At 44.7% G+C, this 144,179-nt stretch overlaps 1 protein-coding gene and 2 long non-coding RNA genes across 4 annotated transcripts; 2 read left to right on the forward strand and 1 right to left on the reverse strand.

Moving 5' to 3' along the window:
• The first annotated feature begins 33,007 nt into the window (after positions 1–33,007).
• Positions 33,008–90,504, forward strand: FLOT2 (flotillin 2). 2 transcript variants are annotated; one of them, XM_056559062.1, is made up of 11 exons: positions 33,008–33,257; positions 52,379–52,460; positions 61,900–61,990; positions 70,186–70,309; positions 76,099–76,217; positions 76,347–76,460; positions 76,560–76,679; positions 79,506–79,720; positions 86,830–87,013; positions 88,222–88,371; positions 90,320–90,504. In XM_056559062.1, exons 1-11 carry the CDS (start codon positions 33,209–33,211, stop codon positions 90,356–90,358), a joined length of 1,287 nt encoding a protein of 428 aa, XP_056415037.1. In that variant the 5' UTR covers positions 33,008–33,208; the 3' UTR covers positions 90,359–90,504. The 2 variants fall into 2 exon arrangements, with proteins under 2 accessions (XP_056415037.1, XP_056415035.1); XM_056559060.1 differs by lacking the exon at positions 61,900–61,990 and adding an exon at positions 64,230–64,320 and having other exon boundaries at positions 33,017–33,257.
• LOC130356910 (uncharacterized) lies at positions 87,942–93,605 on the reverse strand. Its single transcript, XR_008889032.1, has 3 exons — positions 91,345–93,605; positions 90,234–90,420; positions 87,942–88,406 (listed from the first exon to the last, which is right to left on the reverse strand). It is a non-coding gene; the product is annotated as an uncharacterized LOC130356910 (long non-coding RNA).
• Positions 93,606–110,222: 16,617 nt separating this feature from the next.
• LOC130356911 (uncharacterized) lies at positions 110,223–119,819 on the forward strand. Its single transcript, XR_008889033.1, has 3 exons — positions 110,223–110,501; positions 112,980–113,050; positions 119,658–119,819. It is a non-coding gene; the product is annotated as an uncharacterized LOC130356911 (long non-coding RNA).
• The last annotated feature ends 24,360 nt before the right edge of the window (positions 119,820–144,179 follow it).

A 144,179-nucleotide genomic window follows, 5' to 3' on the forward strand; every position in this document is an offset into this window, starting at 1 on the left:
AGCCCTGCTTGTCCTCACTGCACAGAGCCCGGCTTGTCCTCACTGCACAGAGCCCGGCTTGTCCTCACTGCCAAGAGCCCGACTTGTCCTCACTGCAAAGAGCCCTGCTTGTCCTCACTGCACAGAGCCCTGCTTGTCCTCAGTGTACAGAGCGCCGCTTGTCCTCAGTGTACAGAGCCCTGCTTGTCCTCAGTGCACAGAGCTCAGTACACAGAGCCCTGCTTGTCCTCAGTACACAGAGCCCTGCTTGTCCTCAGTGTACAGAGCGCCGCTTGTCCTCAGTGTACAGAGCCCTGCTTGTCCTCAGTACACAGAGCCCTGCTTGTCCTCAGTACACAGAGCCCTGCCTGTCCTCAGTACACAGAGCCCTACCTGTCCTCAGTACACAGAGCTCTCCCTGTCCTCAGTGCACAGAGCCCTGCTTGTCCTCAGTACACAGAGCCCCGTTTGTCCTAACTGCACAGAGCCCTGCTTGTCCCCACTGCACAGAGTCCTGCTTGTCCTCACTGCACAGAGCCCTGCTTGTCCTCACTGCCCAGAGCCCGGCTTGTCCTTACTGCACAGAACCTGGCTTGTCCTCAATGTACAGAGCCCCGCTTGTCCTCAGTGTACAGAGGCCCGCTTGTCCTCAGTGTACAGAGCCCCGCTTGTTCTCAGTTTACAGAGCCCCCTTTGTCCTCAGTGTACAGATCCCCGCTTGTCCTCAGTACACAGAGCCCTGCTTGTCCTCAGTGCACAGAGCCCGGCTTGTCCTCACTGCACAGAGCCCGGCTTGTCCTCACTGCACAGAGCCCTGCTTGTCCTCACTGCACAGAACCCTGCTTGTCCTCACTGCACAGAGCCCTGCTTGTCCACAGTGTACAGAGCGCCGCTTGTCCTCAGTGTACAGAGCCCCACTTGTCCTCAGTGTACAGAGCCCCGCTTGTCCTCAGTGTACAGAGCCCTGCTTGTCCTCAGTGCACAGAGCACAGTACACAGAGCCCTACTTGTCCTCAGTACACAGAGCCATGCTTGTCCTCAGTGTACAGAGCCCTGCTTGTCCTCAGTACACAGAGCCCTGCTTGTGCTCAGTACACAGAGCCCTGCCTTTCCTCAGTACACAGGGCCCTGCCTGTCCTCAGTACACAGAGCTCTGCCTGTCCTCACTGCACAGAGCCCGGCTTGTCCTCACTGCACAGAGCCCGGCTTGTCCTCACTGCACAGAACCCTGCTTGTCCTCACTGCACAGAGCCCGGCTTGTCCTCACTGCACAGAGCCCGGCTTGTCCTCACTGCACAGAGCCCTGCTTGTCCTCACTGCACAGAGCCCTTCTTGTCCTCACTGCACAGAACCCTGCTTGTCCTCACTGCACAGAGCCCTGCTTGTCCTCAGTGTGCAGAGCGCCGCTTGTCCTCAGTGTACAGAGCCCCACTTGTCCTCAGTGTACAGAGCCCCGCTTGTCCTCAGTGTACAGAGCCCTTCTTGTCCTCAGTGCACAGAGCTCAGTACACAGAGCCCTGCTTGTCCTCAGTGCACAGAGCCCTGCTTGTCCTCAGTGTACAGAGCGCCCCTTGTCCTCAGTGTACAGAGCTCCGCTTGTTCTCAGTGTACAGAGCCCTGCTTGTTCTCAGTGTGCAGAGTCCCGCTTGTTCTCAGTGCGCAGAGCCCCGCTTGTCCTCACTGCACAGAACCCTGCTTGTCCTCACTGCACAGAGCCCTGCTTGTCCACAGTGTACAGAGCGCCGCTTGTCCTCAGTGTACAGAGCCCTGCTTGTCCTCAGTGCACAGAGCACAGTACACAGAGCCCTGCTTGTCCTCAGTACACAGAGCCATGCTTGTCCTCAGTGTACAGAGCCCTGCTTGTCCTCAGTACACAGAGCCCTGCTTGTGCTCAGTACACAGAGCCCTGCCTTTCCTCAGTACACAGGGCCCTGCCTGTCCTCAGTACACAGAGCTCTGCCTGTCCTCACTGCACAGAGCCCGGCTTGTCCTCACTGCACAGAGCCCAGCTTGTCCTCACTGCACAGAGCCCGGCTTGTTCTCACTGCACAGAGCCCGGCTTGTCCTCACTGCACAGAACCCTGCTTGTCCTCACTGCACAGAGCCCGGCTTGTCCTCACTGCACAGAGCCCGGCTTGTCCTCACTGCACAGAGCCCTGCTTGTCCTCACTGCACAGAGCCCTTCTTGTCCTCACTGCACAGAACCCTGCTTGTCCTCACTGCACAGAGCCCTGCTTGTCCTCAGTGTGCAGAGCGCCGCTTGTCCTCAGTGTACAGAGCCCCACTTGTCCTCAGTGTACAGAGCCCCGCTTGTCCTCAGTGTACAGAGCCCTTCTTGTCCTCAGTGCACAGAGCTCAGTACACAGAGCCCTGCTTGTCCTCAGTGCACAGAGCCCTGCTTGTCCTCAGTGTACAGAGCGCCCCTTGTCCTCAGTGTACAGAGCTCCGCTTGTTCTCAGTGTACAGAGCCCTGCTTGTTCTCAGTGTGCAGAGTCCTGCTTGTTCTCAGTGCGCAGAGCCCCGCTTGTCCTCAGTGCGCAGAGTCCCGCTTGTCCTCACTGCGCAGAGCCCCGCTTGTCCTCACTGCGCAGAGCCCCGCTTGTCTTCACTGCACAGAGCCCTGCTTGTCCTCACTGCGCAGAGCCCTGCTTGTCCTCACTGCGCAGAGCCCTGCTTGTCCTCACTGCGCAGAGCCCTGCTTGTCCTCACTGCGCAGAGCCCTGCTTGTCCTCACTGCGCAGAGCCCTGCTTGTCCTCACTGCACAGAGCCCTGCTTGTCCTCCCTGCACAGAGCCCTGCTTGTCCTCACTGCACAGAGCCCTGCTTGTCCTCACTGCACAGAGCCCTGCTTGTCCTCACTGCACAGAGCCCTGCTTGTCCTCACTGCACAGAGCCCTGCTTGTCCTCACTGCACAGAGCCCTGCTTGTCTTCAGTGTACAGAGCCCTGCTTGTCCTGCCCACACACTTCCTGTATCTTGTCTCTGCACAAAGGAACATAGCTGCAGGGACAAGACAGAATTTTTTCACACGAAAATATACACATTTTTTAACCAAATGACTTGTACACATTTACATTCAGCAAAAAAACATAATTTTAGATAAAAGTTACAATAATTCTTTCTAATAATTCACCTTGATAAAGTTTTTGAGAAGCTGCCAGGTCCTGTCATGTATTGACAACTTTGGATAAAGATGCTCCCATAAATGCTATGTCGGTCTATGTCAGCGTGTTTCCTGTCTGACTGGTCCCACAAAGCGGGACGGTCATGGACCAATTCAATAAAGAGTTCATTGTCTATAATAAATTCCCCCTGGTGCTCCTCCAACTTGTAAATCATACAGATATTGCTATAACAGTTATATTGCAGAAAATCTATAAAGATACTCATGCAACCACGTCTTCGGCAGTGACCCTTTATGTGCCTCCTTAGAGACGTAGTGCCCCCTCATGCCTGCATTGATACTGAGGCTGAGACTCAAAATAAGGCTATAGCAGATGTTGCTTCTAGCGCTCACTTCATAGATTGTGAAGATTCTGGGACTTAATGTATAATATGGTGAATTGACTGGACATGGCCATTTATGTCCTGCATCCTCTATGGGTGAAACTACAAACATACCTGTCAGGACTCTTGTGATTCTCTCACTGTCATGACCGACTTGGGGGACAGGGAGAGTGAGCCCTAAACTTACCCTGAAAACACTCTCCCTGCCTACTTGCCCATCCACCCTAAATGGTGGATCGACAACTTGGAGCCGGTCCCTCCCTGCACTAAAGTTCTGTGGCGTAAAAACAAATAATAAACATAGTTGGTCACAGGCCAGAAACGGAATAACTACCAAAAACCAGACATAATATAATTATACCAACAGGGCAGAATATAGTGTACTAACAATCAGTTCATAAACGGCAGACATGATAAAATAAACAAGACTAGGTATGGAACAGGTATACAGCAGAATCCAAGAGATGCAGGGGATAAACGGAAGAACTGAATGAAAAACACTAAACTGATAAGGAACTTAGGACACTGTTCACACTGGGACACAGAACAGAAACAAACTGGACACCCCACTACACAAAAGGAGTAGACAGCATAGTAAAGCCAAATAGACTACAAGCCAGTGGGCACATTCCACCGTGTGATCAGGAAATCAGGATACTGACCTAGTAGGAAACAAATATATAAAAAATAGAACACTAGAACCTAGAATAAAGACTAGAACCGGATGAGTCTGTATAGATTTCAGGATACCAAACAGGAATTATTACACACTAGACTAGAACCAGATGAGTCTAAATAGACTCCAGGATACTAAACAGGAATTATAACATGCAGAGCACAGGAAACAAGCAAGACTGAGTGTGAACACAGACTAAGCAGAACGGACATACATATCCTAAAAACCAATAGATGTAACACAGACTAAAATATACAATAAAATACTTTTTAACCATGGCTAAAACTCAGATAATAGCACAAGATAAATACAAGGTGCATGCTTAAGCAGACATGGAAGTGTATTGCACAAATAACCAGCAAGAATACAAAAGAGCATTCAACTATTCTGTATCCAGGAAGAATAGCAAACTGCTAAGAACACCCTAGTGTGTGAATACACATCTAAACAAAAAAAATACATAAACAAATAAACGGACATTACAGTACCCTCTAAAACCGGACCTTCTAAAAAACACAATACAAGCAAAAAACATACAGAAACTTTTTTTTTACAAAAAATACCTGAGTGCCCATGTGGCTTACCGATTGCCACCTAGATGCAGATGCTTGGCTCAGGATGGAGATATACAAACACTGCCGCTTCCAGTACTGGCCAAAGAAGTCCTTGCATCTGGTCCACTTGAAATAGGATTCAGGAATTCAGAAAGTGGCACCAGAGCAAGTGGGTAGACTGGTTATTCTGTCATGATCGACTGGGGGACAGGGAGAGTGAGCCCTAAACTGACCCTAAAAACACTCTCTCTGCCTACTTGACCATCCACCCTAAACGGTGGATCGACAACTTGGAGCCGGTCCCTCCCTGTACTAAAGTGCAGTGGCGTAAAAGCAAATAATAAAAATAGTCGATCACAGGCCAGAAACTGAAACAGAATAACTACCAAAAAACAGACATAATATAATTATACCAACTGGGCAGAATATAGTGTACTAACAAACAGTTCATAAACCGGAATCCAGATAAACGGCAGACATGATAAAAATAAATGTATGGAATAGGTATACAGCAGAATCCAGGAGATGCAGATGCAGTCTGAACATAAGAACTGAAAGAAAAACACTAAACTGATAAGGAACTTAGGACGCTGTTCACACTGGGACACAGAACAGAAATAAACTGGACACCCCACTCCACAAAAAGAGTAGACAGCATACTAAAGCCAAATAGACCACTAGCCAGCGGGCACACTCCACCGTGTAATCAGGAAATCAGGATGGTGACCTAGTAGAAAACAAATATATAAAACATAGAACACAAGACTAGAACCAGTTGAGTCTGAATAGACTCCAGGATACCAAACAGGAATTATTTTACACTAGACTAGAAACAGATGAGTCTGAATAGACTCCAGGATACCAAACAGGAAATATTACAAAATAGACTAGAACAGGATGAGTCTGAATAGACTCCAGTATACCAAATAGGAATTATAACAGAGACCACAGGTAAACAAGACTCAGTGTGAACACAGACTAAGCAGAACAGACATACACATCCTAAAAAAACTACAGATGTAACACAGAGTAAAATCTACAATAAACAAGACTACTTAACCATGGCTGAAACTCAGATAATATCACAAGATACATACAAGGTGCATGCTCAAGCAGACATGGAATTGTATTGCACAAACAACCAGCAAAGAATGCAGGAGAACTCTGGTTTAAATAACCCCACCCGAGTTCTCATTGGTTCAGAGCATTTAACTATTCTCTATCCAGGGAGAATAGCAAACTGCTCAGAACATTCTAGAGTGTGAATACACACCTAAACAGAAAAATACCTAAACAAATAAACGGACATTACTCTCACATTCTCCCTCACTCTCTTTTTCTGTTGTTGACTCTTAGGAGACTGTAAAAACAGCATATGCAAAATTAATGTTGGTGCAGAAAGTGATTAAAAACATAATTGACATAAAGAAATAAAGAATATATTCACAAACATTTACTTACGCTTGCAGAGTCAAACTGAGCAACAGGATCCTCTTCTAATTCCAAAGTTTCTAGTGCCTATAAAAGAAACATGATCTCAGAGATATGGTCACAACTTTTAATTGCTCCGTGTTTGGGTGTTCGATGTGAACAAATGGAGGAAAGTGCACAGCTCAGCAATAAACCCCACAACTACCCTAATGGCCATCCCGTTTCATTTTGTATTAACCATTTCCTGCTACTGGACAGAAATCACAACAAGTGAGGGAAAGATGCATATGAGCAAAAAAAACACTTTTTAACAGATTTGTAAATTACATTTTAATCCTTCCAGTACACATCAGCTGCTATATGCTCCACAGGAAGTTATTTTCTAATTTCCTTTCTCTCTGACCACAGTGCTCTATGCTGACACCTCTGTCCATTTTAGGAACTGTCCTGAGCAGGATAGGTTTGCTATGGGGATTTGCTCCTACTCTGGACAGTTCCTAAAATGGACAGCGGTGTCAGCAGCGAGCACTGTGGTCAGACAGAAGGGAAACTCAAAAAGAAAAGAACTTCCTCTCGAGCATACAGCAGCTGATAAGTACTGAAAGGGTTACGATTTTTAAATGGAAGTCATTTACAAATCTGTTTAACTTTCTGGCCCCAGATGATAAAAAAAATAAAATAAAAGTTATCCAGTGGAGTACCCCTTTAATGACCAAGGATGTAAATGTAAGTCCTGGTACGGCAGTACTTCGCGCACCCGGACGTACAGTTACGTCCTGTACATGACCGTGAGCATCAGAGCAATGCTCGGGTCATGTGCGGCAGGTCCCGGCTGCTGATAGCAGCCAGGGACCCGCAGGTAATGGGTGACATCCACAATCACACGGATGTCTGCCATTAACCCCCCAGATGCCATGATCAATACAGATAACGGCATCTGCGGCAGTGCGACTACATTCTATGCTGATCTTATCGCCCGCGGCGCTGCCGCGGGGATCAAATCAGCTAACATGGCAGACGTAGGTCCCCTCACCTGCCTCCGCCTCCTTCCTGGCTTCTTCTGCTCTGGTCTGAGATCGAGCAGACAAGAGCAGAAGATAGCCGATAACACTGATCATTGCTATGCCCTATGCATAGCGCTGAACAGTATTAGCAATCAACTGATTGAGTACAGATCACGGCGCAAAAAATTAGCTGCTGGCGAACTACAATGCTCAGAAGAGAAGGAGCGCCATTGGGCTTTTGGAGAGAAAATTTGTCCAGAATTGAAGGCCACGTGTGTTTACAAAGCCCCCATAGTGCCAGAACAATGGACCCCCCCCCCCCACGACCACCACATGTGACACCATTTTGGAAAAATGTAATTTTTCATTTGCACAGCCCACTGTTTCAAAGATCTGTCAAACACCAGTGTGGTGTAAATGCTCATTGTACTGCTTATTAAATTCTGTGAGGGGTGTAGTTTCCATAATGGTGTCACATGTGGGGGGGGAGGTCCACTGTTCCGGCACCATGGTGGGCTTTGTAAATACATATGGCCCCGACTTCTATTCCAACCAAATTCTCTCTCCAAAAGCTCAATGGCGCTCCTTCTCTTCTGAGCATTGTAGTGCGCCAGCACAGCACTTGACGTCCACACATGGGGTATTGCCATATTCACAAGAAATGGGGTTACAAATTTTGGGGGGCATTTTCTCCTATTACCCCTTGTCAAAATGTAAAATTTTGGGAAAAAATTGCATTTTAGTGAAAACATTTTTTTCCTTTACACATCTGACTTTAACGAAAAGTCGTCAAACACCTGTGGGGCGTTAAGGCTTACTGTACCCCTTGTTACGTTCCTTGAGGGGTGTCCTTTCCAAAATAGTATGCCATGTGTTTTGTTTTGTTTTTTGCTGTTCTGGCACCATAGGGGCTTCCTAAATGCAACACGCCCCCCAAAAAAACATTTCAGCAAAATTTGCTATCCAAAAGCCAAATGTGACTCCTTCTCTTCTGAGCATTGTAGTACGCCAACAGTGCACTTGACGTCCACACATGGTGTATTTCCATACTCAGAAGAGATGGGGTTTCAAATTTTGGGGGACCTTTTCTCCTATTACCCCTTGTAAAAATGTAAAATTTGGGTAAAAAACTGCATTTTAGTGAAAAAAAAAACACATTCATTTACACATCCATCTTTAACGAAAAGTCATCAAATACCTGTGGGGTGTTAAGGCTCACTGCACCCCTTGTTACGTTCCTTGAGGGGTGTAGTTTCCAAAATAGTGTGCCATGTACTTTACATACACATATTAGGTATTTCCTTACTAGAGAGAAATTTGGTTACACATTTTAGGGTGATTTTTCTCCTTTTTACCCCTTATAAAAATTCAAAAACTGGGTCTACAAGAACTGGGTCTACAAAAAATGAAGAATTGGGATGACCATTTACCTTATAAGCAGAGTTTCAAAGTAAAAAAAAAAAAATGCAACATTTTCACATTTTTCATCAAATTTGGGAATTTTTTACCAAGAAATTATGCAAGTATTGATGAAACTTTACACCTAACATAAAGTAGAATATATCACGAAAAAACTATCTCAGAATCAGAATGAAAAATAAAAGCATCCCAGAGTTATTAATGCATAAAGTGACAGTGGTCAGTTGTGAAAAAAAATGCTCGGGTCCTTAAGGTGAAAATGGGCTGAGTCCTTAAGGGGTTAAGGGGAAAATGGGATTGTTCTTTAAGGGGTTAATGCTTCTTCAAAACGTTTGGCGGATGTGAACACCCATGGTACAGTCACGTCATGTGTGCTATCAGCGACTATGAACCGAGCTCAAGAGCCAGCAATTAAATTGATCAATAGCAATTGATCAAATGACATGCTCCGTAGGTGTCTGGTGACTGATCGGCACCCCCACAATGCCATTGCGAGGTGTCAATCAGTTCATAGAGCAGGCATATTAGCTCTGCGTATACAGTCTGCCTCAGGCGGGCTGTGCTAGAAAAGCACCAAACTAACTGATCAATAGCATTGCATTGATCAATATAAGCAATCCAGTCGCCCTAAGTGTAAGAAATAAAATAAATGTTTTTTAAATTTAAGCAAAAAAAACATAATTGAAAAAGATGTGAGCAGAATTGTAAAAAAAAAATATATATATATTAAAGTTTATGATTTTGCCTGGTGAACAGAGTAAACGAACAAAACAAACACTAGAATTGCTGATTTTTGGTCAAATCACATATCAGAAAAAATATAATCAACAGTAATCAAAAAGTCTAATTTAAACCAAAATGGTACCAATAAAAACTACACATTATGGGGCAAATATAAGTCCTGTAGAAGGAAAAATATAAAAGTTATAGGTGTCAGACTAAGGGAAAAAAAAGGTTTTCATTTTTTTGAAAGTAGTCAAATAAAACAACAACAAAAATAAAAAAATAAACCATAAAAATGTATCCTTTTCATTATTCTTTTTAGTGCATCCTCTAATATACTCTTTACTAAAAATAGAGCAAATTATATATAAAAAAGAAAAGCGTAGGGAGGGTAGGAGTTGTTTGGAATGTAACTTTTCATTGCTTATGGGGTGTTATGATACTGTCACGATGCCAGCTGGCAGGTAGTGGATCCTCTGTGTCAGAGAGGGATTGGCGAGGACCGCGCTAGTGGACCGGTTCTAAGTCACTACTGGTTTTCACCAGAGCCCGCCGCAAAGCGGGATGGTCTTGCTGCGGCGGTAGTGACCAGGTCGTATCCACTAGCAACGGCTCACCTCTCTGACTGCTGATGACAGGCGCGGTACAAGGGAGTAGGCAGAAGCAAGGTCGGACGTAGCAGAAGGTCGGGGGCAGGCGGCAAGGATCGTAGTCAGGGGCAACGGCAGGAGGTCAGGAACACGGACTAGGAACAGACAAGGGAACGCTTTCACTAGGCACAAGTGCAACAAGATCCGGCCAGGGAGTGCAGGGGAAGTGAGGTGATATAGGGAAGTGCACAGGTGGGAGCCAATTAAGCTAATTGGGAAGATTGGGCCAGGCACCATCATTGGTGCACTGGCCCTTTAAATCGCAGAGACCCGGCGCGCGCGCGCCCTAGGGAGCGGGGCCGCGCGCGCCGGGACAGGACCGAGGGAGAGCGAGTCAGGTACGGGGGCCGGGGTGCGCATCGCGAGCGGGCGCTACCCGCATCGCGAATCGCATCCCGGCTGAAGGCGGGACCGCAGCGCACCCGGTCAGTGGATCTGACCGGGGCGCTGCAACAACGAAGATGAGGCGAGCGCTCCGGGGAGGAACGGGGACCCGGAGCGCTCGGCGTAACAGTACCCCCCCCCTTGGGTCTCCCCCTCTTCTTGGGGCCAAAGAACCTGAGGAAAAAAAACTCAATTTCTCCGTGATGAGGTCCGATGCACATTAGGAGGGGTTCTGTGTGGAAACGTACGAGACAGTCCAATCTTTTATTGTAAAAACAATAGATGTAGAGGGGTCTGGCGAGACTGGTCACAGGAACGTAGAACCTGTTGATGAGAGAGGCCAAAAAAATTTTTCCTGCAGATCCGGAATCCAAGAAGAGCATAGTAGAGAAGGAGAAGGTAGAGGCAGATATCCGCACAGGCACAGTAAGGCGTGGAGAAGCAGAGTTGACATCAAGAACTGTGTCACCTTTGTGCGGAGTCAGCGTACGTCTTTCCAGGCGGGGAGGACGGATAGGACAATCCTTCAGGAAGTGTTCGGTACCGGCATAGTACAGGCAAAGATTCTCCATGCGGCGTCGTGTCCTCTCTTGAGGTGTCAAGCAAGACCGGTCAACTTGCATAGCCTCCGCGGCGGGAAGCACAGGAACAGATTGCAGAGGACCAGAGGAGAGAGGAGCCGGAGAGAAAAAACGCCTCGTGCGAACAAAGTCCATATCCAGGCGGAGCTCCAGACGCCATCCGGAAGAACGCATGTCAATGCGAGTGGCTAGATGAATGAGTTCATGTAGGTCAGCAGGAGTCTCTCGTGCGGCCAGAACATCTTTAATGTTGCTGGATAGGCCTTTTTTAAAGGTCGCGCAGAGAACCTCACTATTCCAGGACAACTCGTAAGCAAGAGCACGGAACTGAATGGCGTACTCGCCAACGGAAGAAACACCCTGGGCCAGGTTCAGCAGGGCAATCTCGGCTGAAGAAGCTCGGGCAGGTTCCTCAAAGACACTTCGAATTTCCGAGAAGAAGGAGTGTACAGAGGCAGTGACGGGGTCATTGCGGTCCCAGAGCGGTGCGGCCCATGACAGGGCTTTTCCAGACAGAAGGCAGAACACGAAAGCCACCTTAGACCTTTCAGTAGGAAACTGGTCCGACATCATCTCCAAGTGCTGGGAACATTGCGAAAGAAAGCCACGGCAATACTTAGAGTCCCCATTAAATTTGTCCGGCAAGGACAGGCGGAGGCTAGGAGTGGCCACTCGCTGCGGAGGAGGTGCAGGAGCTGGCGGAGGAGAAGATTGCTGGAGAAGTTGCGACTGAAGTTGGTGCGAAATGGTGGACATTTCCGACAGCTGACGGGTTAGAAGGGCGATCTGTCGGGCTTGCTGGGCGGCCACCGTGGTAAGGTCAGCGACAACTGGCAGAGGAACTTCAGCGGGATCCATGGCCGGATCTACTGTCACGATGCCGGCTGGCAGGTAGTGGATCCTCTGTGTCAGAGAGGGATTGGCGAGGACCGCGCTAGTGGACCGGTTCTAAGTCACTACTGGTTTTCACCAGAGCCCGCCGCAAAGCGGGATGGTCTTGCTGCGGCGGTAGTGACCAGGTCGTATCCACTAGCAACGGCTCACCTCTCTGACTGCTGATGACAGGCGCGGTACAAGGGAGTAGGCAGAAGCAAGGTCGGACGTAGCAGAAGGTCGGGGGCAGGCGGCAAGGATCGTAGTCAGGGGCAACGGCAGGAGGTCAGGAACACGGACTAGGAACAGACAAGGGAACGCTTTCACTAGGCACAAGTGCAACAAGATCCGGCCAGGGAGTGCAGGGGAAGTGAGGTGATATAGGGAAGTGCACAGGTGGGAGCCAATTAAGCTAATTGGGAAGATTGGGCCAGGCACCATCATTGGTGCACTGGCCCTTTAAATCGCAGAGACCCGGCGCGCGCGCGCCCTAGGGAGCGGGGCCGCGCGCGCCGGGACAGGACCGAGGGAGAGCGAGTCAGGTACGGGGGCCGGGGTGCGCATCGCGAGCGGGCGCTACCCGCATCGCGAATCGCATCCCGGCTGAAGGCGGGACCGCAGCGCACCCGGTCAGTGGATCTGACCGGGGCGCTGCAACAACGAAGATGAGGCGAGCGCTCCGGGGAGGAACGGGGACCCGGAGCGCTCGGCGTAACAGATACATGTGTATATATACACATTCATGACCTAGCCTCACCCTTCCCTTGTCTTTGTAGAGCAGGTGTCTCAAACTCCCGACCCGCAGAACGAAATTTTGCGGCCCGATCGCTAGGCAGGTGATTTCTTCAGGCATTTAGCCCTGCTTCGGGCAAGCAGTGCTAAATGCCGGGAAACTTCACACACGTCAACACACACTGCTACTGTACCTATATCTCCCTGCTGCAGCCTACAACGAGCCTTCCTGGAGGGATGCGCAGCGCAGGAGGCCGGGACGCTGGCGTCCTGCACGACGCATGTGATCACGTCACCTAACGTGCGCATCCCCGCAAAGAAGGCTCGTTTTAGGCTGCAGCAGGGAGATGTATGTACTGCAGCTGTGAAACTTAACTTAAGTTGCCTAATTACTTGCCTAAAAAGGGAGGACCTGCTTATCACCAGGGGCTAACTTATCTTCTTAGGGGGCATAATTGTTTACATAGGAGCCCTACCTGCCGGGGTAATATCAATGTGGGGGCCTGTACACCTATTGGGAACCCCTACCTGATCATCAGCTAGGACTCCCCAGTAGGTAGACAGGCCCCCACATAGATATCAGTGATGGGGATCATATCTATCTGGGGCTGGTGTACCTACTGGGGAGCCCTACCTGATGGGGGTCATATCTATCTTGGGGCATTATATGTGAGGGGTGCATGATGGGGCATTATATGTGAAGGGCGCATGATGGGGCATTATATGTGAGGGGCACATGATGGGGGCATTATATGTGAGTGGCACGTGATGGGGGCATTGTTACGTTATGCGCTCCGGCCTCGCATTGCGGAGAAATTGCGTTACAAATTTGGGGCGTCTTTTTCCTTTTACCACTTGTGAAAATAGTATGGAGCCACACCAGCATGTTAGTGTAAATTTTTTTATTTTTTTACACTAACAGGCTGGTGTAGACCCCAGCTTTTCCTTTTCATAAAGGGTAAAAGGAGAAAAAGTCCCCCAAAATTTGTAGTGCAATTTCTCCCGCCTACGGAAATACCCCATATGTGGCCTTAAACTGTTTCCTTGAAATACGACAGGGCTCCGAAGTGAGAGAGCGCCATTCTGAGGTACTGTGCGAGACTTTGGGAGACACTGTGAACTGTGGTAACTGGGCGGGGGTGCAGGGGATTGATAATTTTTTACCTGTGACTTAACTAGTAATGTTTTCCAAAAGTGGAATGGGGTGTATTGTAAAATGTGGTGACAATGCATTGCCAATGCCAAAACCTAGTGGAGATGGGCTAGGGGGAGGGGTTGGTGTGCCCCTGGTGACATGTAAGGATGAGGGACCAGCAGTGAGTGATATGTCCCAATCCTGTGAGCCTAAGGAGGAGGAGGGAAGGAGTGATAGCCCTGTGTATGATGCCTGTATTGTACTGAGGGGGAGGAAGGTAAACCCCAGGGAGGCATACCAATGGTGGCAGTGGTAACGCGTCAGCAGCATGCCAGGGCTGCAGCTTTAACGGGAAGGGAGGATGGTGATGCAAGGGGCAAGCTGTGTGAATTGCAAGCCCCAGCAGAGGAAGGTGGAGATGCTAGTTCACCTGGGGGAAATGTGCTCCCTGATACCACGAGATGGGGGGGAGGGAAATGAGCATTTCCGGGAAGCTCTGCACCGTGACCCTTCCCTTGAAGGGCTGAGACAACGTGCTGAGCATACAGATGTTGACACAGAGGGGCATCGGGTATATTGGGAAAATGATATCTTGTACTGGGAGTCCCTTTCCAAAGGCATGCTAGGGGCCCAGGAGAGAGAAAGGCAGTTAGTGGTTCCTAGGCAGTACAGGAAAGAGCTGCTGAGGTTAGCCCATGACAGGACATTTGGGAGTGGCCTATGCGGTCATAGAGAAGGAATGTCTAGCTGTGGTCTGGGCTTTGCAAAAATTACAGCCATACCTGTATGGCAGGGATTTCACTTTCATACATTGGTTGGACAGAGTGTCCGGGTTCAATGGCACCTTGAAACAAATGCTGAAAACATTTGTGGAATCGGAGGGCAGAGACTGGGAAAAGTATTTACCACATCTGTTATTTGCTTACAGGGAGATACCCCAAGAGTCTACAGGTTTCTCGCACTTTGAGTTATTGTATGATCGCAAAGTGCAGGGATCCCTAGATTTAGTTAGGGGAGAATGGGAAGGGGGGCTACATGCCCCTGAGACTTCTGTGGTGGAGTATGTTCTGAGATTCAGGGACAGGATGCAGACATTGACTGGGCTGGTACATGACAACCTCACAGCAGCACAGTCCAGGCAGAAGTACTGGCATGATCACAATGCAAAGGACCGGGTCTATGAAGTAGGACAGAAGGTAATGGTTCTGAACCCCATCAGTCAGAATAAGTTGCATGTTGCCTGGGAGGGTCCCTTTACCATTTTACAGTGCCTAGAACCCACCACATATGATGAGAAAGGTCAGAGGCCGAAACAGTACCACATTAATATGCTAAAGGCATACTATGACCCTGAGGAGGTGGTACTCAGTGTAAAAAGTGCACCAGAGGAAGGGCTGGGTAGTGATCCCTTACTTGATCTAGTGGAAGAAGCTAAGAGCCAGGGATCCCTTCAGGATGGGGAGATCAATCCACAGCTCTCAGATGAAAGGAGGAGGCAGCTTAATCAGGGACTAGGCCCCTTCAGTGCCATCATTGTCTGGGAATGCAGGTCCTGTGGTGTCAAGAAAAGAAATAGACGGTTAATGGAGACAGATTTATCAGCCTGGAGAGGCAAGATCTCTCTGTCCCCATCTTAAGGGGGAACCTGTATGGGGAGAAAAAAAGAGAGACCAGAGAGGGCGCCTCGTGTGATACCGTTGGGTGGTTGAGGGAAAAGGAAGGGAAGTAGGTGCGGGGCTTGCAGGCCCCTTAGGTAGTAACTGCTCACCTTAGAGCAAGTATTAAACTTGCATATCAACCCAATGCACGGGTTACAAAATAGCCGGAGCCGCTGCTGAGCCTGAGGTTACAGGTGAGGTAAAAACCGTCTCCTGGAGAGAGTAGGTGATCATAAAAGAGCAAAAAAGACCTCGCAAATGGCGCTGCTGGTTCCGTGGAGATGTAGGAATAAACCAAAATCCAAGTTGGAATATTGTAAAAGCTTGTGGATTTTATTGCAAATGAATAAAACCAATAAAAGCAATAGCAATAAAAGAGTGATACAGGTTAAGATTACGCGTTTCGGGGGAGCCACCCCCTTCTTCAGATCAGTATGCAGACTATACAAACAGAGATTCTATAAATACTGGAAAAAAGGGCGCCAGGTACATTAGGGGGCGGAGTTATGCAAATTACATACATGTGAAACAATAGGAAAAATTAGGAAAAACCACAGAAACCGAATGTAATCAAATAATGTACATCTTATATAGGTAACAGTGGGGACCAAATGTTATTAAGACAGGGAATTCAGTGTGTGGCTCAAAGATGAGGCTGCCGATGTCTGGCAGTATCAGGCCACACATCCGGACCTCAGATGAAAACATCCGGGGTCCAGATGTGAGCCAGAACAGCTCTGACAGCGGCCGTGATGTGTAATGCGAGGGCGCGCGTCAGGGGGGAGTTGCCACGGACGCGTTGCTAAGGTGCGTGCGTCACGTGGCTAGTGCGGCCAATCAGGAAGCAGTGATCCCGGAGAGCTGTCAGTGGTATGCTGACAGCTCCGTGCGCTGCATCTAACAGTGTGTAGCTCTGTGTAAGCTGGCGAGAACTGCAGGGGGATGGAAGAGGATATCCAGAAATGATTAAATTGATTTAAATAAGAATGAAGTGTGTTATTTAGGGGAGAGTGATGCATGATACAGGGGGATGGGGGGATACGGAGCATGAGAGGACTAAAAAAGAAAATAGGAGAATGTGATGACAAATATTGGGAAGATGGGCTAGTAGTCATACCTGGGTACTGTGGACATGGGGTGGAGGTACATAGCATGTACATAATGGGTGACAGCTACTGGAGTGGGGGTCCTAGTTCAGGTAGCTTAAATATATATATATATATATATATATATATATATATATACATATATACATACATATACATTGGGGGGGGGGGCACGAGATCCAGCCGAGGAGATGTAGAGTGGGTAAGGAATTATATGTGTATATACATGAGCATACGGGTAGTAATGCACATGCGTCACGAAAGACATGTGTCGGCATATGTTTGGCAGCCATATAGCAGGACAGCTGTACTTAATAGTTGTATAATAACACATATGAGTGACAATGCACATGCATCGCAAGAGATGCATGTTAGCATATGCATATCTGTGGAGCTGGACCAATGTACTACTGTGCATGTATGTGAGTGAAACCATACACATTTGAGTAGCAGTGTACATGTGAGAGTGTGTTCATGTGCATAAGGGTGATAATGCACATTTACCACAACATGCATGTGAATATGTAGAATAGAATGAAATGAATGGTATATTGGGGTTTGTGTAGAATTTTTGGTGGATGGGGTGATTAAAGTAAAATTAGTGGTAAATACAGGCGGATCAGGGTTGATTAATCTGATGGATGCGTTCGAGGGTTAAAGGTTACATTCAATCATTTCATTGAGACCCCCTGGTGAGATGGTGCCCAGGGTATGAATCCAAAAGTTCTCACGTCTTCTGAGGGTGTTGTATCGTTGGTTGACATCCTTATTGATGTGTTCTATGGGGGTAGCCTCAATATTGCTGAAATCACCCTGGTGGTGCTCAGTGAGGTGACGCGAAACACTGTGGAGTAGGAAGCCGCGTGTGGTGTTGCTGCGGTGCTTATTCAGGCGTTCCCTAAAGCACCTTATGGTCCTACCCACGTATTGCTGTTTGCAGGAGCACTGTAAGAGGTAAATGACATACCGGGAGCCACAGTTGAGGAATGATTTGATGTTAAAGGTTTCTTTGGTAACGGAGGAGGAAAATGATTGGCAGTTGTGTGCAATGTGTGAACAGCACTTGCATCGTGGAAGACCACACTTGAAGCTTCCTGTTAACGTGGGAAAAATGGAAGGGTTATTGCGCAGTATCGTGGTTTTGAGTTTACTGGGAGCGATGATATTCCGTAGTGTCCGGGCTCTACGGAAGGTAAGCGGAGGTTTGGATGGAAGATTGCTTCTTAGGTAGGGATCCTGCAGTAGGTAGGACACTAAATAACACACTTCATTCTTATTTAAATCAATTTAATCATTTCTGGATATCCTCTTCCATCCCCCTGCAGTTCTCGCCAGCTTACACAGAGCTACACACTGTTAGATGCAGCGCACGGAGCTGTCAGCATACCACTGACAGCTCTCCGGGATCACTGCTTCCTGATTGGCCGCACTAGCCACGTGACGCACGCACCTTAGCAACGCGTCCGTGGCAACTCCCCCCTGACGCGCGCCCTCGCATTACACATCACGGCCGCTGTCAGAGCTGTTCTGGCTCACATCTGGACCCCGGATGTTTTCATCTGAGGTCCGGATGTGTGGCCTGATACTGCCAGACATCGGCAGCCTCATCTTTGAGCCACACACTGAATTCCCTGTCTTAATAACATTTGGTCCCCACTGTTACCTATATAAGATGTACATTATTTGATTACATTCGGTTTCTGTGGTTTTTCCTAATTTTTCCTATTGTTTCACATGTATGTAATTTGCATAACTCCGCCCCCTAATGTACCTGGCGCCCTTTTTTCCAGTATTTATAGAATCTCTGTTTGTATAGTCTGCATACTGATCTGAAGAAGGGGGTGGCTCCCCCGAAACGCGTAATCTTAACCTGTATCACTCTTTTATTGCTATTGCTTTTATTGGTTTTATTCATTTGCAATAAAATCCACAAGCTTTTACAATATTCCAACTTGGATTTTGGTTTATTCCTACATCTCCACGGAACCAGCAGCGCCATTTGCGAGGTCTTTTTTGCTCTTTTATGATCACCCATCTTAAGGGGGAGGTGTCAGGCCCAAGGCCTCATTATTAAAATCCTATGTGTGTATTATAAATTATATCTGTGTATAAACTAAGACATGGGTGAGGGGTCATTCAGACTGTGTTTTGTGTATTGCATTTTATTGGGGGTCTGGCTGTTTGTTTGTATCTCCTTTGAAGTCATGCACTCTGGTCTCATCATATAATCAAAGAGATAAGGGGTCAGGAAGAGAGAAGACCCCCTGGTGGGATCAGAGGGGAGGGGGGGATGGAGTCTCCCTCCCAAGAGAGCAGATATAATATTTAACAATGCTAGACTCAGTGTGTTCAAGGCTGTGCAACAAGCTGAAAAGACCATCCTAAGAACAGCTGGAACTCACTCATGGACTGCTATAGCATCATGCTGTAAGAACTTCATCTTTTGTTTTCTGAACTTGCCTTGGCAAACTCTTTCATATTTTTGTAACTGTATGTAATTTGTTCCTGTATTTTTATATGTTTAGCACTGTGATACCTTTTATCAGATTAAATGTTTAATTAATCAGCTCTGGTCTTTGATCCCTAAATATATGAGCTCACCTCTCTGAAAGCAGCTCTGGTAACAGTGGCGTTGCTAGGGTTGGTGTCACCCGGTGCGGTAGAAAATGGTGTCACCCCATACCTTACCCCCCTCAGTAAGTTTTTAGCCTGTTGTGACAGACACCACTGTTGTAGCGCATTGTGAGAAATTCCAGTATAATAATCAGATATGGGAATAGAAATACCACAGAATGGGAAAGTGTTAAAGAAGTTTTCACTATTTAAATATACAGCTCCCAAAATTACTTAAAGGGGTACTCCACTGGAAAACATTTTCTTTTAGATCAACTGGTGCCAGAAAGTTAAACAGATTTTTAAATTACTTCTATTTAAAATCTTAATCCTTACAGTACTTATAAGCTGTTGTATTCTCCACAGGAAGTTGTGTAGTTCTTTCCAGTCTGTCCACAGTGCTCTGTCTGTCCATGTTAGGAACTGTCCAGAGCAGTATAGGTTTGCTTTGCAATGGGGATTTGCTCCTACTATGGACAGTTCTTGACATGGACAGAGGTGTCAGCACAGAGCACTGTGGTCAGACAGAAAATAAATTAAAAAAGAAAAGAACTTCCTGTGAATCACTTATAAAGCAGCTAATAAGTACTGGAAGGATTAAGATTTTTAAGTAGAAGTAATTTATAAACCTAATGAAAACCTATAGCTTATGCCTCTAGGACCTCACCAATGGTGCATAATGGTGTGGGCAAAGATAGATATAACAGCGTTTATTCAAAAATTGTTTTTAATTCAGATTTATAAAATATAAAATGTAATATATAAATAAATGAAACAGTAACAGAATATCACATTACACTGGCATTTGTCTAGTGAAAATCTCACTGGGCCCTAGTGAGATATCAAAAATATGAAAAATGTGAATAAATTAATATTCAAATAAGTCCATAAATCTGCAGATAAAAAATAAAATAAAAATAAAAATAAAATAATTCCGTTAAAGGTGTTTGGATTTGTAGCAAAATGATTGCAACATAAAGTCAATAAAAAAATTTATAAAAAAATTAATAAAAAAAAGTTGATGTATGGATGATACAGAGTATCTCTCACCGCTGCTTCTGGCTTGATCTGTTGTAATAGATGAGTCGCAGCCTTGTGTGCCTCATGTGCCCCAATGAGTAGAAGAGGGCACAGGTTGATATGTCTCCCTTAGCAGCCCCGTTGGCAGGGGGGCGCAAATGAATGTAGCGTACCGTGAGCTCCGATAGCGGGGGAGCATGTAGCAGTTTCAGCGCTGGGGACCTCGTTAGCTGACCGGCTTAGCACAAACAGTACTAGTCTGGCACTCGGGCAGGAGTGTCAGTCGGCTCGGGTGCGGCAACGGGTCTGATGGTGGTGGTATGCCGGGAGCACAATGATATCAGTGACTACAGGTGACGTCTTCTCTATAGTGAGGAGAATACACAATAATATCAGTGACTACAGGTGACATCTTCTCTATAATTAATAAAAAAAAGTTGATGTATGGATGATACAGAGTATCTCTCACCGCTGCTTCTGGCTTGATCTGTTGTAATAGATGAGTCGCAGCCTTGTGTGCCTCATGTGCCCCAATGAGTAGAAGAGGGCACAGGTTGATATGTCTCCCTTAGCAGCCCCGTTGGCAGGGGGGCGCAAATGAATGTAGCGTACCGTGAGCTCCGATAGCGGGGGAGCATGTAGCAGTTTCAGCGCTGGGGACCTCGTTAGTTGACCGGCTTAGCACAAACAGTACTAGTCTGGCACTCGGGCAGGAGTGTCAGTCGGCTCGGGTGCGGCAACGGGTCTGATGGTGGTGGTATGCCGGGAGCACAATGATATCAGTGACTACAGGTGACGTCTTCTCTATAGTGAGGAGAATACACAATAATATCAGTGACTACAGGTGACATCTTCTCTATAGTGAGGAGAATACACAATGATATCAGCGATTACAGGTGACGTCTTCTCTGTAGTGAGGAGAATACACAATGATACCAGTGACTACAAGTGACATCTTCTCTATAGTGAGGGGAATACACAATGATATCAGTGATTACAGGTGACGTCTTCTCTATAGTGAGGAGAATACACAATGATATCAGTGACTATAGGTGACGTCTTCTCTATAGTAAGGAGGATACACAATGATATCAGTGACTACAGGTGATGTCTTCTCTATAGTCTTTCCTTATCTAATTCAGATGGTACATACTGCCAGGACTTGTTCCAGCTAAAACTTCTCTCTGCAGAATGTGACGCCCAGACGTCTGCTCACTATGTCAGCGCATTCTCATCCTCTATATGAAAACAAGTATTATTATAAACCTGCCAGACACTGTATCCTCTAAATATAATACTACTATACACTATACTCTTTGATTATAAACCTTCCATACACCGTACCCACTGAATATAATACTACCACACACTGTACATTCTGAATATAATACCAACACATACTGTACACTCTGAATATAAATCTGCCACATACTGTACCCCTGAATATAATACCGCCACACACTGTACCCTCTAAATATACCGCCACACACTGTACCCTCTGAATATAAATCTGCCACATACTGTACCCTCTGATGTATGGATGATACAGAGTATCTCTCACCGCTGTTTCTGGCTTGATCTGTTGTAATAGATGAGTCGCAGCCTTGTGTGCCTCATGTGCCCCAATGAGTAGAAGAGGGCACAGGTTGATATGTCTCCCTTAGCAGCCCCGTTGGCAGGGGGGCGCAAATGAATGTAGCGTACCGTGAGCTCCGATAGCGGGGGAGCATGTAGCAGTTTCAGCGCTGGGGACCTCGTTAGCTGACCGGCTTAGTACAAACAGTACTAGTCTGGCACTCGGGCAGGAGTGTCAGTCGGCTCGGGTGCGGCAACGGGTCTGATGGTGGTGGTATGCCGGGAGCACAATGATATCAGTGACTACAGGTGACGTCTTCTCTATAGTGAGGAGAATACACAATAATATCAGTGACTACAGGTGACATCTTCTCTAAAATTAATAAAAAAAAGTTGATGTATGGATGATACAGAGTATCTCTCACCGCTGCTTCTGGCTTGATCTGTTGTAATAGATGAGTCGCAGCCTTGTGTGCCTCATGTGCCCCAATGAGTAGAAGAGGGCACAGGTTGATATGTCTCCCTTAGCAGCCCCGTTGGCAGGGGGGCGCAAATGAATGTAGCGTACCGTGAGCTCCGATAGCGGGGGAGCATGTAGCAGTTTCAGCGCTGGGGACCTCGTTAGCTGACCGGCTTAGCACAAACAGTACTAGTCTGGCACTCGGGCAGGAGTGTCAGTCGGCTCGGGTGCGGCAACGGGTCTGATGGTGGTGGTATGCCGGGAGCACAATGATATCAGTGACTACAGGTGACGTCTTCTCTATAGTGAGGAGAATACACAATAATATCAGTGACTACAGGTGACATCTTCTCTATAGTGAGGAGAATACACAATGATATCAGCGATTACAGGTGACGTCTTCTCTGTAGTGAGGAGAATACACAATGATACCAGTGACTACAAGTGACATCTTCTCTATAGTGAGGGGAATACACAATGATATCAGTGATTACAGGTGACGTCTTCTCTATAGTGAGGAGAATACACAATGATATCAGTGACTATAGGTGACGTCTTCTCTATAGTAAGGAGGATACACAATGATATCAGTGACTACAGGTGATGTCTTCTCTATAGTCTTTCCTTATCTAATTCAGATGGTACATACTGCCAGGACTTGTTCCAGCTAAAACTTCTCTCTGCAGAATGTGACGCCCAGACGTCTGCTCACTATGTCAGCGCATTCTCATCCTCTATATGAAAACAAGTATTATTATAAACCTGCCAGACACTGTATCCTCTAAATATAATACTACTATACACTATACTCTTTGATTATAAACCTTCCATACACCGTACCCACTGAATATAATACTACCACACACTGTACATTCTGAATATAATACCAACACATACTGTACACTCTGAATATAAATCTGCCACATACTGTACCCCTGAATATAATACCGCCACACACTGTACCCTCTAAATATACCGCCACACACTGTACCCTCTGAATATAAATCTGCCACATACTGTACCCTCTGAATATAAATCTGCCACATACTGTACCCTCTGAATATACCGCCACATACTGTACCCTCTGAATATAAATCTGCCACATACTGTACCCTCTGAATATAAATCTGCCACATACTGTACCCTCTGAATATACCGCCACACACTGTACCCTCTGAATATAAATCTGCCACATACTGTACCCTCTGAATATATCGCCACACACTGTACCCTCTGAATATAAATCTGCCACATACTGTACCCTCTGAATATAAATCTGGTGGTGTTGCTAGTGGATGATGGGGGGTGCTAGTACTGGGGGGTGTTGCTGGAGGATGATGAGGGTGCTACTGGCCATCCCCCCTGGCAGCATCATCCATCGGCAGGATCATCCTCCTGGCAGGAGCACCCCCTTCATCCACCATCAGGATCTGCTGATGGAGGTGCTGCTGCTGGGGGGGTTTGCTGGTGGATGATGAGGGTGCTACTGCCAGGAGGGAGCATTAGGTAGGCAGCAGTTCCCCCACTTAAGGTAGGTAGCAGTTCCCCCACATTAGGTAGGTAGCAGTTTCCCCACATTAGGTACCAGTTACCCCACATTAGGTAGTAATTGCCCCACATTAGGTAGCACAGATTTCACACTTTAGGTAGCATAGATTCCACACATTAGGTAGCAGTTTCCCCACATTAGGTAGCACAGATTCCCCACATTAGATAGCCGTTTTCCCACATTATGTAGCTGCCTTTGCACATTAGGTAGCAGTTTTCCAACATTAGGTAGCAGTTTCCCCACATTAGGTAGCATAGATACCCCACATTTGGTAGTAGTTTCCCCCCATTAGGCCGCAGGTTCCTTGCATGTTCCCCACAATAGGTCAAAGTCTCCCCACATTAGATCGCTGGTTCAAACAAACCCCCCCTCCCCCCACAAAAAAAAAAACACACACACACAACACAGAGACACACACACACAGATAGAGAGATACACACACACGCACAGTCAGAGAGACACACACTCACAGAGAGACACACACACAGTCACACACACACAGAGTCACACAAAGACAGAGAGTCACACACAGACAGAGAGCCATACACAGACAGAGATAGCGACAAACACACACACAAACACACACAGAGAGACACACACTCAGACACACACACTCAGACACACACACACAGTCACACACACACACAATCACACACAGACAGAGACACACAAACAGAGAGAGTGAGACAGACACACACTCACTCACCCATCCAGCGCAGCGCTCCTTCTCTCCGGGCGCTCTGCGAGTGACGTCACGTCCTTCTGCGCCGGCCCTGCGGAGGCACGTCGGGCCGGCGCAACAGAAGACGTGGGGGCGCAGGCCGGTTCACTGTGCAGGTGACGGGGGGGGGGTGCTAGTATGGAGGCGCAACAAGTGAGGACCGGGGGGGATGCTATTACAGAGACAGCGCAAGTGGGGGCCAAGGGGGGTGCTGCTACAGCGCAAGTGGGGGCCGAGGGGGTGCTGCTAGTACGGGGACAGGCAGCGCAACTGAGGACCAGCGGCGTACCTGGTGTCACCCCATCAGGATGGTGTCACCCGGTGCGGGCCGCACCCTGGTCGCAACACCACTGTCTGGTAAAACACATTTATCTAAGGGTTAATTTGGTGACTTGCTGGGACTAGTAGTGGATACCCAGAGGTCTGGCGGCTTTAACCCTTGCACCATCACACTCTCTCTAATGTCTTTGCTGGACTGATAGGGTGTGATCGTGACACCCCCCACACACATGTGACCCCATTTTGGAAACTGCACCCCTCATGTAATGTAATAAGGGGTACAGTGAGCATCTATGACCCACAGGTGTCTGACAGATTTTTGGAACAGTGGTCTGTGAAAATGAAAAATTTTATTATTCATTTGCACAGCCCACTGTTCCAAAGATCTGTCAAACGCCAGCGGGGAGTAAATACTCACTGCACCCCTTATTAAATTCTGTGAGGGGTGTAGTTTCCAAAATGGGGTCACATGTGGGGGGTCCACTGTTCTGGCAGCACGGGGGGCTTTGTAAACGCACATGGCCCCTGACTTCCATTGCAAAAAAAAATAAATCTCCAAAAGCTCAATGGTGCTCCTCCTCTTGCATTGTAGTGCGCCAGCAGAGCACTTGATGTCAACACATGGGGTATTTCCATACTCAGATTTTGGGGGTAATTTTCTCCCATTACCCCTTATAAAAATGTAAAATTTTGGGAAAAACCAACATTTTAGTAAAAAATTTTTTTTTTCATTTACACATACAACTTTAACAAAAAATCTTAAAACACCTGTGAGGTGAAAAGGCTTACTGTACCCCTTGTTACGTTCCTTGAGGGGTGTAGTTTCCAAAATAGTATGCCATGTGTTTTTTTTGCTCTGCTGGCACCATAGGGGCTTCCTAAATGTGACATGCCCAAAAAAAACCATTTCAGCAACATTTTCTTTCCAAAAGCAAAATGTGACTCCTTCTCTTCTGAGCATTGTAGTTTGCCTGCAGAGCATTTTACGTCCTAACATGGGGTATTTCCATACTCAGAAGAGATGGGGTTACAAATTTTTTTTTTGGGGGGGGGGGCATTTTCTCCCATTACCTTTTGTAAAAATTGTAAATTTGGGGGGGAGGGGAAACTGCACTTTAGTGAAATTTTTTTTTTCATTTACACATCTGACTTTAATGAAAAGTCTGTGGGGTGTGGGGTGTTAAGGTTCACTGGACCTCTTGTTACATGCCTTGAGGGGTGTAGTTTCCAAAATGGTATGCCAAGTGGGGCGTTTTCTGCTGTTCTGGCACCATATGTGACATGCCCCCCAAGAACTATTTCATCAAAATTCACTCTCCAAAATCCCATTGTCGCTCCTTCCCTTCTGAGCCCTCTGCGAACACTTGACATACGTAAATGAGGTATTTCTTTACTCGAGAGAAATTGGGTTACAAATTTTGGGGGACTATTTCTCCTATTACCCAATGCAAAAATTCTAAAACTGGGTCTACAAGAACATGTGAGTGTAAAAAATGAAGATTTTGAATTTTCTCCTTCACTTTGCTGCTATTCCTGTGAAACACCTAAAGGGTTAACACACTTACTGAATGTAATTTTGAATACTTTGAGGGGTGCAGTTTTTATAATGGGGTCATTTATTAGGTATTTCTAATATGAATGCCATTCAAATCCACTTCAAAACTGAACTGGTCCCTGAAAAATTCCGATTTTGAAAATTTTGAGAAAAATTGGAAAATTGCTGCTGCACCTTGAAGCCCTCTGATGTCTTCCAAAAGTAAAAACATGTCAACTTTATGATGTCAACATAAAGTAGACATGTTGTATATGTGAATCAATATATAATTTATTTTGTATGTCTGTTCCTTACAAGCAGAGAGCTTCAAATTTAAAAAAATTCTAAATTTTTTATTTTTTCATCAAATTTTTTAATTTTTCATCAAGAAATTATGCAAGTATCGACGAAAATCTCGGAATCAGAATGAAAGGTAAAAGCATCCCAGAGTTATTAATGCTTAAAGTGACAGTGGTCAGATGTGCAAAAAATGGCCGGGTCCTACACTGAAAATTGGCTGGGTCCTTAAGGGGTTAAAGGGCCAGTGCGCTCATTAGTGTAATTCACCTGTGGCTCATTGATAAATTCCTTCACCCTCCTCACTTCCCTGCTGGATCTTTGTTGCCTTGTGCCTGAGAGAAAGCATTCCTGTTATTGCCTTGCTGTATATCTGATCCTTTGCTACGTGACCTGACCTTGCTCCTTGCCGCCTGCCTACTGACCATTTGCTACGTTCCTGACTAAGCTACTGTGCCACCTGCCCTGACCTTCTGCTATCCTGACTATGAGCTGCCTTATCCCTCCTGTGCCTTGCATCTCCTCAGCCACCTGTGTGGTTGAGCCGTGCCAGGGGTAGCGATCTTGGTGCCACCTGCCCCAGCAAGTCCATCCCGCTTTGCGGCGGGCTCTGATGAAAACCAGCGGCACCTTAGACTCCGCTCCCTGGTATGGTCCTAGTCATCTGCTACACAGGTCCAGCGGATCCACATCCACCGGGGTTCCTGTCTTCTGAAACGTGTTACATGCATTATATGTGAGGGGCACATGCGGCCCAGCCTCACCCAGCCTCTACCTCCAGTGGCCCCCAGATAATTTGAGTTTGAGACCCCTGATGTTGAGAGACTAGGTGAAAGGTATATACTCCACTGCCCCCACCCAATGCTACAAAAAACACCAAGAACCAAAACAGATTTTTTTTGTTTTGTTTTTATTGAACATTTTTCAATAATACATTAACGTAAGAAAATCGACTTTTAAAACAAGCAAACAAATCTGGCATCATGTATGGATTTGCATTGGATAAATAAGAAGTAACAATTTCATTTAAAGTAATCATGAATATCCATTAAAAAAAACATCAAATAATAACATGAAGCAGGGCTGTCTTTAATTTTGATTGGCCCCTGGGCAAGCAATTTTTTTGGGGCCCTGTAGCACAGCACACCTTAGCCACACCTCTTTGACACTCAATGCACCCCTAAAAAATTTTATTTTTGTTTAGCGAAATAAAGGAACAGACAGACAACATCTCTGAAGATATGCAAAGTATTCATACAGCAACATCTTTTTTGGCTATGGTAGCAATTTCATATGTATAAGGCTTCTTTCACATTGCCGCTAGGAAACGGAAGTGTGACGGCTGTCGGGGGAGCCTGGGGTAATAGTGGGAGAAAAATTACTGCTTGCGCCATCATTTTCTCCTGCTAGTCCCATTACAAAATAACAGCACCCGACAGACCCCATTATGGTAAATGTGATCCATCGGGAACCATTATTGCCCGTTGTGCCCCGTCCCAAAAATGACCATTAAAGGCTGGAAAAAAAAAGAGCCTAACGCCCATTTAAGGGCGGGGCACAACAGCAGTGAATGACAGATGCACTTTAAACAACTTAAATTTTTAGCAAGTGTGAACCCAGCCTATCTATAGTGCCCAAATGGTTAGAATGCCATTTCTTTGTGGGACTCACAGGCAATATCTTCTCTCATTAGAGTCGTCCTCTTTTCATTTTCCATCTAGCTCGGACCGCTGTGATGATTCCTTCCAGACGTATATCGTTCCTGCAGAATTAGTAGGGAAACAGTTTAGGCGCAGCAATTACCCAGCACCGCATAAAGTAGTCCAGCTATAAGAAGATATGCCATTCAGAAACAAGGAAAAGCTCTTCACACCTAGCTTTTTCATGCTCTTGAATGGCATATCTGTTTATAATAGCTGAGCTGATATAAGCAGATACGCCATTGAGGAGCATGAAAAAGCTAAATGAGAAATTGTCACCAAGCTTTTCTGTGTTCCTGAATTGCATATCTGCTTATAGGCACATCTGTCTTACAGCAGATCTATTATGAGCATTCAGGAGCATGGAAAAGCCAGGTGAAAAATTGGCACCAAGCTTTTTCATGCTCCTAAATGCCATTGTTGCTTATAGCCTTAACCCTTTCATTTTTGGGGTTTCGTTTTTTTTTCTCTTCGCCTTCTAATAGACACATCTCTTATTTTTCAACCTACAGACTCATATGATGGCTTGTTTGTTGTGTCACCAATTGTACTTTGCAATGACATCATTTCTTTTACCATGAAATCTACAATGAAACACACAAAAAAGTATTAGTGGGATAAAATTGAAAGAAATTCAATTTTGAGGGGCTTCCTACACAGCGCATTTTTCGCACCCAGTGACACATTGGGAGAGATTTATCAAAACCTGTGTCAAAGAAGATAGGTGCAGTTGCCTATAGCAACCAATCAGGTTGCTTCTTTCATTTTTCAGAGGCCTTTAAAAAAAATAAAGAAGTGATCTCATTGGTTGCTATAGGCAACTGCACCACTCTTCCTCCACACAGGTTTAGATACACCTCTCCCATTAGCTTTATTCTGTAGGTCCATATGATTACAACAATACCCAAATTGGGTCATTGACCATGTGGATTACTCAACAATATATTTTAATATTTTGAACATTTACGCACGCTACGATACCACATGTTTTATTTTTTGGTTTTACATTTTTTATTTAAAACATGAGAAGGGGGGTTATTCAAACTTTTATTAGGGAAAGGGTTAATTCAATTGTATTACTTTTTTTCTTTTTATTTAACACTTTTTTGCGGGAAAGGGGTTAAGCACATTTGTCTATAACTTCTAGACAAATGTATCTATAATAGCTGAGCTATTATAAGCAGATATGCCATTATCACTTAGCTTTTCTGTGCTCCTGAATGCCATTGCTGCTTAAAGCCTAGAAGGATAACTTAATATAAAGTATAGGCAAAGCTGTCTAGAATAGCTTAAAGGGTATTCCAGGATTTTTTTGTATTTGCCTATGCTACCGGGGCTGTAAAGTTAGTGTAGTTCATAATATAGTGTCTGTACCTGTGTGTGATGGTTTTCTCACAATTCTTCTGTGATTTTCACACCAATATTTATTTTTAACAGCATACACAATGACTGTTGTCTCAGAATTTTTCCCAGGTTGCAATGCGGACGAGACCTGACTCACTAATCAGCTGATGACAGGGAGCCTGTCTGCTTCAATGGGTGGAGGGAACACTTGATGGGAGAGAGATCAATCTGCAACTAAAGCAACAGCTGTAGGGACCCTGATTGAAAACCACAGGTCTTTTGAATGGATGCAGCTCATTTATGTTTTAATGGGTGGGGTGGCTGATGTGGGGGAGGGAGGAAAATGGAATTATGGGATTTGTAGTCCAAAAAAGAAAAGTCAAACAGGAAATACCAGTTCACAAAAAGCTAGCCACAGTGTTATGGTAATCTCACAACATAGCCATTTAGCCCCAAGACAAGCGCAGATCCTTCCTAAGCATGTCCATTACTGTCTGCCAGGTACTTACTAAAATCCCCTTATGGTGGATAACCCCTTTAACTGACATAAGCAGGATTGACATTAAGGAGCACAGAGAAGCTGTGTGACTATTTCTCACCAAGATTTTTATGCTCCTGAATGGAATATCTGCTTATCATAGCTCAACTATTATAGATAGATTTACCTATAACTTTTAATCAAATCTGTCTATAATAGCTGAGCTATGATAAGCAGATAAGCCATTCAGGAGCCCAGAAAAGCTAGGTGACAATTTCTCACCTAGCTTTTCCATGCTCCTGAATGGCATGTCTGCTTATAATAGCTCAGCAATTATAAGCAGACATGCCATTCAGGAGCATGGAAAAGCTAGGTGAGAAATTGTAACCTAGTTTTTCTGTGTACCTGAATGGCAAATCACTTCATGCCTGGTAGACTGGTGGTATCTATGGGGAGACTCCAGGGGCAGAGACCGCTGGCGGGACCTCAGGCAGGTGGCAGCCACTCCTACACTACCCTGACGCCATGTGGGGCACGCAGCAAGGACGTGCGCAAGTAGGTCAGGTTACGTAGCCCACATCATCACCCAGGGCCTAGGTAAGGAAACAAAGCCGGCCTGGGAAATCACAGGGCAGGCCCTCTTTTTCTGCACATGTACGGGCTGCCGGGCCTATTTTAAAGTAGGGGCTAAAGGGCTAGCTGCTTTGGGCCCCCAGGAATTACAGGGCCCAGGGCAGCTGCCCCTTTTGCCCCACGTTAAAGACAGCCCTGACATTAAGAATTGCGCAAATATACCTTATGGTTGTCTCTGAAGGCATCACAAACTGAGCCGACTGCTGGCAGGGGTTCTAATGCAATGGAGTCAACTTGGTACTGCGTCCCTAAGGGGCCACATATGTCATACAAGGTCTCTGTATAGTTTTTTTTATTTTTTTATAAAATAAAAATATCATTGTATTAGTCACTGCAGTAGTAATATGTTGTCCTGGTGTGGAGGTATTCTATGTTTCTAAAACCCCAACCGTGAGAAAATCCTGCGTGTGCCTCAGGTTAGCGGCATTGCATATACCGTATGTATCAGCATTTTCTTACATTCACAGGCCGGGGGCGGGGGGTGGCGGTGGGGGAGGGGATGCACAATACTCTGCCTTGACCCAGTCACTACCAACCCACCATACGCCACAACACCTTGTCATTAAAGGGGGGGCATCAAAATGCACCTTGCCTGTGTAGAGAAAAATCCTAGCACCAGCCCTGCGCCAAAGCCTTGTAAAACCAGTGGCTAAAGTATTAGGATAGATTCACACTACGGAATTTCCGATGCAGCAGAATTCCACTGCTGTCAATGGGATTCCGCTGCACAATGCACACTACAGATTTTCAGCACCGCTTAAATTCCGCTGCCATAAGAACAAACTTGTCCATTCTTCAGGCGAAATCCACTCAGCAGACATTGCCATTAATGGGGATGGCAATATCCACACGGTCCTAGCGTGGACTGATTCAGTCATCACTGGCCGCACTCACAATTCCGAACGTTTAAACCCCTCTTTAAGGTACTTCACACTACGGAACCTCCTCCTGGAGGCATTCTGGTCCGGAAATTCCGTCTGCAGAGGGCGACACGGAATTCCCTCGGCGCTAGGACTGCGCAGACCTGTGTTGTCACCATTGATAGCATTGTAGATCTGCGCAGAATTCCGCCGAAAGAAAGAACATATGTGAAAGGGCCGAAGGAAAAACCCACTCACACTAATGTGAATCTTCATGCAGCCGAAATTCCAAGCGGGTTTACTGAGACTTTCAATGCCTCGACCAGTTTACCTGGAAAAATGTAGCTACAATTCCCTGCATATCTAGGACTCGTACGCAGTGATGAAAGTAACCCTTTCTATGCTGCCACTATATGGACAACAGTATCGGGACACAGGACACGTTTTCATGATCACTGGGCGGGGGGGTCTATATGGCCAGACCAGGGGTGCAGCTATAGAGGTAGCAGTCGCATCGGGGCCCTGGTACCTAAGGGGGCCCCAAAGCACATCTGACCCATCAGTATTGGCATATGGGGCCCTGTTGCAGATTTAACTAAAAGCTACGTCTCTGGACCAGACCCCCACCGATCAGTGACTTATCCTGTGTATAGGTGATTGTATAGGGTTTTTCCATATATACTCTGCTTTAGGGTCCGAAATTTGCGCTGAACAAAGCCACTCAGAAATCTGCGCAGAATCCACGTAGAATTCCGCACAGAAATCAGTGCGGAATTCAGCGCGGCATAGGAGACATTGTTAAAATGTTTTTTTTGCATGAATTCTGCAGGAATTCCGTGGAAAATCCGTGCAATTTCCGCGCGAATGTGTGTCGGCCTGACATTTTTTTTTACATTGACTTCTATGGGGTTAGGATGCAAATTCCGCATGAAGAAAGAACATGTTCATTCTTCATGCGAAACAGAATTCAGCAGCAGAATGCCGCTAGTGGAAATTCCTCAGTGTGAACTGAGGAGCAGAATATCCATTACATATTATGGGGTTATCACTGCTGAATGATTTGGAGAGGAATAAGCGGGCAGAATTACTTGAGGAAATTCCTCTGCAGCTGCTACAACTACAACTCTGAGCATACAAGAGTATTGAAGGGAGTTGTGGCCTCTATGTAAGTGGTCAGATGTCATGGCATCCAGTCTCCCTCTTATTTTGGTTAAACATGGCGACAAATGAGGGATCCCTGATTGTGTGACGCTAAAGCAGTGATTTCCAACCAGGGTGCCTTCAGCTGTTGCAAAACTACAACTCCGCCTGTCCGGGCATGCTGGGAGTTGTAGCTGTGTAGCAGCAGGAGGTACCCTGGTGGGGAAACACTGGGAAGTCTCCATCCATCCATCAGCCTCTCCCTCCATACACTGGGGCGGGGCAGCTCAATGAGAAACCCCCTACCAGAGAGGAAACAGTCCCAGTGACCATGTGACCCTTCCCAGCTCTGATTGGTTAGCCGGTATCCTCCTCCACCAAGTCCCGTCCCTCAACCACGTGAGCGCTATCCGTAGTCATTCATGCCTGGACCCCGCCCTCTATCGGTGGGAGGTCCGCGGTCATAGCAGCAAGCTCCGCCCTCGCTCGGTTGTCGTACGGCGCGGCTTCTCCTTCTGCGCGAAAAGCCAAAACAAGCGGCGAGACATCATCCGGCTGGTGTGAACAGGGCTGAGAGCTCGGCGGCTGCAGGAATGGGGAACTGTCATACGGTGGGACCCAACGAGGCGCTGGTGGTGTCCGGTGAGTGCGGGGCCTAAGTGTGGGGGGTCCCCTCCATCCCATCCCCCTATGGAGAGACCTGAGCTATTTATAATGTGTTCTCATCCCCAGCAGGGCAGCCATTGGCTGTGTGTACTATGGGGTTATCACGGCTGGGTTCATCTTTATTTTACGCTGCTATTTCACTTACATTTATCTTTGGGGTTTTATGATGGACAATAAAATATAAAATACAGTAACAATAATTGTAAACATCTGTGTGTGAACAGGCGCCTATGGGCAGTGACTGTCTGGTGTTAACATTCTAAATACTTAGTGTAAATATTGATTTAGAATTGATACAAATGTATCTATCTATAGTATAACATACACACACACACACACACACACACACACACACACACATACATACATACATACATACATACATACATACATTATATATATATATATACACACACCCCCACCCCATCAGTGCAATGTGTTGCAGCCCCATCTGTTGCAGTGCGGAGGGGTTGATGTCCTGTACATAGTAGGACAGGATGGGGATCCGCACCTGTACCTTATATTCCGTCTGTGTATCACATTTTAGGAGTGTTCCTCCCCCCCTCGGTGTGTTGTGCCCATGTAGCGGCACAGCTGTAAGCCAGATCTGCAGGGAGTGGCAGTGTTTAGGTCTGGCTCATTGCAGAGCGAATCAGCATCAGCGTAATTCCCAGCGGGACCTGCAGATTAACCCTCTCATGGCCTTGCAGGGTTTGCTCGAAGTGCTGCTCCCCCTGTAGGCGCAGTAAACGCGGTACTGTTCCCTTTAAGGCGTTGTCTGGAAGATCGTGTACCCTCCTAATAACCCATGTAGACCAGCGGCTTATCAGCCGTATGCTTAAACGGGCACCGTAATCTCTTAGCAATTGAATAAAGCCATAAAACACTTTAAGGCTGGGTTCACACATAGTATTTTCAGGCTGAGTTCGCATTACGATTGGTCCCTCCAAGGCACAGATACATCGGCAGAAGCACAAAATCGACTGCCGACGCGTCCGAGCTCGGATTGGTACCGGCCCCATTCACACCAATGACTTGAATGTAGTCGCCTGGTATGGTCCAGTCATTTTCTAAGCAGATCAGAGTTTTGGCTCGGACTAAAAAAGTGACATGCCACATGTGAGACAAAATTTGGATATGGGTTCGGGGCATTGGTTTGAATGGGGCCCGCGCCAATCCGAGCACGGATACATCGCTGACTGATTTTCAGCTCTTGTTAACGTATCCGTGCCTCGGAGGGCACTGATCGTCATGTGAACACAGCCTCAAAATACTGAACAAATTATTGTGGGAATACTGATCAAAATTTCGATGAAATGTGGTGAACCCAGCCTTATAGTGTGAATGATTGTTTATGGCCGTGGTCTCCAAACTGCAGTCCTCCAGAGGTTGCAGAACTACAATTCCCAGCATATATGGGAACATGCTGTTTGGTCGCCTGTCGGTGATCGCAAATACAGAAATGCGTTCGGGTACACAGCCTTAAGATCCATTACTGGTAACGTGATTTATTCTGTTATGTTCTGTCGCTCCTTATTATAGATATAGTAATGACGCTGCCCTGCTCTGCCAATTCCAAGATCACTCCCTGTATTAAAGGATCTTTCCAATTTTACTTTCTGAAGATCGGGCGTGGAGAGCCGCAGGCGCTTTAAGGGCGGTGCGGTTACCAAGGCAACTGTACGATGACCAGCGAGAATCATACAAAGGCCCTAATCTAATATTTCCCAACTAGGGAGCCTCCAGCTGTTTCAAAACCACAACTTCCAGCATGCCTGGACAGCCTTTGACTGTCCGGGCATGCTGGAATTTATAGTTTTGAAACAGCCGGAGGCACACCAGTTGGCAAACACACCACCCAAATCTAATGAGTAGGACCTTTACGTGATACTCTGCATCATACAGGTGCCTAGTTAGCAGTACCGCCCCGCGTGTGGTTACGTCTCTCCTTGTCTGGAAGTAACATTGCAGTGACACTTTAGGAGAGGTTAGTTATTGAACCCTCTCTTATCTCGGTAATGTTTAACACTTTACCAGTGATTACACTTGGAGTGCGCCAGATATGGAACTGATCTGCAGTATATGTACACAGTGATCTGGTATTCCTTAAACATTCATTCTTTAATTTATTTTAATTCTCTGTCCATGTCTCAACAAGTGGCGCACATTGGGGTGTATAGTCATATTGTACTACCAGTTCAGGGTATGTTCACACGACAGAATGTACGTGCGGAATTCCACTGCAGCCACGTCCCATAGATTTCAATAGGATTCTGCTGCACTGTCCACACAGTGGAATTTCCGTGGCAGATGTTTCTTCTGCGGAAATCCCGATTCCTAAAAGAAAGCGTCCGCTAAAAGGTCGGAAATGCATTGCCGTCTATAAGACGGCTCGTTTCCCAGCGGTCCTAGTGCTCGCTGGATTATTCAAATGTGCATGATGTCCACACGTGTTTTCCGTGCAGACATTCCGCATATTTTACTCGGTGCAAATATAGCATAAGGGTACATTCAGGTGAGCGGATCCACAGCGTATTTTACACCAAGGATCTGCCGCTGAAGGACACCTACAGGGGGCCTCAGATGTGCCTGCTCAGAATGGCAATCCGCCGCTACGAGCAGACACACTGCGATGTGTGATTTGCCATGCGCAGTATACTCGCACATCGCGGCTGCTCTAAGCCTAGCTCAGGGAGCAGGGGGAGCGCCGTGATGTGTGCGAGTACACTGCACATGCGCTGTGACTCGCACATTGCAGCAGTGTGTCTGCTCGTAGTGGCGTTTTGCCGCTCAAAGCTGGCACATCTGAGGCAGCACTGTAGGGTCCATCGTCGGCGGATCCGCAGCGTAAAATACGCTGTGGATCAGCTCTTTGAACGTACCCTTAGGCTGCTTTCACACCTGCAAGGGAATTTCAGAACCGCCCTCTGCCAGACCCATGCTGTAACCAATTCATTTTAATAAGCTGACTAGAGTCAGCTATAGACTCCAGTCGGCTCATTTTTCCATCGTATCAGTTTTTTGAACGATGTTCACACAATGTACACTGCTCAAAAAAAAATAAAGGGAACACTAAGATAACACATCCTAGATCTGAATGAATGAACTAATCGTATGAAATACTTTCGTCTTTAGATAGTTGAATGTGCCGACAACAAAATCACACAAAAATTATCAATGGAAATCAAATTTATCAACCGTATGACCTCCCTACAACGCCTGAGCATGCTCCTGATGAGGTGGTGGATGGTCTCCTGAGGGATGTCCTCACAGACCAGGACTAAAGCATCTACCAAATCCTGGACAGTATGTGGTACAATGTGGTGTTGGTGGATGGCGCGAGACATGATGTCCCTCATCTCGGTACCTAATGGAAGTCAGGCTACCTCTGGCAAGCACATGGAGGGCTGTTCGCCCCCCCCCCCAAAGAAATGCCACCCCACACAATTACTGAGATATCGGTCATGCTGGATGATGTTGCAGGCAGCAGAACGTTCTCCATGGCATCTCCAGACTCTGTTGTGTCTACCCCATGTGCTCAGTGTGAACCTGCTTTCATCTGTGAAGAGCACAGGGCGCCAGTGGCGAATTGGCCAATCTTGGTGTTCTCTGGCAAATGCCAAACGTCCTGCACGGTGTTGGGCTGTAAGCACGACCCCCACCTGTGGAGGTCGGGCCCTCATACCACCCTTATGGAGTCTGTTTCTGACTGTTTCAGTGGACACATGCACATTTGTGGCCCGCTGGAGGTAATTTTGCAGGGCTCTGGCAGTGCTCCTCCTTGCACAAAGGCAGAGGTCGCAGTACTGCTGCTGGGTTGTTGCCCTCCTCCGGCCTCCTCTACGTCTCATCATGTACTGGCCTGTCTCCTGGGGGCGCCTCCATGCTCTGGACACTACTCTGACAGACACCGCAAACCTTCTTGCCACAGCTCGCATTGATGTGCCATCCTGGATGAGCTGCACTCCCTGAGCCACTTGTGTGGGTTGTAGACTCCGTCTCATGCTAGCACTAGAGTGAAAGCACCGCCATCATTTAAAAGTAACCAAAACATCAGCCAGGAAGCATAGGAACTGAGAAGTGGTCTGTGGTCACCACCTGCAGAACCACTCCTTTATTGTGGTGTCTTGCAAATTGCCTATAATTTCCACCTGTTGTCTGTTCCATTTGCACAACAGCATGTGAAATTGATTGTCAATCAGTGTTGCTTCCTGAGTGGACAGTGTGATTTCATAGAAGTGTGATTGGCTTGGAGTTACATTGTGTTGTTTGGTTCCCTTTATTTTTTTGAGCAGTGTAATTTTCAATGAATGTCTGTCTAGAAAACAGTAGGTCCACAAATAGTAGGCCACAAATAGCAAGTTTTGTGCCAGATTCTGCTCAGAAATTCCAATGTGTGAATGTGACCTTACGGTTTATGCTTATAAAATTTACCCTTTGCCTTGATGCGTTTGCGACATGCAGCTGTCTGACCGCTAATGGCAAGGAAATAGTTGTGATAAGTATCTTGCAATTACTCTAATGTGACTGGGGACTGAGTTAGAGTACCACATGGACAAGTGTGGTGCTTTGTTTTATTTATTTTTTTTTTGTATGGGGACAGTCATGCTGGGGTACAAACGGAACAAAAAAACACTGTACTTACCTTCCCTGGGTTGCCATTGTTCTTTAAGGGTTTTATCCCTTTTGATCTGCACGTCCTGAGTGCTAAGCAGCAGGACTAGGCACTGGAGAAATGGCATCAAAGCAAAATAGTACAGTATAGGGATCGACCGATTATCGGTTTGGCCGATATTATCGGCCGATATTCACGATTTTGGACGTTATTGGTATCGGCAATTACCTTGCCGATAATGCGAACCCTAACCCCACCACCACCACCACCGCAATTCTGAAGTGGAAGTGATGCAGAGAAGAACTGTAATGGAAGGATTTGCACCTTTACGGTACCCCCACGATCTTCCTGCTGCACCCGGCATTTAGTTAGAGCGTTGGGTGCAATGCAGGAGGCTCATGATGTCACGGCCGTCACGCCCCCTCCAATAGACTTGCATTGAGGGGGAGAGGTCGTGACGTCATGAGCGGAGCGTGGGCGAGACGTCATGAGCCTCCATCCCGCATCGCCAGTCATCGGATTAACCGGATTACCGGATTAACTGGGGTGCCCAGCCGAGATCAGACATCTTATCCCTTATCCTTTGGATAGGGGATAAGATGTCTAAGGGTGGAGTACCCCTTTAAGACAAAAATATATCTAATGGTTATATTATTATTATTGGATGACATCCTATTCAATGCTTTCTAATAGTACCAGACCATTGCAGTGTGATGCCTCAGTAAATACCACAGTGCCTAAGGCTTACCTATTATTTCAGGTGAGTCAGGATAAGCAGTCACATGATTGTACATGAGGAGCAGCATGCTATTTCTTGCCATTATACAACATGTTATTCACTTTCTTCACATCTTAATAGAAGGGATTAAAATTCAGCTGTGTCTCCATACCAGGCAGTGGCCATTTTGCAGCATTCTCCTGGTTGGTAACATGTATGTAAAGGTGTGTCTACCTGATACCATAGTAACACTTACAAACAACTACATTAGAACCAATTGTCTAATACATATCACAAGTATGTCCAGGTCATATTCTCTTGAGCACGCTGCACTTTTTTTTTTTTTTTTTCTTTTCTTATGGACTACAGTGATCCCTCAACTTACAATGGCCTCAACATACAATAGTTTCAACATACAATGCTATGGAATCTGTGAAACGTGTTTAATGGCTGGAAGAACTGACCAATCAGAATGGATATTTCACTGGTAAAACCCCTGTATTACTGAAGCGCATGCACTGACTGGTGTCTGGTAGCGCCCCCTACAGTACAGGGAGGTATTACATGTTCTGTACTCTTTACCTCTGCCAGGGTTAGCTGCTCCATTGGACATCAGGTGAGGAAGGCTCCATTATCCTTTTTTTTTTTTTTTTTTTAGGACATTGCGTGTACTGTACAGGACCCTGAAGAAGCTTCTGTCATCTACATAGACCAGTGTTTCCCAAGCAGGGTGCCCCCAGCTGTTGCAAAACTACAACTCCCAGCATGCCCGGACAGCCGAAGGCTGTCCGGGCATGCTGGGAGTTGTAGTTTTGCAACATCTGGAGGCATCCTGGTTGGGAAACACTGAAATAGACAGTGATTACAGCTCCCAGCAGATCTTTATTACTTTTATATGTAAGGATTTGCTTTATCTATATTAGTTATTTACTTATTTATCTTTAATCCTCACTTTTTCCTATTTTTGGATGACCTTTTGGGGATTCAAAACCAATTACCAGGTTTCCATAGAGTTATGGTCTCAACATACAATGGTTTCAACATACAATGGTCGTCCAGGAACCAATTAATATTGTAACTTGAGGGATTACTGTATTGGATTATGGGGGAGATGTATCAAAACCTGTCCAGAGGAAAGGTTGCCCCGTAGCAACCAATCAGATTTCTTCTTTCATTATTAACAAGGCCTCTGCAAAATGAAAGAAGCCATCTGATTGGTTGCTATGGGCAACTTTTCCTCTGTACAGGTATTGATAAGTCTTCCCCTATGTCACTATATCTGAATCTATGCTGAGCACCATCGGAAAGAAGTTGTAGTCATACAGTAATTCACCTCACCGTGTACCTGAAACAGTGAGCAGACAGTGGTCTACATGATACAATGCACCAAGTGTGACATGAGATGCTACATTGGTGAAACACGTCGGAAACTCAACGAAAGGATGAATCTACACAGATCTTCCATCAACCCCCATAAAGAAAAGGACTACTGCACCCCAGTTGGACACCATTTTACCCAAACAGGCCCCTCCATACATGACCTTACAATCAGGATACTGAGAGGGCACTTCAGAAACACGAGAGAAAGACATTTGAAGCCAAAATGATACTGTTTTTTGACTCGAAAAACAGGGGACTTAATGTGGATTTGAGCTTCTTATCTCATTATCAAAATTTCTTATAACCTGTACTGTACTGGATTCTCTTTTGCATCTCACTTTGTCCTGCGTAATTACATTCTCTCCCCTGCTCCCCCCTCCCTCCCCCTTTTTCTTATCCTTATCTATTTAGTCTATATTCCTATAGCAGGACAATTTATAGCCCATCTTATTGTGAATTCTCCACATCTATTGTCTTAACCCCTGCATATTTGTGAGATGTAACCTGTGTCTTCTGCTTGTGAGCTTAGATTTGCTTTGGACTTGATAAAGGGAGGAATCCCGAAAGCTTCTCTACAAAATACTGTTAGTCCAATAAAAAAGGTATTACAAGACATTTTGTGATTTACACATATATATATATATATATATATATATATATATATATATTAGGGGTGTGAATCGCCAAGAATTTGGCGATTCGATTCGAATCGCGATACCAGTGTGGCGATTCGATACATCGCGATATATCGCGATACCGTCTAGGTGACGATACATCGCGATATATCGCCCACCTGGGAGCATTCATAGATCCCAATAGACGCCGCTGTCAGCTTTGACAGCGGCGATCTAGTACTCCGGTGCTGCAAAATAAAAGAAAACACACTTTCTCTTACCTGCCAACGAGCCCGCGGAGCTCCGGTACAGGTGTTCGGTCCCTGGGCTGTATTCTTCTTACTTCCTGTTAGTCCGGCACGTCACATGGAGCTTCAGCCTATCACCGGCCGAGGCGGGACATCGCTGCGGCTGGTGATAGGCTGAAGCTCCATGTGACGTGCCGGACTAACAGGAAGTAAGAAGAATACAGCCCGGGGACCCAACACCTGTACCGGAGCTCCGCGGGCTCGTTGGCAGGTAAGAAAAGTGCGTTTTATTAAAAATTCCACATCCCTAAAAGAATCGATTCAAAAATATTTTGAATCGATTCTGTATCGGCAAATGAAAAATCGCGATTATCGCGAGAATCGATTTTTTCTTACATCCCTAATATATATATATATGGCTGCCCCCCTTCCCTTGCTGTCAAGAGCATACAATATTAAACAGGATCTCTTATTCCAATGGTCTATGACAGTGTTTCCCAACCAGGGTGCCTCCAGGTGTTGCAAAACCACAACTCCCAAGCTTTGGCTGTCCAGGCATGCTGGGAGTTGTAGTTTTGCAACACCTGGAGGCACCCTGGTTGGGAAACACTGGTCTATGATGTGAAACACTGCACAGTTTCAGAGGAATCCTAGTTGCAACACCTGCTGGGAACAAAGCTCATAGTCATTTGTGCGCTACCCGGAGCCTTTTCTCTACCCTGCTGGGCTACTGATGGGGGTCTCCTGGCATATTCACTTAACATTCATATGCCTCCATTTCCCCCTTTTTGAGTCAGCACAGCAGTGAGTGACCACTAGACCGTTGGTCTACATAGTTCCCCTCATTCCAGCCTACAGCGTCTATGCCTATCCTCCTCTACACTGAGGGACCTGTAGGTCACCAAATCTCTCTGTATTTAACAACAACACAAGCCCCTTTATAATTAATTATTAGGACTTGTGCATGGAACTAGCTGGGTGTCTTATGATTTTCTCAGCAATCCGACTGCCTAGTTTGGACTTTCTCTTTACGCCTGATCTGAAGAATGTACGTGGGCTTGGCTTTATAGGTAAACGTTAAATATTCTGTTACCTTTTCTTGTCTTTTAAAGGGGTACTCCGCCCTTAAACATCTTATCCCCTATCCAAAGGATAGGGGATGAAATGTCTGATCGCGGGGGTCCCTCCGCTACAGGCACCCACTATCTCCCTGCGGCACCCAGGGTTAGTTTAGAGCGTGGGGTGCAGCGCTGGAGGCTCGTGATGTCACGGCCATGCCCCCTCAATGCAAGTCTATGGGAGGGGGTGTGATGGACATCATGCCCCCTCCTATAGACTTGCAATGAGGGGACGTGGCTGTGATGTCACAAGCGGACCAGGGCCGTGACATCATGAGCCTACGCCCCGGAGCGAAGTTCCAGCAGGGAGCGAAGTTCCGTTGGGGTGCCGCAGTTCCGTTGAGGTGCCACAGCCAAGGTCGTGGGGGTCCCCAGGTGCGAGACCCCTGCGATCAGACCATTTACACCTTATCCTTTGGATAGGGGATAAGATGTCTAGGGGCGGAGGAGCTCTTTAAGAGCTTCTAGTTTTTGTATACTTTTTTTTTTTAACTCTCTCAAGTCAGAAAATGTTATCGCAAAAAAAATGTGTGGGGTTTTTGCCTTCGTAGGCGAGGTAAGCACCACCCCTAAACGGGAGCAAGCAGCCCTCCAGCGAATTATTTCCCATACCAATTTAACTGGCTGGTTCTGAAACGTTGGTTACATTGGAACATTGGCGAATGGTCATTTTTGTCATTTTATTTCTGTGGCATGCTCAGTATTAGTCCCATAGAAACACAATTGCAGTGCTCTCCTAAGGCTTTGGTTCACACTACATGTGTGTTTATTTAGTATACTGTTTTGTTTCTGTTTTTCCGCAGCAGACCCCATTGAAATAAACATATTTTGCTGTGGGAAACTGCACATGTGAATGTACCCTTAAAGGGGTACTCCGCTGCCCCAGCGTGTGGAACATTGTGTTCCAAACACTTGGAGCGGGCGTCGTGCTGTCATGGCCACGCCCTTCATGCCATCATGCCAAGCCCCCTCTTATGCAAGTCTGAGAGGGGTGTGTGGTGTGATGTCACAACCCCAGCCGCCCACACCCAGCATTCTAAATACACACTGGGTGCTACACAGAGATCGCAGGGGTCCAGCTGTACCCCCTGCGATCAGACATCTTATCCCCTATCCTTTAAACTCACCTGGGGCAAGTAACAGTTGTGGGCAATATAAAAATCACACCTGAAAGCAGATAAAAAGGAGAGAAGTTCACTTAGTATTTGCATTGTGTGTCTGTGTGTGCCATACTAAGCATGGACAACAGAAAGAGGAGAAGAGAACTGTCTGAGGACTTGAGAACCAAAATTGTGGAAAAATATCAACAATCTCAAGGTTACAAGTCCATCTCCAGAGATCTACATTTGCCTTTGTCCACAGTGCGTAACATTATCCAGACGTTTGCAACCCATGGCACTGTAACTAATCTCCCTGGGCAAGGACGGAAGAGAAAAATTGATGAAAGGTGTCAATGCAGAATAGTCCGGATGGTGGATAAGCAGCCCCAAACAAGTTCCAAAGATAGTCAAGCTGTGCTGCAGGCTCGGGGAGCATCAGTGTCAGCGCGAACTATCCATCGTCATTTAAATTAAACAAAACGCTATGGCAGGAGACCCAGGAGGACCCCACTGCTGACACAGAGACATAAAAAAGACTACATTTTGCCAAATAAACTTGAGTAAGCCAAAATCCTTCTGGGAAAGTGTCTTGTGGACAAACAATACCAAGATAGAGCTTTTTGGTAAAGCACATCATTCTATTGTTTACTGAAACCGGAATGAGGCCTACAAAGAAAAGATCACAGTACCTACAGTGAAATATGGTGGAGTTTCAATGAGGATTTGGGGTTGTTTTGCTGCCTCTGGCACTGGGTGCCTTGAATGTGTGCAAGGCATCATGAAATCTGAGGATTACAAATGGATTTTGGGTCACACTGTTCAGCCCAGTGTCAGAAAGCTGGGTTCAAGATCTTGGGTGTTTCAGCAGGACAATGACCCCAAACATATGGCAAAAAGCATCCAGAAATGGATGGTAACAAAGCGCTGGAGAGTTCTGAAGTGGTCAGCAATGAGTCCAGATCTAAATCCCATTGAACACCTGTGGAGAGATCTTAAAATTGCTGTTGGGAAAAGGCGCCTTCCAATAAGAGAGACCTGGAGCAGTTTACAAAGGAAGAGTGGTCCAACATTCCGGATGAGAGGTGTAAGAAGCTTATTGATGGTTATAAGAAGCGACTGATTTCAGTTATTTTTTCCAAAGGGTGTGCAATCAAATATTAAATTAAGGGTGCCAATAATTTTGTCCAGACCATTTTTGGAGTTTGGTGTGACATTATGTCCAATTTGCTTTTTTTTTTTTTTCCTCCCTTTTTTTGTTTTATTCTAATACACACAAAGGGAATAAACGTGTATAGCAAAACGTGTGAGAAATACTTCATTTTCTAGAAAAATTTCAAGGGTGCCAACATTTACGGACATGACTGTAGTATGTTAGTAAGGCACAAGTAGTCACCGTGCTCTGGGCTGTAATCACGCCCCCCCCCCCGTAGGCTTGCATTGAGGGGCGGAGCGTGACTTCACACGGGGGCGGAGGCGTGACGTCACACGCCACCAGCCTTGTGGTCGTCGGTATAATCAGACCCGGAGTGAACACGCTCCGGGGACTGATTACAAACTGGGTGCCACGTGCAAGATCCCGGGGGTCCCCAGTGGCGGGACTCCCTCAATCAGGCATCTTATCCCCTATCCTTTGGATAGGGGAAAAGATGTGTAAGCACCGGAGAACCCCTTTAAAAGTGTAGAAAAATAATTTACCTACACCACCCTTAATGAATTCCCACAATAGGTATATTTCTAGTGCTGACTACCATGTACAGGAAGTAGTCAGCAGCTTGATCATTCGAGTAGACTAGTTTCACGTTCCACACAAAGGGCTAATTCATATTTCCTTCAACACTTCCTTGTCCAATGTTTGAGGTTTATACTACGCCTCCTAGATTTTTTTTTTTTTTTTGAAGAACTGGTTTGGTTTAGGAATGTAGAGTATTTACTCGACTGGAAGTCTATTTTCAGTTGTATGTTCAGTTTGCATATTCTACTAGTGCAAATGATCAAGCATTTAGCTCCATAATGGCTCATTGTGTAGTAGCTTACGACTGATGCTATACTAGAGTAGATATTCAGCCTGTGAAAAAAGTATTGAACACATCACCATTTTTTCTCACTAAATACTGATTCTTTGAGACAACAGTACCTGCTAATTCCAGGTCTTTCTGAAGCTCTTCACAAATGTCCTTGGCTCCTGGACAACTCTTCTGATTATTCTTTACTCAAGAAGGCGAAGTTATGGTAAAATGATCATCTATCCACTTCCTTATTATGGCCCAACAGTGCTCCCTGGAACATTCAGAAGCTTAAAATGCATCTGTAACCAAAGCCATTGTTATGTTTCACAAAAATTAGTTTGTGATGGTCATGAGATGTGTCTTATATGACACCTTGGTAATTAAACCTTTTTGTAGGCCATCAGTTGGGTATTAACCAGCTGATGGTAATGTGCACTGACAAGAGGCTGGATTGCTTTATAATTACTGATTTCAGCTGTTGTCTTGGCTTTCCATGCATTTTTGCATGTGTTTAATACCTTTTTCCCTGTCATTTCACATTATTACACATAACTTAATTTCTGTGTATATTTGTTTTGGTTTGCTTTGTATCTATGGATTACTTGGGTTGTTGCCAACATCTGGTAGCCAAAGGTGCCAATAGCGCGTTTTGAAAATATATTTAGTGAGAATAATGGTGAGTTGTTTAATACTTATTTCACCCGCTCTTTTATACATAAAAATTAATTCCAACAGTGTTAGTATGTGCACTCTTTTACCTCAATCGCAGTTGTTCCCAAGATGCTCTGTACAATGTGCGTCCTTAGCACCACATAAGTAACAGATTAGCTGCAAGTTACAAGGTTGTAAATTACAAATTTTCAAAATGGCGCCTCCTCCTCTAACATCACTATCTGCTTTGTAGCTGTCGGCTGGACCTGCCAGGTAGCCTCCAGTACATCACCTTTTTGATATGGGGGAAATTCACTGTAATTTAAAGCCACTCTTTGTTTCTTTGGCCTCACACACCTAGCCATGTAATAGATCCATAACTTATTGCTTATAGACCATCAGGTGCCCATATTATACCTTCAAGTGCTGCTCACTTTACACAGGAACCGTGAGGTGACAAAACTATGGCGCTCCAATGTATGCTGTATTATGGAGGTCTTCATTATGAGAAACCTTGCTTCTGAGGGAAAATACTGGGTTAGATTAATACTAGTTCTTAGACAGTGAACGAGATGGTCTGAAAATGCACCAGATTTATTACAGTGGATATTTATATATTTTTTAAATAAACTTGGCACATCTTTAGACTGTCTTGTCTGAGCTTAGATCACTTATAAGTTGGCTTACTTTATTCTAATAATATGCAACAAAATTTCAGTCAAACTCAAGCCATGCCTCTATCCCATTAGGTAATGCATCCTTGTCAAGTACCGTATTTTTCACCGTATAAGACGCACTTTTTCTTCCCCAAAACTTGGGGGGAAAAGTTGGTGCGTCTTATACGGCGAATACACACCTATCGGGTCTGTCCCTGCGGCCATCAACGGCCGGGACCCGCGGCTAATACAGGACATCACTGATCGCGGTGATGCCCTGTATTAACCCCTCAGACGCGGCGATCAAAGCTGACCGCCGCGTCTGAAGGGAAAGTGACACTAACCCGGCTGCTCAGTCGGGCTGTTCGGGACCAACGCTGTGAAATCATGGCGTCCCGAACAGCTTACAGGACACCGGGAGGGCCCTTACCTGCCTCCTCGGTGTCTGCTCCGTGCCGGGATCCCCTGCATGGTGGCGCTCTCCTTCGACGTCATCACGTCGTTGCTCACGCCGTCCCGTCATCCAATAGGAGCGGCGTGCGTAACGACGTGATGACGGCGACGGAGAGTATTTCCTCCTATCCAGTGGTCTTCAACCTGCGGACCTCCAGATGTTGCAAAACTACAACTCCCAGCATGCCCGGACAGCCAACGGCTGTCCGGGCATGCTTGGAGTTGTAGTTTTGCAACATCTGGAGGGCCGCAGGTTGAAGATCACTGTTGTGTGCAGAAGCTTTTTTTTTCTAGATTTTGCACCTTTAAAATTGGGTGCATCTTATATGCCGGTGCGTCCTATAGGGCGAAAAATACGGTATCTACAGAGTGTCTAAAACACAAAGGAAATGCAGGGCAAGACGTGCATGCTAGTTCTCGGTGCAAATTAATCAAAAATTATACAATTCTCAAGATTGTATGATATCATGACCATGCTGATGTTGTATGATATCATGATCCCTTTACCAAACACCTGATAGCCGGTTCACCTGCATTAAAGGGGTTCTCCGCTGCTCAGCGTTTGGAACAAACTGTTCTGAAAGCTGGAGCCGATGCCGGGAGCTTGTGATGTCATAGCCCCGCCCCCTCATTACATCACACGCCCACCCCCTCAATGCAAGTCTATGGGAGGGGGTGTGGCTATGACATCACTGGCTCCAGCGTTCGGAACAGTTTGCTCCAAAATGCTGAGAAGCGGAGAACCCCTTTAAACCCAATACACAGGGTTATAGTGAGAGTGAACCGGAAATTGTGCCTCAATTTGGGAGACACAGCCGGTATTAGCCTGCATTGCTAGTATGGTAATTAACCCCCTTTGCGCAGTAGAGGCGGGAGTCTGCATACTCGGCAGCCCTTCCTCCCATCTAGCGCACACATGGGCAAAGGTGTCCATGAATATTCACAAGGTGGGCGCAGAGAGGACGGAGGCAGGGATGCTGGGGTTAATTTCCATACTAGCAATGCTGGCTATTACCGGCTGTATCTCCGGAACAGTGGCACTGAACCAGATGAGTTATACCTCATTTTATTCAGGTTCACCTGCACTATACTGTGTATTGGGTTTAGTGCTGTGAACTAGCTGTTGGTTTTCCTTTTAATCCATGTTTAATGAAACAAATGGTACTAGGCCGGATTTATAAAGCTAGTAGATGGGATATTGGTATAAATTGTGCCAGAAATCTACCCCTACAGTCTCTACAATCTCTACATTAAGTTCCTCACTTTATCCTCATAATGCAGTGTTTTTCAACCAAGGGGTTCAACTATGCTGGGAGTTATAGTTTAGCAACAGCTAGAGTCACCCTGGTTGGGAAACACTGTCCTAAGGGTTAACCAGTTGCTGTTGGACGTGTCATTGTGGATGTTGCTGGTCTGTGTTGTACTGGAGCCTTTTACTTCCTGAAAATTATCCGAGGAGAGGTCATACGTTATGTCAGGAAATGTTTATTCACATAACTGATCACAATTGTGTCATTTCATTGTGGAGAAATTGTACACATGACTTTATGAAGGTAATTCACATGATGTGCGGCAACTTATGTTGTAACTCTGCAATCACATGGCCCTGGAAGGCTTTTCATTATGCAACATGGACAATAGCATCATTTCAAGAACTAACAGATCGTGATTGTGCCTTTTGATCAAAATGTGCAAGCCCACTCTCCACATCAAGGCCACCTGATAAGAGTGGGTCCCTAAACTAATACTGGCGTAGCACGGGATGGCGACCGCCACTGCACCAAAGGGAAACGACCCAGTGACCAGGCAGCCCCACTGCTGCCCGACTAAGCTCCTGGCACCACAACAATAATGGCCGCCTCAGAGCACCACACCATTTGGCACACCACGCTCTATTTCACACCATTTGGCCTAAGTGTTTTTAATCAGCAAGAGACTGTATAAGGGTTTCCTCCTAGCATTCTCCCAGCCCTCTGGCAGGGAGCACATGGAGGGTGTTCGCACTGGATAGGAAAATACACAGCAGCAAATATGCTGCAAAATACGGCATGCGTGACCCTACCCTATTATGCGTCTTATATCGGAGCATCTGCATGGCTGTTAAAAGTACCAGTCACCAAATAAACTTTTCTAATCTACCTCAGGCTATGTTCCCTAACTATTCCTAACACCCTTTAAAAACAAATTCAGAGCTTTAAAAAGCTGTGTATCTAACCATTTTTCTTGCTCACATAGTGCAATTTTCCAGCAGGAGAAAGTGGGTGTTTCCCAGCAGGCATGACATCACTGAAGCCTGCTGGGGGACCACTTCCACCCTCACATGGTTGCAGTGCTGTGATGAATAGAAGACCTCAGGCTCTGTGCATGTTTCAGTCTGTGCAGCTTTCTGTGAGAATCTGTGGAGCTTCCACTTTCTGTGCAGCTATCAATCAAGCTCAGTGCAGAGAAACACTTAATGAGTTCGGTCTCCTGCCAGGCCGGGAGGAGACCAAACTCACTTTATTAATTGTGGCAAGGAACAGAACAGAGCCACCTAGTGGTTGTTTTTTTCTATTACCGTATTTTTCGTCCTATATTTTTGAACCCAATAGTGGTCTTCAACCTGCGGACCTCCAGATGTTGCAAAACTACAACTCCCAGCATGCCCGGACAGCTGTTGGCTGTCCGGGCATGCTGGGAGTTGTAGTTTTGCAACATCTTGAGGTCCGCAGATTGAAGACCACTGCAGGAGGAGGTAATACTCGCGTGTCCCCGCCGCTCCGGACCCGTCACCGCTGCCCTGGATGTCGCTCCATCGCTGTCGCCGTGTCCCCGTCGCTCTGGAACGTCTCTGTTGCCGGTCGGGTATCCTCGCTCTCCGTCGCCGCCATTACGTCGTTACGCACGCCGACGCACGTATGCGACGACGTGATGACGAGGAAGGAGAGCGCCGGCATACAGGGGATCCCTGAAAGGAGAAGACACCGAGGAGGCAGGTAAGGTCCCCCCCGGTGTCCTGTAAGCACTAACCCGGCTATTCAGTCGGGCTGTTCGGGACCGCCACGGTGAAATCGCCGCGGTCCCGAACAGCCCGACTGAACAGCCGGGTTAGTGTCACTTTCCCTTCAGACGCGGCGGTCAGCTTTGATCGCCGCGTCTGAAGGGTTAATACAGGGCATCACGGCGATCGGTGATGTCCTGTATTAGCCGCGGGTCCCAGCCGTTGATGGCCGCAGGGACCACCGCGATAGGGGTGTATTCGCCGTGTAAGACGCACCGACTTTTCCCCCCCAGTTTTGGGGAAGAAAAAGTGCGTCTTATACGGCGAAAAATACGTTACATTTTAAAATGTTTGTTGATAATTTTAAAGGGGTACTCCACTCCCCTTCGGGGGTCGCCATGCCCCCTCGTGACATTACACCCTGCCTTCTCAATGTAAGTCTATGGTAGGGGGCGTGACAGATGTCACACCCCCTCCTATAGTCTTGCATTGAGGGGGCGGGGCGTGACGTCACAAGGGGGCGTTGCGACCCCTGAAGCCCGCACCAGCATTCAGAACTGAATATTCCGAACGCTGGAGTGTGGCGTACACATTTAAATGCAAGTGAATGGGAAAGTGTCTGCTAATTACACAAGGAATACTATAGTAAGTTTTATTAGGTGACAGGTACTCTAAAAGCAGTAAGGATAACCTGTGTTGCATCTTTTATCTTTAAATAGGATTGGTTGTCTTGCTGCCCTATGGGAATCCTTGTAGAACAGTGGTGATTGTTGTTGTGCTGTTGGTTCTTCCCGGATGCGCTTTTATCCTCCTCATCCGTCTCTTTGTTCGTTCTACTGCTGCATAAATTACATTTGCCATTTTGTTTTTAAAAAGCCTCCATTATCTGTACTGTACAGAGCGCTGATGGATCATTACTCTCTCCTCTGTAATTTAGTTAACATTTCTATGAAATTCTGTAGGGTAAGAAAACATGTTGGTGTCTCGGATCGCTTCATTTTTACTGTAGGTCATTTCCATTGCGCTTATTTACTTATTGCATTTGCATTCTACAATAGTTTTGGTCTTGCATAGTGTTGGTAGTTACCTAGTCACATAATATGGTTCAGTGCTTGCCTATAATACTCTATGAATACACGTTTAGTACAATGAGCGCAGACACCATAAGCATCTCTATTTCGATGCTGTTTTTTTCCCCTAAAATAGATTTTTAAATAGATGTTTTTGCGATTTTTAACATATATTTCATAAAAGATAAGTTATTATTCATCCGCTGCAATGTGTCTGTAATACATAATTTATATGTTTATCTGTAATAAATAATTTATATGTTTACAGTGCTCCACCATTATCTTGAGATACTGAAACCTTGACTGTTATGTCATATATTAGACTGGCCATGAAGACATTTGTGAACAAATTACTGTGGACTTTAAGAGCCATTCAGACCACTCTAGGGATGAGTTTTCAATATACACATATTTTGCTCCCTGCCCTACGTGTATTTAGCGGTGAGGTGCTGACATTATTGAGCTGGATATTGTTACTGACTACATCTGGCTTCATCTCTACCCTCAGAAGCAGTAATGGATCACTCCTGCCAGCCAAAGAAAATGGTAATAATGCCCCACTTGGTAGATAGGTGACCACCAGTAGGTATATGTTCCCCACTGAGTGGATAGTTGCCCCCGCTGTACAGAAGAGGTTGATAAAAGTTAATTACCCCCCCCCCCCCCAGAAGAGGTTGATAACTGCCCTCCAGTACAGATAAGTGCTCCCTAGCATGTTGGAAGTTGCCCACTCTTTGGCTGGTTTAATAGTGGCTTGTATATTGGCTGCGAGTAAACAAATATGGTGCCTACTGGAGCTTATGCATGGGATTGCCATGGGATGGGAGAGATTAAGGTTTTATGTTACATAAAATGCTGTGCCTGCCCGCTGAGGGAGAGGGGGTGGCTGCTTTGACTACTGTAGAAATGGAGGAACTCTTCTGACTACTGTGGAAAGACAGGGAGGTCAGTGGCACAATTTTCTATTATTAGAAGGTAAGGTAAGGGAGGGGTGGGGGGGGATACTGCTGTTTTTACCATTTAAAGGAGAAGTATCATGCATAAAAACTTAAACTTATCCCTATACTGAAGATAAGGGTTACGATTTCTGGGACCCCCCTGTGAGCTCCTGTAGGGGGCCACGGCTCTCCCCAGGAACGGAGCATGTCGATCCCCCGCACGAAACGGCAGCCGACACGCCACCTCCATATATCTCTATGGGAGTGCCGGAGATAGCCAAATGACTCCCAGCAGTCGGACACCCCCACAATCTAAAACTTATCCCCTATCCTGCTGATAGAGGATAAGTTTTTATTCGTGCACATTACTGGTTTTAGCATCTTTTCCGGACTTGCTGCTCCCTTGCCTCTTGGGGTTTGTCTGGTCCTGGACTGGTGAAACAGTTTCTCTTAGTAATATTTAAATAGTCCTAAAGCTTCAGTTTAAGAGTGTATATCCTATTTTAATTTCGCATATTCATCCACAATTTGTATACTTCTTTCTCTGCAGGTGGCTGCTGTGGCTCCGATATTAAGCAGTATGTATATGGAGGATGGGCCTGGGCGTGGTGGTGTATTTCTGACACCAAAAGGTGAGGAACATCATTTTAGCTTAAATGTCTACGTGAAGAAATGTATAGTCTTCTGCATGCCGTCCCACATTGTACAGTTGTTGTTTGTCTTATAAGGGTGTAAGATTTACAGGAGAGAAAAAACAACCACCTTTATAGTTTTTGTGTGAAAAGATCTAATCCACTCTGTGGAGATAAGAGCCATGGGGGGAATTTATCGACAGGGTAAGAGCCTTTTTGGTGTAGAAAATGTCTCTGTTGTGCAAAATTTGTGACTTTTGGCTGCTCCACCCCTTCATACCATATGTAACATTGTAGCGCCCTATCTCACTCTTTTGGGAGGTGTTTAGTGGAAAGTACACCGCTATTTTATATTTATTGAATATCTTACAGATGCTTTAAAAATAGTCTGTCCTCGTTATGGGTTCTCTGATAGTAAATTTTTACCTAATGGACATAGGTGAACTATATATAAAGAGAAGTCTTACACCTTTATAGATATTATTTCCCTGCAAAGGCACTGCATGCTATGTTATTCCATCTTTGTATCACACATTGGTTCCTTATCATTATTTTTAGAGAGAGAGAGCAGTGGCCAATGTTATTGATCTTCTATGTCAGTGTTCCCCAACCTGTGGCTCTCCAACTGTTCCAAAATGACAACTTTCATCGTGCCCTTGAGCAGCCCAGGCATGATGGGAGTTGTATTTCTGGAACAGCTGGAGAGCTACAGGTTGGGGAACACTGTGATCTTTGACCACCAAACCCCTTTTGGCACTGCTAAATATTCTCCTCTTGCTAGAATAAGCCATCGCTTTATGATCAGTGGGTCTCCGACTTCTGGGATCTCCACTGACCAGGAATATGAAGGGGGAACAGCACTGATGTAGTGCTGTGTTCCTTTGAGTTTCTTCCCTGCAAAAAAGAGTTCTCAGCAGTGCAGGCAACTGCAGCGTCACCCCATTCACCCAGAGGTTAGACCCCCACCGATCCTAAAGCGATGGCATATCCAAACAATGCAACATTATTTTATGAGATAGGAGTACCCCTTTAAGAGCTTTGCAGGATGTGCCACAAAAAAGAAAAAGTATCACATTGTTGGTATCCACTCAGGTGTATGCCTATTTAACAGTTATTCATAGTATACCCTTCATTTTATTATTATCATTATTAGAAAAATACTACATAATAATATCTAATAAACTTAAAGGGGGTATTCTCATCTTAAAGTGTCTTTCATTTCCAGAATTTTTGACTTCAGGGTCTGGATGTTCATACTTTCCACAATAATTAGAACAAGCAGTGTGTGGTTGTGCTATTAAAGGGTTTCTCCACCATAAGGTGATTTTAGTACATACCTGGCAGACAGTAATGGACATGCTTAGGAAGGATCTGCGCTTGTCTTGGTGCTAAATGGCTATGTTGTGAGATTACCATAACACTGTGGCTAGCTTTTTGTGAACTGGTATTTCCTGTTTGAATTATGGGATTTGCAGTAAAAAAAAAAGTAAATTTTCCTCCCTCCCACACATCAGCCACCCCACCCATTGAAACATAAATGAAATGCATCTATTCAAAAGACCTGTGGTTTTAAATCAGGGTGCCTACAGCTGTAGGCTGTACATTAGTTGCAGATGGATCTCTCTCCCACCAAGTGAACCCTCCACCCATTGAAGCAGACAGGCTCCCTGTCATCAGCTGACTAGTGAGTCAGGTCTCGGTCGCATTGCAAGCTGGGAAAAATCCGAGACAGCAGTCATTGTGTATGCTGTTAAAAATAAATATTGGGGTGAAAATCACAGAAGAATTGTGAGGAAACCGTCACACACAGGTACAGACACTACATTATGAACTACACTAACTTTACAGCCCCTGCAGCATAGTCAAATAAAACTGGACTGCCCCTTTAACTTCCTGGCTCGCTGAAATCTGGATGGAGATTGCAGTGAATCGGGAGGGAAGTGCACAACCACACGCTGCTTGTTTTAATGATTGGTGGGAGCCTGAACACCCAGACCCTGACTGATAAAACATTTCACATGTCTTTGTAAAATGTCAATAGTTACGGTAATTTGTCATATCACTGTTTTATATAAAGCATGTTGTGGGTTCCTTTTCTGCTTCACTCTGGTGCCTGGTCATGTAGCTTCAGTCTCTAGTAATAATGCTTGTGTGCCTTTACCCTGCTCAGTTGTGTCACAACCCTCCAATCACTATCACCTACACCCAATGGACATGAGATATTTTTATAGTTGACCAAATATTCATTCCATTAATTAAAAGCCCTTAAAATCACTGGGACAACATATAGAGAAGTTACGAGGCATCAGTGTATGTTGTTATATATATATATATAAATCTCCATTTAGAGTATGGATAGGCTACCAAATAACTTGGGCGGGGAAGCTGTAGTTGTTGTTGTTACCAATTATGAGGTACAATACCATGTATCTGTAGTTTTTTTTTCTAATTTAAAGGGGTACTCTGGTGGATTTATTTTTTATTTTTAAATCAACTGATGCCAGAAAGTTAAACAGATTTGTAAATTACTTCTGTTAAAAAAATCTTAATCCTTCCAGTACTTATTAACGGTTATATACTATAGAGGAAATTCTTTTCTTTTTGGATTTCTTTTTTGTCACGACCATAGTGCTCTCTGCTGACACATCTGTCCATGTCAGGAACTGTCCAGAGCAGGAGAAAATCCCCATAGCAAACACATACTGCTCTGGACAGTTCCTAAAATGGACTGAGATGTCAGCAGAGAGCACTGTTGTCATGACAGAAAAGAAATCCAAAAATAAAAGAATTTCCTCTGTAGTATACAGCTGATTATATGTACTGGTTGGATTTTTAAGTAATTTACAAATCCGTTTAACTTTCTGGCACCAGTTGATTAAAAAAAATAAATAAATAATTCCCCCGGAGCACGTGATAGAGGAAAACAGGCAATTTCTCTGCTAAAACCTTTTTTTAAAACTTTTGTTAGTCCCACTTGTTAGATACATGAATATACAGTCCTCATGTAATGCACTACAATACTGTATTACATTGTATAATGTCTGTCAACCTAAAAGTAACAAGCAGACCCTAAATCAGACCCCCGACTGCCATGAAAACCCAATGGTACCCCGTGATGGCATGGTGACCAATGGGGCCCATACTGGTCATGGGAATGAAGAACCCTTGTCCCCCCAGAATGCAGTGGCAATCTGCAACCTTTGCTGCCACTCAGTTTACCACTATAACAGTGTTGAAGATGGCAAAGAAGTAAAGGGAGCGGCATCCAAGAAAGCATTCATATGATCACACAGCTTGGGATAGTTGGCTGCCCCTGTAATCATACACAGAATTTAGAATAATAAAATATTGGAATCAGAAAATAGATTTAGATTGTTTTAAAAAAAATTAGTTTTCCACCCATCAGATATCACCAATAGACACACATCAAATGAATTCATCCTCCTGCCACAGACCCCAGCATGCCTCCTAACTTGCTTGCTTGGTTGACCTATTAGTATTTGCCGGCAGTGATTATCTGTTGTTAAAGTTACTTGTATTATTAAATTGGATGGAAGCCTCAGATGAACAGAAGGTTCTTAAAAAAGACTGTCCAGTCAAAGAAAAATCAGTAAAATACTTAGTATTCAGGTGGCCATGTATGGCTACCCTCATGTGCTTTGCTTGTTCAATAGAAAAGACTGTGATGTCTATTATAAAGCTTTAAAACCCAGCCAATGGGAAAGGGTTCATTTAGTTAGTTAACCCATTCCTATTAATAGAGGAATGACAAGCTGAGTATATTATGACTCAGATATTCTGTATCGTAAGATCCACAAAACTTATTAAATTCACCAGCAGCAAATCCTTGCGCAGTCATGGCCAAAAGTTTTGAGAATGACACAAGATTTGGTTTTCACAAAGTTACCTGCTTCAGTGTCTTAATATCTTTTAGTCAGGCGTTACTGTGGTTACTGAAGTACAATCATCAGCATTTCATAGGCTTTTAAAGGGGTACTCCGGTGAAAACCCTTTTTCTTTTAAATCAACTGGTGGCAGAAAGTTAAACATATTTGTAAATTACTTCTATTAAAAAATCTTAATCCTTCCAGTACTTATTAGCTGCTGAAAGAAATTCCTTTCTTTTTGGAACACTGATGACATCACAAGCACAGTGCTCTCTTCTGACATCTCTGTCCATTTTAGCAACCGTGCATAGCAGATGTATGCTAAGGGCAGCATGGTGGCTCAGTGGGTAGCACTGTTGCTTTGCAGTGCTGGGGACTTGGGTTCAAATCCCACTAATGACAACAATAAATAAAGTGTTATTATTATTATTATTATAATGACGTCAGCAGAGAGCACTGTGCTCGTGATGTCATCAGAGAGCATTCCAAAAAGAAAAGAATTTCCTCTGTAGTATTCAGCAGCTAATAAGTACAGGAAGGATTAAGATTTTTTAATAGAAGTAATTTACAAATATGTTTAACTTTCTGCCACCAGTTGATATAAAAGAAAAAAGGTTTTCACCGGAGTACCCCTTTAAACTTGACAAATACCTCAAGTTTATGCAAAGACTGAATATTTATGGTGTTGACCATCTCTCCCCCCCAGCATGCTTGATATCAGCTTCTGGGCCAAATCCTGACTGATGGTGACCCATTCCCATGCTTATCTAATCACTGCTTGGAGTTCATCACAACTTTTTTTTTGTCTTTTTGTTTGTCCCAACTTTTTTTTTTTGTCTCCGGACAGTCTTTCATTTAAATTTCCCAAACATACTGCAGGACAATTCATCAGGGAAAATAACTTTTACTCCAGTCTTCTGCAGTTCAGTTCCTGTAGAATGTCCGTCTCTTGATGATTTTCTTGGCGAGAAGTGGCTTCTTTCCTGCCCTTCTTCACACCAGTCGCCTCTCAAAGCCTTCAACTCAGTGTGTGTGTGTGTGTGTAGATGCACTGGACTAGGGCTGGGTGGTATACCGGTTCATACCGAAATTTTTGTGCTGCACGATATTAATCTTAACCCATACCACAATTCCGGTTTTGCCCCTCCCCCTCGGGAATGAATGAATCAGCCCAGGGGTGCGCTGCCCCCACATCGGGGAACTAATCATATGTGACCTGCAAGCGCTGTTCTGCCCCCCCCAATTAATTATTAGCCCAGCACTGTCCTCATCAGGGTACTACTCACGTCACCCGCATGCGCTGCCCTCCTCGTCCTGTTAGTTGCGGCCGCCAGCGCTGACACTCTATACCAGTGGTCTCCAACCTGCGGACCTCCAGATGTTGCAAAACTACAACTCCCTGCTGGGAGTTGTAGTTTTGCAGCATCTGGAGGTCCGCAGGTTTGAGACCACTTCTCTTTACTGTGCGGTATCCCTATGCCCGGGCTGCAAAAAATAAACAAAATAAACTTTAACTCACCTCCCGTTGGTCCGGTACCGGCCTCACTTGTTTCCTGGGGACGGGAACGTCGGAGAGCCGTCATCCTATCACCGGCCGCAGTGATGTTCCGCCTCAGCTGGTGATGGGCTGAGCCCACTGTCATGTAAGAAACCGGCTTCTTGTACAACAGTGGGCTCAGCCTATCACCGGCCGAGGCGGAAAATCGCTGCGGCCGGTGATAGGCTGACGGCTCTCCAACGTTCACGTCCCCAGCGTAAGGCCGACGTAGGTGCGTTAAAGTTTGTTTTGTTTACCTTCTGCAGCCCGGGCATCGGGATACCGCACAGTATAGAGTGCCAGCACCGGCAGCCACAACAAACAGGACGAGGAGGGCAGCGCTTGTGGGTGATAAGTAAGTATTTACCCCGATGGGGATGTGGGCTGATAATTAATATGTAGGGGGGCTAGGAAATACCGTTATACACCGTGAAGCCGCCAAAAGTAAAAAAAAAAATACTGTGATACACACATTTGGTCATACCGCCCAGCTCTACACTGGACCCACTTGCAGCCATTCCTGAGCAAGCTCTGCACCGATCCTGTATCTGAATTCTTTTTAGGAGACGGTCCTGGCACTTGCTGGTAGTAAGCTTTCTCCATGAGCAATTTCTCCCAATGATCCAGGAGCAATTTGAAGATAAACAATGTTTTCTCACAGGGCAAACGTGATAAGTGGTTTGATGAACAACACTTTGAAATTTCTCTTGGTCCCTTTGAGAACCCATTGTAATTAAACCTCAAAAGCAGGTGGACACAAAAATGCAGAAATTGTGAAAAACTCCAAGTAATGATAACATAAGAATTGGTTACCATCAGCCAGGATTTGGCTCAGTACCTGATATCCAGTATGCTGGGGGGAATTGCTGACATCGTGGAAAAGGGTCAACACTGTAAATATTGCGCTTTTGCATAAACGTACTGTTTGTCAAAAGTATAAAAACTTAGTTACGTAGTTAGTACGGTCGAAAAAAGACATATGTCCATCAAGTTCAACCAGGGAATTGAAGGGTAGGGGTGTGGCGCGATATTGGGGAAGGGATGGGATTTTATAATTCTTCATTAGCATTAGTTATTTTGTTCCAGGAATGTATCTAATCCTGTTTTAAAGCTGTTAATTTTTCCTGCTGTGACCAGTTCCTGAGGTAGACTGTTCCATAAATTCACAGTTCTCACGGTAAAGAAGGCGTGTCGCCCCTTGAGACTAAACTTTTTCTTCTCCAGACGGAGGGAGTGCCCCCTTGTCCTTTGGGGGGGGTTTAACCTGGAACAGTTCTTCTCCATATTTTTTGTATGGGCCATTAATATACTTATATACGTTTATCATATCATAACTTACAAAATTGCGGATAAATGCACTTAAATAACAATAAAAACTTCCAACTATAAAATCTAAAATCACTGAAGCAGCAAATGTCTTAAAACCAAAATTTGTGTCGGTCTCAACCTTTGACCAATAACTTCTTCTCTTTATTCACATTACTATCGGTTCCTAAAACATTCACCTGGCTTTGTTTGCTCTTGGTTTATAGACTAGAACACGTAGAGACGATTGCCCTCAAGCAGTTATTGCCTCTATAAATTGTGAACGTAAAGACTGATTCAAAGTAGTTTTCCACTCAGGATATTATCATGTTTACAAAATGTAGCAACTTTTTTTTATTTGCATTTCCTTTATAAAGTAACCAGTGGAATGTGGGAAGAGAACGGCTGTCACGTATATCAGATTTTAGTTCATCCCGTTTCCTCTATAGAAATCCTTGATCTCATTTGATCTTTGTGCCGGATAAATCATCATAATAGACAGGGTGGTTCTTGTTAGAGCTGTTGCTAGGCAATAATGCTTTCACTCTGGAGGGGTCCGTCAGATCCGTGGCCACCTCTTCACAAGCTAATGTACCTGCATCAATGGTGATATAGCAAAAACGGACTGTAAGCGAGGAAGCACCAATAATAAATATTAAGTGTAGATATGATCTTAAAGGGGTAGTCCGGTGGAAAACATATATATATATATATATATATATATATATATATATATATATATATATATTATATATTTTTTATTTTAATCAACTGGTGCCAGAAAGTTAAACAGCTTTGTAAATGACTTCTATTAAAAAATCTTAATCCTTCCAGTACACTTTAGCAGCTGTATGCCACAGAGGAAATTCTTTGCTTTTTAAATTTCTTTTTTGTCTTGTCCACAGTGCTCTCTGCTGACACCTGATGACCATATCAGGAACTGTCCAGAGCAGGAGAAAATCCCCATTGCAAACCTATACTGCTCTGGACAGTTACTGACACCGACAGAGGTGTCAGCAGAGAACAATGTGGACAAGACAGAAAAGAAATTCAAAAAGAAAAGAATTTCCCCTGTAGCATACAGCCGCTAAAAAATACTGGAAGGGTAAAGACTTTTTAATAGAAGTCATTTACAAATCTGTTTAACTTTTGGCACCAGTTGATTTAAAAAAAAAATAAAATAAAAAAAAAAAAAAAGTTTTCCACCCCTTTAAGATGTAAAAGCACCTCTTAGAAAACTGGAGATACTTAAAAAAAAAAATGCATTAAAAAGACATACAGTTTATTCATTATAATCACAGAAAAAGGAACAGCATCCCCTACTAACTGCACCGCGTCACTATATACCGCATATGTAATACAAGTAAATAATACATAAAGAGTTAAGCTTTAAAAGAGGACATGTAACAAAGCATCACAGCATAGTAGCGAACAGGATACATATAATTGAGAAACAACAACAATATGTACAAACTGGCCAAAAATAAATGAACAGGTGCAGGAGGGGATGACTTCACCCCAACGCACATTTTGATGCAGAATTTGTCCAGGGTGCCCCCATAGCATGTTTTTCTAGGTCTACAGCTGACCTGCAAGGGCCTGATTATCATTGGTAGACATAGCAGCGGTACAAGGATCTGTTAACAGACAGTGTGACAGTATATCCTTGTACTGTCTTCCTTCCTGGCGTCATTCAAGGTTAAAAACACTCTTTTTGTTGGTGGAATAATTATTTTTGAGTGCCAGACACCTTATAGGACCTACTGAACCCCATAGGACTTTTGTCACAGTGCCTCACTGTTCCAGCTCAGTTTTTTGACAAAATCTGCAGTGGTTGCTGCAAAAAATTTAAAATAAATAAAAGCTCCATTGCAGACATAAATGAAGCCTTTTAGAATAGTTCAGCAAACTCCAAGAAGCCCCTATCCTGAAGCGAAGCCTTATTACATAGCAAGTATTGTGTAACACTGATAAATGGGTAACAGAAGGAAGTGATATTCTGTGGTTTCCCACATAATAAATAACTCTGCTTCCTTTACCTTACGCCGCTCCCTGAAATGCCGATTGCACCGCAAAACTATTGCTAGCACCTGTAGAAAAGGCTCAACACTGTATACATACCAACAGAAGTCTATATTCTTGTATAAATGGACTTCTGTACAGTCCTATATTGACACTGGTCTTAATTCTATACATTATCCTCAAACACTGTATACTGTTTTTTTGTTTAGAACATTTCCCCCCCCCCCCCCCCATCCCCATGCAAGAATAGCTTTAGTCATTTTGTAAATCTCACCTTTTATTTTAGCATCAGGATCTGCAGTTTTACATAGGACTGCAAGCATACTGATTGTATTAACTGTAGCAGACAACACTGTTAACTAAAGAGCCCCAAAAAGTTGAAATCAGTTCCTCTACATCTCTACCAGTATTAGATTTGAATCTCCAATACTTGTGACGCCACTAGCAACCTCTTGGTGTATGTTGGTGTAGTAGGTAGCCAAACCTGCCATGGGTGAATAGTGCCTGTGATAACACACTTTCCAGCTACTTCAGACACTGCATGGCTGCTCGTGCAGCAGCGGACTAACACTAACCACACTTCTCACAACCCTCCTTTATTTCCTATGGTGTAACTGGTTTGTGTGTTGCTCTCTGGTAACTGCTCTGTGTATTTGCTGTCCTCCTGCCCTCATTTAACGCTGCTCAGACTGTCATTGGAGGTTATGACCATCCTATGTCGCTGCGAGAATATTGAGACATCGGAGGGGGTCCCTCTGTACGTAACAGGGGTTGCACAGGTAATAAAATTCCAGCTTCCTAATTCTGCTCCTGAGTTTCTTGATCTTTTATTATAAGCAGAAACCGTGACAAGAGGACTCTGCACTAACCCCTAACCTCATACTCTTCCTCCCGGGTGTAAGCTTTCAATTTTCCTTCCCATGTTCACTTCCCCTCTTATGTACAGTCAGCAGTCACCTCTGGACGTAATGTGAAGCTCTACCAATAAACAAACTATATATATATATAATATTTTAGCGTATTTAACAGTATTAGTCTAGATATACACATCTGTTTGTTGCAGATTCATTTCAGAAAAAAAGTGAGGAGGATGGTCTGCTGTATGACGGACACCAGCGAACCCGAGAGACCCCATTCACTTTAATGGGGCCCGGTGAGTTTCCATCTGGTGTCCGTTATTTTGCAGGATTCTGAACAAAAGGGTACGGTACATTATGCAATGATTTTTTTTTTTTTGGTCCAGTTATTTAAATGGGATCTGCCCCAAACTGAACTGACAGATGTGAACAAAGCCTTATACATCTTCCTTTACACCATATCATAAACACTTGCCCAGTTCATGCTCAGGAGAATATGAAGCTGGCTCTGTGTTGTGATATTTCTGTTGATTCTTGGCTTTCCACAGTTTATAAGATTTATTGCAGGTTTTTATGTATTGATTCTCATTAAAGGATAAGTATCATGGAAAAAAAAAAACGTATCCCCTATCTGCTATCTAAGTTTGAGATCGCGGGGATCTGAGCGCTGGGGCTCCCTGCGATCTCCAGTTTACAGCCTCTGCTCTCCTATACAGCGGCGCGTCACAACCCCCCGCCCGAAGCTGGGGCCCCCGCACCTCCTCCATATAGCTCTATGGGAGAGCCGTTTGGAAATCTTCAGCTCTCCCATAGAAATATATAGAGGGGGCGTGGCAGGGGGCGTGACACGCCGCTATATAGGAGAGCTGGGAAACAGGAGATTGCTGGGGCCCCAGTGCTCGGGGATAAAAAAAAAAAAAAAATTTCATGATACTTGTCCTTTAAGACCACTCCTTTATAATAAGAGGTCAGCATGATGATCATTCGGTCAGCACAAATCTGGCCTTTTCTACCCCCAGCAATTGGCTGTTATTACCATGTAAAGTTGCATTTGACCATGTAATGTAATGCAGGTTAAGGGCAGGTTCACACTGTGATTGTAGTTCACTTTTAACATTAGAGTTAAGCGAATCCACAGTGTGATTCACCAATCATGAATCCCTATATTCATTTAGTCTTGTGAAAGTCATTCGACTTCACTGGAGAAGTTTAAAATGAGACAGTCCAGAGTCTTATTCCAGACTTCACTAGGAAAGCAAGAAGGACTTTTACGACAATAAGTGAATCTATAGCCGGTTCAAGTTTGGCAAATATTACTATTGATATATGCACCAAAAAAGCACCTGGTGTAAATCTTAGGGCCCCATTCACCCAACAGAGGCCAGGAGTGTCTCATTAGTCTTCTTTTTTTTGTTATTTTAAAAATTGACTATTATGTCCAAAGGCATCCCACAAATTAAAGTAATTAAAGTATTCTGAGCTACACTGCTGCTCTAATATAGAGGAGACTCGGGAGCTCTGTTTTTAATCACTGCGAGTCCATGTGGTTGAACCCCGAGCAGTCACACGCCTGCCATAAATGATGTTGGCGGACAGCCCCTTTAAGAACATGGTAAGCAATAGGCTCTTAGGTTCATTATAGCGGTAGCTTGGGTCAGCTGCTTGTGTGTGATCTTTTACCTGTTGGTTCCCAATCCTCTGTTGTTGCATCCTTTTTTTCCCTTCTTGAATTACCCTTACACAATCACTCCTTATGACAGTTTTTCCTTTTTCCTACCAATGATAGGCACATTTACACTTGAGCTGTTCTCTGCCATGTAAATGTAGGTTCTACTAAACCTATTAACGTTCTCTTCTCCACCTACATCATCTGAGGCATCTATCTGGTTGAAGGCAAACCTATAAAATGTTTCGCTTCTTATGATCTAAACCAAAAAAAATCTTCTTATACTTATTTCTCCAATGTTTTTAGTTACTTACAGTTTTGTGCTGGTGTATTTAATTTTTACAAAAGGGACATTTGTCTGGAAAGTATTCCGGTGTGAGCTGAGCATTGCGAACATTGTGACTATGGACTAGAAAGAGGGAAGGGATCTATAGGAAGTGTAAAGTTGATGTTGGCAAACTGGAAAATGTGCAAATGTTTTACCTTTTTTGGCAGGATTTCCCTAGAGATAATGACGTTACAGCCCAGGTGTGAGGACGTAGAGACGGCCGAGGGTGTAGCGTTAACTGTCACTGGTGTGGCCCAGGTACTGTAACTCGCAGCACGCCATTTTGGAAATGCATGTCTCCAGGAATGGATACCAACTGATGCCATGACAAGTTGGCATGTCAGGTCTTTTCAAGAACATCCATAGCATAAAATGGAAAAAAAAAAAAACTATTTATGTTGTACGAATATTGACTGGTCCATGTATGCATATTTAAAATAACTTCCTAGTAGTGCTACAGTACTACAATGCTATCTAGGCTGCATTTCATGCTGATCTCACTTACAGCAACTGCATATCGTCTTGGTGAATATAAATAAATAATTTAAGAACTGTTCTTGGCCAAAAACAAAGCATTATGTTATTATCCACAAATGCATTTTATACATTGCATTGAATAGCATTTTCCAGTAAAAATTGGTTTTAAATCTTTTTAGATTTCTTTAGGCACATTTCAACAAATCAATAGTACATGCAAAATTGTGCAATATATCTTATCTAAGAAAAATGCTTCTTTCTTTTATCAGCCTCGTTTCCTGCCCCCTTTCTACCATTATTAAACTAAGGGCACTAGCGGCTTACTAAAAGATCAGATTACATGCTACCCATACAAGTCTAAGAAGGGAGCTGGGGGGGGGGACTGATTGAAGAGAACCAGAAGCAAACAGACTGTAAAGAGAGTACATGAATTTACTGTATTAGACCCCCACCCCCCAGAACAGCTCTATAATGTCCTTTATGCTGCTGCTTTTTGAGGCGTATATAGCGACAAAGTAGAGCAAGATCCCCTCTTTTGTGTTCCTGAAGCTTATATCATGGTGCTTAGTCTACACACTTTACCTAAGTGACCACTAAATATCCCAAATAAAGTTATATAATGGTCACAAATAGTGCTACTGATCATGTACACATGGCAGTTTGTTGAAACATTAGTGACGATTAAATGTTTTCATGGATTCTTAGAGTTCCAGTGAAGAAAAAAATATGCACAGAAGTTGGTGTGGTGCGGATTTGCAACTTGTCCACTTCAGATACATAATGTTCATGGCTTTGTTGTGGAATTTACTCATTGACTTCAGTGGAGAAGTCAAAATCTCCAAATAAACTTGCAAGTGTGGATTTTAAATTAGATTTTTTTTCTTTAGCTTAGGAAATCCATGTAAAATCTATTTGTGGTAAATCCTTTTTAAAATTATTACATTCTTCTGTGTGAATTTATTGCATCCAGACTAAATTCATCTAGTGCAAAATTGCGCTTAGGGATGGGATCTGTATACAGTTCTGTACGTCACACACCAGACCTTCTAGAAGAGAAGTTATGAACATCCAAGTCAACAGATCAGACCACATAACTGGTTGAAATGTTCACACTTAAGTAAACAAAAGACAAAGCAATGGAAGTCTATAGAAATATATATTCTGGTCCTCCCGAATGAGCATAATTAGAAAACCATCAAAATTGCATTAGATCTGGTCAAAATTGATGAATTGTCTTATGCTTAGTACAGGACCCAAGTAGCGTGTAATGACACTGGCATTCTCTTTGTTGTTATCTGTCTGATGCACATCAGGCCCTTCACTAGGAATAGCACAATGAGTGTATCTTTTAAGGGTGCATTCACACCACGTTCCCGGTGGGGAAATGTCAAAACCAGCCACTACCATATCCCTGGCGAACCCAGCCCACGTCTCATTCATTTGAATGAGTCAACCGGGGTCAAATAGTGACTCCAGTTGGCTCAATTTTTGCCTGGCAAAAACCAGAAGTGTATTCAAAAGGAATGGGAGATATAAAGGAAGGACTTGTACTTCTCCTTTCTCATGGATCCATTTTTGGCATTGGCTCAAAAACTGCAGTGCAAACACATCCTAAGGGTACGTTCAGAAGAGTGGATCCAGTGTATTTTACGCTGCGGATCCGTCACCGAAGGACCCCTACAGGGGGCTGCTCTTGGCCTAGCTCGGAGCAGGACGAGCGGCCGCAGTGCGTGCGAGTACACCGCGCATGCGCGGCGACTCACACATCGCAGCACCGTGTCTGCTCGTAGCGGCTTAGTGTCGCTTCCTGTAGGGGTCCTTCGGCGGCAGATCTGCACTGTAAAATACGCTGTGGATCTGCTCCTCTGAACGTACCCTAAGGGTATGTTCACGTGTGCATATTTTTTGCTGCGGATGTTTTGCTTCAATAGGTAGCAAAATATGCACGTGTGAATGTACCCTAAGGGTGGATTCACATGTGAAAAATTTTGTTTCAGAAATTTCTGCAACTTTACCAATCATCTGAATTAAACAATTTTATTTTTTTTTTTTATATCAACTGGTGCCAGAAAATTAAACAGATTTGTAAATTACTTCTATTTAAAAAATCTTAATCCTTCCAGTACTTATCAGCTGCTGTATGCTCCAGAGGAAGTTCTTTTCTTTTTGAATTTCTTTTTTGTCTGACCACAGTGCTCTCTGCTGACACCTCTGTCCATGTCGGGAACTGTCCAGAGCAGGAGAGGTTTGCTATGGGGGATTTTCTCCTGCTCTGGACAGTTCCTGATATGGATGGAGGTGTCAGCAGAGAGCACTGTGGTTAGACAGAAAAGAAATTCAAAAAGAAAAGAACTTCTTCTGGAGCATACAGCAGCGGATAAGTACTGGAAGGATTAAGATTTTTAAATAGTAGGTCATTTTACAAATCTGTTTAACTTTCTGGCACCAGTTGATTTAAAAAAACTTTTTTTTCCACCTGAATACCCCTTTAAATCCATGAGCTGCCCAATGGAACTTCGATCATCACAGCATGCGAGTCCACCCTATGGTCTACAGTTTATTCATGCAGAGCACTAGACACTCTTTATACTGCCATGTTTACATTCCTTGTGACATAGTAGTCTCTCCTTGATGCAATGGTAATCTTAAATTACCTTTTGTAGAATGGCACGTGGTAGAACATAACTCTGTTTTTGCATGACTCCATGATAAGAAAAAAAAATAACACCTCGGTCTTCATTTGAAATATGAGGCGCCATAGGTGCAGTATTGGAAATTATATATATTTTTTTTTCAGCACCTTATTATGGATCTATACAACACTGATCTGTAATATGGTCACATGCATGTAGCCTTAAAGGGGTATTCCAGGCAAAAACTTTTTTTATACATCAACTGGCTCCGAAAAGTTAAACAGATTTGTAAATTACTTCTATTAAAAAATCTTAATCCTTCCAATAGTTATTAGCTTCTGAAGTTGAGTTGCTGTTTTCTGTCTAACTGCTTTCTGATGACTCATGTCCCGGGAGCTGTCCAGCTCCTATGGGGATATTTTCCCATCATGCACAGCTCCCGGGACGTGACATCATCATTGAGCAGTTAGACAGAAAACTTCAGAAGCTAATAACTATTGGAAGGATTAAGATTTTTTAATAGAAGTAATTTACAAATCTGTTTAACTTTCCGGAGCCAGTTGAGATATATATATATATATATATATATATATATATATATATATATATATATATATATATATATATATATATATATATATATATATATATATAAAAAAGTTTTTGCCTGGAATACCCCTTTAATATATCAAATAAATGATCAAATACTCCATTAATGATGATTATGTTGATGTATGTTCTTTGTTCTTTTCTGCATACAATGTAAATGTCTGCTAACAGAAAGCATCTTGCCACATGGGATATTGTCTAGAAGAGTTACTGTCCTTTAGTAAAATTTTGACATGTCATCCAGGCATGTGAAAAGTTAAGATTGCACTGGGTCTCAGTCCTAAGAACCATTTTACCTGTGAGTTATAGCCGGTGAAAAGCTTGTCTGACTGCGCTCAATAGACTATAATGGAGCTCATCAGTCCGGTCTGGTGGCGGCCAGATAGTGAAGAGCGCTGCCATGCGCTTTAGGGTCTCAGGACTGCGGCTGCAGTGCAGTCTAAACTTTTCACATGTCTCGATTAAATGTAAAAAGTTGTACTAAATAACAGTAACCCTTTATTGTATGTATTGACTTTTTAAGAAAAAATGTCTTTGCCCTAGGATTGTTATACGTTAATGTATTCATTGTCCTTAATATTCTGAATTACAACTTCCATGTGTTACAGTTAATAATTCTACGTGTAGCTACTCTGGTTTCCATATAGATGGTGTCTGTCAATACATAAATAATATCCTAACCTTATTTCATGTACTTAACAGGTAGTAGATAGTTTGCAGACATGTTTTTGTTTCTCTTTCTTCTCACATGTAAGTTTATGTGCACATTTGTTGCATGCTCTAAAATGGCCTGGAGAAAAAGCCTGGACCAGCAATCTTTTCAACAGTTTTGGATGTATTATCTAAAATGTATATTATATTTAAATGAATACTTACTGTTTAGTAATTGTATTTTATTTTGAAATATGGTGCTTACCAACCTACTAGATTTGTGTCCTGGAAGTGACTATACTGGATTAAAACCTTGCCTGGTGAATTTTGCATCTCTTAAAGGGGTACTCCCCTGGGAAACATTTTGTTTTTTTTATCAACTGGTGCCAGAAAGTTAAACAGATGTGTAAATTACTTCTATTTAAAAATCTTAATCCTTCTAGTACTTATCAGCTTCTGTATGCTCCAGAGGAAGTTCTTTTCTTTTTGAATTTCCTTTCTGTCTGACCACAGTGCTCTCTGCTGACACCTCTGTCCATTTTAGGAACTGTCCAGAGTAGGAGCAAATCCCCGTAGTAAACCTATTCTGCTCCTGACAGTTCCTAAAATGGACAGAGGTGTCAGCAGAGAGCACTGTGTTAGACAAAGGAAATTCAAAAAGAAAAGAACTTCCTGTTGAGCATATAGCATCTGATAAACACTGGAAGGATTAAGTAATTTTCAAATCTGTTTAACTTTCTGGTACCAGTTGATTAAAAAAAAAAAGTTTTCCAGGGGAGTACCCCTTGAAAGCAGACCTGTCAGCAGGTTTTAGGGTATGAGGCATGGTTTCCCACCAGTGTGACTCCAGTTGTTGTAGTTTTGCAACAGGTAGGCGGACTGGTTGGGAAACACTGGTATAAGGTATGGACATGGCTGTATCAAGCGTCTGACCCTGAACCCGCACATACCTCTTAGGCTATGTTCACACGGCAGAATTTCTCTGCGGAATCCTGCATGGAGGTTCTGCAGCAATGGGATTCCGCTGCATTGTGCAGTCGGCAACATTTCCGCATCAGATGCTCTGGCGTAAATTCTGATTCCAGTGTCCGCAAAAACATTGTACATGCTTAATGTTTCTATGGAGTCCGCACAGAAATGCATTGCCGTCTATTGAGAGTGTGCATTTCCGAGTGGTCTTAGCACTGGCATGTTATGCAGGCGCCCGCGGTTTGCAGAATGTCCGCACAGAGAGTTTCCATGCGGACATTCTGCCTTGTGAACTTGGCCTTATTAGATAATTGACCCCTCCAGCCACAAAAATCCATCAAATTTGGTTACCGGGCCACTTCATGTTGCAATCGCATCACATTGACATTTAGTACACGTCTTTGCAGTGTAACTTTGCGATCTTTATATATTGCAACCAAAGTTGCCATATAGCCTTAGTCTTGACAACACAGACATTCATGCAGCTATAGGTAGGTAGTAGGACGGCACTGGTGTGATAGTTGGTGCCTGTGGACACTTCATGCAGCTATGGCTGCCCTTTCCACCTGCAGACTTGGCCACAATGTACAACCGGTGAACAGATTATAGGCTGGCAGAAACAGAATGGCCAATGATGAAATCTATTTCTTTAGCTGCAAGGTGGAGCTGTGCTGAGAATTATTAGATTTGAAAAAATCTTTTGGCTGTCTGGCTGTGTTCTAGACTAATTTTGATTGTATAAAACAGATATATTAAGTATATACAAGGAAACTTCTTTTTTTAGGTGAAAATAATGACTGAGCGTGAACTTCTAGCAATGGCATGTGAACAGTTTCTTGGAAAAAATGCCCATGAGATTAAGAATGTCGTCCTACAAACACTGGAAGGCCATTTGCGATCTATTCTTGGTAAGTATTCGTTTTTATTTTGTTTATTATTCTCTTGGACATCTGGGTCATGTTGTTGTTGTTCCATTCTAATCCATGACAATTGTTACATCTGAGGGCAGATTTAGGCAATATTTACACGTGGCAGCAAGATGTTACACTATACGAAATAGGATATCCCATTCCCTGATTGTGCTAGAAAACCATGCAGGAGGTGATGGTGCAACTGTCTAATGTGTCTTTATGCCTTGTGTGGATGTTCGCTTGATTTCCAATGGGCTTCTGCTGCACAGTTTATATGTCCGAATTCCATTGTGGAACTTTCGACAAGGAATTTGATTCTGCCAGAATCTTCCTGCAGAACCTGCCATAGAAGTTGCGTGACTGGGCTGTAGTAAATGGGTTGGCGTTTAATGTTCCGGAAGAGGCTGCTGAAAGTGGAAACTGCCTGGAAGTTTGAATGGGACCTAATGTTTTGGCTCCTCCGTGATTTTTTAATTTTTTTTAATTTTTTTTTAAACACCAAAAGTATGCACATCGTACCCTTCTGCTCTTGTGTAAGGGCTGAGCACCCAGGGCTGAAGGTGTATAATTAAGGTACAAATATTTTATAGTTTACATTTTGATCAAACAGTACAAGCCCACTCGCCACGTCAAGGCCACTTAGTCAGAGTGGTTCCCTAACCTAATACTGGCGTGGCGTCGGGCAGCCACCACCGCCTCCGTGACACCAAGTCTACAGGAGGAACAACCTAGTGACCAGGCAGCCCCCTCTGCTGCCCGACCAAGTCCCCGGCTCTGGGCCACGCCACAGAGAAGGCATCACAGCTACAATGGCTGAAACCAGTGTGAACACCTAGCATGTGCTCCCTGCAAGCACTCCACCCATTCGACCCAGGCATTTTTAATTAGCAGGAGACTGCATATGGGTTTCCTCCTAGCATTCTCCCAGCACATGGTAGGTGTTCACACTGGTGTGGTGCTCGGTGGCGGCCATTGTAGCTGTGATGCTTTGTCTGTGGGGTGGAGCCGGGGGCTTGGTCTGGCATCAGTTGGGCTGCCTGGACGCTGGGTCATTCCCCCTGTGGGCTTGGTGTCACGGAGGCAGTGGTCACTGCCCGACGATATGCCAGTGTTAGGTTAGGGACCCACTCTAACGAGGTGGCCTTGACGTGGCGAGTGGGCTTGTATTTTTTGATCAACAACCCGTTAGTTTTTTAAAGGGTAGCTCCCACCATCATTTTTTTTTTTTTTTTTTCTGTCCCTGCCTTTTGCCCTTCTATCCCTATCCCTGCCTTTGTTTTTTGTTTTTTTGTCACTGATGCCTGCTGGGGGGGGGGGGGGGGCAACTTCCACCCTTAGTTCTCCAAACAGGGTGCCTCCAGCTGTTTCACCACTACAACTCCCAGCATGCCCTGACATCTATTAGCTGTCAGGGCATGCTGGGAGTTGTAGTGGTAAAACAACTGGAGGCACCCTGTATTGGAAGGCAACCTCCGTGGCTCTGTACTGGGCGGACAGTGGCGGGGAGCTGGAGCTGAGCCGGAGCCCGGTCATGGAAAGCGGCAGCTACACCGGAGTGGAGCCGGAGGGGCCCCTGTGGTCCCTGGAGCACAGGACTCCCCTCAGGCGGCTGCTGAAGGACATGCGGAGCCCCTTCCAGCTGCACTTCTCCCTGCACCAGGTCCACCCCCCGCCCGGGGCTCTGCTGGCTGCCGCCGCCCAGGACAGGAGCTTCATGGGGGAAGGAGTGAGCCGGGAGCTGATGCGGGAGGGACGGGTGCGAGGGAGCCTCTTCCTGCCGCTCGGTGAGTACCACCCAATTCCCCCCCGTGCCTTGCAGCAGGGCCGTCGGCGAGTGCGGGGAGCCGATGCACAGCCCTGGATGTTCCTGCGCCTGCGCAAAATTATGACTGACTGCCCTGCCGGAATCAGTCGGAATTTTGCAGTGACGTCCCTCCGCACTGCATTCGGCCACTAGGAGGGCGACCCCTAGTGGCTGAATTTCAAATTGCTTTTAAAATGTTTTAAAAGCATTTTTTTTGTAAAGGTATATTAGAGATATGTTGTAGTACTTAAGTACTACAACATATCAAAAAAAAAAAATTCATGACAGTGCCCATTTAAATTATGCTGAGAAGCAAGTAGATTAAAATACAAATAGTGGCTGTGCAGCTATGTTCCTGTTTCTCTATTTTTGTTTTATTATTATTATTATTATTTTTTTTTATCCAGCCATGTCTTTTAAGCACCATAGCATTATTTTTTTTAATGTTGATATAGCCCTTTGAGGGCTCTTTTGCTGCTGAACTACTTATTTTTTATTGTACCATTTAATGTACCACATAGTGTACTGAGACTAATTTAAAGTGCAACTGTCATGGATATTGTAACCCCCCCCCAGACAAATACCATGATAGTATAGATGATAAAACTTAAAATGCAGCTATACCTTTGGCTGCTCTTTATCAGCCAGAAAATAGAAATTTTATGGTGCGGTTAGCAACAGTCGAATAGGCGTGGCCAGGGTTCGCAATGCCCCACTGCCACGCCTATCCCCTGTAAGTGAGCGCTGGGACCGCTGTGTGATTGACACACAAGTCCCCAGCACAAGCCCCCCCCGATGTTCATGATGTGTGGTCCGGCGTGACTCCACTGAGCCTTCACATATTATTATGTGCACCTTTATGATATACAGTGCCCGTACTCCTCTTCTTTCTTCTCCTGTTGCCAGAGACGTGCAGCTTCTACTTTCACTAGAGGCAGCCCGCTCGCTCCCTGCCTCTAGCACTGCACAGGCGCACGGGGCTGGTTGCAGACAATGGGAGTGAGAACTTTCTCTCTGCTAGAGAGAAAGCGCTCCCTCCCTTCTCTGGAGAAAGTGCTCACTCCCGTTTTCTGCCACCAGCGCTGTCCGCCTGTGCAGTGCTAGAGGCAGGGAGCGAGCAAGTTCTCTGCCTCTAGTGAAAGTAGAAGCAGCGCGTCTCCAGCACCAGGAGAAGAAAGAAGAGAACAGGCACTGTACACCCTGTTTCAAATTATTATGCAAATTATATTTTTCTCATTTTTTTAAATAATTGATGTAAGTAACTGTCAGCATAATTCTCATTATTAAGAGTACAATTAAAATTGTATTAAACAAACCTTCTAATAACAGTATTTTTTTTTTACATAAAAAAAACTTACAATGCCCATGTTCCAAATTATTACGCACAGTAAGTTTCAGAACACTTAATAGGTTGGAAAGAACTGAAAATTGTCATTTGTTGTGTTTGCAGCATATTTACCGAAATCAAAAGCTATTTCAATCAAACTTTTAACAATATTTTAACTTTAACATTTTAACAGGTCACATTACATTTTAACATAGGACCCTGTATTTGATAGCAGCTTCAAAAGTCTTGCATCCATTTAACTTGTGAGTTTTTGGACAGTTTCTGTTTGAATTTGTTTGCAAAATGTTAGAATAGCCTCCTAGAGCTGCTGTTTGGATGTAAACTGCCTCCCACCCTCATAGATCTTTTGCTTGAGGATGCTCCAAAGGTTATCAATAGGATTGAGGTCAGGGGAGGATGGAGGCCACACCATGACTTTCTCTACGTTTATCCCCATAGCAGCCATTGATGCAAAGGTATTCCTTGCCTCATTGTCGTGCATGAAGATGATTTTTATTACGGAAAGAATAGTTCTTCTGTACCAGGGAAGAAATTGGTCAGTCAGAAACTCCACATACTTTGCAGAGGTCATCTTTACACCTTCGGGGACCCTAAAGGGGCCGACCAGCCCAAAACATGACTCCACCACCGCCTTGCTGACATTGCAGCCTTGTTGCAACTCCATCCATCTGGACCATCCAGGGTTGCCCAATGCAGCCGTTTCTGCTTGTGAGCATTGGTTAGTGATGGCCGAATAGAAGGTTTAGGCACAGTTGCAAGACTCTGGAGGACTCTACTCCTTGATGTCAGTGGGACTCCAGAGGCACCAGCAGCTTCAAATATCTGTTTGCTGCTATGTAATGCTATTTTAAGCAGCTGCTCTCTTGATCCGATGCATGGATGTGGCAGAAATCTTCCTCAGTTTGCCTTTATCTGCACAAACCCGTCTGTGCTCTGAATCAGCCACAAATCTCTTAATAGTGCGATGATCAAGCTTAAGTTTTTGTGAAATATTTAATGTTTTCATATCTCATCCAAGGCATTGAACTATTTCACTCTTTTCGGCAGAAGAGAGATCCTTTTTCTTCCCCCATATTGCTTGAAAATGGTGTCTGCTTAATGTGGAACACCCACCTTTAGTAGTTTTTCCTTAAATCTAATTATCACAGGTGTCCGAGATTTTCAGTGATCAAAAGAGCCCTGAGACACAATACCATCCATGAGTTAAAGTGAAAAACTAAATAATCTTTTTGACACTTAAATATCATTTGCATAATAATTTGGAACAGGGTGTATATCCTAAAGGTGCACATAATCTATAAAGGCTCAGTGGAGTCATGGCCCGCACATCATGAACATCAGGGCGCTTGCGCTGGGGACCTGTGTGTCAATCACACAGTGGTCCCAGCATTCACTTACAGGGGATAGGCGTGGCGGAGGTGGGGCATTGCGAACCCTGGCCACTCCTATCTGACTGTTGCTGACCGCACAATAAAGCTTTTCTGACTGATAAAGTGTGATAAAGAGCAGCCAAAGGTATAGCTGCATTACAAGTTTTATCATCTATACCAGTCCTCTTCAACCTGCGGACCTCCAGATGTTGCAAAACTACAACTCCCAGCATGCCCGGACAGCCAACGGCTGTCCGGGCATGCTGGGAGTTGTAGTTTTGCAACATCTGGAGGTCCGCAGGTTGGAGACCACTGATCTATACTATCATGGTATTAGTCTGGTACAATATCCATGACAGTTGCGCTTTAACCACTTCCAACTTCAGTATATAAGAGGTTACGAGCAGGCGTCAGCTGTATAATAGTTGGTACCTGCTGTGTATGGAGCCGCCTCAGCTTCCCAGCCTGCTTCATACACCCCATTTTACAATTATGATGTACATGTATGTTAAATGTTAGGATGGGCTAACGCCAAAAAAACAACGGTTAGCCCTCATAAAACCAAGGGAATTGTTGTAGATCACGGCTATCGCCCAACCAGTATAACAAGTTGTTTTATTTTTAAGGAGGTCAAGCATAAGGAAATTTTTATAGAATCATAACTTTTTTTTATTCTGGTAACATGCCTGATGTCAGGTGAATAGAGGCCATAAAATATATAATGGACCTCTTTGAGGCATTGTTACATAATGAAGATTTTTGCATCTAAGGCTGGGTTCACACTACGTTTTCTCCCATACGGGAGCGCATACGGCAGGGGGGAGCTAAAAGCTCGCGCTCCCGTATGTGACCGTATGCGCTCCCGTATGTCATTCATTTCAATGAGCCGGCCGGAGTGAAACGTTCGGTCCGGTCGGCTCATTTTTGCGCCGTATGCGCTTTTACAACCGGACCTCAAACCGTGGTTGACCACAGTTTTAGGTCCGGTTGTAAAAGCGCATACGGCGCAAAAATGAGCCGACCGAACGTTTCACTCCGGCCGGCTCATTGAAATGAATGACATGCGGGAGCGCATACGAAGGCATACGGGAGCGCGAGGTTTTAGCTCCCCCCTGCCGTATGCGCTCCCGTATGGGAGAAAACGTAGTGTGAACCCAGCCTAACACAGTTATGCTATTTATGGTTCTGCATGTTCTATTCTATGTACTTTATAGGTATCTATGTGTACTTTTAGTATGACTGCAATGTGTATCTTCTCCTTCAGGTACACTGACAGTGGAACAAATCTATCAGGACAGAGACCAGTTTGCTAAGCTGGTTCGTGAAGTGGCCGCTCCTGATGTTGCCCGCATGGGTATTGAAATCCTAAGCTTTACCATTAAGGTAAGAGTTTAAGAAAAATGTAAATGCTGTTTAGTGTATAGTTTTCTCACTTACCTTGTATGTCACATTCACAAGTATTGTGAACTTTGAGCCCACGTAATGGCCGTAATGCATATTTTCTTCCTGCAGGATGTGTACGACAAGGTTGAGTATTTAAGCTCCCTGGGTAAAACGCAAACAGCTGTTGTTCAGAGAGATGCTGACATTGGCGTTGCTGAAGCAGAAAGAGATGCAGGCATTAGGGTACGTAATCCACCAGAGGATTTGGAGCGCTTAGAATATTATATGTAGCTTTTAGGTTTCTACAAAGTAATTTAATGTGTTCTTTCATTTGCCTGACAGGAAGCCACATGCAAGAAAGAAATGCTGGATATCAAATATCTGTCCGATACTAAAATGGCCGATTCAAAGCGAGCGTATGAACTGCAGAAGGCGGCCTTCAGCCAGGAAGTGAACACTAAGGTGAGAGCGGCGTGTATGTAATGCTGACAATTAGAGATGAGTGAACTTACAGTAAATTCGATTCGTCACGAACTTCTCGGCTCGGCAGTTGATGACTTTTCCTGCATAAATTAGTTCCGCTTTCAGGTGCTCCGATGGGCTGGAAAAGGTGGATACAGTCCTAGTAGACTCTTTCCTAGGAATGTATCCACCTTTTCCAGCCCACCGGAGCACCTGAAGGCTGAACTAATTTACGCAGGATAAGTCATCAACTGCCGAGCCGAGAAGTTTGTGACGAACCGAATTTACTGTAAGTTCACTCATCTCTACTGACAATTGACAAAGTGTGAGTGACATCAATAGGGTAATGTTCACACTGCGGAATGCAGCAACCTCACATTGCTTTTATTTCCATTAAGGAATTTCTGTTGCACATCAGAGTCCCCCCCCAAAAGAATGAACATGGTAATTCTTTCGGTGAAATCCACAAGCAAATTCCTATAGACCAGTGGGGCTTTGATTTCCGACACTTTATTTTGTCAGCAAATTCTGTGTGAAATAAACACCGATTTTAAATAGCGTGGAATTACCTTTGTGGGAACGTACCTTTTAATGTATGCGCAAAACAATGTTCAAAACCTCTTTTTTAATGGACTAGAGTTCTGTAAGGCAACATAGACACTAGAGATGAGCGAACTTACAGTAAATTCGATTCGTCACTAACTTCTCAGCTCGGCGGTTGCTGACTTTTCCTGCATAAATTAGTTCAGCTTTTCGGTGGGCTGGAAAAGGTGGATACAGTCCTAAGAGAGAGTCTCCTAAGACTGTATCCACCTTTTCCAGCCCATGGGAGCACCTGAAAGCTTTACTAATTTATGCAGGAAAAGTCAGCAACCACCGAGCCGAGAAGTTCGTGACGAATCGAATTTACTGTAAGTTCGCTCATCTCTAATAGACACTCTGTGCGAGGATGGTGATATTTGTTGCATCCTGGAGAATCTGTTGTGGTCCTGATAACTCTTAGGCCACATTTATACTTTGCAGTTATAAAAGGGGTGCGCCATCTCTGATTGTGTCACTATAAATGCCTAGCTGTATATGGATGTAATAGGGTACGTTCTCGTAACAGTGTTAAGTAGCACTGGTCTGAAAAACGAGATTTGCTCCAGTCATCAAAGAACAGTGGATTTGGTGTTGTATCCCAGCCCCTCAGGCCTTTCACTAGCCTTATGCACAGATTTCCTAGTGTTCCTTTAACTCCTTAAGGACACAGGACGTACCTGTACACCCTGGGCCTGCGATATTTTGCGGTGACCCCGTGTCATATTGCGTCTGTCCCGGCGACTAATGGAAGCCGGGACCCATAACTAATAGCGCGCGCGCGGTCATGTGCGCTATTAACCCTTTAGACGCAGCGATCAAAGTTGATCGCTGCCTCTAAAGTTGAAAAATTTGCTGTCCCGATCAGCTAGAACGCAGCAGAAGGGTCCCTTACCTGCCTCCTGCGTGTCCGATCGGCGATTGATTGCTCCAAGCCTGAGATCCAGGCTTGAGCAATTGACCACCGAAAACACTGATCAATGCAATGCTATGGCATAGCATTAATCAGTGCCTGCAATCAATGTAATGCATGTTATAGTCCCCTATGGGGGCTATAAAATTGCAAAAAAAAGTGTTTAAAAAAAAAAAAGTAATAAATGTGATTTAACCCCTTCCTAAATAAAAGTTTGAATCGCCCTCCTTTTTTTTTTTTTTATTTAAAAAAAATAAATTATGTCAATAAATATAAACATATGTGGTATTCCCCTGTGCGTAAATGTCCAAACTATAAAAATAAATCATTAATTAACCGCACGGTCAATGGCGTACACGTAAAAAAGTCCAAAATAGCGTATTTTTGGTCACTTTATGCCATAAAAAAATGATTAAAAAGGCGATCAAAAAGTCCAATCAAAACAAAAATGGTACCTATAAAAACTTCAGATCACGGTGCAAAAAATGAGCCCTCATACATCCCCGTATTCGGAAAAATAAAAAAGTGGACATTTTTAAATGTATTAATTTTCGTGCCTGTAGTTATGATTTTCTCCAGAAGCAAGACCAAATCAAACCTATATAGGTAGGGTATCATTTTAATCATATGGACCTACAGAATAAAGATATGGTGTAATTTTTACCGAAAAATGTACTGCGTAGAAATGGAAGCCAACAAAAGTTACAAAATGGCGTTTTGTTTTTTTCTTCAATTTTGTTGCACAATGATTTTTATTTTGGTTTCGCTGTAGATTTTGGGGTAAAATGATTGATGTCACTGCAAAGTAGAATTGGTGGCGCAAAAAATAAGCCATGATATGGATTTTTAGTTGGAAAATTGAAAGGGTTATGATTTTTAAGGTAAGGAGGAAAAAGCGAAAATGCTAAAACTTAAAAACGCTGATTCCTTAAGGCGTTAAAGGGGTATTCCATAGAATCAACAGGATATGCTATCACTTTATGATCTGTGGGGGTCCAAGCATGAGTTTTCCTGCACAGCTGTGCTTCCCACCACTTGCCTGTTCAGGTAATAGGGACGCAACGCTGCCATCACTTTATGAGAGAACAACCCTTCAAGGGCTTAGAAGCAAATGTCAACATTGGCAACGAGGCTGACTAAGCTGGTGGATTCTACTGACAAGTTCTTTGTGTACAGAATACCCGATCAGAGAAGGTGAAGAGGGTGAATGCAGTATGTAAACATTGATCATTGTGAGTCTACAATGGCTGTATAAAGTGTATATTATTATAGTATTGTATCATACAGAGCATGGACTGTACTGTAACCTGCACCTTCATTTCATTGTTGTATAGAAAGCGGAAGCTCAGCTGGCCTACGAGTTGCAGGCCGCTAAAGAACAGCAGAAGATTCGTCAGGAAGAAATTGAGATTGAGGTTGTTCAGCGTAGGAAACAAATTGACATTGAGGAGAAAGAAGTTATCCGTATGGACAAGGAGCTGATTGCCATGGTGAGGAGACCAGCAGAAGCCGAGGCTTACAGGATGCAGCAGATCGCTGAAGGAGACAAGTGAGTGTTTCTTTCTTTTGCATATACAGACTTGCCTTTCTGTGTATTTATTCACCTTGCAGCAACCAGACATAGATTTTTAGTGCAGAGAGAAGCACTTAGAGTACATGTCAGGATCTTGTTAAATTTTATAAACCTCCCAGTTCATCATGACAAACCACCCCTTGCCTTTTGTTTTTATTATTTTTTCATTTTCTACCTTGATATTGCTCTGTACTTTCTGCTCAGTCTGTCAGATTCACAGACTGGGAAGGGGCGTTCCCCAGCAGGTGTGACATCATCTGAAGCCATACAGGGGAGAACTTACTCCCACACTCTGCTACACACAGCCCAGAGAAGTTCAATGTGAGCATAGTGTTGGGTGTGTCCATTTTTGAGCTCCTCCAGACTTCCACACAGAGCAGATCAGGTGTTTCATCAGCCTTTCCCAGGAGTGTGGCAGCCTCCTGGGAAGGGCTTTCCTGCATGGAGCCCCGGGAGCTCCGAGCTTCTACCTCTCGTTCCCGGCTGGCGAGAGGGGGGAAGACAGTGTTTACAGCCGGGGAGAGACATTCCAGCAGGGCCCACAGAAATGTGGCGCCCGCTCCCCTGTCCAAATCGGAAGGGTGCAAGGCTACTGGCAAGAGCAGCGGACCTTCTTCTATTCCAGAACTCCAGCAATGTCTCTCATGAACTCCAGCAATGCAGGGTCCAAGAGAGTCTCTGGCGACTTATGGGTCGCGGATCCAGGCAAAGATTTCTGAGTATGAAGAACTAGGCAGAAAACTTAGGAGCCTGAGGGAAGACCTGAAGTTTTCACGTTACCAGGCTGACCATGCCTCTGGAGGTAAGAGGCAGAGGTTTACTGCTCAGGTGCATGCACTAAAGATAGAGGTGGCTGAGGTGAAGGAGGTTAAAACAAACATCGCTGGGTGTGCAGGGATCTTTAAAGTAAAACTGTCTAATGATGACAGGTTTAAAGACATGCAAGCATGTGCAGACAGCAGTGAGGTGGAAAATGGAGGGGAGGAAGGTGACGGAGAGTCTGGTGTTAGTAAAGCTGTGGAGAGTGAGGGGGATGTCGCCCCTAGTGCATGTGACCCCCAGCCCCCCTCAAAAAAAATAGCTACCCTGATCCCTATCAAGTGGTGTTACCTTCCAGTGATGGTGAGATGGAGGATAGCGGTGAAGAGGACCTGGTCAGTGGAGGTTTGTTGAAAGCTATTGTGCAGCAGGAGTCACCTACCCGCTTGGTAGATTTTGTCTTTGGTGAAGATCTTGGAAAGGATGATTTAGTAAAGAAAAGGAAAAAGAAGCAGAAAGTCCAAGAAACTGTGTCTTTTGTGTTTTGTCCTTTCCAGCAGTCTGGGCCAGCTGTGAAGTTGGTTCAGGCTGCTGGGCCCCCCAGACTTCCATACCCTGTTTCTATAGTGGAAGAGGGCCAGCATGGGGTGTATAGCATGGCGTCAAAGATGGCTGTGGGCGCAATAGATGTGAAGCCCACCCATCCTGCTGGTGGGGAGGGGCAGGATGGGCTCATGGTGGGCAGCTCTGGCACTACAGGACCATCCCAGGGTGGTGGGGGGGGCGTGTCCAAGTGCCAGAGGTGAGTTATGCCGCCGTGTGCTCGGGGGGCGATTCCCCGAGTGCTGTGGGCATTACAGACTCTAAGGGGCACTCCCCTTTGGGGAGGGGGTGTCTGGGCGCCAGTGGAGGAGAGTTTTGGATCTGTGTGCTCGGAGTGGGGGGCCATCCTCCGAGTACAGTGTGTTCTGCAGGGCAGTCCACTGTGAGGGGGGGGGGGAGAGTGTCCAAGCGCCGGGATCATCCGCAGAGCCCATGCGGTCAGGCAAAGCAGGTACTGGCACTGTTGGAGGAGCTGGGGTGCGGCCGATGGGGCAGCCCCAGACTCAGGAAACAACATCAGCCATGGAGGAGGAGCCATCGGCGTCGACCCCCAGCAGCAGATAAGCCAGCACAAAAGACTATACTGAAGCCAGTTATACTACAAGTCCCAGCCAGCCCAGAATCTGTTAGTCAGGACAAGAGTGCAGGATGTGAGGTTGATGGGTGTAGTAGTGGTGTGGATGAGAGGAGTGTATCTGGGAGTGTCAGTTGAGTGAATGTTGGTGGGAGTGGTAGTGGTACGAATGGGAAGTCTAGTATGGATGGAAATAAAGAGGATGAGAGTTGTGGTGTGAATGGTGGTATTAGTGGTTCTGGGTCTGGTCCGGCTGCCCCCCCCCCCCAGTAGTGACTGCTCCTAGGAGCTATGCAATTGTCATTTGAAGGAGGAAGACATCTTTTCCGCAGTGTCCGTGGTTTAGGTAGAGTTTTCCAATCACAGTATGATTTTGTTTTCCCTGAATGTTTCGGAGAACCCCCCCCCCCCCGGATGGGTAAAGGCTATTGGAAGTTGAATTCGTCCCTCCTGGAGGAAGTGGAGGGAAGACAGTCCTTTGAGGATTTTCGTCAGTCGGGTACCTTTACTGGAGTGGTGGGAGATATTCAACAAGCAGATTGCGGGGTTCTTCCGCCAGCTCTTGTACCTCAGGTCCCTGAACAGGTAACGCCTGTATCAGCGTCTGAGGAGAAAACTCGAACTTCTCATCTCGACTGGAGGTAACCGAGAGGATATCTCCAGAGTGATGTCCTTGATGATGAGGTGTCAGTATAACAGGCACACATCTTTGGTTTTTGAGAGGGATTACGGGAGGTACCGCTCACCCGACCCTTACAGAAACTGCAAGATGTCAGTGAGGAGTAAAGCAATTTCAAGACTGATTGATAGTACGGTAATCTCTGAATCGGTCCAGATCAGAGATCTTGGAGGTCGTCAGATCCTTCTACTCGCACCTCTTGGGGAGGAAGGATCTTGATCTGGATGTGATGTCGGGAAACCATTTCTTAGCCAAGGGTAGACCCATCTCCCTGGCGTTTTGGCAGAAGAGATCAGGGAAGAGGAAGTGAGACTGGCGATCGAGGGGCATTCCCCTAAGAAGTCGCCAGGTCTGGATGGCTTAACATCCGAGTGGTACAGGACCTTTAAGGAGTCTTTGGCTCCCCTCTTGACTGAGGTATTCAATGGGTGTCTCTCCTCGGGCACTCGTGTGAAGTCATTGAGGAGGTCTGCCCTGATTCTTCTCTCAAAGGGTAAAGATCCTACCCGGATTGAGAATTGGAGGCCTATAGCTCTTCTCAATACGGACATGAAGCTTTTGGCTAAGATACTGTTTAATCGGTTGGTGAAGTTTGCACCCCGGCTCCTTTCGGAGGCCTAGCACTGCACTGTTCCAGGCCGAAGCACCTTAAGTGCTGTCCTTAGTGTCATGGAGGCAGTGGAGCGGAGTAGTGCAGGTCTCTGGAAGGGTAGTGCATTTGATCGGGTAAACCAAGAGTACCTCTAGTCCATCCTCCCGAGATATGGCTTACCGAGTACTTTTGTTAATTGGCTTAAGATCTTGTATGCAGGGGCAGAGAGTTTCCTGCTGGTGAACTGGTGGTCTGGCCACTCTTTTGAGGTAGAATCCGGAGTCTGTCAGGGTTGTCCTTTTAGCTCGCTCTTATGTGTTCGCGATCGATCCCTTCTCTAGGAGGGTGAGGGAGGAGGTCGATGTGGTGATGTCGGAGGTGGACCGATACACGGACGCATCCAGGTCTAAGATCAACCGGGATAAGTTTGAGAGTCTCTGACTGGGAGGGGGGTATCCCACATTTGATCTCCCGGACACCCTTCTAGGGGCCCAAGAATCAGCAAAAGTCTTGGGCATCACATTTGGCCAGGATGATTTTCCCACCAAAATCTGGGATGGTACGCTCCAGGATGCCACTCAGAGGGTCAATCAGTGGAAGGGTTGGTCTTTAACCCTCAGGGAAAGGGTACACCTGATCAAATCGTACCTGCTCCCTTTATCTATCTGGGCAGTGTATGTATCTTGCCAGAGGCTTACTACACTAGATTCTACAGCCTGTTTTTCCAACTGTTATGGGGGAACAGGTTGAACCTAGTCAAAAGGGAAGTTCCTTACCGCACGAGGAGACTAGGGGTTTATCTATGGCAAACCTGGTGGTGTTCTTAACGTACACCTTCTTGAAAGTTTACATCGCAAACCTCTGGAAAGAGAGGGCTCCTCCATGGGTACTCTCCTGTAGGGAATGGTTTCGGCCTTTCTTCCAGGAATGGGAGAGAGGAGGGCGAGTGAAGGACCTCTGTATGCCTCATGGATATCTTCTGGTTACGCTACCCCGATTCTGAAGGCGATACGTCGGTGGGGTCTGGGAGTGTGGAAGATTAGGTAGTTCCTTGTCAAACTGGTTCTGTTGACCCACTTCCAGAAGCCTCTGGCGCTCAGGGACTGCCCAGGTCAGGATCTGAGGGTGGGGTTGTACCTTTTAAACATGAAAAGGATCCCCCAGAAGTTTTGGGACTTGGCCTGGCGCTGCTTTCAGGGAAAGGTATATGTTAGTAACAACCTGAAGTACATGAACCGGGGATTTCCTCGAGAAGAGTGCAGGGACACGCTGGAAAGCATGGACCACTTCCTGCTTCATTGTCCCTTTTAATATAGGGGTTTACGACCCGGTGGGTGCTTCCATCGTCTGGAGTCAACTTGCCGGCCGGAGTGGGCTTATGGGGCATTCGGGACACTGGGTGGCCGTAACCGGGGCACTTTATTCTTAGTTTAGTGGTTAGGTACTAAACATGGAACACAGTGTTTAGTGTCGACCCAACAGAAAATCCTCTCCGAGGTAGAGGTCTGTAGGAATATCACCGGTGACCTCGGGAAGATCAGGTCTTTGGAGTATGGCAGTCTTGGTACCAGTAGGGCTTCTCTCCTGTGGAGAGGTTTTTCTTTTTATGTGCCCTAGGTACTAGACCCTTAAGGGATAGTACCTTAATTTTGGCCAGGGATAGTATATATATGTTAGGGTAAGTATAGGGTCAGTTCCATTAAGGGATAGCGATAGGGTTAGAGGTTGATAGGGAAAGGAATTTTTAATTTTATCAGGATTGCCATCCTTCTTCCTGGAGGGGGGGCTATGCATGTCACCTTAGCCTTTTGTTTTGTTTTCTGTGGATAGATAGTAAAGGGCTGGCAGGCACCCAAACTTGGGCCTTGTGGGGGTTTTGGTGTACTGTATTGGTGATATTGTTTTGTTGTATGTATATATTGTTTTGTATATATTATGTTTATATTAGGTGGGTAGGGGGGTGTATTTTAGGTTTGGTGGGGGTTTTGGGGTGGTGGTGGTCTGGTATGGGTCAGTTATGGACAAAAAGTGGACAAACTGTGATATATGGACTTTGATCCATGTCCAGAGGGGGTGATGGGTTATGGGATAGTTTTATTGTAGGTTGTTAGGCTGTTATTTTGATATTGTTATATAGGTTGTTATGTATAAGTTGTTGTTGTGTGTGTTTTTTTTTTTTTTTTTTTTTGTTTGTTTTTTTTTACTAAGTTGGAGTGATTTTTAGTTACGGCAGTTAGCCACATGTTTTTCTTTTTGTTATTTATATATAAAAAAAGAAAAAAAAAATTTCCAAGCTGGATTAGTTTTAGTTATGGCAGTTAGCCATATTTTTCTTTTTGTTGTTTTTAAAAAAAAAATTAAAAAAATAAAAAGCGAAAGCTTTTTATGTTGTTAAAGCGTACCTGTGGCCAAAAAAACTTTTTATATTTTGTTAATCAATGTATTAGAAACAACTTTCTAATTACATGTGATTAACAAAAATGTATCTTCATATATATTTTTTTACATGTCCCGGCGCATAGAGTTCGGACTCATGCCGGCCTGGCAGCATGAGTCCGAAATCTAAGTGAAGCCGGACACTGAAGAGCACAGCGCAGCTCCCCGCCTGTCAATCAGACAGGCAGGAGCGAGCGCTGTGCCTGCAGCATGGGCACTCCTGACATGGCCAGCCGCATCATCTGGCCAAATGTCGGTGTAGCGCAAGGCAGCACAGAAGAGGATCGGGTCTTGTGCACTCTGTCCCAAAGCAGTGATTCATTGTCCCGTAGTAGCAAGGCAGCACGATGGGACACAGAGCACATCAGTCCCAACGTGCTGCCGCGCTACTACGGGACAATGAATGACTGCTTCGGGACACAGAGCGTACAAATCCTGCAATGCTACTGCGCTCACTCACCTTACCGGGGATATCTATTACACTCTGATGTTGGAGAAGGGCGGAAGTGCGGACTGACAGGCTTCAGATGACGTCAAGCCTGCCGGGCCACGCCCCCTTCCTCCCTCGCTCACGGCAGGAGCCTGAGCAGCCACAGGGGATCTAAAAAAGGTATTTATATGGGGTTTTGGATAAAAATATAGACAGGGATAGTCAGCGAGAGTCAGGGACAGATTGGGGGGAGGGATTAGGGACAGCTTAGTTGATGATAGGTGCTCTTTAAGGAATGTGTGTGTGTTGGCTTGTTTGGTAATAGGATATTATAGGTAGGTCATAATTTGTTATTTATTATAACTTGGACTGGATGGAATGTCAGTATTTATGTTCAGTTTTGTTTATTGTTGCTACAGTCAATTGAACTTGTTTTTGTGTTTTGTAAGGTTTTTTAATTTTAGAAGAGTTTCAGTGTGAGATGAGCTATGATTGGCTAAGGCTGCACACACACCCTCAGCACTCTAGTCTGCATTTCCTGATTTTGAACTTCTGCCAGGCCAGCAGGAGTCCAAAGTCTGTGCAAGAGATGGGAGGAAAAATGTGCTCTGGACAAGTAGGGAGACACCTAGTGGCAGCTTTTTTTAAACAGAAATAAAACATAGATAGAAAACTTATTTTTTTTTTTTTTAACCAAGTACATTAGAAAGATTTTTTATTTACCATAGGAGTGCAATAGCAAAAATTAGTTTTAAGGACAGTGCCCATTTAAAGATGTTCTCTTGAGTCAACAACCTCCTTCCATATGATCTGTTATAGAAGGGGTCCTCCTAATCGGGAGCTAGAGTGGAGAGCAGCAAGCATAGAGGTGCTATCTTTCTGGCAGATCCTGTATTACAAGAATATACATTCCTTTGCATGGCCAGCAAGTAATAATACTTTCGTTCTGCAGCACTTTCAGCTTCCCAGGATTTATATCTGCCTTTGCTTACATTTTACTTAATTTCTATAGAGTCAAGCAAGTGCTGATCGCTCAAGCAGAGGCTGAAAAGATCCGTAAACTTGGAGAAGCTGAAGCATCCGTTATTGAAGCTATTGGTAAAGCAGAAGCTGAGAGGATGAAGCTGAAAGCTGGTGCCTACCAGCATTATGGAGAGGCGGCTAAAATGGCCCTTGTATTGGAGTGTTTGCCTGAGGTAACCAGTCACTTAATGTTTACAACTGAATTTCCTATAAAGGGGTTTTGATGCCCTATCCACAGGATAACCCGTAAATGGTTGATCAATGGGGTGCTGATTGCAGTGAATAGGAGCTGTGCTGCAATAACCAGACACCACCACTACACAAAGTATGGGGCCGAGGCAGATGTAAGCAATCTGTTATTAATGGCTGATGATATGGATAGGCCACCAGTTATGTTTCCCTCGAAAACCAGTTTAAAGTATGTATGTGTTTTTTGAGAAACTACAGAAAGATCTTATTCATCAGTGGGGGAGGTGGAATCACTAAAATAAAGAGTCCACGAGACTCTTTGTCCATCTTATTACCACTTCATTCCAGTGACTGTGTGAGCCCCAACTCAATGACTTCCACCAATCAGACTCCTCAGAAGTTCCCAAATACAAAGAAAATTTGAAAAATAGGAAGCTGACGCATGCTCAAATAAGCATGGACCCAATTCATTGTAAAAAAATAAAGCTAAAAAATATTATTTGCTTTTCTGTCCAAACCAAAACTCGTTTACACTTCAAAAATGACCTAATTATAGTCACTAGCTGATTATGTTCCGGCTTTTGAAATGAAAGAGGCCTGTGACAATCTGAGCATGTATACAATACAGCATGCCATTTTCACATTTTTACCGACGTATACAGAGGCACAAATTGTGGTGTCAATGTGTCCTAATCCTGTGTTACTCCTTATAGAGGTCTTCTTATTCTATGTAATCTTTGTTTTTCATAAACTTCCTGTACCTTGGGAATTACATACACAATATAGCTAAAGTTGCTTGTGTGTTTTAAGAATTGTGGCCACCATAGCAAGGCTTCACAGGGCCAAAGGATCCCTCATAACATATTATGGCATATCCTGTGAATATGAATTTGAATACCCCTTTAATGTCTCGAGAACCAGACAAGTCTTGGATTTAATTAATTGTGTTTATTATAAGTGTATACTATACAGGATATGGTTTTCTGCCATCATGAAATGTGTTGTGACCCTTCCAAAAATGTCAGAATGGTCTTTTGTAGTAAGAAAGCTCTTGGAATCTCAGGATATCCATGAGGAACTTGGTTCTTGAACCTATCGCTTAGCTTCGGGAATTTGAGATTTTTATTCTTATGGTGGCTCATTCTGTGTATTTGTTGTCATTCTTTCTAACTTGTGTATTCTATCTTCACAGATTGCTGCCAAAGTGTCTGCTCCGTTGGCCAAAGTGGATGAAATTGTCATTCTCAGTGGAGAGAACAGTAAAATAACTGGGGAAATGAATCGTCTGTTGGCTGAAGTTCCTGTTTCGGTTCAGGCTCTCACTGGAGTAGATCTGACTAAGGTGAGTGCACTGGAGATCTGTGTGCATGCTGCAATCTAATAACAAATAGGTTATTTTGTGCAAATAATGCATTTTTGACATAGTAAATGGCATATTTAAGTGGAATTGCATTTAGTAACTTTTGACTAGTCATAAAGACATTTTAGAAGCCCGCCATTGGTCAGTGAATGCTGAAAGTGTTCCCACATTTGGTACCAAGGTAAAAATATTGCACATACAGGATCCTGCAAGTCTCATACTCTGATTCAGTTTACGTGGAATCTGGTGCGGCAATGTTTTTAGGTGTCGGATATTCTGTCCCTCTTTGGCTTTTCATGCATATTGTCTGACCTAGTTTCCAATGCTGATACGTCGGGTAGAATTCTTGTTGACTGAATACAGCACTGTCGCCTTACAGTCCGTCCATAATACATTTTGCTTCTACCTCTGAGCATCTGGTAGCCATGTTAAAAGAGAACCTGTCAGTCATTTTTTGTTCTGACAGCTTGAAATTAACACAGGCTCTCTTTTATTATAGATGCTGTCATAGACTTTAAATACTTAGATAAACTTAGAATAGGAATGAAATTTCTAGGCACTGCTTTAAATACTTAGACACTTAAAATCTTTAAACTCCTTTCTGATCTTCAGAACGGGCATGGTGCCAATTCAGAAATTGGCTTGTGCATGGAAATTGCTGCTGTGCATGGTATGGTTGCCTTATTAAATAACCCAAGACTATTGCATGTCAATAAAGCAGCTTGAGGAGACTACAAGTGGGCACAAGGGTGCTGCCGACAAGCAATGGAATGCCCATGGCTAAGCTTTTGTTGGCCTGGGGAATGTCCCCTGGGCTTTGTGAGCTAATTTGCAAATTCTTAAAATGACTGATATGTTAGTGTTGGGGCTCAACCTATAAAAGCAAGGTGTGCATGGAATCGGGATGAGGAGACCTATACAACCATATGCTTGTTTTCAGCACTAAGAACCCCATGACAAGTCCAGTTTAAAGGGGTTGTCCCATCTCCTTCCGGCTTTTTCGACTCCTCCAGCCTGTTTGCAGTAGCCAGAGATGGTCGGGAAAGCCAAAAGCAGCTGGAGCAGGGAAGTAATACAATTTGTGTAACTGTCAATTACTTTAATTGGAGTTACGCAAACAGCATAGCCCCGCAAGCCACGCTGTTTACATATATCCCGCAGTAAGGTAAACTGAGTAGCCCACATGCAATGGGAGTAACGCAAATTGTGTAACACCCCTGCTTCAACTGCTTATGGTTTTCCCAACCACCATCACCTGCTGCTACAAAGGTTGGAGGAGTCTTAAAAGCCAGAATATGGCATAACCCTTTTAAGCCAATCCAACCTGAAAATTAAAATAAAAAGTTAGATAAGCCTAAAATGCCCTCATCTCCCAGCCCCTACTCAATTGACTTATAAGGTTCTTTACATCAATCGGGAAGAGGCATGGTAGTGAGGGCAAGCAAGGATGTTCGGCTGTGGCACTTCAGCTTCTAGGCCCAGTCTCTGTCACACTTGGCTGATTTTGGCTAATAATTGGCGATTTTATAAGTTTTGCAACCACCATCCGCTTCAGAAAAGGTACATTTTAAGTGTCTGTCTTCAGCAAAAAATACAACTGACAGATTCCCTTTAATTTCACCTTTAAATTCCCCTTTGAGTTCTAGCAACATATCAAAAAATTGTCCCTTCTCTGAAAAGCCCTTTAAGGCTTTGCCAAATTTATCAGCATGACCCACTATGATATATTTTCCACATCCAAAAACTGTGTAGTCTTCATTTTCACTGTCTGATATACAGCGAAGATACATCCAGACCACCGTCTTTATAGAACACACAATCCCTGCACTCTGACAATTTATCACCTGTAAAGTATGAAGGTTCATCTGGTTGTTTCTACATCGTGTTGTTCTATACTAATTTTTTATTTTCTTTTTTTTCCATCCTGCAGATCCCACTGCTCCAGAAAGCCACGGGTGTTTTTGCATAGGGAAGAGTGCAAGCAGCCGGCCCTTCATTCACTTTAGCAAATGCCTTCAAAGCTTCTGGACTCTGTTTTATACAGAAAAGACCATATCAGTTACATTTTTAAACATCTGGTGCCTTACATTTCAGGACCAGAACCACAAGTTGTCATATCATTTAAGTAGTTTTGTGTGTGTTTTGTCAAAAGTTTATTTTTATTTTTAGCAGATTAATTTTTATGTGTTGTGGTGATTTACTTTGTTTCCACTACACAATCAGTTTGCTAGGCAGAGATCAGGTATGGCTGGAGTCACTGCCCTCTGTGCCTTCAGACTTCGCAACCTCTGTTGTTATCCTGTCAGTGCTGCCAAAATGCTGCTTTTTATTTTTTTATTATAGGGATTTTAGCCACACACATCCACGAGTACAGAACACTGATCCATGGCACCTGCCACTATATTGGCTATATGGGTACGCATGCCCTGTAGTCTCTCCTCTTATTCTATAACCAGTTTGGGCATGTCTGGCCTTCATCCTGACCCCTTATGGCAAAAAGAAGCTATGCAGATGTGTGTGTCTTTTTCCGTAGTACGAGCCGACATCAGTCATTATGTAAGGTCATGGCTGAGAGAAGTGCATGTAACATCACTTTATTCATAAACATCCACACGCGCGCCACCTAAAGCTTGTGCCACTTCTTCCTTAGGATGGCATTCGGAGTACTGACTTCTTAAATAGAAGTGTAATTCCAACCTTCCATTGTTGGGGTTTTCAGGTTTTAATACAATTTCTATAACTGAAGATTAAAACTGCCACCTATGTCCCTGTTGTATGTATGATATGGAAGGTGTGTGTATAAATATATATATATATATATATAATGATGATCATTATTACGACAATGCTTTTAGTGGTAGAGTGCTATGTAGTACACGGTTGATACAATCCTATGAAGCCCTTATATTGTCATTGATTTTGCCTACCCCAAACCTTTCCAAGATGTGAAAATACCTTCATGTGTTACAGTCCCCTTGGACGCCTATTACACAAGTCTCTACAGAGGACATTGATTCTGAACCCTTTTTTTCTTTTTTCGTGGTGAACCTTGGTAAACCCACCACAGCCAGGATTTATGAGGGAGATTTATCAAAACCTGTGCAGAGGGAAACTTGCCCAGTTGCCCATAGCAACCAATCAGCTCGCTTCTTTCATTTTTCACAAGCCTTCATAAAAATGAAAGCAGCAAGCTGATTGGTTGCTATGGGCAACTGGGCAAGTTTTCCTCTGCACAGGTTTTGATAAATCTCCCCCTATGTCTTTATCTTCCTCCATCTTTATGTCTTCATCTTCTTCCCAGAAGAATACTTGCATCTTATGAGCAAGACAATAATGAAAGATGACCCATCCTGACATGTATGTTTTAGTAAAGGCTTGTATTTTCCATAAAATAACAAATCAGGAGCATGTTTTCTTCCCTCTGTTATTCCTCCTGGAAATTTTAAACCCAATAGTCAATTTATTTTTAGTATTGTCAACAAGATGTGTATCTATACCTGTGTTATCTAACCTACACCGCTTCAGCTGTCGCAAAACTACAACTCCCAGCTTGCCTTACAGCCATTGGCTGTCAGGGCATGCTGAGAGTTGTAGTTTTGCAACAGCTGGAGAGCCACCAGTTGGAGACCACCGATCTACACTGTCTGAGACGGTCCCACGCATTTGGGGGAGATTTATCAAAACCTGTCTAGAGGAAAAGTTGCCCATAGCAACCAATCAGATTGCTTCTTTCATTTTGCAGAGGCCTTGTTAAAAAAATGAAACGAGAGCTGATTGGTTGCTATGGGCAACTGGGCCACTCTTCCTCTGGACAGGCTTTGATAAATCTCCCCCATTGTATTTCATTCCTATGCTTCCAAAGAAGAGTAACATAGGAGCAGCGCAGTATTAAAGGAGAACTCTGGCGAAAATTAACTTATCCACAGTATAGGGCAGTGGTCTTCAACCTGTAGACCTCCAGATGTTGCAAAACTACAACTCCCAGCATGCCCGGACAGCCAACGGCTGTCCGGGCATGCTGAGAGTTGTAGTTTTGCAACATCTGGAGGTCCGCAGGTTGGAGACCACTGGTATAGGGGATAAGTAGCTGATCGCGTTGGGTCCGATCGCTGGACCACCCCCCACCCCGCGAACTCCAGGGCAGAACCCCGCTGGCTCTCTCATTGAGAAGCGCGTGTTGTCTACCGGGAATGGAGGATGTCCAAGTGCTGTACTGTATTTTCAGCGCTTCCATAGAAGTTAAGGCAGCGCTGTGTCCTGTCCTGAGATCATGGGGGGCCAACCCCCGCAATCAGCTGCTTATCCCCTATCCTGTGGATAGCGGATACCTTAATTTTCACTAGATATCTCCTTTAAGGAGCAGCAAGGTTTTACCAGAACGGACATACCTGCAAAGCTGACAGGTCCTCTTTTAATGCTTATGATTTCTAGATACGGCTTTTTCACATCATCCATGTTAAATGCCTCTTTGTATACTATATCCTGTGCACTCGTTGATCTGGGAAATATGTGAAATTTTTTTTTTTTATTTAAAACTGTGATATTATTATATTATTTTATTTTTATTTTTTAACCCCTTTTATATAATGCCCGTGTGTCTTTATCTATTTTAGCTTTGTTATATATCCTTACGTCAAGCCTGAGAGCTCTGGCTGTGCCTGTAATCCTACAGTGTAGAAATGCCTGATCTATGGCCATCTCCGCTGACACTAGAAATGTTAATCCGCATGTAAGCAGCTCTATAGTCTGTGTGGCTTTTTTTTTTTTTTGGTTCCTTGTTCTATCTGCTAAGGACAGCTTTAATAGAGTCCATACCTAGCACTGAGATCAAGACCTCTTGATTTGTATCTAGGCACTAGCAGAACACTTTCGTCGCCTACTGCTGCGGGGATGATGTAGTGTTCGGGCTGTGCACCAGAAGAGGTGAGACCTGCTCATTGGGTCTCTTGTAAATACTGAGAACACCAAAGTCACATACATTTCCTTTTTAAAGGGACAGTGGTTTAATCATATTTTAGTTACTCATTTTAGGTTTTTATATTTATGTTGTGCAGGGTATCTGTGCTTGACTATATGCTTGACTGCCCACCAGGGGTCAACCGCTGTGCCACAACCTCACAGCAAACCAAATTAGGCTGCATTCACACCGCGTTTTGTACATACAGGTGCCGGATCCGGCGGGGGCAAACCGGGCGCTCCCGTACCACGGCCGGATCAGCCCGTGACTCCATTTACTTTAACGACCCGACCGGAGTCAAATGGTGACTCCGTCGGCTCAGTTTTGACCCATATGCGGTTTCCTGACCGGACTTAAAACCATAGTTTACTACGGTTTTAGGTCCGGTCCAAAACCGCATACGGGTCCAAACTGAGCCGACTGGAGTCACCATTTGACTCCGGTCGGGTCATTAAAGTAAATGGAGTCACGGGCTGATCCGGCCGGGGTACGGGAGTGCCCGGTTTGCCCCTCCCCCCGCCTGATCCGGCACCCGTATGTACAAAACGTGGTGTGAATGCACCCTTAGACCAGTGTTTTCCTAACAGTGTCTCTCCAGCTGTTGCAAAACTACAACTCCCAGCATGGAGGTACGCTGGTGGGGAAACATTGGGTTAAGAGGTATAGGATGACTTAACATTTTGACCTAATTTGTTGTGGTTTTATGAGCGATAGTAATGTTTCTGTAGATTGCAGCACTGTTAAAACACTACAAAAACCAAGTAACTACAGCAAGAACATTTTTTTTTTTTTTTTTTTTTAAAGGGTTCCTCCGGAGGAAAAAAAATTTTTCAATTCAAATGGTGCCAGAAAGTTAAACAGATTTGTAAATTACTTCTTTAAAAAAATATTAATCCTTCCAGTACTTATCAGCTGCTGTATACTACAGAGAAAGTTGTGTAGTTCTTTCCAGTCTGACCACAGTGCTCTCTGCTGACACCTCTGTCCGTATCAGGAACTGTCCAGAGGAGAAGCAAATCCCCATTACAAACCTCTGCTGCTCCGGGCAGTTCCTGACACGGACAGATGTCAGCAGAGAGCACTGTGGTCAGACTGGAAAGAACTACACAACTTCCTCTGCAGTATACAGCAGCTGATAAGTACTGGAAGGGTTAAGATTTTTAAATAGAAGTAATTTACAAATCTTTATAACTTTCTGGAACAATTAGAAGCTATAAATGTTTTCAGTTCAGAGTAACCTTTTAAAGGGGTTGTTTCGAGTTTCAGATGGTGCTATTCTGTGCCTGGTATTTTAATTCTTCTCCTTAGTGAGCTGCAATACCAGACACCATCATGGATAAAAATGGCGCTGTTTGTAGAGGTAGGAACTGAGAGGAGTAAAAAAAAGTAAAAAAAAGTATGCTGTAATGCTAACATTCCCTTGGTGTATATGGCAATTAAACAGGTCCCATAGGCCAAACTAAGACTTGCCTTTAGGTGCATCACAGCCTTAAGAGCATTTTTTTTTTTTTTTAATCAACTGGTGCCAGACCATTATAAGGATTTGTAAATTACATCTATTTAAAAATCTTAATCCTTCCAGTACTTATCAGCTGCTGTATGCTCCAGAGGAAGTTATTTTCTTTTTTAATTTATTTTCTGTCTGACCACAGTGCTCTCTGCCGACACCTCTGTCTGTGTCAGGAACTGTCCAGAGCAGGAGAAAATCCCAATAGCAAACCTTTCCTGCTCTGGACAGTTCATGATACAGACTAAGGTGTCGGCAGAGATCACTGTGGTCAGACAGAAAATAAATTTGAAAAGAACTTCCTGTGGAGCATGCAGCAGCTGATAAGTACTGGAAGGCTTATGATTTTTAAATAGAAGTAATTTACAAATCTGTTTAACTTTCTGGCACCAGTTGATTGGAAAAAAAATAGTTTTTCACCGGAGTACCCCTTTAAGAATGACTACTAGTCTTGGAACAGCAGCAATTACATTAAAACCCCCAACCTTTAGCAAATCTTTAAAATGATGAAGAAATAGAATATTCTGGACCTCCTTTTTAGTTGTCACCAATGTTGTTTGTTTTGTTACATGTTGCTTGTGTTTTATTTTGTAGACCTGATTTATATTTCTGGTTCATGTCTCATTGTTTCATGTGATTTTATGTTGTTTTATATACCGTACATGAAGGAAATTACTTCCTATAGAGGAATCTTCTTACCTTACATCAGATATTTGTATGTGTAACAGCTTCAGCAATTCTTCCTTATTAAGACTTGATCCTTTTATATTATGTAACTTCAAAAAATTTTCACTTTGAATTCTACAAAAGAAAAAAGAAAATTCAAGAACTGAATACTTTGTATTTTCTGATGGGTCAGATGGCTATAAGAAGTACTTCGCTGAGCATGTAAATGACATTGTTTTCATTTTGGACAATCTGGTAAAAGTCTCTTAGGAACATGAAATAAGGTTTTTGTTTAAGGTTTTTCTAGTTTAGATTAGTGTTTCCTCATCAGGGTGCCTCCAGCTGTTGCAAAACCACAACTCTCAGCCAAAGGCTGTCCGGGCATGCTGGGAGTTGTAGTTTTGCAACAGCTGGAAGCGCCCTGGTGGGGAAAAAAATGGTTCAGATCATCTAAAAGGTTGCCTTACTTATCTTGTACTAATCCGTAGTCATGGCCATTATAAGAACCGCTAGAGAACCTCTGCAGGCTTCAGAGTGGAAATCTCCCATAATTCCTTGCAGGATCCAGATCCAACTAGTTTAGTAGATTTTATCTAATTTGGGCTACTTAGGTTTTAATTGTTATCCCCAGTATTCTGCTTTGAGGGTACTTTACATGTCAAGATCCACTGCGAGTTTCCTGCTGCGGGTTTAAAGGGGTACTTGGGTGGAAAGCAAATGTTTGCAAATCAACTGGTGCCAGAAAGTTTAAACAGATTTGTAAATTACTTATGTTAAAAAAATATATAAAATCTTAATCCTTCCAGTACTTATCAGTTGCTGCATGCTCTGGAGGAAGTTGTGTAGTTATTTCCAGTCTGACCACAGTGCTTTCTGCTGACACCTCTGTGCATGTCAGGAACTGTCCAGAGCAGGAGAGGTTTGCTATGGGGATTTTCTCCTGCTCTGGACAGTTCCTGACACAGACAGAGGTGTCAGCAGAGAGCACTGTGGTCAGACTGAAAAGAATTATATAAATTTCTCTGCCGTAAACAGTAGCTAAGTACTGGAAGGATTAAGATTTTTAAATAGAAGTCATTTTAAAAATCGGTTTAACTTTCTGGCACCTGTTGATTTGAAAATGTTTGTTTTCCACCAGAGTACCCCCTTTTAGTCGCGGGTTTCCGAAGACATCTCCTACCAAAATTCCACCACTAGTAAACCCATAGCCGGAAACATGCGGGGAAATCAGGAGGTGTGATGAGTGGGATATTGTACAGCGGAGTGCTCACTGCTAGTGGTTTCCCCCCAGATGGTGGAGTCCGCCTGTAGGTTTTGTTCCTATGGAAAGAAAATCACCATTGACCACCAAATCTCCACGGTGCAAATATCTCCACCGTATCTCCATATCTCCACCGTATCTCCATATTTCGGCATTCTGAGCCTCTGTGGGTTTTTTTGTTTTTCAGGTGTTGAGGGTAGGGGAGCTTTTATTATAATTATTAGTACTTCTGTGGCATATATCGTATTGATGGTCTTAAATAGACACTCCTCTAGTGTATTGCTTGGGAACATTGGCTCATCCCAGAGAATACCCATATTGGTACATAGTTACTTGTAAACGGATGGAAACAAATGATATTCCTGCCTTTCTCTAGTTCTATTTTGTTCCTACATTTCATAAGAGTTCTGCTGTGCCTTAACACCATTTCAGCGTTCCCCCTAATACGTTCTGGTCCAGTTCTCAACTATATAATTTCAGTGTAAATAGAATTATATTCAGAGTATATTCCAATGCATAATTTGTGACCTAGTAGAGTGATTGAGACTTTGTACAGGGAAAAAAAATAAAGTTTGATGCTGTCAGCTCTTAGTTCTGTGGACGGATGGAAGTTCACAGTTCTTAGCTGCGGTCTTTACCATCGCTCCACTTTTTCTCCACTGACCTAGTTCTCATAAATGTGTCTTCACGTAATACCTGTAAGCGTCCATCTTATATTTGGCTGATATACATTTATATAAAGATATATACGTAATATGGACATTATAAGGCTGAAAGTGTAATGTTACCCTGTGTGGGGATAGGAAGTGTGTAGCGATGTCTCGTGACCTCAGGGATAAGGTCTTGACCTGTCAGAAATATGTGATCCCTTTGTATAATAAGGAAGCCAGATATCTACTGACTGTTATGTTATCCACATTATTATCTGCATGTGTAATGTATGTGCAGCATACATCATATGGATCTCGATATTGTTTCTCTTGTGAGTTTTGCAAGTGTTTCATATCTATAAAATAAAATCCTAAGCTAAATGTTTTATCTGATGGTCTGTTATTCCATACATCAGATTAGTATTGTATAGAGATGTCAAATTTCAGGAAATTTTGTGGCCATAAATAATAATAAAAAAAAAAAAATGTTTCCAGTTTTTCTCTGCATAGACGTCTATAAATTAGAAAAAAATAATACATTTCAGAGAAAATGGATATCTCGGCAAGTAACAGAACGCAATGCCATCACAGTGGGTCTCAGCAGTGAGATCAACCCCTTTTGACATGCCTGATCAAAATGTCAAAAGTTGTTTCCAATGACAGTAACTCTTTGATTATTTGGTTTTTGTTTTCGTTGTTTATTTCATAGCAATTACACACATCAGAAATGACTCAAATCAATGTTTAAAGCCAAATATACACTGCTCAAAAAAATAAAGGGAACACTTAAACAACACAATGTAATGTAAACAACACAATGTAATGTTTTGGTCACTTTTGAATGCTGGCGGTGCTTTCACTCTAGTGGTAGGTAGCATGAGACGGAGTCTACAACCCACACAAGTGGCTCAGGTAGCGCAGCTCATCCAGGATGGCACATCAATGCGAGCTGTGGCAAGAAGGTTTGCTGTGTCTGTCAGCGTAGTGTCCAGAGTAGGGAGGCGCTACCAGGTGACGTGGATGAGGCCGTTGGAGGGCAACAACCCAGCAGCAGGATCGCTACCTCTGCCTTTGTGCAAGGAGGAGCCCTGCCAGAGTCCTGCAAAATGACCTCCAGCAGGCCACAAATGTACATGTGGCCACTCAAATGGTCAGAAACAGGGTGGTATGAGGGCCCAACCTCCACAGGTAGGGGTTGTGCTTACAGCGCAACACCGTGCAGGACGTTTGGCATTTGCCAGAGAACATTGTGATTGACAAATTCGCCACTGTCGCCCTGTGCTCTTTACAGACAAAAGCAGGTTCATGCTGAGCACATGTGACTGAGTCTGGAGACGCCGTGGAGAACGTTCTGCTGCCTGCAACATCCTCCAGCATGACTGGTGGGTCAGTAATGGTGTGGGGTGGCATTTCTTTGGGGGGGGGGCTGCACAGCCCTCCATGTGCTTGCCAGAGGTAGCCTAACTGCCATTGGGTAACGAAATGAGATCCTCAGACCCCTTGTGAGACCATATGCTGGTGCGGTTGGCTTTGGGTTCCTCTTAATGTAAGACAATGCTAGTCCTCATGTGGCTGGAGTGTGTCAGCAGTTCCTGCAATAGGAAGGCATTGATGCTATGGACTGTCCCGCCCATTCCCCAGACCTGAATAAGATTGGGCACATCTGGGACATCATGTCTCGCTCCATCCACCAACAGACTGTCCAGGAGTTGGCGGATGCTTTAGTCCAGGTCTGGGAGGACATCCCTCAGGAAACCATCCGCCACCTCATCAGGAGCATGCCCAGGCGTTGTAGGGAGGTCATACGGGCACGTGGAGGTGACACACACACTTCTGAGCCTCATTTTGACTTGTTTTAAGGACATTACAAAGTTGGATCAGCCTGTAGTGTGGTTTTCCACTTTGATTTTGTGTGTGACTCCATATCCAGACCTCCATGGGTTGATAAATTTGATTTTCAATTGATAATTTTTGTGTGATTTTGTTGTCGGCGCATTCAGCTATGTAAAGACTAAAGTATTTCATACGATTAGTTCATTCAGATATAGGATGTGTTATCTTAGTGTTCCCTTTTTTTGAGCAGGGTATGTTCTGTACATCACATTTTTATGCCTCTATCACCTATATTTATTATAAAAATTCCTCTTTTCAGTAGCTCACAGTGTTAGAAATCCTCTAAGGGGAAGGGGACATGTCCCTCCTTGCGGTGGTGGGAGGTGATTGGTGTGTCTAATCATGCAGCCTTGTCCACGAGTTATCTCATGTCCATGACTCATGGACAAGCCTGATGCTGCTGCAGGACTGGTTAGTGTCCCAGTAGGACAAGAATATATACTTACAGAAGCCCTTATTCGTCAATCAGTAGCGACCAATCAAGGCTTCTGCTGGGAAATTAAAATTTACAGAGCAGGGCTTTCAGATTGTGAACTTCCCCGGCTGGCTGGGGAGTGGAGTTGAGGGGAGCATTCTGCCTGCTTCTCTGGCTTCTAAGTTAGGATGGCAGCGGGTCTCAGAAGTGAGACCAGGTGCCATTAGTTCCTCAGCCCATGTACTACTACTACCATCCTGGAACAGAGTCTGTTCCATGATGGGAGTAGCACAAGCGCTGAGGGGAAAATACAGTACCTAAGGAAAAAAAAATAAACAAAGTATGGTTAGTAACATTATTGTTACACAATAAAAATAATACATTACAGATAAAAGAATCATACATGTTTCCAATGTTAATATTGGCCTCGGCTATCAATTCACTGCCCTGCGCCCGATAATTGCTCCCTGCTTTCAAATAAACCCCCCACGCCCCCTCATTGCAAGTCTATGGGAGGCTCCCTCCCATAGACTTGCATTGAGGGTGTGTGGTGACGTTACGAGCCCCGACGCCCGCACTCAGCATTCGGAACGCTGAGATAGTGGAGTACACTTTAAATGGTACCCTACTAAATTCAGTAAGAAAAAAAAAAAAAAAGCTATGTCCATCCTTTTTTTTCGATCGCCTACGTAAAAAAAAAACACCCGCAAAAAAATGTCAGTTTATCACTCCTGTAGACTTCTATTGGAGAAAAATGCCACGATTTTCCTGAAGAAATGCTACAGTCTTAACATGCAGTCGTTTTTGAAAGACTGCCACTGAGCCCAAAAAAGCTGAAAAAAACAAAAAAAAAAGGCAAAGCGGATATAGCATTTTGCAATTCTTTTTTAACCCCTTAACGACGCAGGACGTATATTTACGTCCTGCGCCGTCTCCGGCGATATGAAGCGGGATCGCTCCGCGATCCCGCATCATATCGCGTGGGTCCCGGCGCTAATCAACGGCCGGGACCCGCGGCTAATACCACACATCGCCGATCGCGGCGATGTGCGGTATTAACCCTTTAGAAGCGGCGGTCAAAGCTGACCGCCGCTTCTAAAGTGAAACTGAAAGTATCCCGGCTGCTCAGTCGGGCTGTTAGGGACCGCCGCGGTGAAATCGCGGCGTCCCGAACAGCTGATCGGACACCGGGAGGGCTCTTACCTGCCTCCTCGGTGTCCGATCGACGAAAGACTGCTCCGTGCCTGAGATCCAGGCAGGAGCAGTCAAGCGCCGATAATGCTGATTACAGGCGTGTTAATACACGCCTGTGATCAGGATGAGAGATCAGTGTGTGCAGTGTTATAGGTACCTATGGGACCTATAACACTGCAAAAAAAAAGTGTTAATAAAGGTCATTTAACCCCTTCCCTAATAAAAGTTTGAATCACCCCCCTTTTCCCATAAAAAAAATAAAACCGTGTAAAAAAAAAAATAAATAAACATATGTGGTATCGCCGCGTGCGTAAATGTCCGAACTATAAAAATATATCATTAATTAAGCCGTACGGTCAATGGCGTACGCGCAAAAAAATTGGTAACTTTTTATAACATTAAAAAATGAATAAAAAGTGATCAAAAAGTCAGATCAAAACAAAAATCATACCAATAAAATCTTCAGATCACGGCGCAAAAAATGAGTCCTCATACCGCCCCGTACATGGAAAAATAAAAAAGTTATAGGGGTCAGAAGATGACATTTTTAAACGTATACATTTTCCTGCATGTAGTTATGATTTTTTCCAGAAGTGCGACAAAATCAAACCTATATAAGTAGGGTATCATTTTAACCGTATGGACCTACAGAATAATGATAAGGTGTAATTTTTACCGAAATATGCACTGCGTAGAAACGGAAGCCCCCAAAAGTTACAAAATGGCGTTTTTTTTTCGATTTTGTCGCACAATGATTTTTTTTTCCGTTTCGCCGTGCATTTTTGGGTAAAATGACTAATGTCACTGGAAAGTAGAATTGGTGATGCAAAAAATAAGCCATAATATGGATTTTTAGGTGGAAAATTGAAAGGGTTTTGATTTTTAAAAGGTAAGGAGGAAAAAATGAAAGTGCAAAAACGGAAAAACCCTGAGTCCTTAAGGGGTTAATTAGCAGCTAAAATCTGGCCGCAGTGTTTTTTTTTCCAGAAAAACACCATGCAGCTGATCTGTTGTTTTTTTGGGGAGTTTTTAGAGATAAAATATATAGTATAGAAAATGTAGATTTCTGAAATCAACTATGCGTAACCCCTTCCCGCCACAGTGATTTGTAATTTTTCACTTTTTTTTTTTCTTCTCACCCTAAAAGACCCAAAGTATTTTTATCTTTCAGCTGACAAAGCCTTTTGAGGGCTTAAAGGGGTTGTCCTGTGGAAATGATCTTCCTAATGACACCCTTAATTTTAAGTTACAGTATATTCTGAAATGAAAAACAAATAATTTGAAGAAAAAAAAAAACTATGCTGATTGAAGCTGATGTGATCACATCACATTAAATAGAACATTTCACTATGAAAATTCTATGTAATTTGTTGGCATCATGTTATAGAACTGGAGGAGCTGAACAGATTAATGTGTAAGGTTTTGATTAAAATGTCTCGTTCCAGTGGACAGTGCCACTCAATGATAGGACTACGCACTCCTAAGAGTAGAAAGATCACAGATTAAGATAACACATCCTAGATCTGTATGAATGAACTAATCATATGAAATACTTTCATCTTTACATAGTTGAATGTGCTGACAACAAAATCACACAAAAATTATCAATGGAAATCAAATTTATCAACCCATGGAGGTCTGGATATGGAGTCACACTCAAAATCAAAGTGGAAAACCACACTACAGGCTGATCCAACTTTTATGTAATGTCCTTTAAAACAAGTCAAAATGAGGCTCAGTAGTGTGTGGGGCCTCCACGTGCCCGTATGACCTCCCTACAACGCCTGGGCATGCTCCTGATGAGGTGGCGGATGGTCTCCTGAGGATGTCCTCCCAGACCTGGACTAAAGCACCTGCCAACTCCTGGACAGTCTGTGGTGCAACGTGGCGTTGATGGATGGAGCGAGACATGATGTCCCAGTTGTGCTAAATCGGATTCCGGTCTGGGGAACGGGCGGGCCAGTCCATAGCATCATTGCCTTCCTCTCACAGGAACTGCTGACACATTCCAGCCACATGAGGTCTTGTATTGGGAGGAACCCAGGGCCAACCGCACCAGCATATGGTCTCCCAAGGGGTCTGAGAATCTAATCTCAGTACCTAATGGCAGTCAGGCTACCTCTGGCAAGCACATGGAGGGCTCTGCGGCCCCACAAAGAAATGCCACCCCATACCATTACTGACCCATCGCCAAACCAGTCATGCTGGAGGATGTTGCAGGCAGCAGAACATTCTCCACGGCGTCTCCAGACTCTGTCACATGTGCTCAGTGTGAACCTGCTTTCATCTGTGAAGCGCCAGTGGCGAATTAGCCAATCTTGGTGTTCTCTAGCAAATGCCAAACCTCCTGCACGGTGTTGGGCTGTAAGCACAACCCCCACCTGTGGACGTCGGGCCCTCATACCACCCTCATGGAGTCTGTTTCTGACCATTTGAGTGGATACATGCACATTTGTGGCATGCTGGAGGTCATTTTGCAGGGCTCTGGCAGATCTCCTGCTCCTCCTTGCACAAATGCGGAGGTAGCGGTCCTGCTGCTGGGTTGTTGCCCTCCTACAGCCTCCTCCACGTCTCTTGATGTACTGGCCTGTCTCCTGGTTGCCCCTCCATGCTCTGGACACTACGCTGACAGAGACAGCAAACCTTCTTGCCACAGCTCGCATTGATGTGCCATCCTGGATGAGCTGCACTACCTGAGCCGCTTGTGTGGGTTGTAGACTCAGTCTCATGCTACCAATAAAGTGAAAGCATTGCCAGCATTCAAAAGTCATCAAAACATCAGCCAGGAAGCATAGGAACTGAGAAGTGGTCTGTGGTCACCACCTGCAGAACCACTCCCTTATTGGGGTGTCTTGCTAATTGCCTATAATTTCCACCTGTTGTCTGTTCCATTTGTACAACAGCATGTGAAATTGATTGTCAATCAGTGTTGCTTCCTGAGTGGACAGTGTGATTTCACAGAAGTGTGATTGACTTAGTTACATTGTGTTGTTTAAGTGTTCCCTTTATTTTTTTGAGGAGTGTATATATGTATGTGTAATTTATATAAAACTCTGTGTGTGTGTCTGTGTGTATATATATATATATGTCCCAGCATCACTTCCATATGGCTAAAGATATTAACCTGAAACTTGCCACACATGTTACTTATGTCAACAACAAACATTGGATAGGTAATTTAACCCTTGCTCACCCCCATTTGCCAGGGTCGGGCTTTTTAATTCCCATGCAAATCTGTGTGAAATGTATGTTCCCACATAACCTCGTGCGGCTGGAGATATTTGGATAATACTTGGTCACATGTTACTTATATGTCAAATAAAAATCTATACTAGTTAAATTAACCCCTAACCTACACCCATATGTGAAGGACAGGTTTTTGTTTCAAGTCCCATTCAAGTATATAGGACTACTGGTGCCTTACTCCACAAGCTCCGCTCTGCGTCTCTTGGTGAATGCGTCAGTCCAGCTGGTAAGTCGCACATCCTCGCATTCCATGCCCCATCTAACAAAGACACGCCCACCCTTTAAACCACACCCCTTTTATTTTCAGCTTACAATATCTTTACCACAATGCAGCCCCACCTGAGGACAGGATATGAGGATTAGATATGAGGATGGCATATGAGGAAGTGATATGAGGACGGGATATGGGGTTGGGATATAAGGACGGGATATGGGGTTGGGATATGAGGACAGGATATGGGGACGGGATATAAGGACGGGATATGAGGTCGAGATATGATGACAGGATGTGAGGTTGAAATAGGCGGAGGGGATTTGGGGTCGGGATATGAGGGGGGGATATGAGGACAAATGCTTCCTCCTATGTTGCTTTTCCTCTCTCCCAAGGATAAGGTAGGAAAAACCGGGTACTCAGCTAGTATAAAAATTATAGATATATATTTATTATTTTTTTTTATGTGTGTGTATAAAAATGACCTGAATATATATATATATATATATATATATATATATATATATATATATATATATAATCAATCTGCTCCTCCTGCTCTATAAAATGATGCCTACAGACTACACTGTATTTTCATGGTGACAGGTTCCCTTTACATTTATTCTATGGATCGGTATGATTATAACAATACAAAATGTATATAGTCTTTAAGTTTTACTACAAAAAAAATAACAAATAATGTTACGTTTAACAGTTCAGACATTTCTGCATGCAGCAATACCAAATGTTTTCATTCTCTTTTACTCCTTTCCCCCCCCCTTCCCCCCCCCCCCCCCCCCCCCCCCCACACACACAGTTGTACAGTACATTGCAATAGATGCCATAGGGAGTTACTACAAATAGTTCATTTTTGTGGTTGAAGATAAAAAGCCTGAATCCATCCAAAATCTATCGCCTGAAAGTGTTCACGGACTTTAGTGTGAATATAGCCTTACTCGGCTACTTGATGACAGAAAGCTCTAAAAAAAGAAATCCAAAAATTGCCAGTAGATGGCAGTCAATGTAAGTGAACCTAAATCTTGGTTACTGTTGTCACCTGGTATGAACTGCTGCTAAATAGACACATCTTCTGCTTCTCTTTACTTTTTCCCATTTACATTTTCAAAAAAGAAGAAAAGTTCAAAATAAATTCTTAGAAATGTTATTTTATTGGTTTTCAAACGTGAATATGAAAGCAGTTTTGCAGATTTTCCTCGGACCCATTGAATTCAATGGAAGCAATTAATCTTCTGCGGATTTTTAGCAGCAAATACGCTGCGGAGATTCTGCAGGTAATCCGCCGGTATGAATGTACCCTTAGGGTACGTTCACACGAGCGGATTTACAGCGGATTTTACACTGCGGATCCACTGGTGAAGGCCCGCTCTATGCTGTCTTTACATGTGCCTACTTGTAGCGGCAATACGCTGCGACGAGCAGACACACTGCAACGATGTGCGCAGTGTACTCGCACATCATGGCCACTCTCCCTGCTCTGAGCTAGGCAGAGAGCTCCAGCGATGTGCGAGTATACTGCGACGCGCACATCGTAGTGTGTCTGCTCGTAGTGGCGTACTGCTGCTACAAGCAGGCACATGTAAAGACAGCATAGAGCAGGCCTTCACTAGTGGATCCACAGCAAAATACGCTGCGAAAATCCACTCATGTGAACGTACTTAGTGTATTCACATGCACAGGATCTGCTGCAGATTTCAAGCTTAACCCCTTAAGGACCAAGCCCATTTTCGTTTTTGCACTTTTGTTTTTTTTTCCTTCTCCGCATCTACAGACCCATATGAGGCTTTTTTTTTTTTTGTGCCACCAATTGTACTTTGCAATGACATCAATCGTTTCATTACAAAATATTTGTAGGGTAAATTTGAAAAAAACCTCCAACCATTTTGTAACTTTTGGGGGATTCCATTTCTACGCAGTGCACTTTTCGGTAAAAATTACACCTTTATTCTATAGGACAATATGGTTACAATGATAACTACTTTATGTAGGTTTAATTTTTTTACTAGTTTAAAAAAAACTACATGCCAAAAATTTGTATGCTTAACAATGTCCTCTTCTGACCCTATAACTTTTTTTAATTTTTCCTCATACAGGCCTCGGTATCATTTTTGTTTTGATGGGACTTTTTGATCACCTTTTTGTTATTTTTTATGGTATATGAAGTGCCGAAAAATGCAGAGTTTTGGGTTTGTTTGTTTTTTTTTTGTTACATGCCATCAACCGTGTGGTTTAACTAACCTTATATTTTATTGGTTCAGACATTAACGCACGCGGCGATACCACATATTATTATATTTATTTTTTATTACATCATTTTATTTTAAAAAAATGGGGATGATTCTAACTTTTATTAGGGAAGGGGGTTAATTCACTTTTATTTTATAATTTTTTTCTTTATACATTTTACTTTTTAGTCCGCATAAGGGGCATCTTACAATTGCATAAACTGTTCAATGCTGAGCTTTGGCTCAGCATTGATAAGTGTTATTGGTGCTCTGCTGCTTAAGCCTGCAGAACCTCACTAGAGCTTCAGAGCACCAATCGAACGTGAGGAGGCAGGAAAGGGCCCTCCCACCATCCACTCAGCTAATTGGGACCCGCGATTTCGCTGCAGATGTCTGGATCAGCTCCACTGAGCTAATCACCAGCACCGATAATCCCGCATTTAGATGCAGAGATCAACTTTGGCGGTGTCTGGCATTAACTGTGGGTCCTGGCTGCTGATAGCAACCAGGACCCACCAGGTATGAAGCGTGCACAGCTTGTAAGCAAGTTTTAAACCCCGGTAAGGGGACCAGGGCATATGCCTTTGGTCATTAAGCACCAGTGACCAAGGGTGTACCTGTACGCCTAACACAGCTTAAATTCTGCAGCAGATCCTGTGTGTGTGTGTGTGTGTGTGTGAGAATATGCCCTAAGCATATGTTTAGGTACTCACAAATAGAGAAACAGACCGAACATCCCCAACTTGTACTATGATCAAATTGCTTCTCAGCATAATTTCAAAAACTAACAGGTTGAAAGTGAATCTTTTGATCAAAATGTGCAAGCCCACTCGCCTTGTCTAGGCCACTGATGAGAGTGGGTCCCTAAACTAACACTGGCATAACGCCGGGCAGCCGCCACTGCAGCACAAAGCCTACAGAAGGAATGACCCAGTAGCCACGCAGCCTGACCAAGCCCCCTGTCTCTGGGCCACACCACCCCACAGACATAGTACCACAGCAAAAATGGCCACAGCAAAACACCACACCAGTGTGAACACCTACCATATGCTCCCTGTCAGAGGGCTGGGAGAATGCTAGGAGGAAACACACATGCAGTCTGCAAATATAGAAACAAGGCCGCACATCTACAGATTGTACTGTGATCAAATTGCTTCCCAGCATAAAACTAACAGGGTCCACTGACAACCTGTTAGTTTTTGAAGTTATGCTGAGAAGTAATTAGATCATAAAAGATATACAAAGTTACAGCTCACCCCCTTGTCCTGTTGTGCACGGACTGGTGCAGACTCCACCAACGTAGTACAAGCAAGCGAAGGAAAATGTCCAGTGCCAACTCCTTGCCAAACGTTGCACTTTATTAATGAAACCTCGGTACACAGTTAGTATAGACACAGGTGACGCGTTTGGGCCCTCACCAACAGGCCTTATTCATACTTAGTATGAATAAGGCCTGTTGGTGAGGGCCCAAACCCGTCACCTGTGTCCATACTGACTGTGTACCAAGGTCTTAATTAATAAAGTGCAACGTTTGGCAAGGAGTTGGCGCTGGACATTTTCCTTTGGTTGCTTAATTAGATCATACTACAAGTTAGGGATGTGCCGCCATGTTTCTGGATTTCTATTTGTAAGTAGGGCTGCACAATTTGGGGGAAATGCAATTATGGAGATAAATATATAAAAGATTATGAAATGCGATTGCGATATAATAAACAAATGGTAAAATCCCCCCATTTCATATAGCTATTCCCTTCATTTAATAATATAAAATGAGGGGAATTGGCTTTATGAGGTTAACAGCTATATGAGCCAAATGGTTATATGAAATGAGGGGGAACGGCTTTATGATGGATAATATAGGTTATACGAGGGACAGCCACTATATGATATTCTTATAGCTTTTCCCCTCATATAGCCATTCCCACTCACATAGCCCGTTCCCCTCATATGGCCATTCTCCTCATAGCCCAGTCCCCACCATGTATATACAAAACAGAACTCCTCCGAACCCGGCAGAGTATAGAAGGCGCTGAGACCAGGATAAAGGCAAGGTTTCTTTATTCCCACAATGCAACGCGTTTCGCTGAAGTTCCGCTTCATCAGGCATGATGAAGCGAAACGTATATATGTAGAATATATATATATGTAGAATTTTGGAGAGAAGCTTTCGGGATTCCTCCCTTTATCAAGTCCAAAGCAAATCTAAGCTCACAAGCAGAAGACACAGGTTACATCTCACAAATATGCAGGGGTTAAGACAATAGATGTGGAGAATTCACAATTATTGCAAGGTAATTGCTGATACCGATAATGCCCAAAATCGTGATTATCGGCCGATAATATTGGCCAAACGGATAATCGGACGATCCCTAGTATGCTGGGGAGCCAGGTATCAGACACTCACCAACTTATATTGATCATTTTTTAGTCCCCCGTCACAAGTTTATGATTTCTATTAGAATCATATTTTATTGTATTTGTTTCACTTTAATAATCTCTCTAAAATTAATGTCAGGATATATTGTAATAAGCAGGTTACCTTTATTAATGACAGCCTCCGTTTTCCCCATACCCTAAACAATGCCAACATGCTGGGAGGTGCAGTCCATGCAGAGCAGGTATAGAATCTCTGTGGGGGAGATGTATCATTGTTTTGCTGTGCAAAATTATTTTTTTGTGTGTTGTTTTTATTTTGCGCAGTTTATTTATTTTTTGCTGTTGTGCACCAAATTTATCAAAAAGGCCCACAGACTTTAATAAATATTGTGCAAATTTAAATTCACCTCACAAACGGCTGTGAGCCACCAAATTGGAAGTTTGCTTTCATTTTCCCTCAGACGGAGTTGCCTGTGCTCTGGAGACCTGTGTGCTCCATACAGAAGGTGCTGTTGAGGTAGAGGGTGTGATGCACAGAGCAGATAGAATTACCCCAGGGGCAGATGGCATTAACCCTTTGTATTCGTGACGCCAGGGCGTGGTTCATCCTCGATACCACCCGAAGGTATACCGCTAGATCGTGGGCACGGGGGGCAATAATGACTCCGACACCAAGTTATGGACAACGGTAGACAGATGGTAAAGTCTATGCAGTTCAGCCAGGGCCCACGGAGGGGACCAGTGACTCAGAGACCTTAAGGGCTTGGTGGGATTTGTAGTAGATGGGGTCAATTTGATAACTGACTTGACTTGACTGACAATACTGTGTTTCTGCCTGTCTTATTTTTGAACAAAGCTAAAATAAAAACTATAAAAGAATGCCAGACATTACCAGGGTACCTACAGAGAATGCCAGACATTACCAGGGTACCAACAGCCCTTTTTTAATTATAAAATTGTCATACAGAGTTCTAAATAGTCTGGCAACAGCTGGAGACACTACTACTGGTGGTGTTTTTTTTCCCAAAAGCCATAGGGGGAGATTTATCAAAACCTGTGCAGAGGAAAACTTGCCCAGTTGCCCATAGCAACCAATCAGATCGCTTCTTTCATTTTTCACAGGCCTTCATCAAAATGAAAGAAGCAAGCTGATTGGTTGCTATGGGCAGCTGGGCAAGTTTTCCTCTGCACAGGTTTTGATAAATTTCCCCCATAGAGATTGCTTAGGCATTTTGGTTGCTCTTGGTGCTTAATCGCCAAAATGTATCAAAAACATAACAACCTGGTGAGTGCAACAGAATTCGTGTGCCCCAAGTTGGAATAACAGAGAGCTGTCGCATCTGTCTGTTAAGACACATGCACCAACCTTCACACTAAATGCAGCTTACCTGTTACCGAGCTGTCTCCCCTACAGCGGCCATTGCGGCTAGGATTGTCACCGCTCCCTGGTCTCAAAGCTTGGGGCTCTCACTTTGCGTTCACCAATTTATTAGGTGAGTGACAATTTAAGGCAATTTGGCTCATGTAGCAACCCAAATGCTGGGAAACTCTCTCCAGCTGGTTGTTAGAAAATACAAAGACAGTAGTGGTGTCTCCAGCTGTTGCCAAATGGGAAATCTAATACAGCATGACAATACTAGCTTGTCTGGCATGTCCAAATTGAATCTCTTAATCTGTCCGAATATATTGCTCTTCATAATAATGTATTGGTCTTTTTCAAAAAACTATTCGGTCACACAACCCTTCTTGGTGCTTAGTTGTTAGCTCATTTGGATTACTCTACTCTAAAAGAGGACCCCTTTCTAAATAAGTGGTTCCCCATGCTTGAAAGTCTTTTCACTGTGGTCTGTCTTTTTTTTTTAAGTCAAGTTGGTCATGGTCTACATTAGAGTTTTTTTGTTTTTTTTTTGTTAACGCTTACACCAAAATTTTGCACCTTTTTAAAAAAGTGCAGTTAATAAATACTGTCCACTGCATGGGCAACTGCACAGCCCTGCAACCCACAGCCAGTCTTTCAAAAACGTCTATTTCAAAAAGGCGCTTTTTTTTTTTTTTGCAAAAGTACAAAATTGCGCACAATTGCATCTTTTTCCAGCCAAAAAAAATTGCGGGAACAGCTTGATAAATCTCCCCCTGTATGTTTGGCACAGAAGGGACAGGAAAACTCTGCCCTTGCACATGACTAACATGTTCTTGACTTATAGGCTGCAATTTCCATACCAGTTTTTGTGCATTAAATAAAGTGTTGTATGTATATATTATAGCAGCTGTATTGCTCATATATAACCATTTATAATTCCTTCAGTCAAATTACACCTTATACACACTTTTATTACTGCATAAACCAGTATAATGATCTGCTGTCACAGTCTGCCCTTGGAAAGGACCTTGGACTGAGGTAACCTGGGTCCACCCTTCAGCTACACAGAATATGTTCATGTTCCTTACAATTGCATCATGCACTGCAGTTATTATCACTGCAAAACATGATTCATTATTATTAGAAACTTATATGTTAGCTTTTGTGGTATCCCGGTACCGTATTTTATACGTTACCTATGTAGAGGTCCCCATAGTCAGAGTCCCTAGGACGTCGGGGTCCCTCTTTTCTAGTCTTCCCCTTGTCACCTCTCACTTAGCCACTAGATATATAATAGTCCTATTTGATGTTTATACAGTTATCAGTATAAAAAGTGTATATATTGAATTATCTACCTGTTTGTAGCGTAGCAGGACCTGCGGGTCATGTGATCGGTTGAAACTCTATGGTTTTGCTTTAGGACCTTAGGAGGTCCCAGTGACGTGTTCTCCCACCATGCATTGTAACGGTGAGTGACAGCTGACACGGACCAATCCAAAACGGGCCTGCCCCTGCCCATATAAGGGAGTGGTGGCCATTAAGCGCTCTCTTTCCTCGTGGGCTGCTGATAGAGGAGGATCTGCGCAGCTATCTTCAGCAGTGACTAGACCCAAGCCTTGCGGCAACGGCCATCCATACAGAACTGTGAGTTATCTCAATTCCTGTTAACTTTGCGGGAACACCGGACCTAAATAGACCCCTAAATCCGGACGTATCTCTGCACAAATCCTAATTCTATTAATCCTTGGATAAGTCTATGGTCCGCAGCATCTGTCAATCATTGCTGAGCTGTATAGAGACTGTATTACTAAGACTGTTGCTGTTAATTGTATGTACCGCAAGTACTTCAGTAAAGTTTATGCAAGTTCAAGTTCATCCCTAATTGTGGACCTTCATTCATTTAAGCACGCACCTATAGTTTCTGCGAAGGGTGGCGATAGGCCGACGATTTACCTCAGCGTATTAACCCTCACCCTGGCGTCACAAATGACAGGGGTTAAATTAACCCCTCATATACCTAAGCAACACCCCCACTGCATCACACTTTAGAAATACCAGAAACAAGTGACTTCTTTACAGTAAGCTGCATCAGGGTTGGTGTGCTACTTGGGCTCATGGGTTCCAAGCATTAAGGCTAGGTTCACACTGTGGAATCTCCGGGCACAAAATTTCCGCCCAGACATTCCGAAGGTGGCCAAGGTCTCCAATAGACTGCAATGTGTTCTGCGAGTATTTCTGCCTGAAGAATGAGCAACGTCATTCTTCAGGCGGAACTCTCCGTTTTCCATTAACAAATTCCGAAGTGTGAATTTGTGAACGGAAACCCATTCACTACACTATTCATTTCAGAAAGCAGAATTTCTGCCTGCAATTTCAAAGCGGAATTGCAGGCGGAAATTCCGTAGTGTGAACCTAGCCTTAGGCTTCCATATTATAACATGTATCTGCCAAACTCACTGAATTCATCAGGACTTGTTACCCGTATAAAATGTATCGATGATGGCCTCCTGCCTCACCCCTGACAGGTGATGTTGGGGGAAAAAAAGGGTACTGTGATTGTGATTGCAGCATCTAAGTGGTTTTAGGGCTTTTTTTTTTTTTTCACCATCAGCAACTGGGTGACATGATTGGCGGGAAATGGAGGGTTTCCATAGCAATAGAGAAGCTATTGAAGATCCCCAGGTATGCTATATATTTTCTTTTTTTTTTATTTATTTTTTTTTAAACTGTAATTTTTATTAAAGGTTTTTGTTCAAGTACAGAAATCCCCAAGAAAAAAAAACAAAAACAAGGAAATGGCAACATAGGGGCCGAAGCCCAATACAGTCTGTGAAATACAATAGAAATACAGAGGGCAAAACCCAAGAACACATAGCATAAACAAGTCATAAGCAGGTAATAGGTAGGCCAAAGAAGGATAATAAAAACATTGAGAATCGCGGAAGACCTCCGTTACCAAAATATAGCTTATCTGGGACTACCGCAGTAATCTGTAAAGTGCCCAAACCCGCGTGTTACCACGCAACATCAGTGTCAAACACAAAGGTTGTACGAACCACATATGAGGGAGGGGAAAGGGGAAGGGAGAACAGACAGAGGACACATAAAACATACACATAACAACCACAAAAGGCGGGGTGGAAAAGGGGGAAAGAAAAAGAGGGAGAGAGAAGGGAGAAAGCGGAAATCAGGGCGGTTGCCTATCAGTGAAACGATCCCAGGGCTCCCAGACCGAGAGAAATGGAACAGAGTTATTGAGGGATGCTGACAAGAATTCCAGAGAGCGGATCTCTCAAATACGGGCCAACAGGACCGAATCAGGGGGAGAGAGAGTTTGCTTCCAGTACTTGGCTATAAGGGTCTTGGCAGCTAAGACAACATGTTGGAAGAGTTGGAAGGGTTATTTAGATAAAGATGGGTGAGCGAGGTGGAAGAGATAAATAAGGGGGTCTAAGGGGACCAGGACACCCAAAACCTCATGCAGCAACCTCTGAACTTTAGTCCAGTATTCCGTTAGAAGGGGCAAGACCAGAATATATGTAAGAGTGTACACAACGCCGGGACTCGGGGGATATGTCTGAATTCAGCCTATTCAATAGCTCAGGAGTATGATACCAGCCCATAATCAATTTATACTGGGACTCCTTATAAGTCGTACAGATGGAAGCCTTAGAGGCCCTCTCCCAAATAGCCCGGCACTGAGGAAGGGTGATAGCAGTATTGAGAACAGCCTCCCAGCGTTCCATATAACGATGAGAAGGAGGGGCCCCCTCAGGGGGGTGGAGAAGTAAGGAGTAGATATCCGAAAGAAGTTCCTTCACCTGAGGTCCACCCCGGCATAGTCTTTCAAATCCAGTAGGGAGAGAAACCACTGTAGACCCAATCGAGGACGACATATAATGCCGCAACTGCAGGTAGTGGAGGCGCTCAGAGGGGGGGGGGCATCCAGGCTAAGAAGCAGTGCCTGCTCAGATCTCCGATTGACCAAGTCCACAAGATCTATTACCCTCCTGGTGTTGTCCCCGCCCTGACGGCAGGGGATAAACCCAACCTGATCCTTATGGATAAGGGATGGAAGAAAAGCACAAAGTCTAACCGCCAACACCTTAGAGAACAGTTTTAAGTCTGCGTTAAGAACGTCAATAGGTTGGTAACTAGAGCAATCATGCGGATCCTTCCAAGGTTTAGGTATCAAGGTAATCAAAGAGTGTAAGAAGGACTGTGGGGTCACCTCCCCCCCATGAAAGAGTTGAAAAGGGGGATAAGTTTAGGCACAAGGACAGAGGAAAAAGTCTTATAGTACAGGTGAAACCATCCAGGCCAGGGGAACGACCAGCAGGTAGCGATTTGAGGACCTCAGTAAGTTCTTCCCACGTGATAGGTGCATTGAGAACCTCCCGATCAGCCCCCAACAGAGTGGGCAGGCCGCATCTGGAGAGATAAGAATCAAGGGTTGCTGCTCGCTCTACCAGATCGGATGAGAGTTGAGAATGAAGTGAGCAAAGTTTAGAATAATAGTCAACAAAGAGGCGGGAGATGCCAGCAGGAGGGTGGTAAAGAGTACCAGAAGAGTCTTTCAGAGCAGAGGGGGATTGAGCAACCGCCCGGTCGCATAGGCATCTGGCTAACATAGTATGGACCTTATTACCCTTCTCATAGAAACTCTGTTTAGCGAACAACAATTGCTGCTCCAGTTTGTGCAAGGCCAGATCGCCCAACTGCGCCCGAGTGGCCACCAAGCGCTAGAGCAAGGGAAGAGAAGGGGTGGAGAGCAAGAGAGCTTCAAGGTGAGAAATCTCTGCATGGAGTGGACAGTGGCCACGTAGCACTGACTTGTGAGCTTCCCAGAGGACAGCCTGAGAGGAGACCGAACCCTCATTAGTGGCAAAGTATTTAGTCAGGCACTTCTGTATCGACTCCCGGGAAGGCAAAGATTTAAGGAGAGAATCATTCAGCCACCAGTGGCAAGTCCGAAGAGAGGAGGCGGAGGAAGAAAAAGAGAGGAGAACAGGACAGTGATCAGACCAGGAGATGGGCTCTAGAGAGGAGGCAGAGAGCATGCGGACCATAGGGAGGTTACCGTAGAAGTAGTCTATGCACGTATGTAGTTTGTGAGGGTGGGAATAAAAGCTAAAAGAGTGCTCCGTCGGGTGGTTTATCCACCATAAATCATACAGCGATGAGGTGCGTACGACCCACCAAAAAAGGGAGGCTAAGCGCAATTGGGAGGGAGCTGGGGGAGCAGCAGAGAGAGAATGACGATCAAGAGAGGGAGAAAAGACCAGATTAAAGTCCCCCCCAACAGCCAGGCAGAGGAAGCAAGAAGGGGATTTGAGACGTGTTAGGAGCATAAATATTACAGAGTAAGAGTGGAACCCCACCTAGTGTCCCCTCCACCACTACATAACGCCCCTGAGCGTCTAGGAAGGAAGAAGAGACTTGTAAGGGGCAAGATCTGGAGACTAAAATAGCCACCCCTGCTGTTTTCCTATCAGTAACAGCAGAGTACACTTGTGGGAAAAGATGGGTAAGAAATTGAAAGGATCCAGAACGGTCAAAGTGTGTCTTCTGAAGAAAGACTATGTCAGCATGCAGCGCAATCAGCTCCCTTTGGAGCAAACGCCTCTTAGAGGGGGAGTTCAATCCCTTCACATTCAAGGATACACACTTAACCATGGTGGATGGAAAAGAAAATAAAGGAGCCTATGAAGAAACATACTCACAAAATAGTCCCGAAGGGTCTCAGCAAAGCGGTAAATCAGAAGCCACAGGGCCCAGGTCTCGGAGAGGAAAGGCAAGGAGAAGCAACCTAAAACCAAAGAAAAAGAGAAAAGGAACAAGAGGGCAAACATATGGACAACAAGTAGAAACAAACAAACACAGGAAAACAACAACTAATCAAGGAATTAACCCATGACCACAAGATCAAGGCACAAATTGAGAACATAAGTGAGGTGTAAGAACACCACCACAGTACCGTAGCATTTGAGAAGGCCTCAGCGAGGGGGATGAGAGACTAGCTCAGAAATAACCACCCCACGAGGCCATGCCAAAGACTTCAAGAAAAAAGGTGACCACCAAAAGGTATGCAATAACAGGAAAACAGTGACCACAACAGATGAAAAATATAACACAGCAAGAGGCAACATATGGTCAAACATTAGCGAAAATTTAAGTTCGCCAATAGTAAGAGAACTTCAGCAATTCAGCAAGGGATGAAGGAGGGAAGGGGGGCCTGCCAGTGGGGGACGCCTTCTTATTCCGACCAGACCGCCGATTGTGGACTGGCTGCCAAACAGGTGGGGGAGGGGGGGATAGGCCCCAAGTCTATCACTTGAGGGGCAGGGATATCCAGAGAAGAGCAAAAGGATGGAATGTCAGAGTAGGCTCTCAACACAGCAGAGCGTCCATCTTTGCTGGCTTGTAGAGCAAAGGGACAATTCCAGTGGTAGGGGATGTGGGGTTGTCTTCCTTAAGGTAATCCAAAAGAGATCTTGGTATAGCTGAATAGGAGCCCCATCAAAATCGAAATTCCGCTTGGAGCGAGCTTTAGCCATGATGGTTTCATTGAGCTGGTAATCACTAACACAGCAGATGACATCCCTAGGGGGACCATTGGTAGGCTTGGGGTAGAGGGCCCTATGTGCCCTGTCCAGTTTAATCTGGACAGGCGGAGATTCACCAAGGAGCAAATTAAAGATGGCCTCCAGGGTCACCGGAAGATCTTCGTCCTGGGGGGCTGGGGGACAAGGGAATCAGGAGCACAAGGAGCTGGAATGTCCAAGGTGCTTCTTGGGGTCAGGGGAGGGGATGGGGGGGAGGGGACGCCAAGTCCAGCACAGCAGGAAGATGATCCAGGGGGGGAGGGGGGGTAAGCAGGGAGTCCTGAGTAGTGTATGCTGCAGACAGTCCCAGCATGAGGAGGGATGAGGCAGGGGACCCCTCACAACAGCAGCCCAGGGAGTCTGGAGGGCAGTTGAGGGCCCTTTATATAGAGGGCAATGCAGTGTAGGAGGCAGGTGAGAGGGGTGAGGAGTCCCCACCGGTTACAGAGGTGCAGCAGGAGGTGCAAGCAGCACCGCGGGAGAGACTGCTTCTCCTACCTGAGGAAGCAGGGCCGGCCGCACAGACCTCAAGTGCTGAGCCTTCTCCTCCAAGTCAGCGGGGAGGCAGCGAGGAGGGCACACGGAGGAGCACACCGGGTACACAGGCAGCAGCTGGGCAGTGGGGGAGACCCCCAGTAGCGCCGCGGTCCCTGAGAGGGAGCGCAGTCCAGAGGCAGGCCCAGCAACAGGTTGCGTTTCAGCTTTATGTTGGTATAATACTCTACACTTTAGTAGTAGAGCAATGTATTATATGCACAATCAGAAGATTGCATGTCAAAGACTAATAAAAAAAGTAAAGTTTAGCTAAATATAATGTTATGTAAAAAAAAAAACAGGCCCTCCCAAAAATAAAAATACATGATTTTCCCTTACAAATTATTTCAACAAACACAACACATATTTAGTATCGCCCCATCTGTAACAATCTGAACTATAAAATGATGTCATTATTTTACACCTAAGTTTCGATTATAGATCAAATTACTTTCTCCTCATGGCAATATTTCTCAAAGAAATGCACTCTGAGTTAGAAAACGGATGCAAACTGCGCAGTGTGAACTTACACCAACCCACTTATGAGCCTACTGAGTAATTAGCAGACTGAAAAGATGGCAACAAGGAGAATCTGACTATTGGGCTAAGTTCACATGTCAGAATTTCCGTGCCGGATTCCGCATTGGAATCCAGCACAGAGTTTTCTCAGCAGCAGAGTCGCATTGAATTCAACCAGATTCTGATGCACTGTGCACACAGTAGAATTTCCTGCCAGATGTTTATGGCACCGAAATTCCATTTTCCGTGTCTGCACAAAGAATGAACACGTTCATTCTTTGTGTGGAGACTGCACAGAATGCATAGTCGTCTATGAGACAGCGCATTCTTGTGTGGTCCTAGCACCGGCAGATTATGCTGGCGCCCTGCAGTGTCCGGAATGTTCCCGCAGAGATTCTTCGTGCGGACATATCGGGGTGTGAACAAAGCCTTAGACACCTTGACAAATCTCCCCCAATGTTTTGTGGCAGGAAGATACAAAAATAGAGCTTTTTGGTTTAATTGAGAAGTGTTATGTTTGGAGAAAACAATGACTTTCAGCATAAAAAACCTCATATTATCTGTGAAACACAATGCTGGTAGTATCATGATTTTGGCCGGTTTTTCTGCATCTGGGCTAGGACAGCTTGTCACCATTGATAGAACAATGTATTCTAATTTATACCAGTAAATTCTAAAGGGAAATGTCATAACAACTCTCTGTGAACAGGATCTGCAAAGTAAAGCAATGACCCTAAGCACATCAGTCATTCTACTAAAGAACGGTTAAGAAGAATTAGGGTGCGTTCCCACAGGGCGTATACGCAGCGTATTTCACGCTGCGCAAAACTTATGGCAGCAGTGGGAAATACGCTGCGTATTCCTTGCTCACTATACACACAGGGCTTTCCAGCAGCAGTGAGTAGTGAGTTTTGGAGGCGGAGCCGCGCATCACAGTCACGCCGGCACACGGCCCCGCCTCCAAAACTCACTGCACACATAGGGCTGCCGCCGGAAAGCCCTGTGTTTATAGTGAGCAAGGAATACGCAGTGTATTTCCCGCTGCTACCGCAAATTTTGCGCAGCGTGAAATACGCTGTGTATACGCCCTGTGGGAACGCACCCTATAACTAAAGATTTGGAATGGCCAAGTCAAGGTCCTGAACTTAAACCACCCGATATGGTGTATAAGGACCTGAAGCGAGAGGTTCATGGGAGGAAACCCACCAACGTAACAGAGGTGAAGTCGTTTTGTGCAAAGAAAAAGGCTAAAATTCCTCCAAGATGATGTGCAGAACTAATAAACAATTGCCAGGAATGTTTATATGCAGTCATTGGTGCACGAGGAGGTCATGACAGATACTGAAAGCAAGGGTTCACATATTCTGCCACTTACGTATGTGATTTTGGACCATTTTACTCAATAAATAAATATATATATGACCAAGTTTAATACTTTTAAGTCATTCATTTGATTTGGTTCTCTCTAGCTACTTTTAGGACAAATTTATGTAGAAATATAGAAGCCCAAAGATACAGCAGATAAAGTAACGTGCTCTGACTATGGAGGAAACATATTACAGAACTGTGTTTACTGTAAAAACCGCCATTGGCCTGGTCTAATCCCATCTGCTGTATCATTTGTTTTGCAGTTCTGGTCCCTTCATCTGGAGACTGATAAGCCCGTCCTGAGCCGGGATCCTGGTGATATAGAGGCCTGTCCCTTATCACAGTTTGCCTTCTCTCACAGATACAGACCCAAACACACCCAAACTACAGAACTTTCTGTGCTACTAAATATGGCCTAATGCTTGTGATACTACTTTATTTACTGTATTTATTTGTATTTGGGACTACCGTATTTTTCGCCGTATAAGACGCACTTTTTCTTCCCCAAAACTGGGGGGGAAAAGTCGGTGCGTCTTATATGGCGAATACACCTCTATCGCGGCGGTCCCTGCGGCCATCAACGACCGGGACCCGCGGCTAATACAGGACATCACCGATCGCGGTGATGCCCTGTATTAACCCTTCAGACGTGGCGATCAAAGCTGACCGCCGCATCTGAAGGGAAAGTGACACTAACCCGGCTGTTCAGTCGGGCTGTTCGGGACCGCCGCGATTTCACGGCGGCGGTCCCGAACAGCCCGACTGAATAGCCGGGTTAGTGCTTACAGGACACCGGGGGGGACCTTACCTGCCTCCTCGGTGTCTTCTCCGTTCAGGGATCCCCTGAATGCCGGCGCTCTCCTTCCTCGTCATCACGTCGTCGTGTACGTGCGTCGGCGTGTGTAACGACGTGATGGCGGCGACAGAGAGCGAGGATACCCGGCCGGCAGCAGAGACGTTCCGGAGCGACGGGGACAGCGATGGAGCGACATCCAGGGCAGCGGTGACGGGTCCGGAGTGGCGGGGACACGTGAGTATTACCTCCTATGCAGTGGTCTTCAATCTGCGGACCTCCAGATGTTGCAAAACTCCCAACGGCTGTCCGGGCATGCTGGGAGTTGTAGTTTTGCAACATCTGGAGGTCCGCAGGTTGAAGACCACTATTGGGTTCAAAATCTTAATTTTTTTAGATTTTGCCCCTAAAAATTGGGTGCGTCTTATACGCCGGTGCATCCTATAGGACGAAAAATACGGTATATCCTGTTATATCCCTATGTGATATCAATAGCGTTTCACGGTACTTTAGGTAACAAATGAGGCACAAACGTGAAAGTGACATGTTAAGCTCTGCTACATATATACCTTACATACTAAAACATTAAAATTCTGCTATTTTACATCAAACTATGATAGGTCATAAAACATTGCTCAGTGGGGGTCCTGAGACTGGGATGAGACTGGTAGAGAGCACACTGCACATTACTTCTACTATACTTTGCTATCTCTGGACCCCTATTAGAGTCTTAGGGTGGGAGCATCACTGATCCTCTTATCAATAAATCAGAAACCATAATGCAGCAAAATCTCTTTAAAGTTCCATCTTTGATTAGCATTGGTTATACAGTGATTAAATGTAAAATTCAGACTCTTATTCTCCATTCACACTATGGGAATCTATGGGTGCAGCACTCTCTCATTGATTTCAATAGGTTTTGGGTGCTCAGTTTACACGTCGAAATTTCCCTGATGGAACTTCTGACGAGGAATTGGATTCCAGCGGAAGGTTGAACATTTTCAATCTCCTGGAAATATCTGCAGGAGAAGTGCTGTTAGTCAATAGCATGGCGCTATGTTGGTGGCAGGGCAGGAAATTTTCCTTGCAGAATTTCCCCAGTGCGAACTCACTGCACACAAGTAATTTCCTTACTGATATGTCAGTCCTTGAGCAGAAAATATTCCATGTCAGGACCTTCTATTGACATAAAAGGGGCTTTGAATCCAGGCAGAATTTCAACATGAAAATTCTGCAAACACACAGATCTACAGGAAGCAGGGAGCTCGCTTTGCTGTCACTCTGTGACTGCCGGCAGCGCATCCACACCATCAAATACACTGCAGATGTGCCGTGTGTGACTCTAGCCTTAGACACGTTTTATTTATTCTGTGATGTAGGAAAAGGTGACCGATTAGATTACTTGTGGTATTTTTATTAAATGCCTCTGAAAAAGAAGAAGCAATCTGATTGGTTGCTATGGGCAACTGGTCAACATTTCCTCTGCACAGGTTTTGATAAATCTCCCCCATGTCTCCATTTTGTACTTTTATAGTCTCATTAATACCGCCTGCAGATTTGACACCCATACGCCCTGAAATGTGCCAAACTATCAGATATTCTGGACTGCCGGGCAATTTTAGAAACATACATAAAACTCACCAATAAAGTTAGGGAACCTAAGATACATCTACACACAGTGCAAACAAAGCACAAAATTACTGCTGTAGAAAAGTGTGAAGGGAAACTGATTGTAGAACTGACCCCTTCATCTGATGCCTCAATCTGGATGCAGGATGGTCCGATATGCCACATGGTTGCTGAATGGGGGAACACATCTTGCTGTATCCCACTGCCGTCCAGCCAGCACATATATTGAGGGGCCGGACGCAGGACAACTGATGTCAACTGAAGCTAACTGGGTCAGACCACTGGATTGTTGTGAACCCAGCCTAAAATATATATTTGATATTTCAGCAAGGAGTAGAGGATATGTGAAGGGTAGGGATGAGTCGAATCTGACGAATTCGAATTCGTTACAAATTTTAGGAACAATTAGATTTGCAATGAATGCGAATATCACCGCGATTCGATCAAGCAAATCGCTTCATTAAACTCCATTTAGTGCGGTCCAGGCTCCAGGGCATCTAAAATGGCGGATCCCCATGTGAGGACATGGGGTAAGGAATCCTGGGAAGGCGGGAACAAGGGTAGGCGGGTTGACCCTGAATCACATGCAGCATGAAGCCTATCACCAGCCAGTCACGCCTGTGATGTCACAGCCCTATATAATCGACAGCCATCTTGCGGCCAGTCACTTCAGCCTTTAATTGCAGAGAGATAGATATGGACAGACAGAGCTGTGTGTTGCACAGAAAAGCATTTTTCCAGCGGCGATTCACCTCCTGGTCATATCAGCGTTCTGTTGCACAGACAGACAGCAGTGTGTGTTGCACAGAAAAGCATTTTTACAGCAGCGATTCCCCTCCCAGTCACTACAGCATTCTTTTACAGAGAGGGACAGAGAGCAGTGTTTTGCACAGAACAGCAGAGATTCACCTAAAGGCCAAATCCTGCCTAAAGCACTGATAGGGAAGGGAGTGAGATTGAAAGAGAGTGCAATTTTGGGTGTAGTACACAGCGACTGTATGCTGCAGCACTGGTGTGTACTGCTGATGTTGTACACAAATACTTTTTTTAAGCGTACTGGAGCACATCGTCCTCCTCTCATAAGTGCATACCACATACGTACATCTAAGTGGTGTACTATTTTGTCCTGTTAAAGTCTTAAGGGCCTTGATACTGTAAAAGGCCAGACAAAAGTACTCTATTCCCCTCATTTACACAATAAGTATGTCAGGCAGAGAAGTGCCAGGACGTGCACAGAGGAGTGGTAAAGGCCTATATTTATCAGGGAGAGGTCGCAGCAGACTAGGGGTGAGTGGCAGCAGGAGTCGCAGCGAGAGGCCAGAGCTCCCGGTATCAGCTAGCAGTCGTGTCTCGACCAGCAACCCATCTGCTGTCATCGATTGGTTAACACGGTCATCCACTTAATCACAAGTGACATCTGACATCCCCAGTCAACAGTCGGTGGGTTCCTCAGTCACAACCCTTAGTTGGCATGGCCCAGGAGCTGTCCCTGTCCTCCCATTGCCTCGGTCCTATGCTGTTCCATCCCCTACAGAAGTATCTTATGCTGTGGGTTCAGCTCCACTATTTAGTAAGGATGATCTAGAGGACTGGAGACACAAGGTGGTAGCATGGTTGGCAGTCAGCATGGTGGCAGAAGTGGAAAGTCAGGGTACACCACCTGCTTAGCGGCAGCCTACCTTCCTGTGAGGTAGTGAAACGGGTTCCTGGAGTCGGCAGCAGGAGCAGTCAATCAGTGCGGATTGTTGGTGGGAAAATCAGCTACTCGGCGGAGTGGCAGTTTTTCCATCAAGCATCCGGAGGACGTTAACAAGCCACATGCAAGATGTGTCGGCAGAAGGTGAAGCGTGGCCAGTGTCCCAATGTTGGCACCATGGCACGCCAAAATATACAGCGTCACCATAAAGCAGCCTGGGAGAACCGTGGCTCCGATGTGGCTGTACTGCCTGCTGCATCACGCAGTGGCACACTGCTACCCTGTTTCAGCCAGCCAAGGCACCACCACCTCAGCCGGAGGGAGCTGTGTGTCATACCCACCTTCTGTCGCTCCAGATGCACCTGCTCCTCCTACTTCGAGTCAGTCATTCTGCCAGCAATCCATCGGCCACGCCATGTCCAAGAGACAATAGTATGCGCCCACTCATCCAACGGCGCAGAAGCTGAATGTGCTCCTGTCTAAGTTGCTGGTGCTGCAGTCCCTCCCTTTTCAAGTGGTGGACTCTGCACCTTTCAGAGAACTGATGGCTTGTGCCGAGCCAAGGTGGAGAGTGCCAAGCCGTCATTTCTTTGCGAAGAAGGCAGTACCAGCCCTGCACAATTTTGGGGAACAGAAGGTGTGGAGCTGTAACTAGGGTCAGGGACAATACATGTCCTTTAAGGCCCACTGTGTGAATGTGGTTCCTGCACAGCCACAACACCAACTTGAGCAGGTCACGCCACTTCCGCCTCCATGCTCTCAGGCAGTTGGTCCTGTGACAGTGTGCGACTCTGCCTCCTCATCCTTCACAGTGTCCTCAGCCTCCACTGCACGGACAAGTCTCAGTGCCCCTCCAGCATACCATGTGTGCAGGGCACGACGGTGTCACGCTGTTCTTCACATGGTTTGCCTTGGCGAATGGAGTCACACAGGGGAGGAGCTGCTAAAAGTCATTCATGAAGAAATTGAATCATGGTGACCAACAGCGGGAAGAACATCTTGTCTGCACTGCGACAAGGAAGCCTGAGCCATGCGCCCTGCATAGCACACGTGTTCAATCTGGTTGTCAAGCGGTTCCTGGAGTGTTCCCAACATCTGCAAGACATCCTAACAATGGGAAGGAAACTTTGCATGCACTTCAGCCACTCATACACCGCAAAGCACACCCCAACATAGTCTGATTTGCGACGTTTCCACACGTTGGAATTCCACCCTTCATATGTTGGACCGACTATACAAACAGAGAAAAGCCATCACCAATTTCTTGATGATCAAAGCAGATAGGAGGACTCCCCTGTGTAAGTTCAATATGAACTAGTGGCAGCTCATACGTGACACCTGTCGTTTGCTCAGGCCCTTTGAGGAAGCCACATTATTAGTCAGTTGCCAGGATTACGGCATTTACTACAACATGTGTTGGAAACTATGGCTGGTCTGGGCACTGGAAACATGGTGCCTACATCTCACGGCAACATGAGCCCTGTGGGGGGCTGAACTGGAGGAGGAGGGGCACAGTGGAGCACAGTTTAGGTTTTGCGAGATGGGTGGTTTTTCTAGTCTTCTGACAGTTGAGGAGGAGCAGGAGCAGTTACAGGATCTAGAGGGTTATGGGGAAGGCGAAACAGAGTATCCAGACACACCGTGGCAGTTTGCAGTGGAGATGGAGGCAGGGAGTCCCTCCGAGTCACTTGCACAAATGGCACGATGCATGCTCACTTGCGTAGTGACCGCTGAATTGTCACCATTCGGCAGTGGGATGACTTCGGGCTCTCCACCTTATTGGACCCTCGCTACTGGCACAAAATGGGGGCCTTTTTTACACCCACTGAGAGGGAGGACAAACTGACCTACTACAGAGACATCCTTTGTAGTCAGTTGGCCGATGCCTATCTGCGCCATCGTCCATCCTCTCGCAGGTCTGACTTGGCGGGCCCTCTGTGCTCACCTTCCACTGCCATGGCTGCTGGGGAGGAGTGGGGTAGCAGGAGCAGTACTAGCTCCATCAGCAGCAGCCTGAGTCTACAGTCACTGATGAGTAGCTTTCTTCGCCTGCATAGTGAAGCAACTCATCATCAGCAGGTAGACCAGGAGCAGGACCTGAACCAGCAGGTGGTGGCATACCTTGACATGACCAACACACCTTGAAGATCCGCTGGACTTCTGGGCAGACAAACTTGATTTTTGGCTGCAACTAGCAGAGTTTACCCTGGAAAAGCTGTCCTGCCCGGCCAGTAGTGTGCCATCAGAGCGGGTGTTTAGTGCAGCAGGGGCCACAGTAACCACAAGGAAAATTTGTCTGTCCACAGAAAATGTGGACAGACTGACCTTTGTGAAGATGAATCAGGCATGGATCAGCCAGGATTTCCACCCACCAATGCCTGATGCATCAGAGTAGATTGACCATGGTGCCACCAACACTTCACAAATATGGATAGTGCAAAACATATTTAAGGTGCTGCTCCCGTTACAGACATTCCTCTGCATCAGACCACAAGTAAGTATTGAGGATATGCATTATGTAAAACTTAACTTTTAATAATATTCTTAAGATAAAGCAGATGTGCCCCAATTTTTTTTTTAAATCAAACAAAAGTAAAGGTGTGCAAAAAACCCCATGTGCCACCTACACCACCAAGTTTTGATGTGATGCAAAGACCTATAAAAGGTGGAAGGGAACAACGAACAACGTATGGTCCATTGTAACCGGTGGGGGTAAAAACTTCCCCTGTAAGGCCCTATTCTCGCATTATTAATTCCCTTCTTGGAAAGTGTTACTCTCCCCACACAGGAACCTCTCCCTATTTCCCCCTACAAACACTGCCATTTCCCAGGGTTTTTAGGTGGAAATAGAGAGTTTCCTGTGTGAGGCCGGGTGAGTAATAATTGCCAAGAAGGGAATTAATAGGGCGAGAGTAGGGCCTTACAGGGGAAGTTTTTACCCCCACCGGTTACAATGGACAATACGTTGTTCCCTTACACCTTTTCAAGGAAAGTGTTACTCGTCTTAAAAAGGGTGGCCCCACACAGGAACCTCTCCCTATTTCAACCTAAAAACCCTGGGAAATGGCCGTGTTTGTAGGTAGAAAGAGGGAGAGGTTCCTGTGTGTGGCTGCCCTTTTTAGGGCGAGTAACACTTGCCAAGAAGGGAAATAAAGGGGTTATCCACCATAAGGTGATTTTAGTATGTACCTGGCAGACAGTAATGGACATGCTTAGGAAGGATCTGCGCTTGTCTTGGGGCTAAATGGCTATGTTGTGAGATTACCATAACACTGTGGCATGGCTAGATTTTTGTGAACTGGTATTTCCTGTTTGACTTTTCTTTTTTTGACTAAAAATCCCACAATTCCATTTTCCTCCCTCCCACACATGAGCCACCCCACCCATTGAAACATAAATTAGCTGCATCTATTCAAAGACCTGTGGTTCTCAATCAGGGTGCCTATAGGTGTTGCGTTAGTTGCAGATTGATCTCTCTCCCACCAAGCGATTCCTCCACCCATTGAAGCAGACAGGCTCCCTGTCATCAGCTGACTAGTGAGTCATGTCTCGGCTACATTGTAACCTGGGAAAAATCTGAGCCAACAGTTATTTTGTATGCTGGTACAAATAAATATTGGAGTGAAAATCACAGAAGAATTGTGAGTAAACCGTCACACACAGGTACAGACACTATATTATGAACTACACTAACTTTATAGCCCCTGTAGCATAGTCAAATACAAAAAATTCCTGGAATACCCCTTTAATAATGCGAGAGTAGGGCCTTACAGGGGAAGTTTTCACCCCCCACCGGTTACAATGGACCATATATTGTTCCCTTCCACCCTTTAGAGGTCTTTGCATCACATCAGTACTTGGTGGTGTAGGTGGCACATGGTGTTTTTTGCACACCTTTCCTTTTGTTTGATTTAAAAAAAATTGGGGTCCATATATTTTATCCTAAGCATGTTATTAAAAAAAACAGGTACTGGTATTGCCACCCACCGCACCACTCTGTCATTGGTTCACTTTCAGGACTCCTGATGCTACTGCTGCCACCTCCAGGCTGTCTCATTCTGCCACCATATGTTCTCATCATGCTGATGCCACCTCCAGGCTTTCTCAATTTGTCACCATATCTTCGCCTTATGCTGATGCCAACTCCAAGCTGTCTCATACTGCCACCTTATGTCCTCCTCATGCTGCTGCCACCACAGGCTGTGTCATTCAGTCACTATATGTTCTCCTCATGCTGCTGCCATCTCCACTCTGTATCATTCAGCCACTATTTGCCCTACTCATGCTGCCGCCACCTCCACGCTGTGTCATTCAGCCACTATATGTTTTCCTCATGCTGCCGCAAACTTCAGGCTGTGTCATTCAGCCACTATATGGTCTCCTCATGCTGCCAACACCTCCACGCTGTGTCATTCAGCCACTATATGCGGCCGTCACCTCCATGCTGTGTCATTCAGCCACTTTATGGTCTCCTCATACTGATGCCATCTCCAGGCTCTGTCATTGTGCCGCTCTGCAACAATGAATCTAATAGCGACGCCTCTGATCTGCATGTCATCCTTAATAACAGTATTATTTCACTAACCCAGCACACACTCTATGCGTGTTACAGCAAGGCAAAATGTTCTACACCCCAATTGAGGCTCTCTGTAGGCCAGAAATAGTCATTTTTAATAGCGATTCACTGCGAATAAATTCGGACCAAAATAAATGTTGGGGGGAAATTCGGCAAATCTGCCAAATCAAATTTTTCAAAAATTCGCTCATCTCTAGTGAAGGGGTATGACTAAAGCATTGTACCACAGGTTTGTTTATGTCACGATGCCGGCTGGCAGGTAGTGGATCCTCTGTGCCAGAGAGGGATTGGCGTGGACCGTGCTAGTGGATCGGTTCTAAGTCACTACTGGTTTTCACCAGAGCCCGCCGCAAAGCGGGATGGTCTTGCTGCGGCGGTAGTGACCAGGTCGTATCCACTAGCAACGGCTCAACCTCTCTGACTGCTGAAGATAGGCGCGGTACAAGGGAGTAGACAGAAGCAAGGTCGGACGTAGCAGAAGGTCGGGGCAGGCAGCAAGGATCGTAGTCGGGGGCAACGGCAGGAGGTCTGGAACACAGGCTAGGAACACACAAGGAAACGCTTTCACTGGCACAATGGCAACAAGATCCGGCGAGGGAGTGAAGGGGAAGTGAGGTATAAATAGGGAGTGCACAGGTGAACACACTAATTGGAACCACTGCGCCAATCAGCGGCGCAGTGGCCCTTTAAATCGCAGAGACCCGGCGCGCGCGTGCCCTAGGGAGCGGGGCCGCGCGCGCCGGGACAGGACAGACGGAGAGCGAGTCAGGTACGGGAGCCGGGATGCGCATCGCGAGCGGGCGCCACCCGCATCGCGAATCGCATCCCGGCTGGAGACGGTATCGCAGCGCACCGGGTCAGTGGAGCTGCCCGGAGCGCTGCGGTAGCGAGAGAGAAGCGAGCGCTCCGGGGAGGAGCGGGGACCCGGAGCGCTCGGCGTAACAGTACCCCCCCCCTTGGGTCTCCCCCTCTTCTTAGAGCCTGAGAACCTGAGGAGCAGACTTTTGTCTAGGATGTTGTCCTCAGGTTCCCAGGATCTCTTCAGGTCCACAGCCCTCCCAATCCACCAAAAAGAACCTTTTTCCTCTGACCGTCTTGGAGGCCAGTATCTCTTTCACTGAGAAGACGTCAGAAGAACCGGAGACAGGAGTGGGAGAAACTAACTTGGGAGAGAAACGGTTGATGATGAGTGGTTTAAGAAGAGAGACATGAAAGGCATTAGGAATACGGAGAGAAGGAGGAAGAAGAAGTTTGTAAGAGACAGGATTAATTTGGCACAAGACTTTGAAAGGACCAAGATAGCGTGAACCCAGTTTGTAACTGGGGACACGAAAGCGGACATATTTAGCGGAGAGCCATACCTTGTCTCCGGGAGCAAAAATGGGGGGAGCTCTTCTTTTCTTATCGGCAAACTTTTTCATGCGAGATGAAGCCTGTAAAAGAGAATTTTGGGTCTCTTTCCAAATGGTGGAAATATCACGAGTCACTTCATCTACAGCGGGCAAACCAGAGGGCAAGGGAGTAGGGAGGGGGGGAAGAGGGTGACGGCCGTACACCACGAAAAATGGGGATTTGGAGGAAGATTCAGAGACTCTAAAGTTATACGAGAATTCGGCCCATGGTAGAAGATCTGCCCAATCATCCTGGCGGGAGGAAACAAAATGTCGTAAATAATCACCCAAGACCTGGTTAATTCTTTCTACTTGTCCATTGGATTGAGGATGATATGCAGAAGAAAAGTTTAATTTAATCTTGAGTTGTTTACAGAGAGCCCTCCAGAATTTTGACACGAATTGGACGCCTCTATCCGAGACTATCTGTGTGGGCAACCCGTGAAGACGAAAAATGTGTACAAAAAATTGTTTAGCCAACTGAGGCGCTGAAGGAAGACCAGGAAGAGGGATGAAATGTGCCATTTTGGAGAATCGATCAACGACCACCCAAACAACAGTGTTGCCACGGGATGGGGGTAGGTCTGTAATAAAATCCATACCAATCAGAGACCAAGGCTGTTCGGGGACAGGCAGAGGATGAAGAAAACCAGCGGGCTTCTGGCGAGGAGTCTTATCCCGGGCACAGACAGTGCAGGCTCGCACAAAGTCCACGACATCCGTCTCCAGAGTCGGCCACCAATAGAAGCGAGAGATGAGTTGCACAGATTTCTTGATGCCTGCATGACCTGCGAGATGGGAGGAGTGACCCCATTTGAGGATTCCGAGGCGTTGGCGTGGAGAGACGAAGGTCTTTCCTGGAGGAGTTTGCCTGATAGAGGCTGGAGAAGTGGAAATCAGGCAGTCAGGAGGAATGATGTGTTGCGGAGAGAGTTCAACTTCCGAGGCATCCGAGGAACGAGAGAGAGCATCGGCCCTAATGTTCTTATCGGCAGGCCGAAAGTGAATTTCAAAATTAAATCGGGCAAAGAACAGAGACCACCTGGCCTGGCGAGGATTCAGCCGTTGGGCAGACTGGAGATAGGAGAGGTTCTTGTGATCGGTGTAAATAATAACTGGAAATCTTGATCCCTCCAGCAGATGCCTCCATTCCTCAAGTGCTAATTTAATGGCTAGAAGCTCTCGATCCCCGATGGAGTAGTTCCTCTCCGCCGGAGAGAAGGTCCTAGAAAAAAAACCACAAGTAACAGCATGCCCGGAAGAATTTTTTTGTAGAAGGACCGCTCCAGCTCCTACAGAGGAGGCATCAACCTCCAATAGGAAGGGTTTAGATGGGTCAGGTCTGGAGAGCACGGGAGCCGAAGAAAAGGCAGACTTGAGCCGTTTAAAGGCGTCTTCCGCTTGAGGAGGCCAAGACTTGGGATTGGCATTTTTTTTGGTTAAAGCCACGATAGGGGCCACAACGGTAGAAAAATGTGGAATAAATTGCCTGTAATAATTGGCGAACCCCAAAAAACGTTGGATAGCACGGAGTCCGGAGGGGCGTGGCCAATCTAAGACGGCAGAGAGTTTGTCTGGATCCATTTGTAGTCCCTGGCCAGAGACCAAGTATCCTAGGAAAGGAAGAGATTGGCATTCAAACAGACATTTCTCAATCTTGGCATAAAGTTGATTGTCACGAAGTCTCTGAAGAACCATACGGACATGCTGGCGGTGTTCTTCTAGATTGGCAGAAAAAATCAGGATATCGTCCAGATATACAACAACACAGGAGTATAAGAGATCACGAAAAATTTCATTAACAAAGTCTTGGAAGACGGCAGGAGCGTTGCACAGGCCAAAGGGCATGACCAGATACTCAAAGTGTCCATCTCTAGTGTTAAATGCCGTTTTCCATTCATCCCCCTCTCTGATGCGGATGAGATTATAAGCACCTCTTAAGTCCAGTTTGGTAAAGATGTGGGCACCTTGGAGGCGATCAAAGAGTTCAGAGATGAGGGGTAGGGGGTAGCGGTTCTTTACCGTGATTTTATTAAGACCGCGGTAGTCAATGCAAGGACGTAGAGAGCCATCTTTTTTGGACACAAAGAAAAATCCGGCTCCGGCAGGAGAGGAGGATTTACGGATAAAGCCTTTTTTTAAATTTTCCTGGATGTACTCCGACATAGCAAGAGTCTCTGGGGCGGACAGAGGATAAATTCTGCCCCGGGGTGGAGTAGTGCCCGGGAGGAGGTCAATAGGACAATCATAAGGCCTGTGAGGAGGTAGAGTCTCAGCTTGTTTTTTGCAAAAAACATCCGCAAAGTCCATATAGGCCTTAGGGAGACCGGTTACAGGGGGAACCACAGAGTCACGGCAAGGGGTACTGGGAACCGGTTTTAGGCAGTCCTTGAAACAAGAGGGGCCCCAACTCTTGATCTCCCCAGTGGACCAATCCAGGGTTGGGGAATGGAGTTGAAGCCAGGGTAGTCCAAGAAGAATTTCGGAAGTGCAATTGGGGAGGACCAAAAATTCAATCTTCTCGTGATGAGGTCCGATGCACATTAGAAGGGGCTCCGTGCGGAAACGTATGGTACAGTCCAATCTTTCATTGTTTACACAATTGATGTAGAGGGGTCTGGCGAGACTGGTCACTGGGATGTTGAACCTGTTGACGAGAGAGGCCAAAATAAAATTTCCTGCAGATCCGGAATCCAAGAAGGCCATAGTAGAGAAGGAGAAGGCAGAGGCAGATATCCGCACAGGCACAGTAAGACGTGGAGAAGCAGAGTAGACGTCAAGGACTGTCTCACCTTTGTGCGGAGTCAGCGTACGTCTTTCCAGGCGGGGAGGACGGATAGGACAATCCTTCAGGAAGTGTTCGGTACTGGCACAGTACAGGCAGAGATTCTCCATGCAGCGTCGTGTCCTCTCTTGAGGTGTCAGGCGAGACCGGTCGACCTGCATAGCCTCCACGGCGGGAGGCACAGGAACGGATTGCAGGGGACCAGAGGAGAGAGGAGCCGGGGAGAAAAAACGCCTTGTGCGAACAAAGTCCATATCCTGGCGGAGCTCCTGACGCCTTTCGGAAAAACGCATGTCAATGCGAGTGGCTAGATGAATGAGTTCATGTAGGTTAGCAGGGATTTCTCGTGCGGCCAGAACATCTTTAATGTTGCTGGATAGGCCTTTTTTAAAGGTCGCGCAGAGGGCCTCATTATTCCAGGATAATTCTGAAGCAAGAGTACGGAATTGTACGGCGTACTCGCCAACGGAAGAATTACCCTGGACCAGGTTCAACAGGGCAGTCTCAGCAGAAGAGGCTCGGGCAGGTTCCTCAAAGACACTTCGAATTTCCGAGAAGAAGGAGTGTATAGAGGCAGTGACGGGGTCATTGCGGTCCCAGAGCGGTGTGGCCCATGACAGAGCTTTTCCAGACAGAAGGCTGACTACGAAAGCCACCTTAGACCTTTCAGTAGGAAACTGGTCCGACATCATCTCCAAGTGCAGGGAACATTGGGAAAGAAAGCCACGGCAGAATTTAGAGTCCCCATCAAATTTATCCGGCAAGGATAGTCGTAGACCAGAAGCGGCCACTCGCTGCGGAGGAGGTGCAGGAGCTGGCGGAGGAGATGATTGCTGAAGCTGTGGTAGTAGCTGCTGTAGCATCACGGTCAGTTGAGACAGCTGTTGGCCTTGTTGCGCTATCTGTTGTGACTGCTGGGCGACCACCGTGGAGAGGTCGGCGACAACTGGCAGAGGAACTTCAGCGGGATCCATGGCCGGATCTACTGTCACGATGCCGGCTGGCAGGTAGTGGATCCTCTGTGCCAGAGAGGGATTGGCGTGGACCGTGCTAGTGGATCGGTTCTAAGTCACTACTGGTTTTCACCAGAGCCCGCCGCAAAGCGGGATGGTCTTGCTGCGGCGGTAGTGACCAGGTCGTATCCACTAGGAACGGCTCAACCTCTCTGACTGCTGAAGATAGGCGCGGTACAAGGGAGTAGACAGAAGCAAGGTCGGACGTAGCAGAAGGTCGGGGCAGGCAGCAAGGATCGTAGTCGGGGGCAACGGCAGGAGGTCTGGAACACAGGCTAGGAACACACAAGGAAACGCTTTCACTGGCACAATGGCAACAAGATCCGGCGAGGGAGTGAAGGGGAAGTGAGGTATAAATAGGGAGTGCACAGGTGAACACACTAATTGGAACCACTGCGCCAATCAGCGGCGCAGTGGCCCTTTAAATCGCAGAGACCCGGCGCGCGCGCGCCCTAGGGAGCGGGGCCGCGCGCGCCGGGACAGGACAGACGGAGAGCGAGTCAGGTACGGGAGCCGGGATGCGCATCGCGAGCGGGCGCCACCCGCATCGCGAATCGCATCCCGGCTGGAGACGGTATCGCAGCGCACCGGGTCAGTGGAGGAGCGGGGACCCGGAGCGCTCGGCGTAACAGTTTATAGTGTGTAACTAGACCTGTATAGCAGTCAAAGACATAATGGAGATTTTTAATAAATCAAGATGGGGGGGGGGATTTATCAGAGGATTTACCTGCTTTTTTGGGTTGAGAAAATAACAAAATGGGTTCATTTGTTGCATGATTTGATTTTGAAAATTTCTGACTTTCTGTGATGTTTGCTTTCACAGTTTTTTTTTCTATAATTGTGTATCTATGCCATAGTCTGGTTAACTTTTGGCAGTGGTCAGAAATTCATAGCTATTTGTTGCACAATTTCTTTCAAAGCCCCTAATTTGTCTCAAATGTACACCAGCCATGACCTGGCTTACAAAGTTGTGTTCGGAAGTGAAATTTCACAAAAATGTGTACTAGCCCCATATTTATCATAGGCCCTGCACCATTTAATACATTTTGGTGCTTGTAAACTCCAACTACACTACCAAAACTGGTGTATAACATTAGTGTTTCAACACCGGCTTTGATAAATGTCCTCTATGTATGCAGAAGTGTTGCATGTAAGGATTAGCAGGAGATGCATTAAATACGTATGACACTATATACATATGATATATAATACCAGTTGTTCTCTGCCTATAAATGCGATGTCCTTGCCCCTCTTGTAATACATGTATACTGTAGCTTCTCCATCTGTTATCATAGGGGCCACAATGTGCATGTGCTGACTGGTAATGAGTGTTCAAAGGAACATCGCCCTGCAGGAGGCTGATAAGTCTCAGAGACATCAGCAACCTTCCCTAATCTAATGCTGCTGAGTTGGTATGATGCTGACCCACCCAGTGTATGCGATCACAAGATGGACAAGCGTCAGCCCCCACAACAAAGTAACTGCCATTATGTGGGGCTTACGTCAGGCCTGGAGCAGTGGAAATGGCGGGAAGACGGAGTATAAAATCCAACAAACGCCTCCAAATGATGTAGACCTGTTCCATATTATGTAGAGATGTTCCATATGATGTAGATAAGTTCCATTTAATGTAGACATTTTCCACATACAGTGGTTCCTCAACATACGGTGGTAATCCGTTCCAAATGGACCATCGTTTGTTGAAGCCATCGTATGTTGAGGGATCCGTGCAATGTAAAGTATAGGACAGTGGTCTACAACCTGCGGACCTCCAGATGTTGGAAAACTACAACACCCAGCATGCCCGGACAGCCAACGGCTGTCCGGGCATGCTGGGAGTTGTAGTTTTCCAACATCTGGAGGTCCGCAGGTTGAAGACCACTGGTATTAAAGGTTGTACTCACATGTCCCCGCCACTCCGGATCGTCACCGCTGCCCTGGATGTCGCCGTCCATCGCTGTCGCCGCGTCCCAGGGGTGTCCCCGACGCTCCGGCAAGGCCTCTTCTTCCCCGGCATCCTCGTTCTCCGTCGCCGCCATCACGTCGCTATGCACGCCGCTCCTATTGGATGACGGGACGGCGTGCGCAGCGACGTGATGACGACGATGGAGAGCGCCGACGATGCAGGGGATCCCAAAGAGGACGCACCGGAGCCCCGAGGACAGGTAAGTGATCGTCAGCAGACCAACACGGGGCACCATAAACGGCTATCCGGTGGCAGCTGAAACAGTCTGCGCTGCCGGATAGCCGTTTATACGATGGCCCCGGCATACAAAAGCATCGTATGTTGATGCTGCCTTCAACATGCAATGGCCTCTGAGAGGCCATCGTATCTTGAAATGATCATATGTCGGGGCCATCGTAGGTCGGGGGGTCACTGTATTGTAGACATACTCCAAATAGTTACCAATATACAAATAAACAGACATTAAAAAATAATAATAATAATAATAATTTGAATACATTTTAGGACTCAAGCAAATAACCATATAGATATAGATAGGTTTCTCACAGGATTCTTTAGAAAAAAACAAATCCTGCTCTATCCGAGTGCTTCCTAAACTGTGGGGCGTCCTCTAGTTCTTGGTGAGGCAGTTTTTACAGAAGTAACCATAAGGCTAAGTTTCCACTTTTCTGGCAGTTTTTGGAGTCCTGCCACTGCAGTTTTTGAGCCAAAGTCAGAAGTGGATCCATAAGGGAGGAGAAGTATAAGACCTTCCTTTATATATCCTATTCCTTTCGAATACATTTGCGGCTTTGGCTCAAAAACTGCAGTGGCCGATATCCAAAAACTGCCAGAAAAAAAAAAACAAGTGGAAACTTAGCCTAAGATACACAGTCCTTTCTCTGGATGCAGCAATATCTGGTTCAGAAACTCATTTTGCAGTTATTTCAGTGTTATTGAGAGTTTAGGAGAGAAATGAAGGGTAGAATGAGCATTATTTGTAGTTCCTGCTTTATCTTTTTTGACAGATGTTGAGGCCCTGGCATCACTTTGGTCTGTTTGGTTAGGCCTCAGTAGAGAACATTTGAGAAGCCCTGGTCCATCCTAGGGAATATAAGAGTTCACACATTGTATATCGGGCTTACTTTTGTGTAAATTTTTTAGCCCAAACCAGGAGTAAGTCCAAAAACACAGATCTGCCAAGAGGTGCAAATCTTTCCATTGCAATTTTTCTCCATTCCTGTTTTTGTCTAAAAATACTGACCAAAATACTGTGTGTGAACCAAGCGTTATGGAGGTATTTTACCCTAGGAGGCACAATGCAAAACAAATGGGGAAGATTTTTTAAGGTTAGGTTAAAGGAGTACTCCGGCGCGCACTTTTTTCCTTTTATCCCGTCCGGGCTGCAAAATAAAAGAAAACACACTTTCTCTTACCTGCCAACGAGCCCCTGGAGCTCCGGTACACTCCGGTACAGGTGTTCGGTCCCCGGGCTGTATTCTTCTTACTTCCTGTTAGCCCGGCACGTCACACGGAGCTTCAGCCTATCACCGGCCGCAGCGATGTCCCGCCTCGGCCGGTGATAGGCTGAAGCTCCGTGTGACGTGCCGGGCTAACAGGAAGTAAGAAGAATACAGCCCGGGGACCGAACACCTGTACCGGAGCTCCGGGGGCTCGTTGGCAGGTAAGAGAAAGTGTGTTTTCTTTTATTTTGCAGCCCGGACGGGATAAAAGGAAAAAAGTGCGCGGCGGAGTACTCCTTTAATATCACTTATGCATCGTGTGTTTTTTTTTATTTTTATTTTTTGAGGAGGGAGGATTTACCACTAAAGACACAAAATGATACAAAAGGATTATTTTTCTACATACAAATAGTTTTTTTTTTGGGAGATTAAATGTTAAATGAAACATGATAGGCTTCCTCTTTTTAATGATAGCTTAGCAATAACACAATGTGGACAGAGCCTATTATAGTATATTTTTAGGGCAACGTGCACATTTGTTCAAGGGAAGGAACATAATAGATGACATTTTATTACTTGTCTTTTAAATTAGGAAATATGTTAGGTGATGGTCACACTTATAGATAACAGGTAAAATTCGAAAGAAAGAGTGAAACTTTCAAATATATCTGTTAAAAAAAGGAAACAGTTAGATACAAACAGCATCCATATGGTAGAGGTGTTTTTCCCCTTTTTCTCAGTCAGATACACAGACGTATACAGGAGAATAACCATACATCGGAATCATTCACCTAAATACTGACACTTGTTGTCTACAGTACAAACAAAATATTTTTTGCTTCAATATGATCCAAAAAGATATATCAGATAAATATATATATATATATACATATATATATATATATATATATATATATATATATATATATATATATATATATATTATATTTAGATCATTATCTGAGCTGCATTTTACAGTATGCAAAACCATTGAACACAGGACAAACAGTGGTCCCTCAACATACGATGGTAATCCGTTCCAAATGAACCATCGTATGTTGAGGGATCCGTGCAATGTAAAGTATAGGACAGTGGTCTACAACCTGCGGACCTCCAGATGTTGCAAAACTACAACACCCAGCATGCCCAGACAGCCAACGGCTGTCCGGGCATGCTGGGAGTTGTAGTTTCGCAACATCTGGAGGTCCGCAGGTTGAAGACCACTGGTATTGGAGGTTATACTCACGTGTCCCCGCCGCTCTGGACCGCCACCGCTGCCCTGGATGTCGCCTTCCATCGCTGTCGCCGCGTCCCCGGGGTGTCCCTGACGCTCCGGCAAGGCCTCTGCTTCCCCGGCATCCTCGCTCTCCAATGATGGAGAGAGCCGATGATGCAGGGGATCCTGAAGAGGACGCGCCGGAGCCCCGAGGACAGGTAAGTGATCGTCAGCGGACCACACGGAGCACCGTAAATGGCTATCCGTGGCAGCTGAAGCAGTCTGCACTGCCGGATAGCCGTTTATGCGATGGCCCCTACATACAAAAGCATCGTATGTTGATGCTGCCTTCAACATGCGATGGCCTCTGAGAGGCCATCGTATGTTGAAATGATCGTATGTCGGGGGGGTTCACTGTACTGGAATGACCTTTGTTCATTGATCAGTGTTATCGGTGCTCTGCTGCTTAAGCCTGCATGGCTGGCTGGGAGCAGCAGAAGACCGATCGGATGGCGAGGAGGCAGATAAAGGCCCTCCCGCAGTCCTCTCAGCTGATCGGGACATCGAGGTTTCACCGTGCTGGTCCCAATCAGCTCCGCCGAGCTGCCGGGACACTTTTACTTTAGTTTTAGATGCCACAATCAACTATGATTGCAGCTTCTAAAGGGTTAACGCCAGGCATTGGCCTGACTGGCGGTGTCTGGCATTAACCCTGGGTCCTGGCTGCTAATAGCAGTCGGGACCAACGGGGTTTGAAGCATGCCCAGCTCGTGAGCACGCTTCAAACCCCGATAACGAGACCAGGGCATACAGGTAGGCCCTTGGTCCTCAAGTACTGGAACACAGGGGCGTACCTGTATGCCCTTGGTCCCCAAGAGGTTAAAAAATGAAAATACATGATCTGTTTGGTTGCTATGGACAACTGCACCACTCTTCCCCAGGCTTCCTTGACTAGATCCTACTATTTAAAAAAAAATACAAAAAACAAGTGGAAACCTGGCCTTTGATCAACATATATCTATCCTAATATAAAAATAACAAAAGGTTTATTTTTTGTTAACCCCTTAACGACCACGGATGTATATGTACGTTGGTGGCCAACTCTTGTAATGTGAAGTGCGCTCAGAAGCTGGGCACGCTTCATATGTGCTGGGTCCCAGTTGCTATCAGCAACCAGGACCTGTGGCCTATACCGGACAACGCCGAACGGGCTGATGTCTGGTATTAACCGTTTAGACACCGTGATTAAAGTAGATTGTGGCATCTAAAATGGGAGAATACACTGCCAGTTAGCTCAGCAGAGCTGTTCGGGACTGCCGCGGTGAAAACGCGGCATCCCGAACAACTGAGAGGAGATCGGGAGGTGCCTTACCGTGCTCCACGCTGTCCGATCAGCTTTTGATTGCTCCAAGCCTGAGATCCAGGCTTGAGCAATCGAGCGCAGATTACACTGATCAATGATATGCTATTGCATAGCATTGAACAGTGTATGCAATGAAAGGATTGCAAGTAATAGTCCCCTATGGAGGCAAAAAAAAAAAGGGTAAAAATTGTTTCAAAAAAAAAAAAAAAAGAGTGAATAGGTGTGATTTAACCCCTTCCTAAATAAAAGTTTGAATCACCCCCCTTTTCCCATAAAAAAAAAAAATGTACACAAAAATAAAAAATAAAAATACAGTCATGGCCATAAATATTGGCACCCCTGACATTTTTCAAGAAAATTAAGTATTTCTCTCAGAAAAGGATTGCAGTAACATATGTTTTGCTATACACATGTTTATTCCCTTTGTGTGTGTTGGAACTAAACCAAAAAAAGGGAGGAAAAAAAGGAAATTGGACATAATGTCACACAAAACTCCAAAAATGGTCTGGACAAAATTATTGGCACCCTTAATTTAATATTTGGTTGAACACCCTTTGAAAAAAATAACTGAAATCAGTTGCTTCCTATAACCATCAATAAGCTTCTTACACCTCTCAGCCGGAATGTTGGACCACTCTTCCTTTGCAAACTGCTCCAGGTCTCTTATTGGAAGGGCGCCTTTTCCCAACAGCAATTTTAAGATCTCTCCACAGGCGTTCAATGGGATTTAGATCTGGACTCATTGCTGACCAGAACTCTCCAGCGCTTTGTTGCCATCCATTTCTGGGTGCTTTCAGGTGTGATTTACTTGCCCCAGGTGAGTTTAAAGGAGCACGCTTGAAACAATCTTATTTTTCCACAATTTTATTTTGCCAATAATTTTGTTCAGCCCATTTTTGGATTTTGGTGTGACATTATGTCCAATTTGTTTTTTTACCTCCCTTTTTTGTTTAGTTCTAATACACACAAAGGGAATAAACATGTGTATAGCAAAATATGTGTTACTGCAATCCTTTTCTGTGAGAAATACTTCATTTTCTTGAAAAATTTCAGGGGTGCCAACATTTACGACCATGACTGTATGTGATATTGCCGCGTGCATAAACTTCCGAATTATACAAAAATATTGTTAATTAAACCGCACGGTCAATGACGTACATGTAAAAAGTCAAAAATTGCGTATTTTTGGTCACTTTGTATACTCTAAAAAAAAAAATTCTTATAAAAAGTGATGAAAAAGTCCAATAAAAGCAATCATGGTATCAATAAAAACTTTGCATCACGGCGCAAAAAATGGGCCCTCATACAACCCCGTATACAGAAAAACACAAAAGTTATAGGGGTTAGAATAGGACAATTTTAAACATTTTGGTGCATGTAATTATAATTTTTTTAAAGTAGTAAAATATACAAAAACCTATATAAATTGGGTATCATTGTAACTGTATGGACCTACAGAATAAATATGTGGTGTCATTTTTAATGAAAAGTGCACTGCGTAGAATCGGAAGCCCCAAAAATTACAAAATAGCGTTTTGCCCCACAAATGTTTTTTCTGGGTTTGTCGTAAATTTTGTGGTGAAATTATTGATGTCATCCCAAAGTGCAATTGGCGGCGCAAAAAATAAGCCCTCATACAAATCTATAGGTGCAAAATTGAAAGCGTTATGATTTTTAGAAGGTGATGAGGGAAAAACGAAAGTGCAAAAACAGGAAAAACCTGGGGGGGGTTAAAAAGATGCATGCAAAGTATAACTTTACTATGTGTATACAATATACATATATATATATAGATATATAGATATATATATATATATATATATATATATATATTTCTTTTTTTATTATTATTTTATTTTTTCACATATATGGAGGCATGCAATTTCAGTTTTTCTAAAAAAAAAACAAAAAAAAAACTGACACACACAATAATTGAATGGTGTTGCTCAATAAATGTATATAAGATAACATTCGGGACCCTTATCACACTCCAAAATACCTGCATCAACACAAGCTTAGCCAGTCTCCTGTTGCATGCACATTCTTTATCAGTTAATGCTGATGTTAAAAGAGGAGGAGCTAACGAGAGCTGCTGGTTAATATGTAAATGAGTTTAGGTCTTTATAAATGTGACACCCATGAACCAGTCGTTATGTCCCCTACCAGCTGATGGACAAAGAAGAACTCTAACCCACCCTCCTGCTGCCACTGCTCTGCTAAGGTAAGTCATGGGTTACATATGGCAGTGGTCTTCAACCTGCGGACCTCCAGATGTTGCAAAACTACAACTCCCAGCATGCCCGGACAGCCAACGGGCAACACCTGGAGGTCCGCAGGTTGGAGACCACTGCTATATGGTATATTGTTATTGTACTAAAGCGTATAATCGCTTCTTCTATTCTACAAAGTTACTTTATATCAGTCTTTCCAGTTGCAGATGCTGTATGACAATGCTGTTGTGTTTCGACCAATTCAGGGTCCTTCAGTTTTTTTGTGTTTTTTTTGTGTGCCAAACCGACCCTAAATGGGTAATGGCCCAACGGACAGTGCCGGGTCCAGACGGATTGCATTAACATGAATGGGGTTCGTCGTATGTCTGGTATTTTACAGGAGTTGGACGGAGTTCCCTTTAGCGGAACATGGCAAATGTATGAGCGAGCCCTAACGTTGCAAAATGTACCAAACTAGGACTGCTATATATATATATATATATATATATATATATATATATATATATATATATATAATATATATTAGATGTAGAATCCATTTTTTTGTGTGTGTGTGTTGTGTAGGTTGTGTAGCTGTGGACCCCCAACCACTGGCTGTCTGGGAATGCTGGGAGTTGTAGTTTTGCAGCATCTGGAGGTCCACAGACTGGAGACCACTGGTGTAGTTGGCTAAATGGCTAAAGCCAAAGTCCTGCTGCTTTTATGTCAATATAAAAGGGCCCTTTAAGCAGAGATAGTTGTAGTATAGCATGGAAGCACTCCGCTTCCTGGATCTCTGAGGGTGAGAGGTGATTGATATTGGGGGCTAACTGCAAGACACATGAATAATCAGCATGTACCCAGTAAAAGCAGAGGGGGTTATTCAGGAATAGAAAAACAAAGCTGATTTCTTCTAAAAACAGCTCCACACCTGTCCTTGGGCTGTGTGTGATGTTACAACTTGGCTGCATCCACTTTAAATGGAACTGGGCTGCAATCCCACACTCAACCTGAGAACAAGGGTGGCACTGTTTGTTTAAGGAAATCTGCTAATTTTTTTTTTTTATTCCTTTAAGATTAGATGGTTACAAGATCTGCAAACAGTCCTATGTAACAATATAACAAGAACATATCACATAGTAAACTTCTACAGATGTTTGCATTCATTAAAGGGGTACTCTGCCCCTAGACATCTTATCCCCTATCAAAAGGAGAATGGGGAACCCCTGGCTCTACCATGCAGCACCCACCTGTAGCGGCTTCTGGAACCGCTGGAGGTCCTCAGGCTGAGTCCATCTCGACCACTGGGACGGAAGATCGTGACCTCACGACTCCGTCCCCGGGTTATGTCACACCCCGCCCCTAGATCCAGGGGGTCCCCAGCAGCGGGACCCCGGCGATCTGACATCTTATTCCCTATCCTTTGGATAGGGGATAAGATGTCTAGGGCCGGAGTACCCCTTTAAGACAGTATACAAGGACACAGATTTTATATATTTATTGAAATGTCTATAGACAGACATAATATATATATATATATATATATATATATATATATATATATATATATATATATATATATTATGTATTTAATTAAATGTCTATAGACAGACACACACTAATATATATATATATATATATATATATATATATATATATATATATATATATATATATGTTGTATATATTAAGTCATTATTAGGAGTATTTAGAAAATACCTAATACCCTATGGGTACGGCAGTGTGGAGAATACTCACTACATACACTTGATCCCTGATAGATTTACCTTGGTGAAAATTGTAAGATATTCCCAATAGACGAACAAAAAGATTAGTAAAACGCATCAGGGACCATATTGCTCCTAAGTAGCTGAACTGTTTCTTTGTGTTTCTTCACAGATTTATTAAAGGAGAATTTTGGACAAGTACAGTCAGACTGCTATAGAGGGGCTGTGTGTGGGATATCATCATATACTGTAAGTTTGTTATACGACACTACAGTATAGATGATGTACTATACCAAACCCGGAATACGACCAGACAAAGAAGTGGAGAAATAAGAAAGTCTAAGATATTCTTTCCAAATCTGAAGAAAACCCCTATAGATCAGTGCTCTCCAAACTGCAGACTTCCAGCAGTGGCAAAACTACAACTCCCAGCATGCCCGGACAGCCATTGTCAGTCCAGGCATGCTGGGAACTGTAGTTTTGCCAAAGCTCGAGATCCACAGGTTTGGAGAGCACTGTCATAGATTAGAAGCAAAATCCTATCATGTTCTGCAATATTGAGATTTGACATTCCCCTATAATGATCCTTCATACACAATAGAATGATATATGTGGATAGCTCAACGCAGGTTATTCTTAATATGGCAAAACTGGAAACTCTTCCGACTACACGAGATGACAGAGGAGTTGGCGATGAAACCGTTACCATTACTGAGTTTAGTAATGGTAAGGGTTCTATTGCTGCTCTACAGATCAACGCCAAAGACCAGCAGCGGGCACCAGAAGATTTGGATGGATCCAGGATTATATACATACAAATGCAGTGTTATGTCTATGCGGTTTTCATAAAATAGTAAATAAAGTTTTTAGTCACTCCATTTTGTACTTGGCTGTCTAATGATTTACCTTATTATACACGCATTATAATTTAATATAATATATATATATATATATATATATATTATACATGCTTGAAAA

This window comes from Hyla sarda, chromosome 2 (genome assembly GCF_029499605.1).
Source record: "Hyla sarda isolate aHylSar1 chromosome 2, aHylSar1.hap1, whole genome shotgun sequence".
Classification (NCBI taxonomy): domain Eukaryota; kingdom Metazoa; phylum Chordata; class Amphibia; order Anura; family Hylidae; genus Hyla; species Hyla sarda.

What these genes read in the sequence shown, in the direction of transcription:
- FLOT2 (XM_056559062.1), top strand. Translation starts at nt 33,209, where the DNA reads ATGGGGAACTGTCATACGGTGGGACCCAACGAGGCGCTGGTGGTGTCC. An exon ending in AAAGAGATGCAGGCATTAGG is followed by an intron (nt 76,461 to 76,559) that starts GTACGTAATCCA and finishes TTTGCCTGACAG; the next exon opens with GAAGCCACATGCAAGAAAGA. An exon ending in CAGATCGCTGAAGGAGACAA is followed by an intron (nt 79,721 to 86,829) that starts GTGAGTGTTTCT and finishes TAATTTCTATAG; the next exon opens with AGTCAAGCAAGTGCTGATCG.